The sequence below is a fragment of the Acipenser ruthenus genome, chromosome 9 (genome assembly GCF_902713425.1).
Source record: "Acipenser ruthenus chromosome 9, fAciRut3.2 maternal haplotype, whole genome shotgun sequence".
Classification (NCBI taxonomy): Eukaryota; Metazoa; Chordata; class Actinopteri; order Acipenseriformes; family Acipenseridae; genus Acipenser; species Acipenser ruthenus.
In genome coordinates this window covers 49,689,948-49,823,827 of record NC_081197.1, presented here as the reverse complement: position 1 = coordinate 49,823,827, position 133,880 = coordinate 49,689,948, and the positions used below count along the sequence as shown (strand labels likewise).

At 37.8% G+C, this 133,880-nt stretch overlaps 5 protein-coding genes across 14 annotated transcripts; 1 reads left to right on the top strand and 4 right to left on the bottom strand.

Annotated features, from left to right (window-relative positions):
* Positions 1-25,013: 25,013 nt before the first annotated feature.
* LOC117406090 (zinc finger CCCH domain-containing protein 13-like) lies at positions 25,014-49,018 on the bottom strand. Of its 5 annotated transcripts, none has more exons than XM_034009851.3 (21): positions 48,830-49,018; positions 47,817-47,948; positions 45,005-45,114; positions 39,018-39,132; positions 38,760-38,868; positions 38,388-38,515; positions 37,959-37,997; positions 37,688-37,836; positions 35,785-36,012; positions 35,419-35,589; positions 34,766-35,100; positions 33,972-34,484; positions 33,122-33,313; positions 31,063-31,564; positions 30,009-30,115; positions 28,458-29,618; positions 27,847-28,338; positions 26,975-27,121; positions 26,494-26,694; positions 25,769-25,932; positions 25,014-25,497 (listed from the first exon to the last, which is right to left on the bottom strand). In XM_034009851.3, the coding sequence occupies exons 2-21, from the start codon at positions 47,931-47,933 to the stop codon at positions 25,324-25,326; spliced, it is 5,154 nt and encodes a 1,717-aa protein (XP_033865742.3). In that variant the 5' UTR covers positions 47,934-47,948; positions 48,830-49,018; the 3' UTR covers positions 25,014-25,323. The 5 variants fall into 5 exon arrangements, with proteins under 5 accessions (XP_033865742.3, XP_033865743.3, XP_033865744.3 ...); XM_034009852.3 differs by having other exon boundaries at positions 30,009-30,112; XM_034009853.3 differs by lacking the exon at positions 37,959-37,997.
* A 4,495-nt stretch (positions 49,019-53,513) lies between these two features.
* On the bottom strand, positions 53,514-63,364 carry LOC117405533 (carboxypeptidase B2-like). The gene is made up of 11 exons (XM_034008650.3): positions 63,216-63,364; positions 61,320-61,395; positions 60,512-60,636; positions 58,504-58,615; positions 58,120-58,221; positions 57,447-57,551; positions 57,179-57,289; positions 56,563-56,653; positions 55,392-55,594; positions 54,652-54,736; positions 53,514-53,819 (listed from the first exon to the last, which is right to left on the bottom strand). The coding sequence occupies exons 1-11, from the start codon at positions 63,284-63,286 to the stop codon at positions 53,632-53,634; spliced, it is 1,269 nt and encodes a 422-aa protein (XP_033864541.1). The 5' UTR covers positions 63,287-63,364; the 3' UTR covers positions 53,514-53,631.
* A 3,904-nt stretch (positions 63,365-67,268) lies between these two features.
* On the bottom strand, positions 67,269-87,843 carry lcp1 (lymphocyte cytosolic protein 1 (L-plastin)). Of its 3 annotated transcripts, none has more exons than XM_034009722.3 (16): positions 87,708-87,843; positions 79,748-79,840; positions 78,424-78,587; positions 77,579-77,708; positions 76,962-77,094; positions 76,132-76,213; positions 75,794-75,959; positions 74,810-74,952; positions 73,163-73,258; positions 72,645-72,840; positions 72,451-72,529; positions 70,879-70,993; positions 70,542-70,675; positions 69,590-69,710; positions 69,025-69,149; positions 67,269-68,216 (listed from the first exon to the last, which is right to left on the bottom strand). In XM_034009722.3, the coding sequence occupies exons 2-16, from the start codon at positions 79,812-79,814 to the stop codon at positions 68,084-68,086; spliced, it is 1,884 nt and encodes a 627-aa protein (XP_033865613.3). In that variant the 5' UTR covers positions 79,815-79,840; positions 87,708-87,843; the 3' UTR covers positions 67,269-68,083. The 3 variants fall into 3 exon arrangements, with proteins under 3 accessions (XP_033865613.3, XP_033865612.3, XP_058886153.1); XM_034009721.3 differs by lacking the exon at positions 87,708-87,843 and adding an exon at positions 84,320-84,451; XM_059030170.1 differs by lacking the exon at positions 87,708-87,843 and adding an exon at positions 84,096-84,169.
* Positions 87,844-87,846: 3 nt separating this feature from the next.
* LOC117405481 (leucine-rich repeat-containing protein 63) lies at positions 87,847-101,029 on the top strand. Of its 2 annotated transcripts, none has more exons than XM_034008574.3 (10): positions 87,847-88,039; positions 89,319-89,451; positions 90,056-90,505; positions 90,844-90,948; positions 91,619-91,740; positions 93,141-93,239; positions 95,987-96,123; positions 99,017-99,100; positions 99,731-99,970; positions 100,502-101,029. In XM_034008574.3, exons 2-10 carry the CDS (start codon positions 89,355-89,357, stop codon positions 100,692-100,694), a joined length of 1,527 nt encoding a protein of 508 aa, XP_033864465.1. In that variant the 5' UTR covers positions 87,847-88,039; positions 89,319-89,354; the 3' UTR covers positions 100,695-101,029. The 2 variants fall into 2 exon arrangements, with proteins under 2 accessions (XP_033864465.1, XP_033864464.1); XM_034008573.3 differs by having other exon boundaries at positions 87,847-88,138.
* Positions 101,030-107,294: 6,265 nt separating this feature from the next.
* Positions 107,295-133,106, bottom strand: LOC117405355 (protein associated with UVRAG as autophagy enhancer-like). 3 transcript variants are annotated; one of them, XM_059030167.1, is made up of 17 exons: positions 133,060-133,106; positions 123,175-123,277; positions 121,160-121,283; positions 119,480-120,082; positions 118,174-118,259; positions 116,585-116,783; positions 115,363-115,449; positions 114,645-114,707; positions 114,507-114,555; positions 112,926-113,064; positions 112,173-112,315; positions 111,456-111,520; positions 110,703-110,941; positions 110,285-110,346; positions 108,593-108,746; positions 108,360-108,450; positions 107,295-107,620 (listed from the first exon to the last, which is right to left on the bottom strand). In XM_059030167.1, exons 1-17 carry the CDS (start codon positions 133,083-133,085, stop codon positions 107,517-107,519), a joined length of 2,337 nt encoding a protein of 778 aa, XP_058886150.1. In that variant the 5' UTR covers positions 133,086-133,106; the 3' UTR covers positions 107,295-107,516. The 3 variants fall into 3 exon arrangements, with proteins under 3 accessions (XP_058886150.1, XP_033864223.3, XP_058886152.1); XM_034008332.3 differs by lacking the exon at positions 133,060-133,106 and adding an exon at positions 125,428-125,815 and having other exon boundaries at positions 112,887-113,064; XM_059030169.1 differs by lacking the exon at positions 114,645-114,707 and having other exon boundaries at positions 112,887-113,064.
* Positions 133,107-133,880: the final 774 nt, after the last annotated feature.

The window sequence follows — 133,880 nt, the reverse complement described above, 5'->3', positions numbered from 1 at the left end:
CACATTTTTATTAAATTCATACACAGTAAACATCAACGAATAAAACATTCCACACTTACTTAAATAGGTTGGCTGGTGTGTTTGTCTGCTCTGTCCCTGATACAGACTTTAGAGAGCTGGATTAATGTTTTGTTAACCAATGCATATATTATTATTATTATTATTATTATTTATTTCTTAGCAGACGCCCTTATCCAGGGCGACTTACAATTGTTACAAGATATCACATTATACATTATTTCACATTATACAGATATCACATTATTTTACATACAATTACCCATTTATACAGTTGTAAGGGTTCAAGGGTACAACAGCAGTGTCCCCCACTGGGGATTGAACCCACAACCCTCCAGTCAAGAGTCCAGAGCCCTAACCACTACTCCACACTGTTGTGTGTTTATTTAGTTTACTTATAGTGTGTTGAATTTTAATTATTTTTTATTTTTGTATTTTTATTTGCTCATGTGCCACGGTGCAGGGCCCTTGGAGGCACTAACATTTTGAAGTTGTTGTTGTTATTTAAAATATGTTTTGTTATGATGAAATGGTGTATGGATATTTTACATATTGGAATTAATGTACAATATTAAATAAACAGGAAATCATATTAACTCACATTGAATTACTGACACTTTGTTATGAATTAAAATATTGCTCTGCTATCATTAATATAAATTAATATAATGATTCCCCACCCCCCCTCCTGAAACAGCTGTAATTAAAAAAGCCCCCCTCCCCCTCCTTTTAGAAAGTCTTGGCTTGTGAGAAGAGTCATGATGGGTTATGCCTTGATATCAAACATCACGGATTAGATTGGGGTGGGGGGTTGAAATGGCTCCTGATCAGTGTGAATCTGACCACCTGCTTTTGGAAATGTGCCTGCTTGCTCCACTGTGTCCTCAAAAGAATGTATGAACTCAGAAGGGATATATCCCTGAGCAACTGCTGCTTTCTGATATTATCTTTGAAATAAATGACACTGTGATGGTGTTTTTTTTTTTTAAAATAGAGCATTTCATAAGGGGGGGGGAGGCTGCTGGTACTGCTCCAATAAACAAAAAGGAGTCTGTTTTTGATTGACAATCACTTTCAAATATGTTGGAAACAGGCAGCTGGTGCAATTGGGTAACATATTATTTTTTAAAGAGGAATGAGTGGTTTATTTGCATCTGTATGTCTCTAACGTTTTTTGCTCTTGATACCTTTTGCATTTCCGATTCTACACTAGAAAATGTTTTAGAGTACAATCTTTTCTGTTCTCTTTCTCTCTGTCTCCCCTCCCCCTGCTGAATACTGTATATACTAAACGATCTCCTGTCTGAATTATTCAACTGGATCAGTGGAATATAAACCATTTTTTTGTGATATAAATTTAGTTTTACACTATCAGCCGCAGTGTATGGTACTAAATTATGACCAGTTTCCAGATATTGATACACATGTTACCTCTTTAATTTCAGCCTGGATGATCATTTTACCAACATATACATTTTTCACACTATCTACAAAGACCAAGGCACGAGCCAGAACAGAACGTTGTGGTAAACAATTTGCAGCAGCTCCCAATTAATCAGCATAGCTATTACACAGAATTAAACCTTGACAGGGTTCACAGTTGGTTGGTTTTCAAGTTAATAAGCTGTATCTAATAAAAATTCCTGCTCAGTTTAGATTGGTGCAAGTTTGTTATAATGAAATTGAATGTCAGGGCTGAGGTTGGGAGGTTGGGGGGTTGGGGGGGGGGGGGGGGGGTTGAAAGTAGACAGGTTCTGTTATCAGTATTTGAAAGCTATAAGCTATATTACTGCAGCATTGGCACACTGGAAAATCAATAGGACTGACATGATTTTTGTTGGTAGGCTGGTGCTTTGTGCATATGACCCCAGTGTGTTGGTAGGGTCAGTGGCAGCTGTCCAGGTTATTGCCTGCGCTGTCTGAACTGGAGTTGAGTAGCGGATAGACAGCTGGAGGTCCAGGTTTTCAGTGGCTGTAGCTGGACAGTAATATATCATGGTATGGGTATGCTGCGATAATACAACATCCTATTTTAATCTAGATTTGTCCAGATGACTCCCAGTATTTGAGGCATGCATGCATTAAGTTATGTATATTCATGCTGCACATTTATATCAATGTTTTAATGGGGACACAAACATGTTATATATATATATGTATTTATTAATTGCAAAAAAACATGTTAATCCAGCGTTACAGTTGAACTCATTGTCATAAAAGCAAGGAGATGATGTGTTAGGGTTTTTAACCCTAATTCACCATTCCCACCCCCACACAAGCAGCCAAAGGAACCAGACAACACAATTACCTACCTAAAATGAATGCTATAAAACAGAAGATCCCTTTCATATTTCCTTCTGGTACAGTAAATCAGTAGCCTGGAGCTCCTTTCCTCTGGCTGACAGCTGCTTGTCATTGCCCGTGTCCAGGGGCTGTGGAGGGGATCTCACAGGTAATCTTCTAGCATAGCTGCACAGTAACCCATAGGGGAGCAAGGCATTCCACTCAGTGACAGGGCTTGGGAATGGATGCACTGACATTACATATTTGTACATTTGTTTGTAAAATGGGCACAATTCTGTTCCTTGAGGTCGGGAGCCTTCCTGGTCTTTGTTACACCTGTATTCTAAATGACCTAATTGAACCAATTTAGCCTCCTTCTAGGTCTAATCGGTTAATTATTTAATGATACCAATAAAACCTGGAGGACTCCGGAACTCTAGGAGCGGATTTGCTCTCCGGGTTACACTTTAAAATAATGACCACAAATGCAGCACTAGTGGATTAGCAGTTATTCCAGCTGAGTAGTGAATAGAAGTGCAAAACAGGAAAGATTTGTGGAAATGTGTTGTTAGCTACATTCTCTTTAAAGGAGTGCATTAAGTACATATTGAAATGTCTCATCTGAGGGGGAACCCAGGTGTGCCATCATGTGAGAAAAATGACCACCTTTTTGTTCTTTAACGCAGAAGTAGAGGGCACAGAAAGCTGCAACAGTAAGTGAGCTGACTTGGCAAAGCAGTGCTGGGTTTCTATGGGTCTCTGTGGGCTGTCCTTTTAACATATCAATTATTTTGTTATTGTTGTCTGATATTGATAAAGCAATTATTCTTCCACATGTGTCCAAAGCATTTATGTCTTGGGGGGACTTTTTTTTTCTTTCCTAGCCATAATAATTCCTCATTCCTCAAGCGAAATCGAGTGTTCCGCTCGATTTCACTTGAGGAATGCGGCACTGATTAAATACACGGGCCAGGTAAAAAGAAGGAGCATGTGGGTCACACCCTCTTTTTCCCATTATCTACAACTTTGTCATGCATGAACAGTCCATTAGCCAGGCTGTAGCTGACTGTCAACCATTTAATAGCTCAAAGGCTTTAATGTCCTAATGAAAAGTAAATCACTGAAGCCCCAACAATTCACATCTTCACTCAAAGGCAGCCAGTTTAGAGCAACTTTTTCTCAGCCTCTTGCTGAAAGCATTGCTGTAGTGTTATAAAAACCTATCGTATTTACCAGTATCATAAGGAACCGCAGGGCTCTAAATGATCTAAAAGGGGCAAGGCCAAAGTGGCCTTTCATTTGATACCTTCTGGTTAATAAAAAAAAAATCCAAAACTTGTACACATTATATACAGCTATGGCCAAGCGTTTTGCATCGCCCTATAGAATTAACACATTTTGCTTCATAAATGTCTTGTTAACATATTGAATTACATACCACTTTGTAGTTTAACATATACTTAACAAAAAACTGCCAGAAAACACAAAATGACTTCCGGTACACTTTTGCAATATCATTTTGTAGTTTCCATGATTACATGATGTTGTGTTCAGTACAGTATGTTTTTTAAAAATGAATAACGACAAGTATCTTAATAATCCTGAAATTTCCCACTTCAAATTTGAACAGTTTGCATGCCGTTAAAGAAAATACAGGGGTACTTTTGAATGAGACAGATCAAAATGTACCGTGAACACAAGAGAATAAGAAGAAGAAGGGACCCCGACTCTTAACATGTGGCTCTTCCAGCACCCCCTTGAGCCCTGTAAATATTAAACCCATGCCATCTGGACATAGTGACCATCAAGGTTGGCTTTGTGACAAGCTGCTTAAAGCTTAATGCTCAAAAAGTCCTTGGTCGTGCCATTCTTGTATATGCCAAGGCAGCTGCTCTCTAGCATTCCTATATTGCCATGTCCTTTAGAGTACTGCCAGGGAAAGGTCTGGGATCGTCCAGTTGTTTCTCATCCAAGTTGCTTATTGACTGAGGCCTATGGTTCTACCGGATTCACAATAACATTTTAACATGACAGAATCTGGTTTTGCATTAATGAATCCTATGATCTTACATTTGTACTGTTAAGGTTAAAGGAGTACTTTATATTTATTTATTTTTATTTATTGCATTTATATAGCACTTTTCACACACAAGTGTGGCAAAGCACTATATCATACAGTTTTCTTTATGCTGCTTAGATCATAATGTACTGTACTATGCTTACTAACAATTCCATCACCACATAATACCGTCAGATAACAAGGTGTTGCCCACAAGGCCATTTCCATGTAATTACACTGTAGTTACGCAATTTAATACAATATAATTACATGGCTATTTCATGCCCTTAATATAAAGTAATACAACATTTCCCTTTTCAACCTCTTCTGAAAGCTAAGTTTCTGAAGCGAGGTGGCTTTTGATATTAGCCACTATGGAAGTACAACTTACTTGTATCACTGTTTCACTGGCTTCTAGTGATGAGGGTTGTTACTGTGCTGCTGAAGGTGTGGGTGATGAAATTGACCTGTAACAGTTGGATCTGTATGTAAAGGGTCAATATAATATTAGCCATTAAAAAAAAAAAAAAAAAGGTTTTATCTACACAGTTATCAACACAGCCTACTGTAGAGAGCCACATTCAGCGCTCTCTATTTCCTATAATTTGCATGCAATAAAGTAATTAGCTGAAAGGTCACTGTTTAAGATAAGGATGTCTCAAGTACCTGTTTAAAAAAAAAAAAAAAAAAAAAAAAAACTCACACTTTGTCTAATTTACATACAATCTAAAAAAAAAAAAAGACAATTGAATTTATTTTGACAGAGTCTTACATGATACACAATTAATCATGGCACAGCACGTCCACATGATTTGTTTTTGTAAATGATGTACAATCTGTTCTTAAAATGGTTGGAGATATGTTCAAAGGTACATGCTCAGAACATGCATAGGTCTGCAATGCACTTAGCACACGAATGCTTTATGGAAATGTGTCTATCACTGGACCCTTCTCTTCCATTACTATATAGTGCCAGTACAGACATTTTACAATATTACTGAAACAGAGAAAAGAGCAACAAGGTGAAGAGAAAATTGGGTTTGTTTGGACAACAAAATGGAAATGTCCTCTGAAGACTGCTCGACTGATAGGTAGTGAAATTGCTCTGGGAGCATTTACCACTATGTTGATAAATGACTCTGGACGTGTGGCTAGAAAATATCAAAATAATACTGATTGTGCGGAAAAAAGAAATTTGATACAACTTTATTTCACAGGAGACAGCAACAGCATTCAAGGGATGTTTTGTTTGTTATTTAAAAATGTAGAATGTCCAAATACGTTCCCTCTCTGCAGCAATCCCCACAACAGCTCTGGAGGAGTGAAGGTCAGTGGGCCTCCTTCGATCCCACAACCACGCAGTTAGATGTATAACTTTAGGGTGAGAAATGACCTTCAGACTAGGCAAGGAAGAGGCAGAAATGCCAGCAGCATATCGCTTAAGCCAATATAATTACTCTGAAAAAATACATTTTACAATCACATTCAAATACCAGAGCATTGTGTGTTCTGTGGCCTCCTCAGTAATGTAATCCAATCACAGTTTTGTAACTGTTTTGGTGATTTGCATGTAGCTAATAGAGAAAACATCCATAGAAAAAGGATGGCTGTTTTTTAAAAATGTAGTACTAGAGGCACAAAACAATTACATCCCAAAAGTAGACAAATCTAAATCTAAAACAAAATGGCCAAAATGGTTTAATAGATCAATTAAAAAAAATATTCAGCAAAAAAAGGCACTTTACAGAGCGTTTAAAAGGGACCAAAAACAAAGCACACAGAAAGAGTACTTGGAACTGCAAACACAAGTCAAAAAGGAAGTTAGAAAGTCCAAGAGAGAGATAGAAATCAATATTGCTAAGGGGGCTAAAACCAATTCCAAAATGATTTTCCAATATTATAACAGCAAGAGAACATTCAAAGAGGAGGTTAAATGTCTAAGAGACACAAATGGCAAAATCATAGATGAAGAAAAAAAAATAGCAAATATATTAAATGATTACTTTTCACAGGTTTTTACAAAGGAAGACACAGACAACATGCCCCACATGTCGACCTGTTCCTATCCAATTTTAAATAACTTTAGCATAACAGAGGCAGAAGTGTTAAAGGGACTAGGAGCTCTTAAAATAAACAAATCCCCTGGGCCAGATGAGATCCTCCCAATATTACTCAAAGAAATGAAAGAAGTTATTTACAAACCGCTAACCAAGATCATGCAACAGTCTCTTGACACAGAGGTTGTACCGACAGACTGGAAAATAGCAAACGTAATACCGATCCACAAAAAGGGAGACAAAACCGAACCAGGTAACTACAGACCAGTAAGCCTGACTTCTATTATATGTAAACTTATGGAAACTATAATAAGATCCAAAATGGAAAATTACCTATATGGTAACAATATCCTGGGAGACAGCCAGTATGGTTTTAGGAAAGGGAGATCATGTCTAACTAACCTACTTGACTTTTTTGAGGATGCAACATTGAAAATGGATAACTGCAAAGCATACGACATGGTCTATTTAGATTTCCAGAAAGGTTTTGACAAAGTCCCGCATAAAAGATTAATTCTCAAACTGAACACAGTAGGGATTCAAGGAAATGCATGCACATGGATTAGGGAGTGGTTAACAGGTAGAAAACAGAAAGTACTGATTAGAGGAGAAACCTCAAAATGGAGTGAGGTAACCAGTGGTGTACCACAGGGATCAGTATTAGGTCCTCTGCTATTCCTAATCTACATTAATGATTTAGATTCTGGTATATTAAGCAAACTCGTTAAATTTGCAGACAACACAAAAATAGGAGGAGTGGCAAACACTGTTGAAGCAGCAAAGGTCATTCAAAATGATCTAGACAGCATTCAGAATTGGGCAGACACATGGCAAATTAAATTTAATAGAAAAAAGTGTAAAGTATTGCATGCGGGCAATAAAAATGTGCATTATAAATATCATATGGGAGATAGTGAAATTGAAGAAGGGAACTATGAAAAAGACCTAGGAGTTTATGTTGACTCAGAAATGTCTTCATCTAGACAATGTGGGGAAGCTATAAAAAAGGCTAACAAGATGCTCGGATATATTGTGAGAAGTGTTGAATTTAAATCAAGGGAAGTAATGTTAAAACTCTACAATGCATTAGTAAGACCTCACCTAGAATATTGTGTTCCGTTCTGGTCACCTCGTTACAAAAAGGATATTGCTGCTCTAGAAAGAGTGCAAAGAGCAACCAGAATTATCCCGGGTTTAAAAGGCATGTCGTATGCAGACAGGCTAAAAGAATTGAATCTATTCAGTCTTGAACAAAGAAGACTACGCGGCGATCTGATTCAAACATTCAAAATCCTAAAAGGTATAGACGATGTCAACCCGGGGGACTTCTTTGACTTGAAAAAAGAAAAAAGAACCAGGGGTCATAAATGGAGATTAGATAAAGGGGCATTCAGAACAGAAAATAGGAGGCACTTTTTTACACAGAGAATTGTGAGGGTCTGGAGCCAACTCCCCAGTAATGTTGTTGAAGCTGACACCCTGGGATCCTTCAAGAAGCTGCTTGATGAGATTCTGGGATCAATAAGCTACTAACAACCAAACGAGCAAGATGGGCTGAATGGCCTCCTCTCGTTTGTAAACTTTCTTATGTTCTTATGTTCTTATGTTCTAATAATACCTTATCTCAGTGCTAAGAAGGAAGCAAAGAAAGCAAACTGCAATCATGCTATGGGGGCTGGGGCGGGGGATAGTGTACAGTAAAGACATGAAACATATGAAACACACACATAATTTGTAAGCTGTATTAAACAAATCAAGTTCAGAGTAGATTGGTTAGTTATCCTTCTAGTAGATGTATGCTAAGCTTAGAATTATAACAGCAGCATAGTATATATATATATATATATATATATATATATATATATATATATATATATATATATATATATATATATATATATATATAATGTGCCCCTGAGCTTCAGTTCAAGACACTTAACTTTTGACTGTCGTTATATTGGTTTTGTATTGGGGGCAGTGTCATGTCATTATTATAAGCCTGTTATTATAATTTTTTGCAAATTCACAATTCAGCAAATTTATGTGACTTTTACTGATTTTGCAACGTTGGGTTATCTAAAATTGTAAACATATACGATGTTGTGGGTGATCTACAGTTTGTCTTGTGATTTGTGCAGTCATCAATCACAGCACTAATTAGAGCCTTGTGTGGCTGGAGATCGCATTTTAAAAGGTGTCAATATAACTTTTTAAATTATTGTCATAAGATATGTGTATTTTAAGTGCAATGGGCTTTAAAGATATGGGGCTATACTAAGATCACAACTATAACTTTGAGCAGTATTTTTGTTTGTTTGCTTTTGCTGATCGCTTACAGCCCTGTGTTAGCTAGTTACAGAGATGCCAGCCCCAAAGACTGAGATTTCCAGACCAAATAGTGAGACTTTCCTTGCACCTGACTGCTAATGCGTTAATCTCATGCTGAATGCGTGAAACTTGGCATTCCATTTTTCTTGACTGTTCTACCTATCGCCCCTGCATGACTTGGATGGTATCAGCAAAGGTCTTTATTTTTATTGTTTATTTATTTTATTTATTATACTGAAAAATAACTGCATTTTACAAATGCAATGTGCTTTGCGTGCATTGAACCGAACCTTGTTTAAACAAAAGTAAAATCCAGGGGGAAAAAAACAAACTACAGATCTGCTGAAAATATTACTATTTTTGTATTTATTTTTTTATTTTAAATAATGGTAATTACCTTTTTTCTATTCGTGTCATGCTATTTTTATTCCGATGAGACTCCCTAAGCCTATTTCTTGCAAATGGGCCTAGTGGCGTCGTTCCCAGCAGTCCAAACAGGTTTGTTTGTTTTTTTTTTGTTTTTTTTTATCATAGGGATGCAGTACAGTATATTTGTTCTGCATTTTCTGCATTTTCTCATAAACACATTATCTGTGTATTTTGAATAGCGGTGAAGTTCAACAAACGTTGATTAGGCTTCATAAAGGGAAGGATCCTGAAAAGGTCAAAAAGGAGGATAATTTGATTTGGAGTCAAATTTCGATGACTCGCCTCAGTCACGTTTATAACATAATCTCATGTGAGGGGAGTCAGTAAATATACCCACTAGACTTCCCTGATGAAAAATGAATGGCACTTCCTCGCACTAAATGACACTCTTATACCATTAGAGCCGGGGGGGCAACTGTACATATTAACATAGCTTACATTCACATGGTAACATTCCTATATAGAGTGAATACATATACTACAAACACTATTGTATCTCCAAATGTTATTACCTAGCTATAGCCAACATAACATATCCAATGTTGAGTCCTTGGTATACAGTGCACACAGGCAGCATGCATATACACCTCATTTAATACAATTATTATATATTTTATCCATCTGTTTAAATCAGGGAACACAATCACATTTACAATTCTGAAAATAATGTAGGTTCCACAAGCTTAAATCTGCATATTGTTTTAATGCAATGTTAAAGGGGAACTGTAATGCAAATTAATATATAACCATTTCAACAGAAAACATGTTAACTAAAGCTTTTGATGCATTTTCAGCCTCCCTTTGAGCAGTATATCATATAAAAACCATTAAAACAAATTAACATTGAATTTATTGGAGACCTCACATTCTGATGATGTACCATTTTCTGGCCCTACACCGGCACAAGAATGTTTTCAGCTGCAGAACTATAAGGATAATCAATTGTGTCTTTATGTGTGTGTTTTAACAGCATTTTCATATATAAAAACATTAAAAAAACACGTCACACCTGTCTGCTGTGTGGGTGTTCCTAAGCTTATTTATTTTTCATTATTTCAATGTTGTAACAGTGACATCACAATAGCGTCTTTGTCCAGATTTCAAATCGTAGCTCCCATAGCAATGACAATCTTGAATCCATAAAGAAAAGAAAAGAAAAGACTTAATTAAATCTATCATAAGCAAAACAGTAATTATGAGTGGTATAAACAGAAAACACAATGGTTCTTTGTGGGTAAACTAAAAAATAATCAAGTGAAGACGATACCAATATGATCTTCTCTATATCCAACTTATATGTGCCGACTTATATTTTAGTACCAGGAATATAACAAAATCTCAGATTTTAAAACATTGTGTACTTTCATCTGGAGTGGAGCATTTGTTGCCTGTTTTACTTAGACACTTTGCTTACTCCAGTATACTGTATATCCTAGCACCCCTGAATATCATTGCATTTACTAGCAATGCAGAACAACTGCATTGGACATTTGTTTTTTTATTTTACACATTAGGTTTCTGCATTTGAATGCCATTCAATATGGTGTCTCACTGTGGTCAACATAAGAAAATTTGATTGATTTCAAGTTACATCTCAAAGTACCCCAAGAATTCAGCATCAACAAGGTGGCTAGTTAACCCATTCCATATCCTCTCCTCTTTCTGTAGCTCCTACTCACTCTCCTAAGTGCACTTAATTTCCAGCTGTCCTCTGGTCCTGCTTTTTGTGCTGTGCTTTCTGTGCTGTGCAAGTATTGGTTAGGGTTAACATTTTAAAGATTTCTCCACTAATTCTACTTTGTTCTAAACTAAATACATTCAGTTCTGTTAACTTGGCTAACTGGTATGGCACCAAACCAAGCAATACATACCTGTGCTCTAAAAGCAACTCAGCATTGATGACAGCAGGGATCAGACCCACAAGGTTCCAATCCATTGGGTAGCTTGGTGTGCAAACTACTGCTCAGGTTAGTTGTTGATCACTGTCATACACCCAGCCAAAACGGCATGCACAGCACTGTCCTTGGAAGAGTTCACTCAGTGTTCACTATCATCAATGGAAACAAAGAAGAACGAACCCCAAGAGCGTCAACTCAATTTAAATATAAATATATATATATATATATATATATATATATATATATATATATATATATATATATATATATATATTTGTGTGTATTATGTTTCTTTGTACTCCAGGTGGCAGAGATTTGTTTTAGCTTATATTTGTTAAGTGCTCTGATGCCCTGGCATGAATTGCTCTAGATACATTTAAATGATGATGAGGAGGGTGATGGTGATGATGATTATGATGAGATACTTGGTTTTATGGTACTTAACATTCATATGGAAAGACAACCATTCAATTATATATGCATAAGAATCATAGTGGACTTCTAAGTGAGCAACATACAGAAAGTAATGGCAAAATTCCTCTCTCTCTTGTAAGCTGTAGGCAGTGCTGTAGTCCATCACCCTTCAGCCTACAGTAAAAATGAATTCTACCTTTTGCTTTAACAATGATAAAGACCCAACAGCACTTGTAATAGAGCACTAGGGCTGTTGTTTCCGGGCAGTGACTTTGGCTGACCATTGGATTCAATTGACTTATAGCCCATTATCTGTTTAGTAGTTTTTAAAATCTACCAAATTACGAAAACTATGATAGCTGTGTGCAATTATTTATTGGTAATGCTGCAAGTACCAAACCCATATCTTGATTGCAATTCTTATTTGTTTTGTTATATTGCACTTTTTAAAAAGCCGCTATAATGATAGGGGTACCATCATTGAAATGTAGTCCGAGGGCTGGTTCTCCAGAGTAGGCTCATCTCCTCCTGAGGAGGTGACAGGCAAAGCCTCTTTTGGTACGAGTCAGTATGCTGCCTATGTAGCTCCAAACAATACTAATCATCAGAATAATAATGTCTTTGTCTCCTTGCATTCTTTGCCAGGTTCAAATCTCACTTCTTTCCGAGATGGAGAAAGCGCAGGTTTAATGACCCGTAGTTAACTACTGAATATTTTCAAAAAGCAATACAGGCAGCCCTCGCATGCCTGGCAATTGAAAGCCTCCTTGAAGATAGCAGGGAAATGAGCGTAAACAGCTGTTCTGAAGAAGCAAGCCCCCTCATTATTAATCCTGGAATATAAATGTCTCTTCGTTTCTATTTTATATCTTATCCCTGCACTGCAGTATCTCAGGGTCAAAGTGAATCCGCACAGGCATTGTTCACTCACTTAAACCTGAAGGTCATTTTTGTTACTTTAATTACTACATATTTTGGATTTTACTAATGAATTAACCACAATATGTGGTTCATTAAAAAAAAAAAGTGATTACTGTTAATAAAAAAGGACATTATCATATGGCCCTTTAAGTGATAATAAGCAATAATCAAATGATAGCACAAACATTGCAGGGCCAAGCATGTGCAAAGAGATTTACAGTCTGCTGATGTGTTTACAATGCAGCAAATGTACACACGAGGCATATAATATATAGTACAATATTTGAAATTTGACAGCATGCCACTCAAACAATAAATTACATTTTTTTGTGAGTGATCAGCACTTCTCACAATCCCATTAATTTTATTATGGCTTGATCACATAAAACTGTAAATCTGAGAAGGGAATCACTCTCACAATCCATCTTTTGTTGCTCAGGGTTGTAGTGGGTCTAAATCATGTCTTCACAGCTATACTGAAGCTAGGGTGCATGGTGCTCATCTTGAAGGGGCTAATATCCATTTCCCTGACAGAGAAAAAGCAGTGCTGAAGAGAAGAAAAAGGGAAAAAGCTGGGAGATAATTTATAGAATGAAACCAGGCACACTCACAGAGATACACTCTATACAAACATACGCACATACACACTCAGCGTGAGCAAAGAGGCTTGCCCTTGTGATTAATGCCCCCCCATTATCGCATGTTGTCATGGTGCATTAAAGAATAGCATGGATCACTGGCAAACAGGAAAGGTCATTGCTGTTACGCAGGAGAGGGGAAGTTACACTTGTATACTTGTATAAACTAGAAATTCAAATACGCAGCCCTTTATCAGTTGTTTACTGTAAATGTTCAAACATGTCACATATGTTGATCTTAGTGTGGTGAAGCATAGAGAAAAGCATGATAAAAAAGTACAGTAAACACATGTTGTAAGCAAGGAACAACACAAGAGGCTAGAAAATTGACTATCGTGATAAAGCACAAATGGTAAATGCTCATGTAAAAAAACGACATTGGCTTTGTATTTCTAAACTTAACTTATTTGTAATATAAAAATAACAACCATTGTGACTTGTACTAGTAAGTTCAACAAGAGATATGCAGGTTGATTAGTTACTTCTCCAATCATCATCATTAAGGTGCCTGAATAGACTGGTCTGCTTTTATTTCTGTGACCTCCAGCACCTGAAGTTATACTAGGAATCTTAGTACAAAATAATGGGGGCCAATAATAATGCTGTCAATGCTAACAACAGGTAAGAACAGTGATTTGAATGCCTTGGTTGTCACTCCTTTAAGAATGGTGGGGGGCAAGGGGTTCATTTTGCAATTCCTTCTCAGAGAACTACAGTAACAATCCTCTTGGTTATGTGCCAGTGCTTCTGCCTGTTTCAGGATCTTATATGGACGTGTCATTCTTGGTCAAGGGAAGCAATACAATTGTTATCCAGGAAAACAGTTTATAAAAGCACCCAAATAGTGTATTACTGGTGTAACTAGCTGAAACACGATGCATAGAGGTCCTTCAGATACTGTTGGGTTCCTTGGTTTGATAAGATCTTTGTTTGTTTTTCCAGTCCAGAAAAAAAGACAAAAAACTCTAGTAAGAAGACTGATTAGTTTTCAGGAGACGTCCAGTGAAATAGGAAAATAACAATAAAGAAAATAATAGAAATCTTGTTCATTGAGCATCCTGTCAACCACTGATGTCATTTAGTCTTAAGAAATGAAACAGACCTTGCACAGTGTGAGTGGCTAGAGCTGTGCTCTACCAGCACTGCACCTCTAATACTGGTAAAGTGTACGACCCCACGCTGACCTTTCACCAGGAGCTGTTCCTCCGAAAACTTCAGCCAACATGCTGATGTGAAATTACAGTAATACCTTGATTCTGCATTCTGAACAGCCCCTTGTCGACCTGTCTTCATAGGTGCGGTGCTCTTCAGTTTGGCTGTCATAGAAAACATGCTATTCAGCCTTCAATCTGGTATTTATAGAACCATTTAGTATTGTTGAAATTATTGAATTGTGAGAAAAAAATGCAAAAATCATAAAGAGGAAAGGGGACAGTAAAAAAAGGAAATGAAATTTAAAGCTACTTGCTCTTTAAGAGTTTCGGTCATTTCTTAATGTGTGCGTTGAGGTGTGTAAAAGAAAATGCATTAACTTTGTTCTTTCTCCTTGCAAAAGACACTAAAAAGATTTCAAATGGCTTCCTATATATTTTTTTACTTTAGTGCATGATTGATGATGATCTGAGTGATATATTCTCCTATTTTAGCACATACTGACTGCCATTTTATGTGGAGCATTAAGTGGGATTCATTTGACTGTGTGTAGTGATGCTTGTGTTTTTATGATTTTCTCTTAGACTCCAATGTAAAAAGAGATTTGAAGCTGAGTAGGTCTTCCTCATAAAATAATAAATAAGAATACAAAAACAAACTCAAACCCACACAAGCAAAAGTTTTTAATAAGTAACAACCCTGTAAATTGTTATTAGATTTTAAATACAAGTCTTCTTATGAGATCACTGCATCTCCTGTAATTACTGTCAGAGACACTAACGCTGCATTTACTGGAGTACATTGCATTGATTTATTGTGATCGTCATCCCTCATACTTCTACCCTCAGATAAGCAGTGTGCCTCACAGCTACATTTAACTCCTGTTATCATTTTAATACAGATACAGCCGACACATAAGTAGACACTGCTGCATGTTAAAAAATGACTATAATCTGCATGAACACAACTAAAGGAGAATGATCCGCGGTAATGGGTATTTAAGTTTATTTGGTTTAAAAAAATATATCTAGATTAGGATGTGCTAGTGCAATTGATATCCACAACTGATACCCTCTTCCTTGGATTCGGATTTGTCTGCAGTCTACAGCAATCTGCAAACCGAACATTACACAAAAGTCACAAATCACCATATGTATTACGGTTTTGTAAAATCGCTATTTATAAAAGAAATCTCCAATATGTCTCTGACAGTAGAATATATTCCTAGCCCTCATTTTCTGCCTACCTATTTTCTTATGCAGATTTGAAATCTGCCTCTCGCATTTTTTGCATTGGACGCTCATTAGGTAACTTCCACCATCAGCCAAAGTTGGAGAGATTGAGTTCTGCCAGCCTGCAATACTGACTGGGGTTGACAAAGTCCACATTGAAAATGATTTAACCTCAAGCTGCTTCTGATGGGAATGAACAAGTCTGATTCCAAGTCAGCTCCAGTCAGTTTATGTTGAACAGACTATATGCTGCTACGGTATGTATTATTATACAAAATAATATTATAAAATATATACAATTGCATTTTCTTTTTTTGTAATAAAATGGTTACAGTTAGGGTCTTCAATGTAAACCCAATTTAAAGACTACTCTTAGTTTAGATCCAACAAGACTCTCTCGTTTTTTGTCCTCTGCTGCTTTTTAATAGTTTCTTTGAAGTTTCAGTTCGTTTGAAGCACTCAGATCTCTGAAGAGTTGTGTCTCACAGTGAACAGCTCCAGAAGTTCTGTAATCCAGTCCCTCTGCAACTGGAGTGTGGAAGAAGGACGAATGTGTTTGTAGTGTATTGTAAATGTTGAATTGAGAATAGTAAGCAATAATACAAGGAGCCAAAATAAGGTGCAGATGTATTAAGAATTTGGGGCTAAGGGGGAGTTGTCAACTCAGGCTTTAAGAAACAAACACAAAAAAGGAATGGTCAAAGGAGACCAAATGAAAGTGAACCATCAAAAGTCCACTTGTCTACTTTATTAGAAACCATTAAGCTGAATCACACATGGAGTGTTCTAATACAGTATTTGAAAGGGGTGTGATAATGGACGCCAAAATAATCAGGACACCTTCTATCATTGACTACAAGCGGGAAACCAAAGACCTCTGTGTCATTTGCCTTACTGTTTTACAGTGTTTGCAATATTTCTGAGTGGTGCTGGTTTCTGTTGATTCATTATTTAGTTACTGACATGTTTCTGTAAATTTGCCTTTACTTGGCTCTGAGCTCGTCTGAAGAACAGCACAGCCTTCCTCATCCCATTCAAATCGTGACAATATGACCTTTCAACTTTGCCAGCCCCACCTACTCTACATATACAAAGTGATGATATGGTGCATTGATGTGGTACATAGACGGACATGAGGTGGGGCTGAAGTTCACATTGTCAGATCATTTGAATGGAATGAGAAAAACCTATTCTTTGCCGGCACTTAGGATTCTCCAGACAAGCACAAAAGCGTAAAGTCAGATAAAGACACATTTAGAGACAAATTACAATAACTCAATATGGGTGCGACAGGACCACTCAGCAAGATTGCAAGCATCATTAATTGGTTAAAAAAAGAAAAGCAATTTAAGTGACATTTTAAGCTACTTACTTTTTCGTGGCCCTCATTCCACTGTGTTTTTATCGTCTTGATAAGATGGTCAGTAATTCACCCCAGGGGGGAGAACACCAGCAGGATTAAATGCAGAGCTAAAGGATGAGTATTTTGATGTGTACCGTGTTACAGTGTTAGACTGATTTTGGAGTACTTTAGTTAAGGATAATTAATGTATTCAAGCCTTGCTTACACTAAACCCCTCAGCTCTGTTATGAGAGTCTTATTACTGTATGCCTGATTTAACATCTGTACAGTCATGTAATACACAGATGTTCCTGTCACACATTTGGTCTCGCCTTTAATGAACATTGCAACAGCAGCACAAAAAGTTAAGGATATACAGCACAGAACAGCACAGAAAGAAAATGATATACAATGGCCTTCCGATTGGTATCACTGTTACATCCACGCATTATGAAAGACCTATACTAACAAGTGGTGTTAGACAAGAGTTAGTGTTAAGGCCTTTCATAACAAGTGGAATTAACAGTGATACCAATCGGAAGGCCATCATGTAATATGTTTATACAATAGGCCAATTTTATGAATTATATATACTGTGGTTGTATTTCTATTTTTAATAACGTTTCAGCACTATTTGCAAGCAAGGATATTTTTGTTGACGGAAGATGGTCGTTTAAAAAAATTCTATGTTTGCTACTGTGTCGTATTATGGCAGTGATGCTCTAATTATGTTAGTGGGTGGGACTTATTTTAAATGGTTAAAGGGAATCTCATTTTGTTTAGCTTGATTATATATTTGCCCTGTTTTGTGTTTCTGGCAGCTCATTACTGAAACTATAGCAAATGAAACATGTGTCAATCATACCTGACCCTTTCCTATTGTTGACATTGAATGCCAGACTTTCTGCCCAACTCAGTCACACCATGTCATTAATGAAGCTGGTCAGAAACTAATTGAAAGTGTTAAAACCTGTTAATTAACAGGTGTCCAAATAATTTGATTGATTTATTAGTGAAAATTAATTCTAAAAGGAGCAAGCCTAGTTACGATAAATGTCATTTCTTTAAAAAAATAATAATAATAATCTCCTACAATGTAAACATGAAGCTCTAAAAAGGTTAAAAGAGTGAAGTGATGGAGGCTCTATAGCTTGGAGATCGCCGGTTCTAATCTGTTCAAGCTATGCCACTGCCAACCGTGGACAGGAGTTCCCATGGGCTGGCGTACAATTGGCCAAGCGCTGCCCGGGCGGGGTAGGGGTTAGGTCGGCATGGGAGTCCTTGGATCACCGCACACCAGCAACCCATGTGACTGGCCGTGCGCCTGCAGGCCAGCTTGTACGCAATTCAGAACTGAGTGGTCCTCCGGCGCTGTAGGGCGGGCTTGCAGAGCGAAAAAATGCGGACGGCTGGCGGAGGGCACGAGTGCTCGTCTTCGTCTCTCCCTAGTTAGTTTGGGGGTTGCAGCGGTGAGCGATGTTGAATGATAATTGGACATTCAAAAATTGGAAAATAATAATAATATATATATGTTGTTGTTTGTTTTTTTTAAGTAAAATGATGATATGGCATTGCTGAAATCGGGTAAGTTTGAGACTGCCCTGGCTGCTCTGCCCATTTCTAATGGGTCAAGGCACTATATATACTGTAGCTTACTAATATTAATGTTAATATTAGTGTTAATGTTGGTTGGATTTATTGGGTTTATAGCAGGTGTAAGGGTCCAATACAAATCTGATATATACTGAGGGCTGCAAGCACGTTTTATAGTATGCAATTAAATTGAATCTACACATACTTTACATATTTCTGTTATGTAGCAGGTAAATGGTAAAACCAACATTTTATATACTGTATTAATTTGGCTACTAAATACAATACTAACTCGTAAATTCTGAGGTAAAGCCACATTGAGAACTAAAATCAATGTTTTGGCAACTGTCTTCATCCCTGGAGTTCATGTCTAGGACCATACGTTAATTCATTACAGCCATAGCAGCTGTTATAAAAAATAAACTTGTTCAGCTGTACATGGCTGCATTTTGTAAATTGCTGTGAGATGCTTTAATGCATAAAAACACAGAATAAATGTTATTTTTTTTCTGAAACAGTCTATTTTGTTCAAAGCTTAATTGTAATCAATGTCAAACTCAACAAATATAAAAACTAAAATATCCTTGTTCTCCAGTTTCTTTGCAAAGCAAAGCCTCATTATGTAACATTTACATTATATTGCCCTTTACTGAACTGCATCTCTGTGCCAGTCACACACTTTTGTCTCAGATCTCCCAGCTGTAAAATTGAATAGAGGCTCAACTGGAAATGGTATTTTGCATGAGCCAGGCAGCCTGGACTAATAATGTACACATGTGTACTCATCTGTGGATTCCCGTCTTAGCTGGCTTTCAGTCACCTTTATGTTCCAGCCTGTATATAATTAATCAAATCACCAACAGCAACTGTAACTATGTGCTATTTTAGTTTTAAGCTGTTCTTGAAAAAGGCTATAGAGTCAGAACATCTACTCTTAACCCCAGCATACACAAGAAAACTTTTGAGAATGTATGCTGGATGACAGGTGTTTACAGAAACAAGGAAACATGTCCTGGAGTAGACCTGGCTTCTACTTTTTGCCTTGGGCCTATCTGCAGTCTTTGAGCATGTGACTCATCGATCATGTGACTATGCAGGCTGGCAACTTCCACAGAAGATGTCATGGTTTTGAATATAAATCATTCTATTGAGCTGTACGCTGACAGACCATATCTGGTCAATGTGAAAAGCAAAGAATAGACAGTTGCTTAAAAAGGTTTCCCAAAATGTGTATAATTTCTGGAAGTTTCCTCGCATGTGCTGGCTTTAGGATGCCTTGTGCATTTTAAGACTGACCCTTACAGAGTAGGTAAAGTACTGGGATAACAACTATGAGCAATATGTTATATGTTGACAGCATTTTAACACAAAGATGTTAGCTGGTGGTTCCATATACAGTTCCCACCTCTTGCCTGATATAATTAGAATGTAGAATGGTCAGGTATCCAGCCCTGGTCTACAGTATATATTTATGACTATGTTTTGGCACATGGCTGTTTTTGACCAGTTTGTTTTATTTTGCTTTAATTTCTTTTTTCACACCAGTTTAACATCCTTTGCTAAATTGGAGCCCTCCACTATAATAAGGTAACTGAAATGCTAGGTTAACAAATCCAGGTCAGGTGCAGAAACTGGCAGCAGCCATAAAACCCCTGTAATGAATGGAGCTGCCAGTAACCTTCCCTTGCCAGTAACCTTCACTTGCTTGACTGGAGGGTCTCTTTTGAGAGCAGCAAGATGAGGTCTTTGAAGCTGCAGCAGCAGGGACTGGGCTTGTGAATTACAAATTACTAGTGCAGATAAAATAATAATAATAAAAAGAAAAAGAAATCTAAGAAAACATTAAAGCACAAATGAAAGCACATTGGACTGGCGGCATGTGGCAGCCACACGTATTAAAATGATTCCTGAATTTCCATTTTAATGGGATTCTGCTGCACTCAGGGGTTAATCAACTGGGACACAAAGAAATAGCTTCAGAGAGATTGCTTCCTCCATGTTAAGTATCAAATGAAATAATGCACTGATAGATAAGCTTTCTGTTCCACCCAAAGGTAAACAGGTTTCCCCTAAGTAAAAATTATATATATATATGACTTCATAGGATGTGATATTTCTACAGATTACTTACTAACAGTTTGTCCGTCTTACCCAATCAGTGCACACTTCCTTTAAACACCTTTGATTAAAGTCAGCTTTGGTTACATCACTTAGCATTTCACAAGCTGAAATAAAATGTCCAAATCCACCTTTTACTGTACTGTATCATGCTTTTAGTGCTTATTCAAAAGTCTTATATAGGTGTCTGATTTAAGAAAGTGGAAATGTCCGTCTGTCAAGGTTTTATAATACAGGTACTAATTTTGTGCACAACTATTATAGATTTAAATAATAAAAACATATCGGTATGTATCATTTCTTCTTGTATTTTACAGGGTAAATAGTTTGTGTGAGGGGACCATTTATGAGTAGGTAAGCTTGAAGTAAATGCCTTCCAATTTGTGATATGACGCAAGACGGAGATAAATACAACATTTAAATGCATGTGATGGCTAATTGTCTTTTATGTAGATTCAATTTAATTTAAATGCATATCACTGACACATGATTAACCTCTTTTCAGTAATAACTTGCAAATTGAATGCTCAAAGGTGGGAAACACGTTCTGGATTTTGTGGACTCTTGTTATCACGCAGCAGATTTTAAAAAAAAAAAAAAAAAAAAAAAAAAATGCTAAATTTGTTCCAACAAGTCTCTATTGTAAATGGTCTCCGAGATACGTTTTGACAGTGCAGTCTTGTAAAATTACTGCCACAAAAGGGTTCATTTTACTCGTACGAGACTCGTGATTAAACTTGTCAGAGAGAATCATAGAATAAACAAAGGCTTTATATTCTGGCAGACATCTTACTATGAAGCTGGAATATCAAACAGTTTAGAGCCGAAGGGTCTACTCCAGTCCAGGTCTTTGTTCCAGTCATCCAAAATGAGTTAATTAACCCTTTGCAGGTTCAATTAGACTAATTTAGGACTGGTTGAAATAAACACCTGTACTGGAATAAATCTTAAAGGCCAAAGTTGGTAACCACAGGTCTAGGATATTTTCTGCTCACAAAAAGTTAAGCATACTACATTTCTTTCAATTCTCAAATATTCAGTATGGGATAAACAACGATAAGTGTTGAAATCTGTAAAAAAAAACAATCCACTGTTTCGAGTGCCATTAGGCAATGACTCACTGAGTGTCTAAGGGGACAAATGATTTGACCTTGCTTGAACGTTGGAGTCCTATCCAGCTGTGAAATTACAGCTGTGAGTACTAGTAAGCAAGTTGATGCAGCTCAGATATGCAGTGTAAATTTTTCAAAGGAAAGCAAATTACCATTTCCTAAGCAACACATTGCAGCAATGGGTTCAGGTTGGTGGATTTAATAAGTCAAGTTACTGCATCACAATTCAGAGTAATACAACACTGCAGCAGACAAAGAAGTGTAATCATTATAGGTCACAGCTGCACACAACAGCCATCAGAAGGAGGGCAACAATCATAACCTGATGCAATATGAAAAAAGATTTCCCAGCATGCATTCAGTGCCCTGGATGGTTCTCTCTCTTCAATTAGGATTACCTGCAAGTCTACACTGCATTGTATCCTTTTGAAACACAGTCTACAGATTGAGATTACTAATTACAGATGTATATCACACATGTTTCTTATATCTAGAGAACCACATCTTCTACTTTGATTAAACTTGCTTAAGACCTTCTTTAGTCCATGTTATGGAGTGCCTCACATGCAACTATACAATTATTTATTTCTCATTTACATTTTTATGTATCTACCTAGAGGTCCACGTATCCAGTACACGGGCAGGAATGAATGTCACCAACATGCTTGTCAGACGATGGACATACTGAGAATTGTTAAAGTATATACAGTCACACTTCATTACATCAATCAAGTCTTCTCTTCTAAGGTCAGAACAGAATACTATCTTATTCGCCTGTCCAACAGTATAATCATTAGTTTACACATTCTTGTACATCTACCACAGTTTCAGGGAATTCACTTTCTTATCCCCCTCATGCTCTACAGTTTATATTAAAGGAAATTCAAATTGAACTAATAATTTCAACTTCAGCTTTTATGACACAACCTTAGTAACTGAAAAATATTTTGAAGTCACTTCTTATTGCTCCTTTTCATTATCTGAATTAGTGTTGTTCTTCAGAGATGGAAAAGGGATTCAATAACAGCTGACCACAGCAAAACAACACGGAGACTGGAAAATTAATAAATACATACTGGTAAATAAAAATCAGTCAATACCAATCAAATCTGAATTACTTATCCTGATCTTAAAAATACATTCATGGCAATACTTTAACGGCAGAATGTACCTTTGTTCTGAAGGTTATTTTTCTGAGTTTAAAAAATGTATGATAAATAACTGGAATTAACTGTGAATTTAGAATGGGAAATTACTGATGCATAGTAGGTCACCAGAGTGAATGATAAACTCATGATGGAAAATAACTGAGCAATCAAAGTGAATGTTATGAATCTACCTTCCACTTGCAGAGAAAAAGAATTGCATTTTAAAAAGGACAAAATGAAAAGAAGTAGGAAAGGTCAAGAAATACAAAACACAAGCACTTTCTTTGAAAAGCTGTTGAAAGAACTTCACCCACACCGCAATAATAGCTATTTAAAGATGCACAAAAGAAGCCATAACCACAATCGTAACCACGGAGCAGTGCCTTCAGCTGCAATTCTTAATGGTTCCAAATTCTAGAATGGGCTAGGGGTCTTACAGAACCTCTTGATATACACTTCAGATTGCACGCACCTTATACGCAATCATAGATGCATCATACCACCCAGACACTACCCAGATCAGGTCGCCCTCCCAAACTGAGCAGCCGGGCAAGAAGGAAACTGGTTTGGGATGTCACTCTGAAGCCAACAATGACCTTGAGAGATCTGCAAAGTTCTGTGTCAGAGATGGGAGTCAGTGTTCACACATCAGCAATAATCCAGTCCCTACACAAAGCTGGCCTGTATTGACGGGTGGCAAGAAAGAAGTCATTACTCAAAAAGCCTCATCTTAAAGCACGTATGGAGTTTGCAAAAAAGCATGTAGATGATACTGCATAAATGTGGAAAAAGGTTTTGTGGTCAAACGAGACAAATTGAACTTTTCAGTCTAGATTCCAAGCGTTACGTCTGGCGCAAGCCCAACACTGCACATCACCCAGTCAACACCATCCCAACTGTCAAGCATGGTGGTGGCAGCATCATGTTATGGGGATGCTTCTCTTCAGCAGGGACTGGGAAGCTTGTCAGGATAGAGTGGAGAATGGATGGTGCAAAGTACAGGCGAATCCTTGAGGAAAACCTGTTTGAGTCAGCCAAGACTCTGAAACTGGGGAGGAAATTCATATTTCAGCAGGACAATGACCTGAAGCTCAAATCCAAAGCCACACTGAAGCCAATCAAATTTATGGCGAGACTTGAAGATTGCAGTCCATCGATGATCCCCAACAAACTTATCAGAACTGGAGCAATTCTCCGGTGAAGAACGGGCAAAAATTTAATCATTCTACTGTGCAAAGCTAGTAGAGATATCCAAAAATACTTCTACCAAGTACTGACTTAAGGGGCTGAATACTTATGCAACCAGTAAATTTCATTTTGTACATTTTCTATGCAAGTTTTGCTGATTCAACAAAATGTGACATTATTGGTAGGGGGTGAATACTTCTGCAAACCAATGTATATCCATTGGAAACAGTCAAGAGAATTAAAAGTCCCTTAAGTAAAAATTGTAGTACATGGCCTTACCAAGAATTAACAACATTTGACAATTATCAAATCGTAAATTAACGAGAAAGCAATGTAGTACCAGGAAAACATTCTTATTTCTAGTACTGACATACTACTTCTTCACACTGGAGATGTAATTAGTGATGCAGGAGCAGGTGATTGATGCAAATGAATATGAGAGGTGCCAGCACCACTCTATTATTAACATTCTGGTTAGTTGTTGCGATTGGCTTTGATCTGCATCCATCATGAGAGCTGTAACCGCATTACAATTATTAATAATGTTTAATGGGAGGCAAAAAACATTCATACAAATGATCAAAAAGGAAAAATAAATTGGAAAATGTTACCACCTGGGGTGGAATAGCTCAGCAATGATTTGTCACTATTTAGAGAAGAACTGTCATGGGTCCTTAAAACAGCAGAAACTAATAACACCAGAATACCATTTGTGAAGACAGCATTTTGTATTTTTACCTAAAATGTAAAATTGAGATCTGGCTAAATAAGGTTGTTGTATTTGAATATCATAAATGCAGCTTGCCCTGCTTGATGATTTTAATGACGTGTGGATAACAAACAATCGGTGGGGGGGCACCTTCTTTTGATGATTCAAGGTGCACTGTGGGTTAAGTTAGACTGCCAAATCTGGGCTATTAAAAAATAAAATAAAAGGGGTTAACAATACCTAGGCCTGCCATCTCTTTTACAACAGAGGTGAATAGCTAGTGAATTCACCTGCCACCAAACTTCAAAACTGTTGACGTAGTAGCTTATTAGATATTTTTCACCATGGATACCAAGTATCAAAACAAAACAGAATTTTAGAAGCCATTTAACGTCAGTTTATTAACTGATCCATAGGTAACATTCACTTAACAGTAAGAACAGTACATCTTAAAATACTTTCGCTCATGAGTAAAAAAAAAAAAAGAAATCAAAACACAAAAATGTTTTAAGCATCTCTAAAAAGATGATGCGATTAGTTGACAGTACAGTTTTGAGATCACAGTTCTTATTTAAAAAAGTCATAACAATTCACCATGACCACAATACGATGAACTGGGTCCATCTTCATAGGCTAGTAGGGAAATGCAATTAAACAACTTGAGTGCAAAGGAGAACTTTCAGTCTAGGAGACACAAACTTCATTTGGTACATTTGGCTGAGAAAGGGTACTGCTGCTCTCAGTCTTCTCCTGGTTTGGCACTTGGCATGCCGTCTTCCTCTTGAACAAACGAAGACTCAACTGGAGTAACTCATTGTCCACCACCGGGGGGTTTGTATACATCTGCTTTGTTGTTCCCTATTTATGGAACAAAAAAACTGTATTAAAATCATACATTGATTTGTATTGTGTAACATCAAATGATCAATAATGACAGACTATTTCGTTAAGACAAAACTTAACACTTAAAATACCGTGTATGTGGTATTTTTAAAACAATGAATATCAAAACCACACTCATTGTAGAGCAAATTAATATATAGCACATCTGAACCCGTCTTAAAAATGCACAATATTTTGGGGTGTATCACACACCATTTTCAAATGAAAGAGGACTAATATAAAATACCTTTTCATTCTTCAGCAGCTGCTTGCGGATTGCAATGTCCCTCCTGGAACACAGTGCTTTACAACAGGGGCCCAGGTTCCTTAGCAGACCAGCTCTCTCCTCCTTCCTCTTCAGTGCTGCCATGTTGAGGGCACCCAACTCGTGCTCAAACAGCTTCTCTGCATCTGAAAAAAAAAAAAAAAAACCACACAGGGAGCCCGGTTAGATAAAAGCTTGGATTACAAAAAGAAACAACCAGATTTAGCAACTGCAATTTCAAAAATATACCTTTATTAAAAAAACAACAAAAAAAAAAAAAAACACAACTACAACATTGTAGCAATCTTTATATAAATTCATCCTAATCCAATGACAACTCAAGTCATTATAATTAGGGCTTCTGTTTGTTTATTTTTTTAGAAAAATGTGGGTATTTCTGACAATGGCAAAACTTAATAAACACATTCAGTAAACTGTGCCATACAGAGGGTAAGCTAGTCATGTCCAGTGTTCTTTTGGTGTTTATAGGATAAGCACTGGTTAATCTGATTTAAGGCTTGTTGGTTAAGACCTAAAAGCAGAAACTCTGTTCTGATAGAAAACCCCAATTGTGACATCATTACAGGTAAAAACATATCAACTTACTTAAATGTTTTTCCCAACTCCATAGGTCCAAAAAGAGACCACTGGCAAAACATACAGCACCTAGCCCTTTTAATGGCTTCTTCAGCTCTTTCACTACATACCTTTTGGGTCTTCCAGTTCTCCACGACAGGCCTCCTTCACCCTGGAGAAAAGCTGAGGGCCTGCAAGCCTCTTGGAAATGCCAGTTCTCAACAGGACTGCTCCGGGTGTGAACTTCAGCAGGGCTGCCCCGGGCTCTCGAGCTTCTACACGCTTCTTGGGCATCAGGCTAGACCAGTCCACATCGATTGCATGCATAGGGTCTGCAGCACATTCAAGCAGTTTCAAATTAACTCATGTAAGGGAATACCAAACAAATGCGATTGTCTAAGGTTTTCCCATTTTTCCTAAACGTTTAACTGTTGTCAACTGCATGCTTGTCAAATACATCAGCGGTGGTGTTTATACAGAAGGATATGTACAGTGTAAGGTAAGCGAGTAATTTTTTTTTCAAAGTATTTTCCACGTACACAAATGTGGTACACATGTAGTCATCTCATACATATTAATGTTAAATAATTATTATTTTTTTTAAAGATGTACCCAGCATCTTGTCATCATCCTGCTGATCCTCCCTTTTTTCTGCCCCTTCAGCCAGGATTTCATCCAGCTCGTCATCACTGATGGGCTCATACTCCTCTCCACCTGATCCAAGGGACTGGACATCGTCTGGTTTACCACCATCGTCCCCTACACAAATGCAACAGTTACAGGATACATGAGGTGTTTCCTTCAGTCATTTGTAATGATTTCAGTTTACCCACGAACGGTTCACAGCTACCCATACTGCCCTAGAGAAATATAAAGCAGCATCCAATGGTCTAGATTACACTGTGAGAAACCAATTTAGGTGTTGCCAGTACTCATTTGATCATATTACAAGGACATAATTAAAATATCCATCTGTAGCTATGTGTAGACATAATGCTATCAGACACTTTATATATAAAAAATAAAGAAAAAAATGAAATTGCTTCTACAATGTAGTACAATGGATATAAAAACAAGCAATGACAAAACATTTGTATGATTTACATTGGACACATTTGGACGTTTTGTGTATCATTTAGTGCTGCTATGGTTTTTCTGACTACACATTGACAAGTGGCATAAATTATGTATTTTTCTGTAGAATTTCATGTTCTCCAATCATTTCAAAATGGAAAATGTCATTTTTGATTACTAAAATCCAATTGACCTCAGCTTATATTATGAGAAGGAGGGAAGTAAAATAACCAAACACTAAACACAGAAAAACAGATCCCTGTGTATGAGCCATGAACATCTGAATAAATCACAAATAATTTGCGATGCAGAAAAGCTTCCATAATGTGCAGCTTGTATTAATTGATGCATAAATTGATTCATTGTTTCAGGACAGCCATCATATTTCTGGAAACATCTCAGTACACTACCTTCCAAACTATGAGGTTTCTCCGCTTCATTTGCTTCCTCCAGCTCACGTAGGCTGTCTAGTGTCTTTTCCGTTCTTTCTGCCTCAATGGGTACAGCTTCACACAGGACCGGTTCAAAGTCTCTTTCCTGCTTAGGCTCTAACCTCTTCACCTCCCCATGTAAAGAAATGTCCCGATCATGTCCCTCTGGCATGTGTCTCTCCCGATCAGGATCTATGTCCCTCCTGCGTAGCTCCCTGTCCCTTTCTCTCTGCTCCCTGTTCCTATTTGCCTCCCGTCCTCGAGACCAGTCCCTGGTCTCAGGCTCCCTGTCCCAGTCCCGTTGCCTCCCGTCCTTGCGCTCCCTCTCTCTGGACAGCTGCTCCTGCTCCCTTTCTCGCTCCCTCTCTGGCAGCCTCTCCCTGCTGTCATAGGATCCCGCTCGGGAACGTGCCTGCCTCTCCGACTCTGGGGAGCTTCTTCGAGAACTGTGGCTTTGAGAGTCTTGACGATCTAAAAACAAAAACAAAGTGTTTAACTCCTAAAACACATCTTCCTCTAGCCAACTGCTACACATGAATTTACAGTAGAAACATGTACATGCACAGCTAGCAATTCTAAGAGGTAGTCACCTGAAGATGTGCTACGGCTGGGCTCCCCTCGCTTGAGCTGATCTATACGGGACTTCCTCTCTACAGTGGGCTCCACAGCTGGGTTCCTCTCCCTCTCGCATTCCCTGTCTCGAGAGCGCCCTTGGAGACGCCTTCTTCTGGCGCCCTGGTCATCCCCACTGGGGTGTGACTCGTTTGAGGGAGATCTGAGCCGGCTGGAAGAAGTACGGCTCTGGTTACTGCCCAGACTGCTGCTGCGCTTCTGGTCTGATGCTTTGCGGTGGTGCTGTGGTGCTGGAGGCTGCGCTGGGGGCAGCTGCAGTGGGAGCTCTTCGGCTACTACCAAAGGAGTGGCCGCTGCAGTGGCTGCAGCTGCGGCAGGCGGCTCAACCCTAACCCTTCCTTTGGTCTTCTGGCCCTTCTTGGGCGTCTCCACAGAGGACTTCTTCTCGGGTGCTGCAATCTCAGCACGTTCAGGGACATCCTCATCAGACCAGTCACTAAAGTTGGCCCCTTCTCCTTTGGTGGGCTGCATTGCCTCATCAGTACTGCCCTTCTCTGCAACCTGTGCTGGGAACTCCTCCTTGACAGCTGACTGGACAACCAGCGGTGGGGTCCTGGGCCCTCGTTTCTTTTTGCTCGTTGGCTGGGCAGCGACGGTGCCCTCCTCGTCCGAGAGGTCCGACTCCCCTCCACGGGACCGTTTGCGTTTCTTTTCTACTGCCTTCTTTTTTGGAACCTTCCTGGGGGACAGCACGGCTACAGATTCCTCAGCAGTCGACGGCTCTGGGTTGTACCTCTCGGCCCCGCTGCTGCCATCGTCGTCCTTCCGGTTCTTCTTCAAACCCTTCTTCTGAGACTTGGTCTTCTTCTTGCCGTCATCGTGGGTCCTGTCTGTGGCCCCCTGATCCTCTGCTGGTGGTTGGCTAGCTGATTCTGGAGGGGGTGGTGGCTCCTTGCTCCTCCTGGACCCCACTGCAGTGCCGTCTGAGAGATGGTCCCTCTGCCTGGCAGCTGCCCTGTCCCGGTGCTCTGGCTCATCATGTTTCGTTTTCTCCTTCTTCTCCACCTTCCTGTCCTCTTCTTTCCACCGGCTTGGTTTCTCCTCTGCTACAACACGTGCCGGGGAGCGGGAACATTCTTTCGGACGCACAACCTGGCTCGGCAGCCTGTGCTTCTCATCTGCCAAATTAAAAGAAAAAAGCTCTGCATTAGGTCTTATATCTTTAAAGGCTTTAACTGGAGCAAAAAATAAATAAAAAAATCTTGTAAAAAGGTTATTATTGTTCAGGGATTTTCCAAAAATTTGCAGATAAAGTCTAAATGAAACCACAGAAACAGAACTGTCTGCAGGTAACAGACATTTCCCTACCTAAAACAAACATTAAAAATGGCAGTACCCAGTTATTTTGTGAAAACATTTGATGTATTGATGACGGCAGTAAATTACTGAATGATTTGCGGTGTATAGCACAAAAAAATTGGGCAACAGTAAATTGTGTCACCTTGTCCATTCTAATACAGAGCTCAGCAGTAACCTTTAGTGGGAACAGCAGTCAGATATACTCTTACTTTTCTCCTCTGTGCTGTTGCAGCCTTCACTGTCAGGAGAGGCATCACGGATTCTCTTTGGAGAGGGATGAGGGCTGGGGCTGCTTTCTGCACGGTGCCGCTTCCTGCTTTTAAGGGAAACACAAATAAACTCAATAAAAAAGAAAATGTTGCTCTGAAGCGTGTCCTTTAGGGTAAAGGGTTAAGGCAATGCATTTTAATTTTGTTTTAAAAATAAGAAAAAAATGTTTAACCAACAAATCTGAAAAGATGGAAGTCTCTCAAAAGTAATAATTTAACATTATTATTTATTATTATTATTATTATTATTATTATTATTATTATTATTATTATTATTAATTTCTTAGCAGACACCCTTATCCAGGGCGACTTACAATTGTTACAAGATATCACATTATTTTTTACATACAATTACATTATTTTTGTACACATTATTTTTTACATACAATTACCCATTTATACAGTTGGGTTTTTACTGGAGCAATTTAGATAAAGTACCTTGCTCAAGGGTACAGTAGCAGTGTCCCCCCACCTGGGATTGAACCCACGACCCTCCCTGCCCACATTTAAACCACACTTCTCTCATTGTAATGCTACCTTGGTCTGTATTAATTCTGAGGACGTATGCGTTATAATTTAGGTAATTAGAATGCAGATGGGAAATGGAGATTAACAGCTTAATGTCACAACAGAAAATGTAGTTTGAAACTAGACGATTACACATATGTTGTTAAAGAATAGGTGCTTATTAGCCTTATACCTGACCTTGCATAACTGAACAGAAATAAAAGCATCTATTCATTGATAGACCCATTGTGGAGGTGTCTGATCATTGTGGAAGTTCTGGTATTAATCTTGCCACTGTTTCAGAAAAGTTAAGTGACAACATACAAATAGTTGCAAATAAAAGCAACACAAACTCGTATTTTAGATGCGACTGGGATGGCCTAGAAACAAGCTTTGCTTTCTTCGCACAGATTAACTTACAAGTTACAGAAGGTGGTCATGTTTTCTATGCTAGTTGGGTAGAAAAATTTTAAGGTAGCTCTCTCACCTGGCTTTCCTTTCTTCATGCGGGTCTCTTGGGGTGCGCTCCTCTTTCTGGTCGTCCCTCCGGTCCCTGCGCTCCTCACGGCCCTTCTCTCTGTCCTCCCAGTCTCTTTGTTCTCGCTGCCTTTCCCTCTCTCGCTGCTCACGTTCCCTCTCCCTGGTCCTTTCCCGCTCCCTCTCTTCCCTCTCCCTTTCTCGCTCGCGCTCTCTCTCCCGCTCCCTTTCCTTCTCTCGCTCCTTCTCCCTCTCTCTTTCTCTGTCTCTTTCCCTGTCCCTTACTCGGTCACGCTCCAGCTCTCTCTCCTTCTCCCTATCTCGCTCTTTCTCTTTCTCCTTCTCTTTCTCTCGCTCCTTCTCCCTCTCCCGTTCCCTCTCCCGATCACGCTCCCTGGTTCTCTCGTCCCTCCTGTCATCTCCTCTGTCTGGTCTTCGTTCATCTCTTCTCTCGTCCCGTTCAACGTCATCATTCCGACTCTGGTGTCTTGTTGGAGAGGCTGGTCTCTGATCTGAAACAGCCACCCAGTGTAACGTAAAGAAGCTTTCAGTTACCAGGCTTGAAACCTTTGTTTTCATAATTCTTTGATAATCATTTCCAAAAAAATGCTGCACTATCTACCAGTCGATACTTGCATCTATTTTGTCAAATACTGAGCAATCTAGTCTAATCCTTATCTGTATAAATATACATCCACTTACATTACAGATCCAAGTAGTGTTTATGGGCAACAAACACCCCATCACTAGTTGTTCTGCATTCCTAGCAAATGGAATTAGAATTTTGACAACTGCATTTGTGAGATTGCCTTCTTAATTTTTCCCCCCTACATTTAAAGAGGAAACAATGATCTATTCAGTAATACAGAGATGGTCAGTAAGGGGTCTTAAAGGGCAATTAAAAAGTAGTACTGGGACGAACACGGGATTTTCATGTTCGGATATTCGCTCAATTTAAATATTTGTTCGGATATTCATTCGTTTTCAAAAAGTAATAAAAGCCTTTACATTGTTCACAATGCAGGCAGAGACAGCATAGCAGCAGGGGCAGGGAGACGTGGCCCCTGTGTGTGTGCCTTTATTTTACAGAAAGACGTTACAATATGTAACACGTTTAAGTAGAAAAATATCCCAGGAGTAAAGAATACATTGTGTAGGCCTTACTTTACCCCAGTGAATTAACTACAAAACAAAAGGATGCCAAAATAGCAGTTCAAGTTCAACATTTTTTTGTTTATTCACGAAATATAGTACATAAAGTTGACACCGGATTTTATTTATATTTTACTTTTTTTTTTTTTTCTTTCCTTCCTTGCCATTCGTGGCCATAGACACGCTTTCATACAGTAAGAACATGAGGTTTACTTGTGCCTTTTTTTAGCTGAACAAGCAAACAAACTGAAATTTAACTTAACATTTCAAATAAAACAAACGTGGAAATGGCGTGGTAAAATGAAGGGGAAAAAAATACGTTTTGGTTCTCGTTTATTACATTCCACATAACAAAGTCGCAACAAAAAAAATTGAATATAAAATCTATATAAAAATCACGACACATTTCCAGCAAGTTGGGCACTGTTTAAGTGAGGCATTTCAGAATGACATGCTTACCTTTTTTCTGTCCCATGAGATTCTGACTCGCTCTACAGCAGCACAACACGCATGGACTTCCATAGAGATCACGATGCGTGCACGCGCATAACCTGGTTTGTTTACTTTTTGCTGTCTAAAACTTTTAAATACAGGCTCAAGAGCTGCTGTCTTGATCCAGTGTTTTTTTTTTTTTTTTAATATATTAATCTCACAAATCACACAGAGCTCTTTTTCATTTGCCATTTTTGAAACTGTTGCGCAACTTCTGGTGAGGCGGTAAATAAGTGCAAGGTTTTGTATCCGAATACATATCAAAAAATATTAAATTCGAATGTTGGGGTATTTGTCCCAGCACTAATTAAAAGCCCCAGTTTTTCTGCTTCATGGCTACTGTCTGTAAACAACTTTTGTGAGCAACTGTACTTTCCAATACCAAGACATTCCAAACATTTATTTGAGCAAATCTGTGTCTGTACCTCTGTCTCTGTTCTCTCTGCGGTCCCGCTCTGCATGGCCTCCTCTTCTGTCAAAGGAAGAGTCTCTGGCTTGCTCTCTCCGATCGCCCTCATATCGATCCCTCTCAGGCACTCTCTCGGAATAGCTGCTCCTGGATTCCCAGTTGTCATGGTAGTTGCTGTCAAACTGACTTCCTCTTGCCCCACGGGTCCCTTAAATGGTAGAATCAGGTAGAAGGTGCAACAAAATGTTACTTTTCTTTGCAAGGGACAACTTTTGCATTTAATAGATCTTGATTTTTTGAGGGCCGTGATTTTAGCCCGATTCAAAATACATATAACTCAAAGGACGAAATGGTTATTCTAGCCTTTGGAAAAAAAGGTACAATGAAATCAGTTATTTACACCTGGTTCATTATTTACAAATTATGCACAAAAGCACCTTCTCTGGCCACAGCATAGCATTTCATTTTGAATTTACTTTCCTTGATAAAAACTAATCCACGTCTGGGAGGTTACTAGACTCCTCTGCATTTGACCGACTAAGGACACCTGTTTTTTAGTCCTGTGTGAATCATGCATTTATCATCACTTTCTATTTGATTCAGTTATTCATTTCATTGGATTCCACTAGTGGGAGGGCACTCTATATAAAAGTCCAGTAACCACACAAAAAATACAGTAACAGTAACTTGGGATACAGGAAGGTTTATTGGTAACTGCAAAGCCCTTACACTCATGACATCCTGGTTTTCAATCTCACATTAGCCCATGACAATGATGTTTAATTTCCAATAAAACTAAAGAAAATGTCCCTTTTGACCCCCCACCCCCTTTCTTATTAACTAACAGAGGAGTTGTTAAAAAATACCCTTTTCTGGTGGCTCAGGTCCTCTGGCCCTTCCTCTCCCGGCTCTCTCATTGCGAGATTCATTCCTGGAGTCGGTCCGAGTCTCATTTCTGGCCTCGCTGCGTGTCTCATTCCTGGTGTCAGAACGACTGCTATCCTCCCTGGCGTGTCCACGCCCGTAGCTCCTGTCCTCTTGGAAGGGTTCATCCTTCCTGTGGGCTTCCCCTCGGTCCCTCTCTCTCTCCCGTTCGCGATCTCTCTCCCTGTAATCATGCGTGTCGCGGGTGGAGCGTGTCTCTGCTCTCGGATCCCGAGTGTCTTTGCTGTCCCTGTAATCTCGGGTCTCCCTGGCGTCACGAGTTTCCCGTGTGTCCCGCGTATCTCTAGTTTCTCGTGTGTCCCTGCGGTCCCGGGCCTCCCTCCGCTCTCGCACCTCTCTTGACTCTCTATCATCCCTTGGCTCACGGGAGGTGCCCTGCTCCGGTTCATAATCCCGCTCCTCGCGTGTCTCCTTCTCTCGTTTACCTCGACCCTCTATCCCACAAAACAAGACACTAGGTTAAATTAAATGGTTAAACTAGATTAAATCTGGTGAACATGCAAACATTAATGGTACACAGATGTAAAAATGCCTCAAACATGGCATACATTTATTGTTGGACCAACTAAATATATTCAATAAAAGTGTGTATGGCAAACAAAGGAAACAAGCAAAATTTCTACAAACATTTTGCTTCATCAGTCTAATTAGTTTCTCAACGTTAGGATCTACAATCAAGTGTCTGAAGTCATGAACGAATCAGCTTCTACCATACCTTCCCTCCGGTCATGTCGCCGGTCGTGTGAAGGAGGGCTCCGATCCCTCTCCTGTCTTCCCTTGTCTCTGCCCTGGGAGTGGGTCCGGCTAGGGCTAGCCCTGCGTTCCTGGGAGTGGGTCCGGCTAGGGCTAGCCCTGCGTTGCGGGGAGGATGGCCGGGCCAGGTATGGGGAGCAAGAGCGCCTGGGGGAAACTGCCTCCCGCTGGTAGGGTGAAACTGAGCGCTTGCGTCGGGGAGAGGAAGAATGCCTTTGAGCTGAGGAGCCAGAGTGGGATGAAGGGGAGTGGTGCCTAGTGGGTGTTGGGCTGCGATGTCTTGGAGGGGTGGGTGATCTGTGGGAAAGAAACCAATTGTGTTACCAGCCTATATATATATATATATATATATATATATATATATATATATATATATATATATATAATAATATATATATATATGTTATGTTTACCACTTTACAAGCACAAGGGAAGTAACTAATTGGGTCAAGTGGTTTGAGCAAAGCATTAGGATCAAAATTCATGCTCTGCCCCCATTTTTATGTCAGGTCCCCATCTCTCCTCACCCCAGGATTGAGGAGAGTCCATACAATTTAGTTTTCCAACAGTTTTAAATTCTCCCCCCCCCCCCCCAAAAAAAAAAAAATTATACACCTGCGAGAGGGTGAGAAGGCAGTTTTCTGTGTGGCAGATCTTGTTAGTGATGGTGATGATGATTTCCTTCTTGAAGAAGGAGAGAATTCCCTGGAAGGGGAAGAGTTACTGCCAGAGCGGTCCTCCGGTGACTGAGATATTTTCTGTTTATGGGAGTTCTCTGAATGATCCCTGTACAAGGCAAGGAAAGGGATCTGAAATGTTGTGCAATCTAACAGTGGGCTTCAATTGACAATTTATTTGGGCGGGAGGAAGGTATTGCGAGGTTGAGACATTACCCCCCCCCCCCCCCACAAGTACAAGTTTTATATTTCATATGCATACAGAGAGAGAATGGCACAGGTTCTCTGTATGGCAGCTGCTTACCTGCGCTTGTCCTTCCTTTCTTTGCTTCTTTGCTTCTCTGAATCCCTGCCCCTTTCTTTGGTCTCCCTTGATTTGTCTTCCATTCTTTCTTTAGCTTTGTGTTTTTCTTTGTGTTTCTTGGCTACAGGACTCTTCTCCTGGACAGAGTGGGGAGGAGGAGGGGGAGGGGGAGGAGGAGGACTTGGGGTACGAGGGCCTTTCTTTTTACCCTGGACAGCCTTAGAAGACCTACAGAGAAATCAAATTCAAATCACACACACGTCAGAGTTTTAACAAAGAAAATGTACTACTCTCATCTCCTCTCTGCACATTAGCAGGACAGTGACTGCGGGAGCTCATCACCGCAATTACCTTGCCCATAGCTGTTTTGTACATTACATTAATAGTGTCATCATTCAGACACTCAGTGAAAGATGACAATTTTAACTGTTCATTTTGGGATAACGAACAAGCATGGACTGTTGTGGTACAGCACAATAACATCCCAGATAAGTTGGCAAATATCTGCATGTGTACTCATTCCATACAGTACATTCTAGAGAAGAAAACAATCCCATCGGTTTCACACTAGGGCTGTCAAGTTAAGCCTCCAAATAGCAATCAATTAATTGGGCACACACAATGTTTTACCTAGATGTACGAACCGGTTCCTTTGAAACCGGGTACCCAGTTCCTGCTTTAGAACCGACAAACCACATACAAATATCAAGGATCTGATTCCAGCGAGTACTATTATGTTTTTAAAAACTGATTAAAAAACATAAAACAATTATTTATCAAAGGCTTAATTTCTGTCAAATACATTTGATAACTATAATGGACACGTTTATACTTAGAAAAAAAAACTTTGCACTTAGCTAGACTATATATTTGCATTTTGTTGTTCTTGTTTTGGACTATTGTCTGATCACGGCTGTGTTTAGACTTATTTTTTGCTCTGGAATTGTTGCAGTCTTTCTAATGCAGTGGTTGCGAACCTGTGGCACACAGGGCTACTAGCCCTAGCACACCTTGGTAGCGTCAGGAGAGAAAAAAAACAAAAAAACAAACACACACACATTTGCAACAAGCCTAAAGCAAGTTTAACATACTACAAGTGCTACTAAAATATTTATTCCAAACAAATTACAATCTATATAAACTAGCCACGATTTTATAAAAAACATCTTTATTTAGTGACAGCTGCAGCATCACATCTTGTTAATACTGTACCACCTAACCGTCACTATCTGTGAAACACAATGCGGAAATCTCTGCCTAAAACAGCAGCAGAAGAAGAAATAGACATTGATTTACTTACCACAACATGCAGAACCGCTATAATTCAAGCTGCTCGTTACTCCAGAATTGCGTTTAACATCAGTAATCGTTTATTTTTTAAATGTTATTGAATATTGTTAAATATTCATTATATACCAGTTCATTTTGAAACTTCAAAAGAAGTGCAAACTATATACAGTCAGTTTTCTTCAACGTGCACAATTTAATTTACATGATCTTTGCCAGGAATGCAAGCCTGTCATCCTGCTCTGGATTCAAGACGGCACGCTTTTTGTTTACATCGAATACACAGAGGGCGCGTTTTTACAAAGCATTTTCAAAACCGATTCACTGGTAGGATGGGACCAGCAAATCAGATGCTAGTTAACACGTTCAGGAAAAGAAGAGCACACCCACTGCTTGTCTTTGGTCAGAAATACTGTAAATAGCAAAGCAGGGTGTTCGGTGCAGTTTCGTTGATAAACTTAATGTTAGTAACTAAGCACGTTTCAAAAATGCAATTATTGAATCGATTATGCAGTATTTATAAATCGATGTATATAATGAGGAATGGAATCGATTTCCGATTTAAATCGGAGCAGCCCTATTTCACCCACGTACAGTTAACATTGTTCATACTGACCTCTGCTGGTCTATCCCAGGTGAAGATAGCCCAGTCGCCTTTTTTTCTTTCTTGCCTGAAGAAACCTTGGGGCTTGCTTTGTGTTTAGGGGAGCCACTGGATTTTCGGGATGAAGGAGATCCTTTGGATTTGACTGGCTCAGGAGACATCTTAAAAAAACATGGAGAAAAGTCAACACATGCAACACGGTGCAGGTATGGCAACTCTGTTAAGCCAGCTTTCCCACCCAAGATGGTCACCACTATGCCTTGAGACTGACAAATAGCCTTACCTTTGAATAGCTGCTATTCCTTCTCTTGCCGATGTGTTCCTGTTAAAAAAACGTTATAGTGTGTCATTTGTTTGATACTCAACTGAGTGTATTAAAATAAACTATTACTGAACTATTTTAAATCACCTCCACAAATCTCTTATGCAATTTAAAAAAAAAAAAAACCTGTTACCATTCATATTACACATCATATCTCATTATGCTGTATTGTTTCCTTTACCATTATATAAGAAATGGTTTTTTTGTGTTTGGACATACCAGGTGGTTAAAGATTATTATTTTTTTTTTTAACAAATTTTTGTGAAATTTGCCATTAATAAGGTTCATGGCAGAGACTATTTGCCAAAGAATTCGAGTTAAACCAGGGCAAAGACTGCTGTTTAGAGTTAGAGCCCAATATAAAATAAAAGAAATAATAAAAAAACAAACCTCCTTATTTATGACAATCTCCTCTCTCTTTTCCATGTTCTCCTGCTCCAGCTTCATCAGCTCCCGCTGAATCTTCTGTCTCTTCATTTCCAGGGACAATTCATAATCATAATCACCGTTGTCAGAGTCTGAAAGAACAAAGCAACATTATAGTAAGGCTAAACTTTTTGCTTGGGCTTTTGAATACAGAATCCCAAACTATTCCAGTATATTAATTCTGTGAGCAAAGTGATAACTTAATAATACTACCTAAACTAGACCATGGACACTGTTTCACTTGCAGATCAGCCTTGTCAAGTATTTTCCTTCATACATAAACATCTGTTCAATTTCTTTTGCTCTCATATTTTGATTATCTATTGACCATCCCACCTTCTCTATTGGCTTCCCACTCTGTGGGTTCATCTTCACTTTCCGGAGTACGCTCTTTTGTTATTTTAATATCTTCCTTTTCACGATGTCTGCTACGTGACGAGTCTCTCTGTAAATGAAAGAATACAATACGGAGTATAATTATTATTATTCCCCCCTCCACCTTTATATATTATACTGTATTTATATTACTGCTCAAACTTAAAATCTACAAAGCCCCCACACACAAATTGAAAACTTGAAGTAGTACAAACTTACTCTAGCAACAGGAGAAGTGGGCTCTTCTGGATTTCTCTTTTGAGTATCTGGTTCAGCGTCTTGTCTTTTATTCTTCATCCTCTCTCGAAGATCTCCCGTAGGTCTTTCTGGTGACCTGTGAGGTTCACAAAAACAATACAAATTGTGAAAAAAGGTAATACCTTCCTCCCTCTTGTTAGTTATCCCAAAATGAAAAGGTTTTTAGTTTACAGGGTTTTATTTTTGATTACGTGCTGTCCCTTTAAAACATACAGGTAGTGGACAAAAAAAATTGAAACACCAATGTAAAGTCACTTAATAGGGTGTTGGGCCACTATGGTATCCCACTCTGTGGAGTTCTCGGCAGACCGTTTTTGATGAAACTGGCTGCTCGTGCCCCAGGTTGAAATTTGCAGTCGATTGATCTGCAGTTGCTCGCCTGTTTTCCCTTGCACTTCGAATTAATGCACAGATATCACGATCCTGGAGTATGCGCTTCCGCCCAATGTTGCCCTTTGCTGATGATGTCTTTCCCTCCGAGTTCCATGCCAACATCACCTTAGACGCCGTTGCTCGTGAAACATCAGCAAGTTGAGCTGTCTTGGTCACTGAAGCTCCTGCCAAACGCGCCCCAACAATCACCCCTCTTTCAAAGTCACTGAGGTCTCCTCTTGCAGCCATGCTAGCCGTAATTATAGGCAACCAGGCCTGTCCAGCATTTTTATACATGACCCTAAGCATGCTGGGATGTTATTTGCTTAATTAACGCATGAGCCACACCTGTGTGGAAGCCCTTGCTTTCAATATACTTGGTGTCTCTCATTTACCCAGGTTTTTCCATTTTTTTGTCCAGTACCTGTATTTTGAGCCGAATCGCTTTCTTAATCAAACACTAATTACCAAAGAAAGTTGTTTCTTTTTACCCTTATATCTTGATGGAGTTCACAAACAACGTGCATTGATCTCACCTGATTCTGTTTGAATCTGCATTTCCTTCTGGCTCTACAGCAGAATTCAGTTTATTAATTTCCACTGCGTTAGTTTCTAGTAGTGCGTCGCTAATTTAAACAATCTGGTATTCAGTTAAGGCTTAACAACTATTAAGGTTTAAAGGGAGGGAGAGAGATGGAAAATAAAAACCAAAAACTAGAAGCCCTAATTATATATATTTGTATTTTTTAAACTGACAGGTAAGTACTGACAGGTAAGACAAGTCTACCAGGAGTATAAGGGTTTAAATTAGTCAATACAGAAAGCAAACTCATCTCCACAAAGACAGGTTAACATTAGTGTTGTAAATCGTGCAAATTCTAACGACGATTATCAATCATTAGAGTAAAAAAAAAGTGTAAAATCTGACGAACTTCCAGTACACATAACGTTAAATTAAAAAAAAAAAAAAGTACAAAGAATAAATAATTTTTTAATTTGCTGTTGGGGTTACAATTTATGAATTACGTAGCCCAGCTTCTAGCAAATGCAGCAGTCCCTGCCAGTGAGATGGCTTTCACATTTTATTCAAAACTGTACATGACTTTGCATAGCCACTTACACTCAGATTTGCATTATCTTCAATGACTGCTATATCGTACATTAGAGGTAGCCTACCCTTTCCTGCAACAGAACTTTCCACAGCGACACATTATCCGGTTGATCATTTTATTTTGCATCTCCATACTGTGTGTGGATTTATTATTAATTGATTTACCACGTCACGTTTCGCTTACATACATTAAAGCCCTACTGATTTCACGACCGTGAAAAATGTGACACGGACCGTGAAATTCATTCTTCACTGTGAAAACTGTCTATTTTGTGTACTTTCACCCTGCACTTAAATCCAATGAAGTTATGTGTATCGGTCCAGGTTCCTGATGTGATTATAAGCTTGTTTCAATTTCAAAAAGAAAACTGGACAGGATTTATTGAGTGACACTTAACAGCAGCCAATAACCACTCTGGGCTCTCCTCACTAATTGGTAGATAGGCATCTGGGGCGGGTTTAGTATCCTAGGAGATCTCAACTGGTATTAAGCGAGTGTCCAAAATGAATTTAAAAAAAAATCAATAATTACTGCAATGGATCGTGTACAATAATTTTGCATTCTACATGGTGATGGTAACAAACTAGTTGCATTGCTTCAAAACGCAAAGGTATATAAAAAAAATGTTTTCTGAAACAGCGGCACGTGACACCATAGTAATGTTAAATATTAATTACTTTCGCTTAAGACAGACGGCTACAGTTGGGACTGATTTAAAACAAAATAATATGTAAATACATTAACAAAGCAGGTTACTCTTGATCTCTGCATCATCATCATCCTGTATTTGTTCACAGACGCATAGTCTCAGTAACTTTTAGAAGCAACAACACAGATTACATTCTTGACAGTAAGTTAATATATACAAGGCAAGTTTTTAATTTCGTGGAAAATTCAATTTCATTAAAATATTATCGATTTGTTATCATGGGGTCCCAATCAATAGATAATTTGATTATTATCGTTACAAGCCTAGTTAACATACAAGATTGTTGGTTATAATGAAGCCAGGAACACAAAACAAGCGATCACTAAAACAAACTAATTGAAAAGGACTAGAGAGGGAGGAGATACACACTATCTAAGATTTTTGGATTGCATGTAGAAAATTGTATAAAGTCTGATATCTTGCCAACACCACTTTCAACTACTGAATAAGGGATGGTGAAATATTATAGATCAGACCTTCTGTGGACAAGTTTTTATTTTATTTAACCATTATAAAAATAAAACATTTCATACACATTTTTTTCTAAACTTTACACTACAAATGTTTAGTACAAAATATAAATTGGAGGAAAAAAATAAATAAACACATTTCTGCCAGCCAGAACGGTGATGTCAACCAGGGTCTCTGATATGTGTGTAGCCATTGCCTAACAGTGGTCTGTTGGAGTCGAGGTGGTATTTTTGGCACCAGTCAGGCTATCGCAGAGAAAAAGTGTAACGCATGAAATCACTCCTAAAGGGAAGGTCTTCAGTTACAAAGGAACAAGCAATCCAACAAATGGCAGGAAAAACAGAAGCATCGTCAATCTAACCTTCACCCAGGATGAGGCAGCGAAGTATGCAAATCTCCAAATTCCATTTTTGTCACAGGCCAGGGTTTAAGTTTTTTTTGTTTTTTTTTAAATATGCCTGTTTTCCAAACTGTACCAATGGTAACTAACTTTCACTGCCTTGTCGTCTTGGATTTCTTCCTGATTTGTTTCAGAAGAGAAGGAAATCTAATGCATCATTCACATGGGAATAAAAATCAGGTGACCTCAGAGTTGGTCAAAAGCAGAGGACATCTAATAACCTCCCAGACGTGGACTTGTTTTCATCAAGGAAAGTCGGCAAATTAAAATTGAAATGCAATGTTGTGGCCAGAGAAGGCGCTCTTGTGCCCGATTTGTAAACAATGAACCGGATGTAAAGAACATGTGCAAGATAGAGGAAGGACAACGTGTATCAACTGAGCGGCCTTTTCATTTCGTTGTACCTTCTTTTCCAAAGCCTAGAATAATCATTTAGTCCCTTGAGCGATATGTAATTCCATACATATCTTCAAATGCATTGTTCCCAGCTTTTTTGTTTTTGTTTTTTTTAATATAAGAGTCGCCATTATGTTTTGTATTTTCACCCATCCCCAATCTGGTTATGCCCAATTGTATCATTTTACTGAACCGTAGAATCTCAGGACAAATAGTACCAATATTATATTATGGTTTATTGTAAAGGCTGGTATGAGGCGAAAACCCCAGAAATGCTTATATCATAACATGAGACGGTCGACTCACACAGGAGTAAAAAGACACAGGACGCTTGAGTTTGAAATTTTACAAAAGGTCCCAATGTCCTGTAAAAAGAATAATTTGTCAGTAAAAGATCCACCTGTTTATGTGGTTATTTTTAGTCCTGTATGAACCAGGCTTAAGATGACATGGATTTGTGAATGTAGTTTCCTAATGTCTGTAATAGTTAGGCTTGCTACTTTTCGATATTTATCGGTAAAGCTTGTTCAATGTCGAATTTCCAAAAAATATGAGTTCGACTGAAATAAATTTCTATATGATAAACGTCGGTAAAACCACTTGCTATTTTTATTTTCTAACCAAAAATAATAATTTAGAAATCGTCTCTAGTTTGTATAGTTTTTATACTTGCTGTCTTTCCCGTCTTCGTTCCACTCTGAATGGCTGGGGATCGCTGTCAGTCATCTCAGTGGTCAATTAGTTTCACCCGGTTCTGACAGATCTCGTTGACTGAAGCAGTGCTAGAATGCTCTCATTTGCCAGCTAGTGCCTGGCATTCAAAGCGCCTACTTTTAAATTAGCAGGTTAAGGTGTATGTAAGCTTTTGCTTTAGGTATACGGTGACAGTTACTACTTTGACTTGAAAATGGAGCGCAAGAAAAAAAACACTTAATGAATATTGTGCAGAATACCCTGCCCGACTGCTGAAGTCTCCGCGGCAGGATGAAGCAGGCCCTTCTGCCTTGCCTGTGACTCTGTGTCCGGCTGTGCTGAAGCAGGAGAGGGCGAGCTCAGACTCCGAATAATAACTTAGTTCTGTTCAACTATCTAGTGTTTTTTTCTGTGCATATTATATTTACAATTTATGCTATAAAGGTCTGTGTAATACACGTTTATAAGCTGCATTTACTACGGTTTATTTGAGACCATTTTTAAATGTATAGCTCAGCTGTGACCAAACGTTATTTCAATTACCATGGTTTTGTTGCATGTTGAATATGATAAAAGGGTTTCGCTAAATGAGCCTGTGGTAGAGCAGGGCTCTGCCCTTGTAAATATTGGCAGGGATGGGGTTAAATTCTCCTCCCTGCCCAGGTTTATTGTGTCAGGTGGGAATAATGAACAATCAATTAGCACCCAGCCACCTGACATAAAAGGAGGCCTCAGCGCCTCAGTAGAGAGAGGTAACTGAGGAAGCAAGGGTGTTTTTTCTTTGTGTGCTGTTTTTGTTAATTTTGCAATCCAGTGAAGGCAAAGCTCAGCCTGGAAGCCTTATTTTTGAAAGTTTTACTTTGTGTTTGTCACAGAGCCATTTTTCAATGGCATAAAAAGCCTGTTTTTTTTTTTAAAGCATAAAGGTCGATTTCTCCCATTCTCTGCTTGAATTGAAAAACTGAAAGATTGAAAAAAAAAAAAAAGGTAAATTCTTTCTAAAAAATGTCAATATTAATTGTCAATTTGGCAAAAAAATTAAAATCGAATAGTAGCAAGCCTAGTAATAGTGCAAAAAACAAAACAGTTGTGATCAGTGACAGATTCTGATCAACTCAACACATCTGCTGCCAGAAATTCTTGTGGCAAACTGCAAAAACCAAGCCGACTGACAGGAAAATATTTTTTTTTATATTTACCATTACACTTAAGATTACTTAAAACATAAAAACATTACTGTCAATGCTTGTTTTTATTGTTTACTGTGATGACGTGAGAAAGATAAAGGTCCACAGGGATATCCTATTATTTATATATATGAAATGCTATTTTATTATTATTTTTAATCCCAACAAATTATTCTGGTTGGTTATTACAAAAAAAAAAGCCAATGTGAAAGGGGAATTGAGGAAGCCTGAAAATGGTTACACTGCAGTAAAATGAATGGGCGATTCCTGTGAAATTTAAAAAAGCATGCGACACACTGTTCTATTAAATTTACACATGCTTTTTTAGTTCACAGTCATTTGTCCCAGCTTGGAAAGCACTGTACTGCTGTCATCCGTCTCATCAATTTCTTATTTTGGAGCTACCAACTTCTCTACCAAATATATCATTTGTTAGTTAAACACACACACTTAAAACAACTATCCAACTAGACTTGGCTTGGGCCTCATACTGTACTTTACTTAAAACGGTGCTGGTAAGCAACACTTAAATGTAGCAGCTGCTTCGACCCCCATTTTAAATGACTGGAACCCTAGACCTATCACTGGTTAGTTGTCTACTTGCTTACCTTTTGTATGAACCACTAGAGCCTTTCCCTCTTGGCTGGGGTCCATGTGTGTACCGACAGGTATTTCCATAAACACAATTGCCAGTCTTTTGCCAATTTCGACACTGTGTCTAAAAAAAACAAATAGTAAAAAAAAGCCCCAATTCAGCATGAAAATCGTTTTTTTTTTTTTTGATTCTCACCGGTCATTGCATTCAACTTCACTTGAACAAGAGCAAAAATATTAATTTGTTTCCACACAAAACTCCCTTTAAAAACGACAATTTTCAATTATATGCAGTAAAAGCCATCGAGCCTGAAAACAAATGCCTTTTGATTGTATATGTAACTATGCAATGGTAAAGAGTTTCAGGACACACGCAAGTAAGTGACGAGTTATAACCAAGGTGGGACAAAGAGTCTAATAAACCCTAACTTGCAACTACATTTTGGTTGACCTACTGGAGACCTTACTGTTAAACCCTGAAGTGTTTTTATATATAAAAAAAGTTACAGATCAATTTTAGACATATATTTGTTTGACAAAGTAATTGTATGTTATTGCCAGCTGGTTGACTAAAAAAAAGCAAGCTGTGGTTTTACATCATAAAAGTTTATTCATATACTATCATTTAAATGAAGCATACTGTTACTTTATCACATTATGGAGAATACGTTTGACAAAACAAAAAGTTACATAATGCATATACAATACACATTACTCAGAGTTGACGAAGACTCAAACAAATCCTTGAGTACACAGCACAATTTGTTTTGTATTTACTGTACTATCACATACCCAGGGTCATTGATCAATTGTGAAATGCAAACTAACAGATGACAGTATAACAGTTATCACGGGATTAAACCAAACCATTTTTATGAAACCATATCCTTATTGTTTATTTAAAAAAAATAAATATTTTATTCAATTTATAAAGGATGCTTTTATTCAAAATAAACAAATAAAGCTGAACGGTTCTGTGGTTTGATCTGATTTTCTATGTTATGAAGGGTTAGAGTCAGCAGCTAATATTGCGGAGTATGCAATTAATACATTTAAAAGCAAATCGAGATTATGTAGAAAAATATATTGCACGGAAATGAACAGCACAGGAGGCATGTCATTCATTTTATTCAAAGTGGTAAAACTGTTAAACTTCACAACTACACAGCCAATCATATCCAATCCTGAAAGATACAATTCCCACTATTAACTGATGGAACTCTGCCAAGAGTAATTTACACATGCTGCTACCAACTGAATGGTATAGATGTAGACTGATCAATGCACAATTCATTCTGGGTCTAAAACAGTAAATTCAGCTCTTAGCAGGCAGAATGGATTCAGTTGCAGAAATAAAACAAACTGTAAAACAAACTGCCCAGTTTAACCACGTTCATTAAAAGAAAAGAAGGGATTAATATAATTATTACCATTAAAATGTTGAAACGAGATTTTTGTGTTGACCTCCAAAGCCAGTTTGAGCGAGCGTGTGTTTTTTTGTTGTTGTTTCTGTCTCGGGTTAACATGCACGGTGCAAAAAAAGAAAAACAATTGTCGGATTACTTTGGCATAGACCGAGTAAGCACTGCTTTTGGAATGCTGTTTTGTAAATTGCCAAATTCTCCATTACAGTGCTTTGTTTCGCAATCACTTTCACACATTTTCCTTCTTTTGCAGTTACAAAATGTTTACGTATCCGATAAACTCCTGGAACCAATTAAATCGGACGTGACAGGCTCTACTGTAGTCTGCTGAAAACAAATCATTTCTCTACATAGTTTTATTAAAATGCATCATGTCTTGCATGCAGATCCCTGTGGCTCAGGAAATCCAGACTCACGCACCCGTTTATTGCTTTGCTGAAATTTCACAATTCTTTGTCCTACAGCTGTGTTAACATTTTACAAGGTTTACAAACTGCAATGCAGTCACTGTATGGAAAACATTCACTGAAATACAAAATAAAAATTTAAAAGAATGAGTGACACATTCGTTGTCTCAAAAATGTGTTTATTTTCTTATTTTGATTACGATTTCAAAACATTATATACACATATATATATATATATATATATATATATATATATATATATATATATATATATATATACACACATATACATATATATATATACACATACATATATATACACATATACATATATATATATATATACATATATGCATATACATATATATACATATATACATTATATATATATATATATATATATATATATAAACACATGACAACAACCTTTATAGCCACCAGTTTCAGTGGTGATTTGTCCCACCTTGATTATAACAGTCAGTGTATGATCCATTTTGATGCATTCAAAATGGTAGAAAATTGAGTTAATTTCATTAAACAAATGCTTCCAGTTAAACATCAAGCAAATATAATGAGAACTGTGGTTAAACATTGTATACATAAACAAACAAAGAAAATGGTTCTTATATTACAATAGCCTCCCAATATTTTATGATGTGTATGTGTGTTTGTGGGGGGTTAAAAAGGGAGGGGGCGGGAATATAATTCCTTGATAATAATCACACTGGGATGATTTTGTCTAATTGAAAGAAAGTTGGTATACTGGTTTAAAAATATACATATTAAAAAAAAAAAAATCACAAAACAGGAAAACATTTAGGCTGGTTTTATAGACCAAATTTAGCATTTAGGGTAAGGAAATCCATGACTGATGCCAATAAGAGTGTGTGAAACCCTGTTAGTGTTACAGTTCTGTGATGCATTCATTTTATGAAAATATTAATACAAAATTGATATATATATTTTTTTTTTTTGATTTTACAATCATTACTCACCTCAGCATTGCTTCCTGTACTTGGCCCAAGTCTCTCAAACACACTGGGTCTGCGGGAGGTGCTGTCTGATATGGTCTTTGAATTTTCCACTGTTACCTTCCTCCTGATTTTGGACATTCTGGACACTTAGAACTTGAAACAAACAAACAACAACGTTTTGTTGAAATATGATTTAGCCAATTTATTGGGGTGGATACAGATAGGTATTAATTAACTAGACATCAATCCTCAAACTTCATAAAACACATAGTTCACTATGCAACAGTTGCAGCCTGTATGGTTGCAAAGTGCAACATTATGTCTTCACTTGCATCAATGCTTACAACAAGGTATGACAGTTCTAACCCCAAACATCTACACCACTTTGTTTCAGCCTTTTTTAAACCAACCTGGCCCTGTGTTTTAATTCTACTTAATTTACAAACTACCATGACTATTTTGAAATGGTCTCACCCTGCATGACAAGTTGAGAAACTGCCCACACTTCATAAGGAAAAGGGTAGTAAATGAAATGGCAGCAACAAGGTACGTTTGGTGGGAGATTTCGAATGTATACAAATTGGACATGGCTGATGGGTGTACTGAAAAAATGAATTATGACGTAATGTAATAAGACACCAACAAATTAAAATGACAGCAGGACATGTAACTTTAAATTGTACATTCTGTACGTGTCCTACTGCAGGAAACAGTATAGTAAGCTTCGTGAGTGTACAGTCAATGAATAATGTACCTGCTACGTGCATTTTTATAATATTTCAAGTGGATTCAGAATAAATGACACGACAAATTTCCACACTGAAAACAAACAACAATTTTTGCATTTCACACTGAAAACAAACAACATCCGGGTGATAAAATTAAATTTTAGCTTCACAATAGCTGCTGCCGCGCGCTACAGCTTCTGAACTCATCTTGAAGAAGCAGGGCCGAGAATTACTTTTAGGCCTGCTCTCCTTCGGGGTTCTCGATTGAACGCCAGACTACAAGAACGAGAGGAAATAAATAGTTACCCGTAAAATGTGCCCTACTGTCGCTGAGTCTGAATTCATAAGGTTGGACGTTTCCTCTCCGTTTCAAAAGATGAAATATTGTTCTTCTCCCAGCACCGGGTCACTGTTGTATGTGTTTGGCAACAGGGATGCGCGGGGTATTGTGGGAACTTACTGCTGGGTCAAAACCAGCCAGTAGGTGGGGCAGTACTGAGCTCCGCAAACATATTTGTTGGCAAAAGTATACCACGGCTGTGCTCTTCATCTAGACTTAGAAGCTGTGTATGTATTGGCATAAACACAAATACAAATGTAACAGTAATTCAATATATCATAGTCTTCATTTTGTTAAATTGAATTCTTTAATTTCAGTGTTTAAGTAAATGGTGTTAAATAGTCATGCACAAGGCAATCTTAAGATCTGTGTTCTTTATACTGTGATCAGCAATACATCTCTGCCTTCTTCACTTACCACAGTAATACAAAATCAAATGAAGCAAGTAAATATGAAAATTAACTTGGTTTGATTTGTCTGACAAAAAAAAAGGTGTTTTGTGAAAGGGCACACATTATTTTAACTTGATTTAATGTGTTACTTTTTTTCTACTGAGCATCCAGAAACATCTGAATACTTTTGACATCATTTTTGACAACTCTGATAGGTACAGTACCCTTTTCAGAGTTAGTTCTGTAACCTATTCAGATAGTCACAAGAATAGATAGACTTGCACATCCAGCAACTGCAAAATAGACATCTCATTACCAGCGGGAGTGTGTTATGATGTCTAAGCGGTACTGAAGGGTAAGGTGGTCAAGGGAGACGAGGTTACCTTTTACCTCTGAACAGTCCTTATGGAACATGCTCCATTTTGACTTCTTTAGAAATCCCTCCCTTTTTACATTTCTTTTGAACCTAAGTTCTGTCACATTTTGGAAAAGCAGTCTTTGATGTGAAATTGAAAGTGCTCCTTTTCTTTGTAGTTCATTGTTACTTGATTTGGATGCTCTCCATGTGTTTTGACATAAGCTTGTTGCTGTATTCTCCAAAATGGAATGTATCACTGGTCAATGGAAAAACAGATATGCTATTAGAAAGTGAGCTAGAAAGTACCTTCATACTGGCAGGTGAAATCTGAAGGCAAGCAACTGACCTGTGGACAAAGCAAATCAGCAATTAAACACATTTAACGTAAAACTAGCCTCCTTCACTTATCTGGAGCATAACCCTTTCAGCAACAAATATAGCCCTATCTCTTTGAAAATATTGCTTGGGTTCATACCTTCTGGGCGTCCTTGACGAGTACAGTGCCTTGCGAAAGTATTCGGCCCCCTTGAACTTTGCGACCTTTTGCCACATTTCAGGCTTCAAACATAAAGATATGAAACTGTAATTTTTTGTGAAGAATCAACAACAAGTGGGACACAATCATGAAGTGGAACGAAATTTATTGGATATTTCAAACTTTTTTAACAAATAAAAAACTGAAAAATTGGGCGTGCAAAATTATTCAGCCCCCTTAAGTTAATACTTTGTAGCGCCACCTTTTGCTGCGATTACAGCTGTAAGTCGCTTGGGGTATGTCTCTATCAGTTTTGCACATCGAGAGACTGAAATTTTTGCCCATTCCTCCTTGCAAAACAGCTCAAGCTCAGTGAGGTTGGATGGAGAGCATTTGTGAACAGCAGTTTTCAGTTCTTTCCACAGATTCTCGATTGGATTCAGGTCTGGACTTTGACTTGGCCATTCTAACACCTGGATATGTTTATTTGTGAACCATTCCATTGTAGATTTTGCTTTATGTTTTGGATCATTGTCTTGTTGGAAGACAAATCTCCGTCCCAGTCTCAGGTCTTTTGCAGACTCCATCAGGTTTTCTTCCAGTATGGTCCTGTATTTGGCTCCATCCATCTTCCCATCAATTTTAACCATCTTCCCTGTCCCTGCTGAAGAAAAGCAGGCCCAAACCATGATGCTGCCACCACCATGTTTGACAGTGGGGATGGTGTGTTCAGGGTGATGAGCTGTGTTGCTTTTACGCCAAACATAACGTTTTGCATTGTTGCCAAAAAGTTCGATTTTGGTTTCATCTGACCAGAGCACCTTCTTCCACATGTTTGGTGTGTCTCCCAGGTGGCTTGTGGCAAACTGTAAACGACACTTTTTATGGATATCTTTAAGAAATGGCTTTCTTCTTGCCACTCTTCCATAAAGGCCAGATTTGTGCAGTATACGACTGATTGTTGTCCTATGGACAGAGTCTCCCACCTCAGCTGTAGATCTCTGCAGTTCATCCAGAGTGATCATGGGCCTCTTGGCTGCATCTCTGATCAGTCTTCTCCTTGTATGAGCTGAAAGTTTAGAGGGACGGCCAGGTCTTGGTAGATTTGCAGTGGTCTGGTACTCCTTCCATTTCAATATTATCGCTTGCACAGTGCTCCTTGGGATGTTTAAAGCTTGGGAAATCTTTTTGTATCCAAATCCGGCTTTAAACTTCTCCACAACAGTATCTTGGACCTGCCTGGTGTGTTCCTTGTTCTTCATGATGCTCTCTGCGCTTTAAACGGACCTCTGAGACTATCACAGTGCAGGTGCATTTATACGGAGACTTGATTACACACAGGTGGATTCTATTTATCATCATTAGTCATTTAGGTCAACATTGGATCATTCAGAGATCCTCACTGAACTTCTGGAGAGAGTTTGCTGCACTGAAAGTAAAGGGGCTGAATAATTTTGCACGCCCAATTTTTCAGTTTTTTATTTGTTAAAAAAGTTTGAAATATCCAATAAATTTCGTTCCACTTCATGATTGTGTCCCACTTGTTGTTGATTCTTCACAAAAAATTACAGTTTCATATCTTTATGTTTGAAGCCTGAAATGTGGCAAAAGGTCGCAAAGTTCAAGGGGGCCGAATACTTTCGCAAGGCACTGTAAGTTAATGACAGCTTTGATCAATTGAATACATCCTACTAAATTAATTTAGGGGATTATCTCCTAGATTACACATTTAGTGTATAGCTAAACATTTATTCATTCAGCTAAACTGAAGCGTGTCCACATGACACTTGACATCTCTAGCACAATGCTGAACCTCACCCAGCACACCACGAAAGGTCCCTGAACTTTATTGTATCAAATTGTGTGGTAGTTTTGTCCCTACACTGTATAGCAGGTACTGGTTCAGCATGTGACACAGGTGAGGATGGCCTATAAACACAAAAGTGTTACATATTGAACCATGCACTTGTATCCAACATGTGAAAAAAAAAGATTTTAGAGAATATATTCAAAGACATGGAGACCCAGGCCCACCGAGACAGCGAGGAGGCTGAATATATTTCCCCGGGGCTCGCTGCCCTAATGGGCGCCCTGGAGAAGGCAAAAAAAAATTAAAATTCAATTCTGAACATTTCAAAATTTAAAAAAGAAAAGTAACAGTGCCAGCCCTTAGCACTGCACAGGACCAAAAGTTTTTTTTTTTTTTTTTTCAGGGTAAGGTTGTGCTACACTACATACTATAGTACTGTACACTGAACCAATGTTGTTCTGTGGTAGTCTGATTGAAATTCAGTATTTGAAATATATAGTGAGAATCATTGGATGTGTGTTTCTGACTTGTCAGGATTCGCTTCAATCTTGCTCTATGACTGCAGTAGCTTTTATAGGTATCCCAGCGACAGCAGTACTGCTTATCCAAGCGTGTTTGTTATTGGAATGACTTATCCATCAACATGCTTTCACAAGTTAAGGGTTGTGCCGTGCTCCAAAATATTTTTTATCATGTTTTTGTCTCTGTGAGTTACATCAATATATGTGTGTGTGCCTATGGTATGAATCCAGACTGAAGTCGTGAATTAAGTATACTGTTTGCTAACCATTTTCTTTTTGCGAAAAGCTACCTGCGCATTTATTTTATGTATGTGTTGTTGACCTCACCTGGACAAGGGAACTGTTAAAACTTAGTTTGTATGCATTTAGAGAAGTTTGACTTGTTTACAACACTGTATGTCTTGGACAATATATGGTTGTTTGTGCATAAAATATTCATGAATAGAGTTACATGCATCTGATGCTTATAGGTCTTTTACCATTGTGGCATTTTTTATACCAAGCCTTCCCCAGGGGCCCATGGAGGCCCTCGACGGCCCTGTGGGGACTGAATGAAATAATATTAACTGAATTAAACTATCAAGAACATAAACTGAATAGGGAGTTTCCTCCCGGTGTTAAAAGGTGAAATATTGTTTTCTCTCCCTTTGAGCGCCTGGTCCCTGTTGTATGTGTTTGTGGAGGTGCAGGGTATTGTGGGAACTTGCTGCTGGGGCAAAAAACAGTCAGTGGGGGCAGCTACACAAACAGGTCAAAATGAAGTTTGTTTGTTTGTTTGTTTGTTTTTTTTAAATCAATTTATAATTGTTTAATTGTGAAATGTGGCTTTGCCTATGCCCTTGCTTCATAACATCCTCATAGGATCTGTTTCTTCAAGAGGTTAATTATGACATCCAATTTGTAAATAATGGTAACAAGTTATCACATATGTGATGCATTTTTTGGTATACAACGGTTGACGAAAAACATGGTATGTATATGGTATGAAAAACATAAAATGTATAACCACAGGTGTTGCGTATACAGTATTTATCAAATGTTGAAATAGTAATGATGACAAACAAACACAAATAGGTAATGTATACACAAAAGACTGCATTTTAAAATGTTTATCAAGAAGTATAGTTTCAAAGTATTTCTATGTTACAATTAAATAAGAGTATGGGTAGCACATAACCACCCTATAGTCAATGAACAGTCAGTGAGCATGACTTATTCAGTATTCTTAATGACATGATGTGTGATTGTCTTGATTGCAGTTAGCACCTCTAAGCAGGTTGGCTGGATCAATTGTGGGGGAAGCAGAAATCCATAGCTGCCTGTGTCCCGAAGCTCAATTGTAAAAGAATATTTGATCCCCAGGTCATAAGCCCAGTCGTCAGAACCACCAGGGGCTAGGTCTAAAACAACAAGAATTAAAAAATAAAATACAAATAAGGTACCACCTTGGGTCATGTAATAACGACCTTTGCCAACCTGCATGTGTGCAAGTAAATGTGCTTATATTTAGAAAACATTCACTTGGAAGTGCCCAAGCAGACATAAGAAACCCTCATCCTCCCAGGCTATTAGTGACTATCTTGAAAAAACTGTTTTCCAAAAGGGAGAAAACCATTTGAATGTTATAATTATAAAGAACTTAGTTGTAGGGAAGCACAGTTCAATTCTGAGTTCTCAGTTCCTATGCTGTATTCTGAGGATAGCTATCAAACTTGCACATCCTGGGTCATTTCACTTGAGCAGTGTGTTCTTGTTCAAAGCTTGTTAGTGGCTGATAACATGTCAGTCAGTAGTGGAAGCAGATGGTTGGTTAATTACATTAGTTGTGTCTTTCTTTCAGAATTGGACGTTTTAGACCTATATAATGAAGTGAACAACAGGTAAAATGATGTATAGAATTATTTCGTTAGTTTCCTGAGTTTCACTTAAACACTTTAGAAATATGCCCCAATACTGTAGAAGATTGGACAGGTAATACTCAACAATAATTGATGCACTGAGAACTCTTGATTATTCAAAAGCAAAAAGCAAGTAAAATAAAAAATTAAAAATACTTTCAAATACGACTAAAAACATGTATGTGCATATTATCATATTTAGTGATGTGTAATATATGCATAGAGAAACCTATTACCAATATTCATTCTATTACTAAGCAGCACATAACATCTGCTTTTTTTATGAGATTCTTCCATTTCTCATCAGAAAATATATCCGAACAGAGGAGCTTACATATTGTTGTAGATCCAGGACCACTGATGTAGCTGGTTCTGTAATATCTCCGAATCTGTTGGGTTGCCTCATCTGCTAGATGTTGCTGAAAGAAATACAAGCAAGCACATTGTGAGTACAGTAGATTTAGTAATGGAAACCTGTGATGAGTACAGTAAAAAAAAACAAAAAACAAGGTAGACTTATTTTAGTACAGCCTCAGAAAAAAAATGTATACTTTAAATTGATAAGTTGCAATTGCTATGGTGTGTTGAAAGCTTATTGCTTCACAGTATTGATGCATTTATTACTGGAGAATGTCTAACTGTCTGAAACTGTATAATGTTGTGTTTTAGTCATCACATCCTGTTTAAAGCATCTATATGGTGGCCTAAATATTTAAGTCCGCAGAATCATGGGAAATCAGTACATCTGACACACCAGTGTGTGAATATTAATAAGTCTAGTCGATGTAAGAAATACTACATTTGACCTTTAATTCCAGATTTGTTATATCCATTGGGGACCTGGTGTTGCAGGGAGACAGGTTAAAGGTTACATTCTGGGGTACCTGATGTACTTAGAGGTTAGACATGCTTTTGGGAGACCTATTGAGACTACAGGGTGCTTTTAAACAAGAAGAAGAATACCTGAGTTAAGATCTCTTGATATTTCATTTACCAAGGTGCTCTTTCAGTAAATCTAATCTGGTGCAACAATAAGAACAGCAGTCACAGGGTCTAACTCTACAGAATACTTACCAGTTCATCGTGATTTGGGGCCTGATTGTAGGAATATGAATAAGGGAAGAGCAGCATCTGGCCATAGGAATGGATGGTGAAGTAGAGCTTCATGCTGTCCTTCTTCTCTCTGAGGAATTTAGCTACGGCAGAGACTTCGGGTTCAGACTCAGGGTAGGGGCCGCAGTAGGTGTTGTCACAGGGGTTATGTGATGCTCCTTTAGCTACATAAAGAGTATAAAGAAACCGACTGAGAAACATTGAGCAGGTTTACCTTTAGACTTGATATATATAAAAAAAAAATTACTAGTTGACCATGGTAACTCTGCAGCTAACAATGCTTAGCCTCCCTTATCCGTAGCCAGTGTATGTGAGCACTGTAAAGCCCCTTGGAAATAACTGTGATAAGGAACAGGCTTTATAAGAGAAGGCCCATGGCTTCTCTGATAAAAGTTTACCACGGTACGTTTGCAGTTTTCCCATGCTTTTCCCATGGTTATACCATAGTTTACCCTGGTTTGCCAAGTTTATTAATATTCTTCACCATACCTCTCTATTCTTTTCAGCTTACCTATGCTTTAACATGCTTTTACTGTGCTTTATTACACTTTGCTTTACTATGGTAAACTTTTTTAAGGGATCAGCTGTAAGCTTTCCCAGACTTACTGAAGCACTCAGATCCTTGGTTACACATACTGTGCATATTTCAAAACATTTTCCATCTATTTTATTTGATGTTTATTACTTTTCTGTGCCTTACCAAGCTTGCACGTGCATAGAACATAAAAAAACATAGGATATGTCTGGACTGAGAAATGTCTGTTTGGTAGACACCTTTTATGTTGCTGGTGTTTCTGATGTAACTACTCCATCTGGTAAAATATTTCATAGTCTCTATTAAAAAAGTATACGCTGTTTTACCATGGCAAACTTTCATAGGGTTCTATTAATCATGGGTATTTCAATACAGGGGTGGGGGTGCTATTTTAATGATCTTAACTGCAGTAGATCTAAATACCACCTCAATTAACACGTATTATTTGTTTATGGATCTTAAAAAAGGCAGTGTATACTACATGGTCTCTGTCTCAAATTACAAATCATCTGCACAAAGTCAAATCTAACCATCCTACCTATTAGCGAAATGATTTTAGTACTTTCTTTTTGCTTGTATTAATTAAAAAAAACGTACTGCACCAGCCAGCATCAAAGTTTCTGTTCAGGTCAGTCCCAATACAGTTGCTGCCTTCATATCTGGACCGGTTCTTTCTCCACATTCGACGCTAATGCAATCAAATATTATGAGCAAAATCACTTTCACATAAGTTTTATACTGTATGTACAGTAGATACAAAAAAAAAGAAAAATATTTGACTTGTATACAGAAAGCAGGGGAGAATTATTTAGAGATAAATTTAGTGTGCCTAATTATTTTATCCCCATTTTTCTCTCTAATTTAGAATGCTCAATTATGTTGCCTCATCTCAACAATCCAGAAACTTCTGTGGTAGGGTGCGGACTTACTCTGTTGTGACAGGAAAAACTGTGACTCAAAGTTAAAATAAAGTCTGGAAAGCACAAAATATAAAATGCTAAATGATAACACATTTGGGAGAATGTTGTACATAATTGCATACATCTTTTCTTAATTTTTTTTTTTATCAGCAGCCTCATTGGAATTCATTCCATGGACTTGGTGGCTAGAGTCAGCAATTCAGGTATTTAAAGAACTACATTTGGTTACCTTACAGGTATAGTCCACTTTTCAACCCTAAACTCTGTAATTGGAACTAAAATGAAATACTCACAGTTGTCCAAGTATACACATATCCATCAGCATTCATTACAGGGAGAACATAGATTTCCATGTTGTCAAGCATTTGAGTAATTTCTGGGTTTTTATTATATGAATCAACAGCCTAAAATAAACAAATAAATACAATTTAAATACATTGTAGTGATACCATTGATTGAAGAGTTTTACATTGTACTGTATTGTGCTTTTACCATTCTGGTATCCCACTATGAAACATTCTAAGGGTAATACATGCTATAGAGTCTATTGTGTGTACTTACATTTTGAACAAACCATATACAGAAAGCAGGGGAGATCCACTCTCTGCTGTGGATTCCACAGTCTATCCACATTGCTCTTCTGGGAGAATTTCTCCTCCCTGTTAGCTGGAAATAAGAACAGTTACAATACATGCATGTACACTGCTAAGGTGCACTCTTTTTTTCAGTAGAAGGTTTGCACTGATAGGAATACTGAGTTTTGACGTATCTGCTCATTATACATCACTGTAAGGGGAGCTTGTATGAATTAGCAATTCGTCTGCCGCCACATCTGCAACTGCTAATATCTCAGAATTTATTTCAGCTGCCAGCAATCACATTTTCAATGTTATGGCCTGTGGCAAAATCTAATTGCACACTTCACTTACTGGAGCCATATTGGAGTCATGTAACTTTTTGTTTATTGGCAATTGTATCCTGTGATTCTCTCTGTCAATTGGAATCGTTATTTATAAAGCTACTGCTGACACAGTGTCAGTATCTCAGAAACCATTCGAGGTGGTGACTTCATATTTGCAGGGATATATAAACACAAATCAATGTGTTGGTGATCACCTTTGCTGTATTGAGGAAGGAACAGCTCCCACTTTAAGATGAATCAGCTTCTGTTATCATAACTTGCATTCAAATTAATGTGCCCTTCTGGCTTATACAGTATTATTATTTTTTTTACCTTTAAAACATAAAGAGGACGTTTTTCAAATGAGGAGCCGATCAATATGATCTCTAGCATGTCTGGATGCTCATGACATATTTTATTTATCCAAGAATATATCTGTAAAAAAAAAAAAAGTACATTTACCGACAAAAGCTTCTGATCTATTTTCTTACCAATTATTATCATTAGCAACATGGTCACCCATAAACATTGTCTTTTTTGTTGAATCAGGGATTTGATAACCATGAATCAAGCCCTCCTCACACCTCTTCGACCGAGCAAGAAAGTAAAAACATTTCCTTTCCAGATTCACAACATAGATAAAATAAAGATTGGTGTAATGTCCCTGTCACAGTGTGGTAGAAAGTGAGTGTTAAAAATAAAAAAAACAGCCCTTACTTCTTCCAATGGATGATACTGTTCATAAAAGGATCCTGCGAGCGATCGAGGGCCACTGGATTCTTTATTTGTTTGCATTTCTATGAGTTCTTGGACGTTTTCCACCATTATTCTGAAATATCAGCAGAAGTGTGCATAATTAGTGCACTGAACAACAGTTTACAGGATTGCCAAGCACACCATTCTGTCAAGGAGCATTGCAGGTTCGTGACATCATCTTTATTACTTTGAATAAGCTGTCATTAAGGATTTAGCCAATCACAGTGATATAAAACTGCATCTAATATTGCAAATAGGAGTGTGAAGACTTCACCCTTCCAGAGGCAAACAAAGAGAGCCATTGCTATATAAAGTAACAGTGTGCATAGAAATACTTTTCAAAGGTAATGTCTCTAAAGAGAAACTCAAGCTAGTGGAAGGGGCCTAGAAACATGCAAGGTTTTTGGTTACTGTAAATGAACAGGGAAGGCAGCTATATGCTCAGAGTCACTTCAGGGTCAGCCAAATACATCTATTTGCACCTTCTAAAGCATTAAACAGGAAGGCCACAGTAAGTTAGCCTCAGTGAAAGTACTGAATAAGACCAAATCCTTGAAAATGACTTTGAAAAATTGACATCCCTGGATTAAAGTGAAATCTAGAATCACTGGAGGAGGTGCAGTAGCAGTTGTCTCAGCATTACAACATTTAACCCAGTGCTAAGTTTCCACTATTTGAATTGCTCTTGGCTATTACAAAGCTTCAAATGAGGTCCATTTAAGAGCTCCTACGTGCACCATAGCTATGTCTTGATAGTTCTGTAACATTCCGTTTTTTTCCCATTTTTATAATACTTAGCACTGGGGTAAATGTTTTGTGATGGGTAAAGCAGTCTAAACAAACACACAGGATCAACTTTGAAGCAAGTCCAAAGGCCAATTTTATAGCACAATCGGAAGGAGTATAGTTCAATAGTTCTAAATAGTTTATCTCTAGTTTACATTTGCTTTTGACTTTACACATGCTTCATACTTGAGCCTTTTGGCCTGTATCCAGAGACATCACTCACACTTAAGCTGAGGGTACACAAAGCCACTTTTGCCTCTTTTCCACTGGGCTGCGCCAAAAATCCTTAACCCTGCCCCTGGCTTGGCTCGGCTAGCAGTTGGATACAGATGTCTTGCGAGGCCGGAGTTTCACGGTTTGGTTCTCGCTCGGCTTGACAAATAGCCAGTGGAGAACCACCCATACTGTACTGAGCCCTCATAGGTTGGATGTGCCAGTGGAAAAGGGGTATTTGTGGCTTCGAACTTGGTTTCAGGAGACTAGGTTTCAGGGCACTGCATGGCATACTAGGGGAGACTTGGGGTACAGCAAAGTTGCCTCAAACTAGGTCTCCCGGTCTCCTTGAACTAGATTTCAAGCCACTGTTCCTGAAAAAGTGACAGTGTTGCATCAGCTTTAGGCTAGTTGAAAATATTCATTAACATCCCGTAAAAGGCTCTGAATGACCGATGTTCTCTTAGTAGGTCTGTCTGACTTGCATGAAACACTTCTTAATTGTCTAGCTCCATGGATCCATGGAAGCAGCCTTGTTTCAAGTTGAGTGAAGGTAAAGGGAGGTGTCAGCTACACTCAAGATCAAGGTGATACTTGCCACTCATTTGAGGTAGATTGGGGTCTGGAATTTTGTTCACACTCCTAGACCCACACATTTACCAAGTGGGTGAAGTCTCTGAATATAGGCCTTTGTGTTGAAAAAAAAGCAACACGATTTGGGTTGAAGGATAAACACAATTTATGTTAATAAGTAATACAAAAAGACTCAAACAAGTAGTGGGGCTGATAAAAAAAAATAGTCAATGACTGTAGATAGGGCATACGTTTCGTATTCCAATATCACCTTGAGTAAAACAAATCCCCCGCTCTATTCATCTGTCCCAGAAGTTGTTGAAGAGTAGAGAGCATTGAGACAAGAATTTTAGGATAGATTTATTTGCATCCAAAAGGGTAGAAATGAGTAACATACTTGTAATTAATGCCATTTTTATGTAACAGATCCTTTACAAAATCCAAGTCTGATACGTTCATGTACAGGTGGACATCACTGTTAATTTTAATATTGTGAGCTGAATCTGGATGGCACAGCTCAATCTGAAATGAAACAAACCAGGAATAGAATGCCCACCATCACTGTATTACATTCACTGTATTGTACCACAGATTATAACTAGATAAAAATAATATTTACAGGAACCACAGTTATATTTACTAAGGTCACCTTAGTAAATATAATACTTCAAAATTAAGGCCACTTATTTGCAATTCACTCATCCTGACGGCAATGTGAAGTCACCTTCAGTATTAAGGCCTACCTTGTATTAAGGCAGTCCTAAAACTAACTTTTGTTCTCTGTAATAAAACCAAATTGTAGTAATCTTTTCATAAAACAAACCAAAAACCTGGTATTAATTTGTGCTTGAAAGTATAACATATGCATGAGCTTAAAAGCACTATTGGTAGTTAAGTCTAGATGTTCCAGTTGTTCTGCTGTTTTCCTGTTTGTTTGTTTTTTTGTCATTTCTTTTTTCTTGTTTGTTTGTTTCCTCGACAGAAGGAAACGTCCCATTCATTTTCTAAACCTCATTTCTTTTTGCAGTTGCTTTCCCATTTCAAGGTAAAAAGGAAAATGCATGTCCAAAAAGAGGAGTACAGAGGCTCTGGGTTAAGAAAATGTTCAGGCAGTTATAAAAGGCATTTCAGTCCAAGGCAAACAAACCAAGGGGTCACTGACAAAGACGCACACATATCCCAAGGCAGACGCATTGTAGGCTTACCTCGTCCTTGCTGGTTAGATTCTTGATAATTTCAACCTCCTCGTCTGTTCCTGGAGTAACTGAGAAAACCTGATCGCTGAGTGAAGTGGAGGGAAAAAACGACATGAAAAAAAATATATATTGGCATTGGTATGCTTATCTAGAAAATCTGAAATATTACCACAAATTGTGATGAGTGAAATGTGAAGCCTTTCTGCAGTTCATGACTCTATTACAGATACTGCATCGCCATATAAGCAGTGGTGTAGGGGTAAATTAAAAAATGGGTAAACTCCCCCTGTTTGGAGGAGTTGAACAAATAGATTCAAAAGATAAACATGAACAGATACAGTGTTAATGGCCCTCAGCCAACCCGAGCCAACAGTCACAGACCCAACAGTGCGCTTCACTGAACAGTTCTGTGAGTGTCCTTTCTAGGATGAAGGCTACTAGCACCACCCTGCAGGTCCACTGTGCCTAATAACAGAACATAAACAACCAATCACGGAACACGCACACACACAAACAGAACACGCAGTCCAGTGGCCACCCCCCCCGTGCTCACCACAGTTCTGATTGAGAGCTCTCAGCTGTCAGTCTCGCACACAGCAACACAACACAGATGTTCACCATTAAAATATCTTGTCTTTAACCCAGGATATCACAGGAGAATACAAATGAGTAAACTGTATCCCTTATATGAGAAGTGTGTAAACGCTATATATTGTCCAAAATAACAGTGGGTAAACGCTGTTTACCTGCGAATATCCTCGACTACACCACTACATATAAGTTTATATAAGTTATGGAAAAAGCTGGTTAAAAGCAAAACACATAGATAGGGGCGCAAACTTGAGCTGTCAGAGCTCCAGAGTGAATGAGATACTGGTGCTGAAAAAGAACCAGCCTCCGTTAGAGGACAGTTGTACGTGCCTTTATATCACATCAATCAGACAGTGCATACATGCACCCAGAAACATTACAGCATGACATATCCTGTGATCCACGTGATCTGCGGTTTGTAAGCTATGTTGTGTGCAAAATCAGATGGATCCCTGTGATAGTGGGTGCTTGTGCAACCGGCTTGTTCATCTACATAGTGGCTGCATTGACCAATTTGTCCTTCAAGTAAGTCTCTCTGGTGTTCCTGGAATAGCAGTATTTGCAAAGAAACACCACTGGAAAGCACAGCTTCAGTCCCAAATGGGTCATAACGGATCAAGCTTGCAGAGGTTGTGCCACATACTGTGACAAGTAACAGACATGCAACAGTAGCCCAAATCTGGACAAAAGACAATGGAAGAGACACATTGTGGGCTCCATTTGGCTTTTTGCCAGGCACTGTATATAAATCTAAATAGTTTACAATCAATTATTTGTCATGCTGTATACATCCTAAAAATTAAAGTTACATCCCGAGAGTGATAAATAATGAAGAGTCAGTGAAAATGTGACGTTGTGCATCAACCTTGACCCGCAAATACAAAAAAGCAGGAAAATGCAAATGAAAGAAATATATGAAAGTTAGAATTCCTTTCTCCTTTGTTTAACATCAAGACAGACATTAAGCGAAGCTGAAACCCTCAATAAATTATCCTCATTAGAGTCCCATCATACCATATATAATATTTATTCAGGGCAGGCAAAAACCACCTGACCTTACATTACTGATTTTTTAGAGAGGGCTAAATCAACCACTTTTAAATCTTGATTTAAATAATCATATCTTTAAACCCCACTCTGGTTAAACCAAAACTAGTTGGGCACACAAGCCCACATTTTAAACATGTGATTATATTCCTAAAACCCAATGCTGGATGAACTGTTTACAGCAGACAGACTTCATACACAACCCTTTCAGTTGTATAAAAAAGCATGAATACAGATTAACACATGGTTAAGATAATGGTTGCCTACCTTATTGATACGAATGTGCCATCTTCAATATAAATTGAAGCTAAAAGAGCGATGAGGAGGGGAAGCTTCATCTTCTTTCAGAACTCAACAGCAGAACAAAATGTATCCAGTTACCAACCTCAGTGAGCTCTATTGATTTTGATAGAGGGTTGTTTGTTCACTGGTTAAAATTTAGTGCACACTCACTAGAAATCTCAAACCTGTCGGCTCAGGGCTGTCCTGGGTGTAGTGATATGTGTGTTCTCGTATAATGTTAAGAATGATTTCCCACCATAGTTTTGGGACAGACATTTGGCCAGATCCACAAAGCTTTTTCAAATGTAACAGAAAAAGGTTGAATGTAGGAACTCCAACATGAAACTTCATTTGAAACTTTGTAATATTTACAGTTTGTTTTTCCTTTTTACAAAAAAAAGATGCAGACTTTTCAGTAGACTTATTATTTTTTTTAAATAAAATGTTGCTCAGTTTTAAGGTTCTTAAGTTAGGCGTATTTTAATACCACCAATATTTGCCCTAAAAATATAGTTGGTTGTCCATTTCTTCTTAACAGCTGGAGGATCCAGCGAAGAATGGCCCTCCTCCTGGTGATGTAACAATATAAACCCACCCTCTTGTGATGTCACAAAGCAACACAAGCCACCCTCAAATCTAGAAATCCATGAATGCTGACATTTGAAAGCCAGCAAGACAATATAGCACTATACTGCCCCCTAATAGACAGCTGGTTTGTGAAGTTTTTTTCTTATAATTTTCTGGGTTTCTTTTTTTTATTTATTCTCATTACTTTTCACATATTTCAATCATAAATCTTGCTGTAATAATACAGATTGCACAGTTGTGGAGTTGATCATTGTTACACTCGAATAGGAGCAGAATATAGCAAAGTAAGAACACTTAATTCAAAATTCATCTTAATACAGGGGATTTCAGAAGACTGTAGACTTTTAGAGAAGATGTGTGGTGTCATGCGTTTGTAATACACTAGTTTATATGGTTCATTAGTAGGTCTGCCTTACTTAGGAACACTTCACAGTTAATATTTACATTCTTTTAACTTTGGTATATTTTAGATATTTACATAACAAATATGACAAAAACTATCTGAGACCAGATTTAGCACTTTTATTTTGCCTGGATAATTGTTGCACCACATTTGTAAATATGTAAAAAAAAATCTGTTACACCTTTAATAATAATGAAGCAATGATAGAATATTTACCTTAAGTACAGAATTACATAAACGTAAAGTATGTTACTCATTACCACTTTACATTTGTACTGTAATTTAGCAGTTTTCCCATGATTATAATAGTATACAATAGTTTAGCATGGTCTGCCATTTTTTTTTTCTATGCTTTACCATATCTGTGCTTTACAATGCTTATCTATTTGTTCTGTTTAATTCACTTTGTTATACTTTTACTAAGGGCAATAAGGGACAAGTTGCAAGAATAATTAAAATGAGTAAATATACACTACTTACACATTACTCCTTTTACATAAATATTGTACATGGCAATAACAGGTTTAAATGAATTACAAATTAAGTTCAAATTAAGGGTTAATGTGACAACGGTTTGAGCGTAGGTTAATTACATGAATCAAACCCAGTCAACAGAACAATAAGACAGAACCATAGACAGTATAAGTGCCATGTGACAGCCTGGCTCGCAGTGGTGAGGTGGATGACGTCACGGACCAGGAAGTAACTGACACCAAAACAGTGGATGGGCGGGTGAAGCTGAATGCTGCGGCACTCAGCGTATTTATTAATAAACAAAACAAAAGATTTAACAAAACACAAAACAAAAGGGCACGAGGGCCAAACGAATGAACAAACAAACAAGTAAGTGATGTGCTGGTTAATCCAGCACGTTTTAGCAATTGTTTTTTAAATGTTGCTTTCTCTCTCCGCTCTCCCGTACTCTCCTCTACACTCAGCCCCGAGTGCAGAGAGCTGCAGGTTTATATACTCTGGCCGAGGGATTAACTAGTAGTTAATTATCTTATTATCCCTCGGCCAGAGTCTGCACGCGTTTGGTAAGGATGCATGACTGTCAGCTAGTTAAATAATCAGTAGCTGATCAGCCATGCATCCTCACAGGGTTTTTAAATATAATAATAAAAGACGCTGCGCTTTTACCCGCGCCGCAAACAAAAATACAAATAATAATACATAGGGGCGGGACACTCCGCCACATGCCACTATACAGGTACACAAACACTTACACAAGCAGCAATCACAAAGCAAAGTAAAACCAAAGTAAATTTCCAATAAAAACTATGATAAATCAGTTAAGCTCTTCTGTCAATACTCTCCGCATGTCAATGCTAGCTCATGCGTGTGGTTAAGGTAGGCTAAAAAGAAAGAAATATATAAGAAACTTCATTTTGAGATGGTTTCACAGACCCTGATTAGCACTACTCTAAGACTACCTTACATAAGGTAACATTAAGTAGTCTAAAACATTAGGTATAACTTTGGATAAGTCTATATATTGCAGAAATGATGTAAGCAGCACCATACTTATAGATTCTTCATATTTATCAATGTGAAGGTGAAGTGTTACAATTCCATTGTATGTTGCAACGGCAACCTATGTGATGAGTGTTTTAACAGCACATTGTCAGGGTTCAGCAGATCTTTCCCCGTTGTTCTCTTGCTTAAAGATAGTGGTGGGCCTCATGTAGATATACGTAGGGGGTAAAGAGGGTTTACTGGGGCAATTCTTGAAGCACCCACCACAAAACCAGGACAGTATGGGGTTGACGCAGCTGTGGGAATATGCCACACATACAGTGACTGGTAGGGCCGCTGCAATCACACTGATAAGATGGCAATCAGTGATCATTTGGAACTTTACTAACTCTCTGAGGAAAGTTACAGCCTGGAATGGCAGCCAGCAAATCAGAAAAGCCAACACCAGGGCTGAAGTTGTCTCCAGCATTCTGCCTTGCTTATTTGTCTCAGGCTTGAGGGTGTGATTCAGAGCTCTGTAGATGAGAAGGTAGATAACTCCCAGAAGCAGAAAAGGGATAACGAACCCCACCATGTTCTCACCCAGGTCTATAGCCATGGTCCACTGTGCAGTGTGGTGCTGTGGATACACCGCGGTGCACACTGTGGTGTTCCTTTCCTTGAAGAAGCTGCTCTGATGCAGAAAGACAGTTGAGAGGCTGACTGCGCAAGCTGTCACCCAGATCAGGCATGCCTGATGGGCAAGATACAATGGCCCTGCCAATGCGTTGCATCTTGAGTGACGTTCTTGAATAAGCAATAGCAAAGTATCGATCAATGGTCAGGCATGTGATGAAGAAGACACTTGAATACATATTGAGTGATGAGGCAAATGAACAAAGCTAACACATAACCGACCCAAAGGGCCACTTATTCTGGAAGGTGTTAAGAGTCCAAAATGGAAGAGTGGATATGAACAACAGGTTGGCTATAGCTAAGTTGACAATGTACATATCCACTGAAGACCTGCATCGTAGGAGACACATCCTCCCAACCACAGTGCTGTTTCCAATCAGTCCAACAAAATGACTGCCATCTAACTGACTGCCATCTTACATGCAACCAAAGCCTGTGTTGTTTTACTGTGTTTCTGTAACACACTATATTATGTGATTTTTGAAGAAACTGGAAGCAAATATAACATGGCAAAACAAGACGTATATACATGAAAAAGTTACTTGTAGCTATAGGTACCGATACTGTACTTAAATGTGGTATCAGAAACCCACACTTCACTAAAATATTTGCTGGAATGATTGTAAATTATAGATACCTATTGATTTAGAGAGAATGGGGTCTAAGTTGAGTAAAATAGGCAATAATTGTCCCCGCATTTATTTATGGCTGAATACTTGATGGATATAAAAATATATTTTTTTAACCACAAAATCTTGATATGCTGTTTATCATGCTGCTTATTATAAATACAAAATACCAGTTATTTTAGTACAAAAGTTTATTAAAAAGCTAGTAATAGGACCCAATAAGAAAGAAAAAAAAACATGACAAAGGATTTGACGACAATGTGTAAATGGTTTCTTACAATTTTAATAGATGACACACTCATTCTTTAATTAAGACCTGGACTGAATCTAAACTGTTACAGCGTCCTTCAGAAGTCTAGCTATGGTGCCACCGTAAACTTTGTTTTAATTCAGCTCTTCAGGTATCATTTAAAATGCACATCGCTCCTTTCTTTGATTTGGGTCTTATTTTGGGATTTATTATTTTAGTAAATCATAATCTTCTGCTCTAATTACAAGGAGCAATACTTCAAATAATTGTTGCTAAATTAACTTAATCAATGCAGCACTCAGATCTACTCAGATGTAGTAGAGAACATATACGTTTAACTGAAGCAACCATGCATCATTCTGAGAATCTTAAGTTTACTGCAGCACTTTTGAAGCTGAAGTTTACTACTGCCAAGTGGTGTTTTTAGTGCATAAATATAAATGTTATTGTGATCCTTTTATTTATATATATGTGAACATATCATGTGAACACTGACAGTCCCAAAATAGCACGCCAAACACAAAACAGTTAATTTGTTAAAAAAAATAATAATAATAATAATAATAATACCGGTATTATAATCAGTGACAGGCTTTCAAAGTAAAATTCTTAAGTAACTCATTTGCATTTCCAATCAGCAACAAATGATTATTATATTTTTTTTATCTGAACTGTTTCACAAGAAAGATTAAATAAATTGTGTCTGCTGCAAAGAGTGCAATTCGATGGCACATATTTGTTAATTTTCCTAGTAGAGGCACTACATCTATTGGTTAAGTCCAATGTGAGTCAGTGAGGGAAAGCATCCAGGGAGAGCGATTGCATTGTCTCTTCACACTTTCTTCATGCCTCTGCCCATCAGGCAGGCGAACACTGTCATGACCATTTTGGGCTTCACTTCAACCAGATCTTCTGGGAGGGCATATACTCGGGCTCCAATCTTCCTCGCCATGGAGATGGCGTATCTAAAATGAAAAATAATGGAATGAATTATGACACAATTTCAGAGTCTACGTAATATGCTTATCATCATCACCATCATCATCATTTTTCTTCTGCAGAATTTAAAGAGTGGGTTATCAAAAAAAATGGATAACCCACAAACATGTCAGAAGAAATCCATGAAAATTGTATTCGATTGGTTATAGCAATCAAGGATTAAGTTTATCTAAAGCATATTAAGCTGGGTTATCAAGACACCCTTCACCTCCTGGACATAGGGTCTGAGTTTCAAAACTGCTGTTGGGCAAATGTCTGATAATAAAGCTCTGGAATTAAAAAAGCACATCAATTTTATTTTTGCACATTGCAGATTTATACTACTGAAATTGGTACAAGTGAATATACAGTATGTACTCAAAATCCACTTAAAAGTTTTAAAAATCAGGCCCTTGGTACATTCAGAGGTGTTTCAAAATGTAGGAAACTGAACAAAGGGTGCTGAAGACAAATGGATTTTAAAAACCATTGTTACTCCACTGCAACTGGCTGTGTAAATTAAGTAAAAGAGGAATGAAGACAACTTGATGTTTGTTTTAGAATACAGTAAAGATGACTTTAGTACAGCCTTCAAGGCTTTAATTACTAGCAACAATAATCACCTGCGCTCAATTTGTTGCGCTAGACTTGCTTATATTGTACTCACACGATAAAGCAGTGTTGTACTTGTAAATCTGCATGTCCCTAATTACAGTAAGTAAAAAGCAAAGACCCATAATATTTTCATCACAATGAAGCCATGTTAAGAACAGGATATCTGAAATAAACACATACTTGGCATTGTTGAGCTTCTCTTCCTCTGATAGATCCTCTATCTTCAAGAGGTCGTATCTTATTGACCCGGGCTGGATTGCGTCAATTAGATTCAGTACTGGCATGCTGGTGCTGATTTGACCATCCTGCATAACAAAGGCATTATCAGCACTTATTTTATACTGACCCTGGTAGGTTTAAGATGGGAAAGGGTTAGTAAAGCAAAAACAAGATGATCCAAACTGTGGATGCCTCTTTGCACCTTACTAGTGGACTTAAGAAATATGTTTCTAATAAATACTGCACAGAACAAATGGTGTATTTTCTCACATTCACAACGGGAGACTGTTGAAGGGGGACAGGTTAACAGTTACACCTTGGTGACGAGACATGTTTCTGAGAGCTCTGCTGAGGCCACGTTGAGGTTCTAAACCCCTTTAAAAAGTCACCGGGATGTGATGACAAAGGTAAATTTAAACAAGGATACATTACTTACGATAGCTCTGATATTTCACAATCCTCATCTGTACTGTGTATATTTGGTGCTGTTACTGCAGATTGCAGGAAACGTTCCACTGTGACATACCTTGAAGCCTGAGATGGTGTCTTTCCCAGCCTCAGACAGTGTTTGGTTAACCCATCTGACAATAGTGTCATCATTGACCTTCTCACCACCACCAATATCTTCAAGGATATTCAGGGTGTATCTACAAAAAATATGGAATCTTGTGGTAAATATGCAATTTTATATTTAATGACGGTTTGTAAATTAACGCTGTATATCACAGCTGTGCAACTGATGGCTCTTGAGCAATATGCAACATAATCTCACTGAGGTTCACAATGTGGCTCTTTTGATTACGAGCTTCCATTAAGGCTGTTAATAGGTTTGAAAAGAGTACAAAGACAGATGGTTGTCTTTAATAGAAGCTGCTGTCAAAATGCAACAAAACTAACAAGTTTATCGCATTTAAGTACTGAAATAGAGTGCCAGTTTAATCTGAAAAATAGTGTCTAGCAAAAATACATTTTAAAAAGGATTGGACAGCATTGCTAAACATTATAAAATACTTTATAATAACAGGCAGAACTCTAATTACAATGTAGTTACACTGTAGTAACAGTTTTCAACATATGTAATTACAATAAAATCCAATGGCCGGAAGAGTGACTACATTATAAAACTATTTATATTAGCAATAGTTCTTCTTAGTTATATTTGGTAGATAAAACACCCTTTATTACAATATCAGCAATTTTGAAGTAGCTTCTTGTTAGCCAAATAATTGTACCTGTTACCTGTTTTTACATAAAGAATGTTTGGTCAGGCTTTTTTTTTTTTTTTTTACTTATAAAATTTTTACCAATTTAGCTTCGAACACAAATATACAGAGCTGTCAGAATCTCACAGGATGGCTTTGTGCTGGCTGACTGTTCAAAAGCAGTTCAGAGAATTCCAATGAAAAAATCTCAGTTTGACATTTTCTTTTCTTTTTTATTCAATAAGAGATTCCCATCAGGCCACAAGGTGAAGTTACCTTCTCATCAGCTGCCACATCAAGGCCAGGGTTAGTTTGTGATTTCCTTCATTCAGGTCCTGCCCGGCAATACCCACCAGGGAAAAGTTGGCTTTGTTCTTCCCCAATTCAACAGCGTAGTTGCAGTTTTCCAGCTTTGTAACAATATAAAAATAATCATTATTGTAAACACTGTATTTAAAAAAATAAATAAATACATAAATAAAAAATAGTACCTCTGTTATGTAGAAATCTGATAATGTTACTTTTACATCACCATTCTCCCTTGCTCATGGCATTGCACCTGCCCTATAATGGGGGGTGGGGGTGGGGTGATTTGGCTGGGATGGCAACTTACTTTCTTCATGTTGCCTCCTAGTTTGGGGTAAGGTGGTTTGTTCACTCTGCTCCATTCGACTGGAACCTTGATCTTCTCATACAACTGGAAGATTACCAGAGCATCGGCCAGATCCCTGCAAGAGGTAAGTGAATGTCTTACAACCAGATTACTTTTTCAGGATGTGGTTTTACATGAAATAATTGTGACTTTGTTACAACACCTCTACTGGCCTCATGGCATTCGCTAATGTATCTGAATGCAATTATAAACTTCAAAATCCTATTCAGATGTTTCGTAAAAACAGGACAAAGACAAGTACAGTACTCCCTGACCTGTTTATTAGTATTATTTAGTATTATTATTTGTATTTTTGTTTACGGCGCGGGTAAAAGCGCCGCGTCTTTTATTATATATTTAAAAACCCTGTGAGGATGCATGGCTGATCAGCTACTGATTATTTAACTAGCTGACAGTCATGCATCCTTACCAAACGCGTGCAGACTCTGGCCGAGGGATAATAAGATAATTAACTACTAGTTAATCCCTCGGCCAGAGTATATAAACCTGCAGCTCTCTGCACTCGAGGTTGGGTGTACAAAGGAGAGTATGGGGAGCGGAGAGAGCGAGCAACATTCGAAAAACAATTGCTAAAACGTGCTGGATTATCCAGCACGACACTTACTTGTTTGTTTGTTTATTCGTTTGGCCCTCGTGCCCTTTTGTTTTGTGTTTTGTTGTTTTGTGAAAATCATTTGTTTGTTTATTAAATACGCTGAATGCAATTGCATTCAGCTTCACCCGCCCATCCACTGTTTTGGTTTGAGTTACTTCCTGGTCCGTGACGTCATCAACCTCACCACTGCGAGCCAGACTGTCACAGGCACTTATACAGTAGATTCTGTATTTATTTTCTTTTTTTCTTTTGAGTGTGTAACCAGATTTAAAAATGTCAACAGCAAATGGCTGTACCCCATTTACAAAGCTAGAGGTTCGTGAAAAGTATTCTAAACTGTTGTTAAAGAAGTCAGCAAAATTCTAGGACACTAGATGAATATCGAACTGTATTTTATTTATAAAAAAAACAATAAAAAAAACATTTAGGGTGCATGCGGTGGTCATGGTAATCTACTTTCTCATGTCATTGATGTCTCTGATGTTGTACTTGCACTCATTGCTGGGGATGAATGGCACTGACATACTTGTTCTGATAATATTAACAGCCTTTTTGCTTGTTCAGATAAAAAAAAAATGTTGCTAATACTGAGCTGGACCAAAAGCCTAGAAATCCGTCCTCTGTTGTGCAGTGAATACTATCCTTCAGTTCTGCTTGTGAGATAAATAAATTAATATAAAACACAGCAAGAGCAAACATGACAAACAAGCATTTCAGAATTCTCAGTCCTCTAACTGGTAAGGTAGTCCAAGACTAGTGCTAATATGGAAATTCAACAACTTCATACTGGTATAAAGTCTCTGTCAGTTACTTTTCAACTCTGAAACAGTGAATAACATTAAGAGCTAACAAAATGTCTAAATTCCCAAGATTCAAGAGACGTTTAACAGTCTGGCTAAACATATCTCGCTCCTTACCCATAAAGATGATTGACTCGTGGATTGACACCCAGTGAATTCACCCAGTTCCTAAAAGTCCTTTCTTCTCTTGTTTCACCTAGACAACAGAGGAAAGGTTACCCTTTGCCATGCATTGAATAGTTACAAAAGCAAAGAAACAACATTTCCAGTTTTCTGGGTGGTTTGCCTTTTGATCAGAGATGTCTCCTCACCTTCAATAGAACTCCAGTCGATGTCCTGGTTTTCTGGTTTCTGTAGAGCTGGGTATTTATTGAACAGGTTGGCAACAAAAGCCAAGTTCAGCTTGGGATTTCCACGCACAACGTCAGTAGCCGTGACAAACTGCCGACATCCCAGTCGCTCAGCCTGTACCAGCATGCACTCGGCTCTCTTGACATCATCCTGTTCCTAATGGGGTTAAGTCAAGTTTTCGGATTGAATTGAGCACCGGTGGCCATTTCTTCACTGACCTCCCTGCTGCCTTGGTTACCATCATGGGTTAGGATGTGGTAAGGCAGTGCAGTGAGAAAATAACACAAAACATCTCTTCTTTGAAATAACAGACACTGGGTTAAAATCTCAAAGCTTATTATTCTAAATTGTCATAAAAGTCAGCCTTTTTATTTAGGCTTTTTGCATGTAGTCTTAAAAGATCCAAAAAACAACCAACAAACTTGTATGGCTGCGGGATGACCATTTAAAGACCAAAACATGAACTGTAAGGACTTACTCTTAAACCAGTCATGTCAATTTCAATGGCAGGTATCCCATCTTCCTCTCCCTTGGGTGCAATCTGATTGAGCAGCTGATAATAGGCTTTGGAATCCTTAAGCAATGAAACAAAGGAAATCAGTAACTAGTAGCAAAGAACGCCAAAACTTAAATACTTTTAACTGACACAACAAATAATGTTATAAATACTATACAACATAAAGTTAGATCAAACTTCTATATATATGAAGAAAGATACCTTTGCAAGGTTGCAGAAGTCATTAGCTAAGTTAAGAGGCAGAAGACAGCAAAAAGTCCAAAGAACAGCAGAATGTTCAATACAAAATAAACAAGGATGAAAGGGTTAAGCCATCAAGGAGAGAGAGAGAAGCCAGGGTGGACTACAGCATCAGACATGGTAAAGCAGCTACAAAAAAAAAAAAAGCACGTATATTAGCGTATATTAACACATACCGAAAGGATAAGCATTAGATTTCAACGTGTTTTTGGCCCTAAGAAAGGCTCAGATACTAAACACATCTGGATTAATCAACAGATTCTGACAATTCGTCAACAGTTTATTACATTAATAGTTTTTTTTTTTATTGCATTTAATCATTTTCAATTTGCATCAACTAGATTTTTAGGATTGAGACATATTTAAAAAAAAAAAAAAAAAACTACTGTATATGAACATAATTTTGATTTTTTATTTATCATCATGTATTATTTCTTAGCGGACGCCCGTATCCAGGTAATCAAATAAACTACAAAATGATATTGTAAAAGTCTACCGAACGCCATAATAGTACAGTATTTCATGTTAGATTTTGAAATGTCATATTTTTCAGTTTGTACGTTTTTCATTATGTATATGGAAACTACAAAGCAGTATGTAATGCAAGATTTTAACTTAACATTATTCAGCAGGTTTCATTTGACTTTATGAAGCAAAATTAGTTAATTCTATAGGATAATGCAAAATTTCTGGCCATAGCTTCCTAAGCCAATTATTATATTGCAAGGTGTGGTATTATTGATGTTTTCTAAACAAAATGGAGCATGATATTACAGTAGAGACTCATGGAGCATGGTCCAGGGCTTATAAATGTTGCCTTGGGACATTCCATTATTATGTCGGGAATATTTAGGATTCAAAGTAGTTAGAAGTTAAAGGATGTGCAGCTTTTTACTTCAACAGACACATGTTTGCACAATCAGTCATTAAAGGAACATAAACAAATTCAGGATAATCCTAGGAGTAGAATAGCAAATACATAGAGAAACCAGAAAAATAGAGACTTACATGAGACTCAGCAGAAGGAGACTAAGATAAGATAAAGCAACAGCATGACAGCAAGATGAGTTAGATTCCAGTAGATTGTAAAAAAAAAAAAAAGTATAAACTGCAAATCTGTGTGCAAAGTAACAGCATGCATTTTAGAGACTTGGTAATCATTTTCTTGTATCAATGAGAATTACAGTATTTGTAGGCAAGTCATTCAAAACGCTCTAACAGAATTATTAGGTAAAACTAATGAAATTAAGCAAGTAGACAAAGTTGAAACTGGATCTGCTGTGCTGTGTGATGTGCACGAAAAGAGAAAACATTCCAAAAAGGTACTTGTCAGAATGAAGAGCCATGCAGTTGACCGCAGGGGGTTACCTTGATGTCTGAGCTGAAGTTGTTGACTTTGTTGCAGCCAGCGTTCTCCAGGTGGTAGTTGGCCCATCGCAGAAGGAGCTCCTCTGGTGACAGCTTCATCAGGTCCTCTAGACTCTCCCCGTCCCGCAGCAGAGCGATCAGGGCTGGGCACAGACAGAACAGTGGATTGATTAGTATATCCTAATTAATGAACAGGATGTCTTTCAAATAAAAAATACAGTACACAATTGCATACTGTACATAGTAAAATAAAATAAACTAACAAATAAAGCATTCAGATTAAGAACCATTTGTACACCCCAAGACTTTTTGATTTCTTTTCAAATTTGAAGTGCTTAAAACAATGTCCCAAGTTCCACTATATGAATCATATTTACATATAGTGGTAATAGATGATATCCACCAGGTGGCGTATAGACAAAAAGTAGACCTCTTAGAACCAGACTCTCAGTTTAACACAATCTCTGTTAAAATATCACATAGGGTTATTTTACCGTTTCAATGACTAAATTATAAATATTCTAGTATAAGGTAACACAGTGTACCGTATCAATCAACAAGCAGTGTGTAGATCTGCAGATTTGTAACTGTGTGTCTGTGATGTAGCGCCACCTTGCTGCACAGACACCGTACACCAGTGGCACACTTTTATTAGCGGTCAACGGAGTCCTACTTTATATACTGGGGTATTCCTGTTTTAAAAAACTAACTGATAAGCAAGTAGAGCTAGTCTCAGCTCCTGCAACACAAACTTAACAGATACTTGCCCTTTCCACTATTTACAGTTCTTTTATAACACAGTGCATGACTCTCCTCTCCTCTCCTCTCCATTTTAAAATCATGTTGCATGTATAATGCAGGTGATTTTACACCAAACATATTCAACAAACGGTAATAAGAGGTAAGAAAATGGATTTAAAAAACCTTGGTTAGCATATCTGCTTTTTATATATTGAGGCTATCTACTCAAAGCTTCTTTTTTACCTTCGTTCCTGCTGATTTCAATGTCTGCAAACAAGCCAATCTTGATGACCTGCCACAGCAGACCCAGCACCAGGTAGGGCTTCCCCTCCTTCAGGTCCTCCGCCCCGATATTCACTACGTGACACCCAATAGCAGAGGCTGAGTTCAGAGCCAGGTTCAGATTTTCCTGTCAAATATCAGTTAAAATACACACGATTAAAGCTCTGTAATTGGTTCCTTTGTAGCACAACTGAATGTAAATGCATAATGCATGCTGATCTTCAAATTGATCTTGGTAAACATCTAGAGATGCTGCATGTAATAATGAATACTAGAGCTGCATTGTGTATATCCAGTACCTGGATGGTAAAAGGTGTGAGTTTCTTTTTGTTGATTGTTCTTTCGTCAATGGTGTCAGGCACTGAAAGGTTGATCATCTTACTGGAATGAGAAAATTCAACTTAACTAATGGATTCTTCTTGTTTAGATTCACCTTGTGTATCATTTTTGGTTTCAGTCATCACATCCTGGTGACTTTTACAAACTCAGAAGTTTAAAGCATTCCCTCTGGCCTCTACAGAGCTCTCAAACACGTCTTCAGCTGGTACCCCTGATTGTGTCCATTAACCTGTGACCTGTACACCTACAGTGCAGCTCTTTAACTGGGGAATACAAAATTCAATTCATACTTCTTTTTTTCCCCAACAAAGTGGAGCCAGAATTGTGAAATCAGGGGGATAAACAATACAAATAAATACATAAATAAATAAATATTCAAAGAATTTTTAATACAATTTTTAATACAGGCCTTTTAATACAAAACAGTTATACCTAGAAAGATCCCATAGCTGCAGCTTAAAAAAAAGTGTTGTGAAACAAAGCAGTAATGCTTTGGGGCAGCAGTGTGGAGTAGTGGTTAGGGCACTTGACTCTTGACCGGAGGGTTGTGGGTTCAATCCCCAGTGGGGGACACTGCTGTTGTACCCTTGAGCAAGGTACTTTACCTAGATTGCTCCAGTAAAAACCCAACTGTATAAATGGGCAATTGTATGTAAAAATAATGTGATAACTGTATAATGTGAAATAATGTATAATGTGATATCTTGTAACAATTGTAATTCGCCCTGGATAAGGGAGTCTGCTAAGAAATGAATAATAATCAGTTCGAAGTAAATATAGGAGCCCCTACCAGAGAACAATCCCATCCCCGACTGCGCTGAACAGGTCGTCTGTATTGGGGTCCATCGGGAGAACATGCTTACAGTCTGGATCGTGTTCTAGCTTTGTATTAACCCAGTTAACGAAGGCATACTTTTCTTCCTCTATTAATACAAGAACAGGTATTCCAAATTAGTGAGGGTGGCTTTAAACCCATAAACCCTGAAAGGAGGGCTTATATAGCAGCACTCATTTCAACAAAGGGCAGGTGGGCTTGTCTATAAAGTAGTATACAGAAAGTTTGACTGCATTGAGAGGACTGTATTATTCAAACACAAGAAACAAAAAATGTGACCTCACTAAAGCCTTCAAATACAGCTCAAAACGTGCCTGTGTATATCCGATTTTTTATTCATTACATTTCTCATCACAAAACAAATTCAAACAGGGGAGCTTCAGTCAAGCAACATGAAAATAAAGCACGTGTTACTGGGCAGCTCCAAATAGGGAACCAGGGTGATTAATCGATCAATGAATGTTTAATTCAGGCAAAAAAAAAAAGCAATGGCGATCAATAATTGATTAATGGATCAATTGTTGCCCATCTTTTGAGCAGTGACTGTGCTCTGAAATGGCTCTGCTGCTTACCTGAGTAGGAGTGCTGTGTTCCTACGCTAGACTGCTCTGAGGTTCCACCAATGGCACAGATTCCTTCCTTCTTATTGATGGCCTTTCTGAAGGTTTTGGCAACTTCTGTGCTCTTTAACCCATGGACAACCTTTTTATTTTTTAAAAAAGAACAGGCCTTTTAAAAAACTTTTTTTTTTCTATTTAATTGAAATATATATCATTAATTTCCCAGGCATACCACCATGAAATTAGAACAGATATACAATATATATACCCCTCATAAAAGTTTACCATAGTAAAAGCATAGCAAAGTGTAATAAAGCATAGTGAAAGCACTGTAAAGCATAGGTAAGCATTGTAAAATATTGTAAGGTATAGAAAACAATATTAATAAACATGGCAAACTAGGGTAAACTATGTTGAATGCATAGTATAACCATGGGAAAAGCATGGGAAAACTGCAAAAATATCATGCAAATATAACATGGTAAAGTTTTATAAGAGACACCACACTATGCTTTGTTTGCTTTTATTAAACCTGATTCTTAAATGTCTAATTATTCAGGAATTCCTATTCATAAAACTTTAAGGGCTGTTTTAAGGACTGTTTTATGAACATTATGTTAGGTTAAATAGTGCTTTGAAAAGAGAAAATAAAGTAATACATCCTGTCAGTGGCAAAAAATAAATGTAAAGCGTTCTGAAAAACAGTCAAATCAAACATTGCTTAAAACAATCCTAACCTTTTTGTAAATAGGGCCCACTACGAACATTTTCCTCTATTTGACAGTTTCTATGTTACTTGCCAAGAAGGAAACCACTCATTTTGGACATTTGCTAGCATAGGACCACCATTGACTTACGTTTATGAACTCGTCAAAGCTGATCTGTCCATCATTATTCAAGTCTCCTGTAGACATGAGGTTTTGAATGATTTCACGGATTCTGTAACCGGGTAAGGAAAAATTGGCTGCCTTGAATAGGTCATTGAGTTCATTGGTGGTGATGAACCCATTGGAATCAACATCTGCAAAAAGAAAGAAAGAAAGAAAGAAAGAAAGAAAGAAAGAAAGAAAGAAAGAATATTACTGCATTACAGTACCAAAACTTAATCATTTTTTCTTGTGGCACATTGTAAAACACATCTTTCATGCATATTTTTAATCTTTTGTTTGAATCCCTTTCTGTTAAAGCATCACTTATTTTTTTCTGAATAAAAAGCTTTTACTGTACAAATGTATTAATCAGTATGGCATATTATTACATTTTTTGATGATTAGCAACACGGTTTATCAGAAAGCTACCTATACAATGATTTTTAGTATCATGATGTATCATCAGGCATATGATAACATAAATCACAACAGATAAAGCGTTACCCATCTAGGTTAAATCCGTCATTAACACTTTCAAATAAATACAATTCAAACCATGAGTGGACCAGTGTCTCTTAGTTTAGGATTTAGGTAGAGATAAACTATCTGTGCTTGTCAAGTGAAAAAGGAAGTTTGGTTTAATACCTGCAAACCTCTGAAAATGTCAGGGGCGAGATGACCACATCCTTACTAATAAAACAACAGGGGAGGTAGACAGAGTAGATAGCTAGAAAGAGTAGAGGGCAGCAGTGTGGAGTAGTAGTTAGGGCTCTGGACTCTTGACCGGAGGGTTGTGGGTTCAATCCCAGGTGGGGAACACTGCTGCTGTACCCTTGAGCAAGGTACTTTACCTAGATTGCTCCAGTAAAAACCCAACTGTATAAATGGGTAATTGTATGTAAAAATAATGTGATATCTTGTAACAATTGTAAGTCGCCCTGGATAAGGGCATCGGCTAAGAAATAAATAATAATAATATCTGTCTGAATTAACAAACTGTCTGAAAGCAACCTGGCAGGCTGGTAATGGAAAGCAACTGCAGTAGCAACTAAATAGAATATATAGAATATTGCAGGGTTCTATACACTGCATGCTGACATGAACTTTACAACCAGCTTATAATATACAGTTAAATAAGAATAATTCAAAAGAATAGTGCATTTTAATCCAACACCGTTTCCATCAGATACAAGCCATCTGATACAAACTATCAGAAAATACACACAGTATAAATCAGTAACAGTCTCTTAATACATTGGTGACAGGTGTCAGACGTGAGGTAGTTGTGTCAGATTCTGAGGGGATCTCTCACCGATCTTTGAAAAAGCTTCTCTCAGCTCCTCTATTTCCTCCTGAGAGTACTGTGTTGGTGCAGCCATCGTCTCAAATGCTCAGCAACTGAAACCTAAAATCACATATTCTTATTTAGTGCATGGATCCTCTTTCATAGAAACCAGCGATCAGGCACAAGAGGGCAGTACAGTAATACAAAAATAAATGCTTGTTTCTTTGTCCACATTCACAATGATATTCTTACTAGGTCTATGGGTGTTTCTCACAGCAGTGATACGTCTCAATTCGTAGTGGTATAATTCTGTTAAAACTTTTAATTGTCAGAATTTTGAAGGAAATGTCTGACATAACAGGGATCATAGTCTTGTTTTACTAAGTGACAGATCTCATCAGTTACAAAGAGGACTCAGTATTCCCTTTTTCGTTGGCTTTTAATTTAGTTCCCTTTTATTTTTCAAAAATAATGTGTATCTTAAAATCTGGAATGTTCCATCAACATCAAATGAAATAGCGGCAGAATTCTGCAGTGCCTGCAGCATTAACTTCTGCTTGTGTTTCGTTATGAAACTTCCTCTAACAACTTCTACTTCAGCAAAAAACCGCAAACATATCTGAAAAAATGATCTCATCCAAGACAGCTTGAACCATATACAAACATTCCTCTCTAAGAGTTTACAGTAAAGCACAGACACAGTAAAAGCATCGTGTAAAAATCCCCATACAAGTTTACCAATCTCAAAATGCCTGTCCATTTCACACCATTGCACAGTAACTAGGGATGTGAATGCTTAAAGTTTAAACACTTACATTTTTATCCAAGTGTTAAACATAGAGAATTTTCCCTCCGAAATATGCAGAGGTTATGCAATACAGGGGTTAGCCATAGTGTCTACATAGTAGTAAGTGTACAATGCGGGCCAATTTATTTCATATGCATTATTACATTTCTTATACACGTGTAATATGATGACTTCTGGTTGGTTAGACATTCCCAATACAATTAAGTTTAAACGTTTAAAAGCATTTAATATGAAAGTTTTTAGGAAATTAGACAGAAGTTAAAAACCCTCACGGTAATAAATGTATTCAGTCTTGAATCTGTACACAACATGGTTAGAGACTCCTAACACTGTATTGTTGTAATTTGGTTCTGGGAAGACTACTGTATGTGAAAAGATGTTGGGCATTAAGGGTTAATGCATTCTGATCTGAAAGCATTTCAACTGATTACAATTAGCTGTGTAACTCGGCTGCTTCAGTTTTAAGGCAACATCACACCCTGTACCCTATATTTATTTACAGTAACAAGATGCTATCATGCCTAACCACTGATCAGAATGACAGGGTGTGAACCCTACATGGCTACATTAGAGTATGAAATCATTTTTTTATATATCGGTTTGCATCTGGTCTGCTGCTTTGAATCTGGAGCCTAGCTGCTCTTCTTGTCTCATGGATTGTCTCAGCCAATCAGGATCACTGTTGATATTTCTACGGTAGTTAGAATCTTGACATTCTCATTCTAACTGACAAATAAGACTAAATTTAAAAGAGTATCCATATACACACAAAAAAAATTCAGTTCACAATAGTACTAACACAACCTGCAGGAGTCATTCGGCTTGAAAATGGCTTAATTCTAAACCTCATGAACCTCCAAACCACTGAACTACATGAAAGAAGTGTCCTTGCAATATGCGCACAATTAGTTTCCTTTAACTGAGTTCTATGGTCTTCATAGGAAGCGATGTGTGATGTTTAATGCACAGCCTGTTTAATGTATTGAAATACAGTATTTGGTTTTGGTTAATAAGCCATTGTTTCACAATAGTCAAAGAGAACAAGGTTTCAGTTATCCTGCGTGCCAGTTTGGTAGGTGTGTAAACCTTGTTTAGGAAAAAGAGAACTTAAACATTTTTAGTTCCTGTCAGTGTCTCTTAGCAATTTTACCTCAGCCGCAGCACGTTTAAAAATAAATGCCATGAACAATTTGGTTTGATGCAATTACTATATATATATATATATATATATATATATATATATATATATATATATGCAGAATCTGATTTTAACCCTTTAAAACAAATCCTGATTCAAATGTACAGGGTTCCCTCTTTATTTCACTATCTGTCTTTTTCAAATCAAAATGTAGTGACATATTGAAAACTGTGATTTAGTGAAGAGCGCTTACACAGTGATATATATACAATGAACTGTCAATATGGCCTATCCGTGAATTAACTGAATTAGCGGATTATCGAATCATGTAATATAGATTGAGCACAGTATATGTATTTTTGTATCTTTTTTCTTTTTTTTATATCCAGCATGTAAACAGCATAGAAACCCCTTCTATGTGAACATCCCCAGCATGTTCCACCTCAACCCACTCATCAGATGCATAGCTATGGGATGCATGCAGCCGTCATAGAGTGGCACCCACTATATACTTTACATCTACACCACATCCTGTGACATCAATTCACTGAATTGGTAACCTATAGAGAGTGATTTCAATGCAGGTATATATATATGTAAAATGAACAGATCTAAAATACTTTTTTACTTTTTAACTTAAGACATATCTTTTTGCATGGGTTGTTTAAGGTGCTGGATTTCTTAAGCTACAGTAATGGTAATCACTGCGTGAAGAAAAGGCATTAATGGTGTGGATTTCTTAATTTTTTTTCCCTCAACTATTATTTTCAATTCTATTTCCTAATTCAACTTCATCAGATTCAAGGGGACCTGGCATACAGGCGATGATGTTTAGGGTTTCCCTTTTCTTCTAAGTTCTGTCAGAAAAATTCCAAGCAAATTTCCATTTCTTTCTTGAGAGGCTAGGGGCTTTCTTGATCTATACTTCAGAAATGTTCCTGTTAAAGCTGAAATAGTATTCATAATTAATGATTCATCTGAGCAGAGGTGATGAACGCATGGCCTAGTATTATACTTCAATTATGGTGGTGCCCTTGCAGCATCTAAAACAAGAACCAAGGAACAATACCTGATTAAAATAGATATTAAAATAAAGACAAAACATCCATTATATTTGTCTCAGTTTTTGGTAGTTGGTATGCAGCTATTTTTTAAGCTACTGCAAGGGTTGAGCAAGGTGCAGTATTTTAAACTGAACCCCAGCCTCTGTTCTATGCACATGAAATCCTTGGCCTGTCTCAAAGACAGCAAAGGCGCTAATTCGCACCAGCTGTAATGGTGAACCAGTCTGACAGTAACTCTCTCACACATTACTAACAGACACAAGGGCTGAATCAAAATCAAGCCATCCAGTAGATGGAGGATGTGTAATATCTTGAATGTATTAACACTTGAATGTATTTGTATTTGCTTGCGATTGTAAGTCACCCTGGATAAGGGCGTCTGCTAAGAAATAAATAATAATAATAATAATAATATCTGTAATTTCATTCAATTGACCACATTGCATCCCATGATGAATCTAATCGTATTTACAGTTACTGTTTTATTTTGACATAAAATCAATATGTTAAATTTAACAAACAACAGTACAGTATGATACACTGTGATTAAACAAAACGTATAGAATTTTGGAAACGTCACAGTACACCTGCTGTAATTAATTTTAGGTTCCTACTGAAAAGGAATAGAATTTTGTTTTTATACTCAGCTTCGGGATAGCAGTTTCATTTGAAAGAAGAAACTTTCACTTCAAATTGAATAAAGCAATTAATACATCATTAAATAGCACATTTATGTTAACAATACTTCTGCTTATTTCCCACATATGTTTTTATTATACTGGTAGTGGGAAATCCCTAAAGTTATGATCCAAAAATAGGACATACAGTTTTAATAAGCAATATTTTCCTGTCTAGTCAAATCCCTTTACATGAATCAATCTGGTGAGTAATTCTCATTTGCCTTTATTATGGTTACCAGATTTCATGTGAAACATACTTTAATAAGACAAAAACTGATTAGAAATATTTGGGTGTGATTCTGTATGACCAACATTCATTGACGGTGCAGTAAGAATATACCATAATGTTAAATAACCCAATATAGCAGAAATACAGATTTACTAAACTCTAGAATCTAAAATACTTCAAATTGCAGCATCCCGCGGATCCCAAAAGTATAATATGAAAAGCTGAGAACAAAAATCCTTTGAAATAGCATCCAGCCCTGTGAATTTTAAAACACATTATAATATAACCAAGATCCCAATATTAAAATTTAAAAACTTAAAAATAACCATACCATGCTCAAATTACAATTGATCAATTTTACAGAAAAGAATGCAGGTATATACTGTAGTGAATGAACAGTGTTTGTAACTTGCCCAAGGCAGTTATATTAACCGCATGTGCGAGATATAATCTCACCATCTGAGCAATAACGCCTGTGTGCTGCAGAGCGAGGCCACTGGGTTCCTGTTGAGCTGTGGAGCTGTGGTGTAGCCTGCAAACATCTATTGAGCTAAAAAAGCAGTAGTGCATTAACAAATTAGCAGACAGACGTGCCCAGCAAAGGTCTCCCTGCACAATTCCAGGGCTCAACTCTAATGGAGACAATCTAATGGATAAAAGGCGGCAAATTCAAATATTACCTTGTTAAAATGTGGATCACTCGTGGTTCGCTCTGAGTAAAAAAACTCTTTGATCTCCTCTGCAGAAAGACAACCAGTAACAGCAACAGCAAAAGCGACAACTAAACTCACCCAAACTAAAAGGGAAGGAAGTGACAAATGACACATCATGATTTGTGTTGTGTCTTTATAAGGCAATCTGTACTGTTGAACTCCCACCTGCTCACAAGTGCAAAGTTCAGAACATTTCCATTTCAGAACCTTCTACAGAGTGTATTAAAAAAAGACATTGAATTAAAAATAATTGAAATGCATTTCTAGTTTTTAGCAAGGACTTCAAATTTGGTCCCTATGTTGCCAAGCATTGTATGGTGACCATAATACTCATTTTAAAATGTTATGCATTATACAGCATGTGCAAAGCTTTTATTGTCTTAGTCCTTTCTTGAAGGAGTTATTGTGTCTAGATTTTAAAGATCCCACTCTTCTTTTGAAAACGATCACAATGATTAACTTTCCTCAACTTGTGTCCAATTCTCAATACATTGGTTGTAATAAGATATCTCAACGGAGCTATACTGCTTAAGTATCTTCTACTCATATGGATTAATGAACAGAACAATAACAATAACATATACTATGGATTTTATAAAACATTTGCTGTCAGCAGTATAGATTATAATAATAAGATAGCCGCATTTACATAATCAAAAAACTAATTAATTACCTAACTTAATACTCCAAATTAGTTTGCATTAATCACAGATGACTTCACATTATTTCTATTATGGGAAGTGACATTGTTTTCTTAAAATTTCTCTGAGATTAAAACATCTGAATTGTGTTATTGCTCACAGTGCTCTCATTGTCCAGTTGCCTACAAAGATAAAAAAAAAACATCTTATACAAAGTAAAGATGGGCAACAAGTCACAGGCTGGTACACACTCCTGGATATCTCAAGCAGAGTCCCACTGCCAAGTACTGTAACAGGCAATATTTAATTTGATACACTGTACACTTAAAAGTGGCTTTCTAAAAGTATGTTGAAAACATTTCTTGTATAATTGCTATAACTTTAGTGCCGGTTGTGACCACGCACAAGCTACTAGGAACGAGAATGGCTCCCCTCTTGTTCAGAAATGTTCTTATGTTCTTAATATTATGTTTATTTACAAAAATGTCCTTGGCTGGTTGTGTGGAAAACAAACTTACAATTCATACCATAGCATTATAAATCTGTTGGAAGTACAATATGTTATATGAACGTATACAAACCTGGCCATTGTTGTCACCAAATACATACATCATTGGAACAGAGTGCCACTGGAATGAAACTAATTTACAGCCATTATTTTTGCCACAATTTATAAATAGCCTGTTTATATGTAGTAAGGGTTTAATCTTTATGAAATCAATCCATAATTGTGTGTCAGTTTATTAATAATTCAAAGCGTAACTGAAAATATGGCAAGAACAGTAATTTGCAAATTCCCTTGGCTGTGAAACAGTATATGGGCAGCGCAAACTGTACATCTGAATAAACAGAAATGTCGGTGTCACAGAAAAATCAATTCAATGACAGCCCAGCAGCACCACAGCACTGCAGGTCTAACCCTGCCCTAAGCTGGGTCAAACAAATGTGTGTGCATATTATTCAGATATTGAGGAAGACAGCTTGTGTCACTGCCGAAGGTGCTCGCAACCATTTCCTGCCTACAGATCCACATACACACGATGCATTATAGTATTGTAATTGCATGAATACTCTGGGTAAATTCTTCAGACATGCACAAGTCTTTACTTCACCATAATCAACATAAATACATACTTATTGAAAATGTTAGAAAATGACAAAGTTACTCTTTTTTTGTAAAATGTAGAGAACGAAATTGCATTAGATAGTTCAGATACTCTTTTACACTATTCCAGTACTCTGGGAAGTGTATTGTACTATACCCCCCATACCATTGTATTTACATTAGAGAAAACACAAAAGAGCAGTGTCTGGGTACTGTAATCACCAGGAATCACAGCACTGTATTTTACACAGACCACATTTACACAACATCTTTGGATATTATGAGAAAAGTCTAACATATCTTATAAAACATATCTTTAATTTTCATTTGTGAGGGACACCGGTCAAATTGCATAAATCTGTGACCTGAAATATAATAATTTGCTGAGGCATCTGAGATTATCTGGCATGAAGATGTTAGAAAATAAATTAACCATGAGACGTTTTGTTTACGTAATCAGCACCCAGTACTCTAATCAGCAAATGATGCAGTTGTCTTTAAAATGATTAGACCAGCAGTTCAATCGGTCTACATTGTGCTGTTACAGTACTTTTGCCATTCCAAGCTACCTGTTGAAACAAGCCAACATCAATTATTCACACAGTGTATCTTGTTAACATAATGATAGGACCAAGTCATTCACATTGGCATATCCTTTATAAAAGTTTACAACAGGAAATTAGCATGGTATGCTTTCCAAAGCTTTTCTCATGGCAATGCTGTGCATTTACTATAGTTTACCATGCTATGTTTTTTTTTTTAAATGTGCTTTACCATAGCTCTCTGGGCTTTACAATGCTTAGCTATGCTTCACCATGCTTTCACTATGCTTCACTGTGGTGAAATGGATCATACTGAATGCATAGCCACATAGTGTACTACTTCAGTACTGTATATACCTATGCTGTGTGCCTGTGTGTGTTTCTGTTGTTTAGTTCTTATTTGGTTCTGGTCTCTATATCTTGCCTGTAATTTCTCATTCCAGAAGTATATTTAAGCAACCCTTACCCAGCTACCAGAGGAAGGACATTTGAGATCAAGTAAACTGAAATACCATGAGAACATTTACAAGCAAGTATATAAAGTACTTAATCGTAAGCCCTGTGCTGTACAAGTGATATCCCTACACCACAAAATGACATGCTTTTCTTTAAAAAAAAAAAAAAAAAACCCACAAAAAAACACATACAGTACAGTTTTTAAATTAAAAAACAAGATTCAAGTTTTGTAGATTAAGGTAATATTAATAGTACATAGACAATAAAGCTGGTTGTCCCAATAAGGCAATAGGGACAGACATTCAGCTCAACAAATTTCACTAGGGCTGAATTCAATCAATCTTATTTGTGGCAACTCTATAGTTATATATTATCATGGCTGTTTCAGCACCATCATTGTATTTAATCCAGGCTTAGGATACACTATAATTCTAAATGAAATAATGTCAACTCATGAATTTACTCAATAATGCATTGGTATACAGTTATACACATATTTCGCAAAGGCAATAACTAAAATCAGTTCTATAATGTACTCCTTACTGAATATGCATGATTTCAAGGTTTCAATAGATTTATATATATTACAAATTACTTTGGTGAATACTTACTGTAAAATGTGTATTTGGTCCTACTTGCCATTCATGGGAAACTTAAGCAACATCCTTCAGTGTACCTACCAATAAGCAAAGTTTAAACCGACCGATACTGTACTTTACCTAGCATTCCACAGCGTACCACTGCAGTGAACCAGATGTACCGCTCGTCTGTACCCGGCAGAGCCACCCTGTTATTTGCTCTGCACAATCGCAGGCAGAGCTGTCGATCAGGCAGCTCAGAGTAGGCTGGTGTTTAGTGCGAATCGTCAACGTTGCTAGGGCCGTCTCCAAGGACTCCAGCAGACCAGAAACGTGCACAAAACATTGGACTGTTTACAATATCTGTAAGTTTTCAGTCGTAACAAAATCTAATTTTCACATTTTTACTTTGTGAAAGATTGATAAGCATTTTTTAAAATAACATTCAATTGTTATTGGAACAGGTAGGTAACCTAAAAGTTCTATTTTCTTCTTTCTTTAGCGATTATTTGGAAGTTATTTGGGGTTGTTGGCCACCACACCCTAGTCATTTCTTTCTTATTATATTATATTACTTGTGAAATTACTTTTATTATAGCACTCTGACTTAAAGACGGGTTTACAAACAGTGTTTGCTGGGATATGGTGGGAGAAACCACAGCGATGTAGTAATTAGTTTTAAAACAAGACGCCCTTTTGAGTGTTTTTTTTTTACAGGTTCTTGTGGAAGCCCATTTCCGGCGCCACCAAAAAAAACAAAACAAAACAAAAAAACCCGAAATACATTTTAAATTTCCATTAAGGTTGACATACGATCTCATTATTTTGACTTAGTATCTCGTTATTTTGACTTATTCTCTCGTTATTCGACTTATTATCTCGTTATTTCAACATACTATTTCGTTATTTTTACTTACTATGTCGTTATTTAGACTTAGTAACTCGTTATTTCGTTAATAACATTGTATGCCTAATTACTTCAAGGCAAATCTGAATATGAACTGTTTGAAAAGCAAAAAAAAAAAAAAAAAAAAAAGCGTATTATTACTTTAGATTATAATAAAAGTGAGTACAGTTTATGTAGCTTCGTAATCAAAATCCATTAACTTAGTTTTGAAAATAACTCTATAATGTATGCAGTAGACTGTACGTTGCGAAGGCTATCCTTTGAAAACAGAATGACCTTGATTTGCTAAGGTCCCACTATATGCTGAGAGACTCCCTTTTTAAAAATGTATCACGGTAAATTTGAACAATCATTTTGTAGTTTTCCCATGGTTTTCTCATATGCAATTATGTTACCATAGTGTTTTTTGTTTTTTTTCCCATGATTTTAAAATATGTTTTACTATACCCCTCTGGACTACAATTCTTATGCTTTCAGTAATTTATTACACTTTGCTTTTTTGATGAGAAACATTTGTAAGGGCTGGTGTACCATCACAATATGCCTCCCCATCAGAATTTGCTTCCGTTAGCAAAATGTTACAGCTTTGCCTCTCCATCAGACATTGCTACCCCTGTTTTTTTAACAATGGGGGGAAAAAAAATGGTAATAAATTCTGACAGGTCATATTATGGTCAGAAACTGCTCTTGAAGTAGAAGGCTAATCTAACTGGATCCACTTTTTACCTGTTTCTTAGGACATGTGATGAAGGTGTGTTGATGTCACTTACAACATGCCAGAACATTCAAAACTCCTTAGGAGGCCCTTGCCACCTAAGATCCTGCCACCTCTGCAGCCTTCTCCAGAACCTACAGCAAATTCATCTCTGGGCAAGTAACCGTGTTTCTCTACCAAAGCTTAGAAAGAGAGGGGAGGGGGGGAGAGGTACACACATTCAGTATGTACACAGAACAGTTTTCAGAACATCATTGCAAAAGGGTGTATCCATAAAAAAAAAATATATAATTTGTATGGAATTTGAATTAACATATCTATTGATAATTGGTATTGGGGAAAGCAATGTGCTCTGAATCACTTCTTTGCCACATGTTATCACATTCTGCTATATGCATTGCACTGCTTTTATTCTTTTCCCCTTATAACTAATAACTGTCAATATTTATATCTGGCTGTTTTATAGTAGAGCCAGCAGAAATTCTACTCTCTGGGTTTTCCTTGTAGAGTGCAGTGATCAGTAAATTTTGTAGGTTCTCCATGTGTTTCCCATAGTTATACTATGCATTCACCATAGTTTACCATGGTTTTCCATGTTTTGTTTTTTTTTAATTTAATATGCTTTATCATAACTCTCTGGACTTTCCAGTGCTTACCTAAACTTTTAGAACGATTCTCATTCAAATACATTAGTGGTAGTGTTAGGAAGTAAATCATGTACTCATTTTTATTATTTTCTTTCCTACTTTTGTTCTTCAGATTCACTATTTGGACCTTCTGCACCAGCACCAAGCGCAATTCCAAAATCTGGCAATAGGGCAAGCCACCAGCTTTACAACCGACACGATAAGGCGCTCCACAGTCCGAGGATGATTTTTTTTTTTAAGCCCTTGGGCCCTGGCGGGTTTCCCTCCCGACCTCCTCCAAATCCTCCCAGGGTTCATCTTCTGCACCTTCTTTGGGATGAGCCTCGCTTCCAGTCTCTTCCTGAGTTTACGCTGGATGATTTTTTGTTAGACGCGACATCCTGCCCAATGTTTAAAAAGAAGGATCTAAAAGAGGTTATACATTTGCGCCAAACCTACAAAAAGCTGATAGAGAAGGGTGAGCTCCATAAGGGCAATCAGTCTAAAATAAACACACAAGTAATGTCCAGCAAATCCATCCCTGTAGCTTCATCAAGAATCCCTCAAAGACAGATGGTCTATGGTAAGTTTGCATTATATAGTGACAAAGTTATTGGCACAGCACATGTTATTGTTTTGATTTAATTTAAGATAATACGCATGACCTGTTAGGTCTGTGCTTCTAATCAAAAATACATTAGCGCTCAGTTTTTGTCAATGAACAAACGCAGTCTATAGATAGAGTTTAAACATTTGTGGGATTTTGTTTTCATTCAATCAATCAATTTAAAACTGTGGGCTTAATTAATTACAGTGTAAGAATGACTACTGAAGCATGCATTCTTAGCATAAAATAGTACATGTGTGGGAGAGGGGGCAGGGGGCATTTGGTGTCACTTTTTTGTTTGTTTCTTTTTTTAGAGTTGACTGCTTTGATGAGAGAGAAAATGCATGAGAACAATGCTGAGGAAGAGGAGAGCTCAGCTTTCCATAGTAAAAGACAGGCATCTGACAGACAAAATGCTGGCAAGTGCTGCAGCAGAATCTGCATCTGCTCTTTAGCATTATTCATAAACAAAACAAGCATAAAGCTTTATAAAGATCACACATGGTCTTTTGATTTCTATTTTTAAAAAATGGGTTATCATCGTAACAAACCTTAATGAATTCTACCCTACACCTTAAAACATATTGGGGTTCCTGTGAATAAATAATTAAGTAAAAAGTTATTATGCTTGTACCTAGCAGATGCTTTTAGTTTTTGCCAGAACACGCTAAAGAGGAATGGACAATTCCAGAACCATTATAACCTGCCTTGTTCCCGAAAACAATAATGGATTTAAATAGTTGATCATGTCAATGCTTTTACAGTTCCAAACACTAGATGGGTAACTACAATAGGGATTGGATTAACTTGCTTTAAGTAAAAGCAAAATGTCTGAATAACGTCGATAATGTGCAAATCATATTATCAAAGATGGAGAAACTGCCTTTATATTTGCATTTTAACATGGTGTCTACCCTGTTATTAGTTTTAAATGCAGCTCACATTTTAAACCTCATAAGTGTGGTATGCCATGTAAAAATGAAAGAGAATCCTACTGTACTATAAGTTACCAGAATTGTTTTTATAAGATACAAATTATCAATCCATAGTACTTCATGTGATTGTTCAATTTATTATCTACTCATACAGTAACTAAAAGTGTACTGAATGATAACAGTGTCCTGAATGATGAGAAGTGTGGGATCATTACTCCGGCAGAGCTAGCAATACTAGACAGCCTGGTGCAAGGAGGGCTTTTACTTAATCTTAAGGTAAGATATACTGTATTACGTTTTCGCTCAAGTTTAAAAAAATATTTTTGTAAGTATAAAGTTACAACACAAAAGACATTGACAAACAACTTCTGCTTGTAGTAACTTTTATCTGGTTAACCTGTAGTATGATTGATACTGTTTGTGATAATGTATAAACAAAAGCAATCCATATTTCAAATGTCATGCTTCCCATTCATGAATTATAAAACACAGGTCCGGTCATGGCATTCAAGTGTTGCTTCATCCACCTTTCAACATTTTCATTTTTTGGCCATTGTGTAATTAAATGTGTCACACCCATTCACATGCCTTACTTGTCCATGGTGATTTTATATCACTGTAATGCTCTGTAGAAGATGTTAGATTTTATCCAGGCCCAGGTGTTGAAAGTTCTGGATGAATGACTTCAAGCAGTACATTGTGGCCATTGTGTATGTAAGTATTAGACCTAAATGGGAATTGAACATCAAAAGTCAACATAGTTTCATAAAGAAATTTGGTTCTGTTTTTCAAGGCCAGTTGATAATATGTTTATGGTTTAATAAAAGGAAGTAACATAACGCAAAATGAAAACATAGAAAGAGGAAGTGGTTGCAGACATGCACACAATAGGGCCTGTTTTTTTCTGCTGTGAAAGGTAAAACAGGCATTTCTAATTCAACAGCAAGATGAGATAAAGTGCATGCAGTGATCAAGGTTCCTAAAATCAATACCTATGTCATTATTCTTCTTCAGAAAAAGCTCATGGAAGTGAAACCATGCCATGGTGCCAGCCGTAGGTGGAAATCTCACTTCATTTTTCTGTTCACAGAAAGCACCTTGTATGGGGAATTATTGTAAATTAATTTATTGCAATACAGGCTACAGGGTTTTAATTTTTAAGAACTTGATTATTAATTGTAGTGTACAAAGTGATGACTGTCTGAAATGTTTATTTCCAAGTTCAGTACATTTACAAAGAAAGTAATTGCTATTACATTTACACGATTATTTTATAGAAACTAAGTCTTACCCTTATAAAAGTTTACAACAGCATATTTGCAGTTTTCCCATGCTTTTTCCATAGTTATAATATGCATTTACCTTTACTATGGTTTGCCACATTTTTTAATATGCTTTACCATACCTCTCTGTGCTTTACAATGCCTACTTAAGCTTTACCATGCTTTCACTATGTTTTATTACACTTTACTGTGTTTTTACTTTTATATGGGAAAATACATATTGTTCCTTTCTCTCTTGATTCTCAGACACTTGAATACATGTACACTCCACTGCTGAAATAAAAAAGCAAACAGTAGTGACATTATCTCTGGGTATAATTGTATACTATGTAGGTAATTTGTAGATAATGCAAGTTAATTTAATATTCTTTAATGGATTGTTTTCTTTTTCAGGCTCATTTTCTATCTCAAGTTCCTGATCTGACACCATTAGCTAACAGCTTGCTCTACCTCAACCTTTCCTTTAACAATTTAAACAGCTTGCCTGTGGAGGTGAGACACTCATTTTTATCTGTCAAGAATTGTGTCCATTTACCCACACAGTTCCCTGATATCTCCGGATTAGCTCATATTAGCTTATATTATTAGACCATTTAATAGTGTAGCTTTTCCAACCATAACTAAAAAAACATCCAATGATGGTATATGTTGTAATGCTAAAATAAACTTCTATGACAGACTAGAAGTGTTTTTTCAGTGGCTTTAGTTGAATGTTTGCCATAGAATTTATGTGAATGTTTGCCATAGAATTTATGCAGGATGATCTCTTTACAAAATGTGGCTACCTTACATTTACATTTACCTTACATTTGTTCAGATGCTATAAATGTTGGGCAGTTATACTAATACATGAGAAGCTTGCTGGCTAAAGTAACACTGTTATAAATATATATATATATATTATTATTATTATTATTTATTTCTTAGCAGACGCCCTTATCCAGGGCGACTTACAATCGCAAGCAAATACAAATACATTCAAGTGTTACAAAACAAGTCATACAATAAGAGCAAGAAATACAATAATTTTTGTTCAAGTGTGACAAACCACAATTCAATAATACAGCAGATATATAATAGTTACCCTATCTCATTTGATATAAGTACGTGACAAAACTGAAAACATATGGACAAATAGTTCTTTCAAGGCTTCTTCATCAAATGTCCTATTGGTTTTCAAAAGCAAACCATTTAAGATTGTTTAGGGGATGGCATTACAAGATACAGAGCTATCCTTGAAATATTTATTGATTTTTATGGAAAGTACATGTATTACACATATAAAACAAAACTAGAATCATGTAGATACAGTAAATACAAATTGCCACAGCATTTACCATCCCTTTCTAAGATAACTTTTAGTGTGCATGATATGGTACAGTAAATTCTGTGTGGTGTTGCATTGATTTTATTGGAGTCTATTATAAAACATTGGTTTTGAGTTTAATGATTTTTAATCTGTTTTCTTCCACAAATAATAATGGTGCCTCTCTGTCTAACCATCTCTTCTACATTCAACATGAGACTATGGTTTAGTGATTTCCTAACTTTTTGACAACTCATCAAAGCACAAAGATTAGTGCTTCTGATGCACGAGTCAGTCCAAGTGTGCTTCTTTGTTTCCCATTTAAAGCAACAAACACTGCATAATCTTAATTTCAGATGAATACTAGAGGCTGCTTTTATAAAAGTAGGGAAATCTCTTGATTAAACATAGGGCAATTTACAATTCTTAGCAATGGGGGAAGGAAGATTTCTCAGCCTCACAAGGCATAGTATGTGTGTATTACTTAAAATTAGTTTATTCATCATTTCTTCTACAGTGCCATTGATCATTTCAGACAATCAGAGCACAGATTGCCATTAATGTATTGTGCAGCAACAGCAACAATCTGATCCAAACCACGTTAATATATTGTCAACCATGCAGTTATACTATTAAACTTGTAACTTTAGCCATGTAATACTACAGCTTAGGATGAAGCTATATGCCTTGGTTCTGATCAAACACAGCACAGATTTGTGTTACTAAAGTTCCATACTTGCCACTTCTTTGTGCACTGAGCTCACAACATCTGACCTGTGACTTCGCACAGCCAGGACACTTACCATTCGGACAGCCCAGTGGGACTGTTTAAGTTTTTTTGTGCTCTTATCACCATGACTTGGGGATCAAAATGTTATGTATTTATAGTAGGTTCACACCATGATCTAAATAATAAAACTATTTAAATATTGCCATTAATGGAAATCTATCTAACTGTGCATGTGAGCCTCTTCTTAAATTGAATAGGCAATAGGCCACGATTGCTCATTCTCTAACTTTGTAAAGAGGAACAACAAAGAATACTTCTCTTCCTGACAAGACAGTGTGCAACACAGTATGACTGTTATGTTATTGTAGAGTGCATTGGAATTTACTACCCAGTGTAGAATGTTCAACTACATTCTCTCACTGTAGCAATTCCTCACACAGCTCAGGAGTGTCTTCTATTAGTGGGCGTCTTCTGACCTCAAGACCAAGCCATTTGTCTCTTTACACCCAGGAACTTGTCTTGAAGACAAAGGCTCTGCTTGAGCTCACCAGGCACCTGGCCAGTAAGGTCCACTGTAGCACGATGAAGAGAAACCGTCCCGTTTTGTCTCCCTAACCTATGGGAGAGCCTGAGCCAATGCAATACTCCCACAGTGAAGACCAGTGACTTAGCACAGCCAAGAGGCAAACTTTAACCCTAACCCTGACTGTATGACTGTGGCAGGATAGCAGCAGAGGGAAGACTCAGAGACAGAAAGTGCAGTGAAACCAAAACATTTTAATTAACAAAACACAAATAAAAAGGCACGATGGCCAACCAAAAAGACAAACACAAAACAGGCTTTAAACAAACCCAAAAAACCCACTCACACTCTCTCTAACACACGTCTTCTCTCTGTTACAAACACTCACCTCCTAACAAACACTCTCCCCCTAACATACCCAACCACTCCCTTTTATACAGGTGCCTGGGCTAATGGGCAATTCGCACCTCATTAGCCCAGGCACATTCCACACATTCCTCACACATAAATTCACTGAACCACACCCCAAACTCACTCACATCCACTCTAAACAAAACAAAAAACCCAAACCACCACAAAATAGGCTGCACCCCATCACAATGACTCCATCACCCTTATTACTGTTTCTATTTGTACTGTGGTGCGTAATTTAAAAATTGATTTTTTAAATTTCTTTCAAGGTGTTTAATCTCCAGCACTTAGAAGTGTTGAAACTAAGAGACAACCCCATTAAAGAGATTCCTGAAGGGATTCACAAGCTCAAGAAGCTGAGAACATTCGTCATTTCTTTCTGTTTGATTTCATCCCTTCCTCTTGGGTAAATAACTGATTTTACATTGTCTTTTTACTGCTGAAATATATTGGGATTTCAAAATGTGCACTGGCATGAGAAAATACTGTTGATGGCTTCAACCTTTGCATTAAGAGGGGACAATTTAATTGATATACAGTAAATGATGGCTGCTCAAAATGCTGGCATCATTTAAGTCGTTGAGTAGGTCCCTCTTTGGCATCTTACCTATATTAACAGTCTGAAAAAACAAAGATACATGTCGATGGGTTGTGTTTCAGCTTGAGATCTTAACACCTACATCAAAAGCTGTTTGTGGAACCATCAGCTGCAATGATAACAATGCCTGGTATCAGATAAGTACGTGTTGTTGTGTTTTACATCATTTATGCGATAATTTATTTACTCTATAATAGGCTAAAAAAATTATAATAATTGCGAGTATATTCTGCACTACAGCCTGTTGTTTGTTACATCCCGCAGCGGCCTTGTGTCACTCGTTCCCAGGGAATATTTTTCTCCTGTTGTATTTTCTGTGTTTTTTTTTTTTTACAGAAATGCACACACAGCTGCTGGGCCAGGATACACGCTTCGGTTGAGTTTGCTTGCAGTCTCTTCCACAGTACCTTGCTGCTGCTTTGCATCACCATTGTGAAGGCTGTTAGTCCTCTAACAAGCAGGCTTCCCTCAGTCACGTGTGTGTTACAGTCACCGAACCAGTACCAAAATGACCCGGTACAGTCCCGGTGCCGCACCCTACCGATCCAATGCTAAAGTCACCAAACCGGTAGCGACCCTGTACCATCCCGTACTATCCCCGTTCTGACCCGCTACCGACTGGTGCTTACGTCCCCGGTCTGGTACCAAACCGGTCTTGTTTGGGGCTTGACCCGCCTGGTTGCGGTCTATAAGCAGATTGAGGCAGCACTTGTACATTTGTATAAACTATACACTGTATTGCTTGCTTCTTGCCTGGGTTTTATCCCTGCAAGGACAATCTGCTTGTTGAGGACAAGCACAGCAGATGCTCTTCCTGCCTGTGGCCAGAGCGTGCCAGGGAGGCACTGACTAACTGCAGTTTCTGTGAGTTTTGTGCGTCTTTCTCCAAGTGCACGCTGGAGAAACGTCTCTCCAGCAGCTCTACAGAGCGCTCTGTGTCCCTTACTCCTGCACAGTGCTCTTCTCCATCATCCTCTGTTAGAGAGGTGACGACGCACCCTGGAAAGTAACCCACGCAGGAAACCATCTCCACGGTCTTCTCGGTGGTTCCCGAGTGGCTCATCCAGTTACAGTGCTGACGCTGGGAGTGCAGGATGAGTCATACGGACGGCACCAGTTCGCATCTGGGCTGTGCAAAAGGGCTGAACTTTGCTGGGGACTCCGAATGGGATGTCACATTGGCTCTGACGCTTCCAGGGTGGGGGATGGGAAAACGGCAGGGACTCCGTCTCATTGCGCAACAGCGAACCCTACTGGCCAGACACCGAGCAAATTCAGAGTGGATAAAAAGCAGTACTGATCTCTATTCTCCAGGATCGTTAGCCCGCCCACCTCGGCTCTGGATTGCTCGGTGTAAAAGTGATTCTGGCTTTAGGCTTGTGAGATCGGAGGACGCTCACATGACCTCAGAACGTCTGTGCTGTGTGGAGACTCGCTGTGGTGAGGAGAAAAAAACATAATTGCACATTCCAAACTGGTCACTCTAAAATAAAAAAAAAAAAAAAAAAAACCTGAATCGGCAGGCTGTAGGCAGGAACCTGGCTGCACTGATAGCTGATAGCAGCTTTGACATTCCCAGGCACACATGCCTGATGGGGATAAAGCGCTGCTGTTATTTTTCATTTTATGCATGCTATGTAATAATGTGTTGTTTTATTATAAAGCTGAATCTCTAATTTATATCTTTCAATAGAACAATTAGAAATGAAAGAAATCATTTTCTTTGTGGTTTTGCTAATTTTTTTTAACTGCCCAAATAATTTTGTCATCAACTGTGTATATATAGATAGATAGATAGATAGATAGATAGATAGATAGATAGTACTGTAATTTTGTTACTGTAAAGGTGATGTATTTAATCACACGCAGATCAAATGTAGAGCACCCAGAGATGATAAATAACAAAAGCAAGAAAAGTATCAACATTACAATTAAATATTAATAAAAAACCGCACAAAACTGTTCTCTCTAAATCGCAAAACGAAATCATCACGTGACTTGTTTGGGACTACAGGGTGCTGTAGGGGGGCAACATTTTCATGACAGCTCCGCCAGACTTTCTCTGATGAGGGGACAAGGGTAGGCAGAACAAAAACATTGACGGGGCTACACCCCACTTTGTGCGGGCACACATAAAATACATTTGAATAATTTTCCGTGACAGAAGTGGACTAGGGTGAACAACAAGCATTTAAATAGCAACCTTAAGGAAATATAGAAGTCACAGAGGAGGAGTAATTATTTGGAGAAGTTAAATAATAATAGTGAACTGTAAAGTAATATTCACCGTCAGGTTATGGAGTGTACTGACGCGAATGGGAATGCATGTGCATACCGAGTGTGTGACTAAATTGAAGTTTATTGACTGAGGGCAGCTTACATAGAGTGAGTTGTAAATAAGAAAGAGGAAGGTTTATTACCAGATAAAGTGCAGTGATCATTTGTTCCTGTATTATGGCGTGTTGTCAATAAATATCGCTTGTTAGGGGACACAAATGCCCTGTAGATAGCGGCGGCCTTTCAACTGTGCATATCTGCAACTAGCATTTGTAATGAAGGACACAATTGAAAAACAGTGCCTTAAGGCACAGTATGTGTGTTACTGATGAAAATGTTTTTATTAATGATTTCCTCTTATATAGTGCCATAGGTTGTTTCAGCCAATTATATAGCAGTAAGCAACTGTGTCTTGATTTTGCAGGTTGTTTCTTTTACCATGCCTGCAGTTGCTGGATGTCTCTTACAACAAGATTACTTTTATCCCCAATGACATTAGGAACCTCAGGTATCATTTTTTATTGGACAAAAGCAACCATAATTAGTATATTTCAAAGTTATACTCTTTCATAGAGATGCCCAGATATGTGACCTAAGAAAATGCACCTCTCTTGATTAGAAGAACAACCATTTAGGTCCTGATGGTATCCCCCTGTTCAACTGGAGGAGCAAAACAATGGGGATTGTCTACATGCATTCTCAGTTTTTTTTGGCCAGTCAATGTAGAATGGTCTCCTCATGATAACAAATGCAGCAATGACTGTCCCCATTCTCAATCACAAATAACAAAAACATAGTACCACAGGGAATATTTAATAATTTAACCTATTAAAAGCATGCATAGTTGCTCTTTTTCCCCTTTCTCTTACATGGAAAGAATGCTTCTACAGCTATCAACAGTTTACAAATGGTATTATGAGTCATATACTGTATCAATAAGAGTGTTCAGATAATTACATTAACGATGAGGTCAATAACTTGGGAGCAGCCTTTCTCATGAGACATGGTGCTGAAACGTTTAGCTAAAAACTGTAATTGTGATTTTTATGATCTACACAATAAGTATATGTATCACATCTTTCATAATACAAGATTAGCAAAACGTGGATGACTTCAGGCATCTCTTTTTCATTTGCAGAGCGCTGGAGTGTCTAAATGTGGAGGGGAACGAGTTGTGTGCTCTACCCTGTGGAGCTCTGAGTCTTCCTATTAGGCAGCTGCGTATTTCGAATAACTATATGCATGCCCTTTTCTGGGAGGAAAACAGCCAGAACCAGCCACAAAGACTCCTCCACCTGGCAGCCCTCACCTTTGCACAGAATAACCTTGGCCAGTATTACAGAGATCTCCCTAGTGATATCCAGCAAGTTCTGAATAAGTGAGTATTCTTTATTTCTAAGAATTGACCAAGGAATATAGTGAACTAACCACAGCACTGTGTATGGAAAAGAAAGCGTTTGAATATAAACCTCGACTTTCCTTAGCAACGCAGCATAATGTAGAACAGTGTAATTCACCCCATCATTCTGTCGTTGGATTTGTATGAATGCAAGGTAGATTCCAAAATGATACGATAAAAATAATAATAATTTAAAAAATCACTCAGCAGCGTTGTATCTCTATGAATTGCATTTGCTTAAATCTCAGTATCTAACCAGTTTGTGACAAAAAAGAGCTCAGGGACACAGTTAGCAAAGAATCAGATTTGCAGATTTTTGCACTTTGTTCAGAGAGTAAGTCAACCAATGCAATACATAGGGGTAACTAGCATAGAAAAAGTTCAAAAGAAATAGCCACAATAAGTAGGGCGTAGCAACAATATGTAAAATGAATATTGTAAACGTGTTCTCTGACAATATTGATGTGTATGAATAAATAACAATTTGTTATGTTATTTTTCTGTCATTAGCGTCAATGTGTGTGACTGCTGCAAAGGGACACTTTATGGTTCAGGACTGCGGATTATCCGTCCTTGTGAGAAGATATTTGGAATAAATAATCTGCCCTTCATGTTCTATTCTTGCTCTCCATCCTGCTACAAGAACTTTAGGACTCAGACTGACAACTTGTATGACATTCTCTATGGAGGGCCATCTTCATAAAACACAGCAACAATAGTGCAACGCTTTAGACAGTGTCAGTGAGTAATAGAAAAGACTACACAATATGTAAATGATTCTACAGTATATGCAATACCTACAAAACACTTCAGAAGATAATCAGGTTCAAGTAACTTGGAGGTAATCCGGGTGACGAGATTTTTACAGACTGGTTTCGTGGTGCATATGGAAACGTGACATGATCAGTTCAATCAAGAAATACAGCATCTGCATCTGCTTTGTTTCTCAGTTGTGTGGCAACATTCAGTCTACCTTTCCTGAAGCACTATACATTTAAAGTGAACAGCTTCTCAAATAAACAGACTTTGTTTACAATGCTTTTTTGTTATTTTGTTTGTGTGGTATCATTTCGTCTGTTAATTAAACGTAACAGTTGTTTTGGGTATTTGATTTCCTGTATTGATTGGGTCAAGACTAAAATATAAGAGGACTTTTTATCACTATGCACATCTTTTCACTATATAGGTCTCAAATGAGCAGTTTGAGCAGAAAGAAACACATACATGTATTTTCATTTTAAAACACGATATCTAGTACTGCAGCGAAACCTGCTGGCCTGGCGCCCAGTGCGCTCGAAGGGGGACACCTGCAGGGCTAGTCTGTCCTCCAGAGGACGGTAGCTTGCTGCTATCCACTCTTGAGTTCCTGGGTGAAAAAGAAAGCTGGCTTGGTTGTGGGATTGGAGGACGCCCATTGAACCTTTGGGTCTCCCGAGCCTTGTAGGGAATTGCTGCGGTGAGGGAAAAAGTGACTGGGCATTTGAAACTGGGAGAAAATCGGGGGTAATATAATAATTGGACACACTTCTTATTGGACACACATCAACAGCACCTGCACTTTTTATATTAAGGTATTACAGTGTCGTAACAGATATGTGTAGCTTTGTGATTGTGATTAGTAGTTGTGTTGACTAATATTAAGCTTGTTCGTATTTGAAAGCAACATGGAGATTTCATAACTGGAAAAATAAACTGTAAATTGTTTCAGCTTGAACCACGATCAAACACGTCCCTTCTAACTGGTACTTTTTTTTTTTAAATCTGATACCCACCTGAAAGTATAGCTCATCAGCACCATCTAGTGGAAGAATGGTGCTACACAATGGGCGTGATTTTCCCTGTGTGCAAACTGTTGACAAACTACCCATCTAATTAATTTCCTATGGAGTGGGCAATTTGCCCACAGGGGAAAATACAGACCAATATGTTCACTCTCTTCACAAGTGAATTGTGGATACAGGAGAACAGTGTATTTTTTTAAAATACTGGGAAAAATGTAATTGAAAAATAAGTTGGCAAAATATTTTGGGTTTACAGCAGCTGACTTTTTCCGAGTTCATAAATATATACCATATTTTAACTCACCATTCAATGAAAATTTGTTTCCAAGTTAGTAATCTAGTTGTTAACAATGAATACACAAAAAAGTGACAACTGAGATAAAGCATGACTGCGTCATTCTACCAATAGAGTGCCTTTTGCACCTTGTAAAAATTTTGAAAATCATTGTGTATTTAAAAAATAAATAAATTTTACCATAAAAACAACATTTTAAAATGTACCAAAAACCACCTTTGCCGAGCTTAACAACAACAAAAAAACTGTAAATTAAAAGCCATACATTGCTGTTTAAACTATATTTTGCGTCAACTCTGTTATGGACACATAAGTAATTCTCTGACAAAGTAAGTAAGCTACGTACATTTTAAAATCAAACATTTTTAGACAAATACCATGTCCCTAAATGCAATTCTTGAAGTGTAAAATAATAATTATCAAAGAATTACCTTTTTAGTTTAAATAATATTACGAAATCTATGAACAGCATTTTGAAGCACTGACATTTTGTACATAAAAGTGTTAGATACTTTTATATAATTTTCACAAAATATTCAGGATGGATCATTTTATTCCCTTTTGCCAATCAATAAAGCAAGTTAGTTTATTACAAAACACAAAATTAAATATTACACAGTTAAGATGTACATCTTAACTGTGAGGGGCTGTATGTATTATCAGTGTTGATGTAGAATACAAACTTTATAATGTTAACAATACACATTCTGTAACAGCACTGTTAAACATGCAAATTCAAAATGTAACATTTTGAATGTAAACAAGTTCAAAATCAATATTTAGATGGATAGAAAATAAAAATATGTTCAATGCATAAAATGGAGATATCTGTATTACAAATTATTAATTATTATTATTATTATGAGGTGAGTCTCATGGTGTCTGTGTCTCAGAGAGGCAATGGAAGCTGCAGGGCAGACAGGATAAAGGGTAATCATTTGCTCTTATTAGGACTGAAGTCACTGTATTTTATATCTTGCTCTTAATTGTACTGTAATTCTTAATATATATTTTTTGTATACAACCGCCCTGGGTAAGGATGTCTGCTAAGAAATAAATAATAATAATAATAATAATAATAATAATAATAATAATAATAATAATTAGCCAGGCCCTAGCAAAAGTAAGCAAGATGTAACATATCACACTGTACACATCAGTAATATGTTACTGTTATCAAAGTGGAAGAGCTCAACAATGTCTTCAACAAATATGGCCATAAAACAATGTTTTTTAGGTCTTGGGGATCCCATGTGTCTGCTGGTTTTTGTTACAATTGGTCTCTAAATTACTTAATTGAACCCTTAATTAAACTAATACCTTGCTTAATTACTTTTTTTTTAAAACTGTTTAGGTTATAAAGATGGAGATTTCAAGTTCCTTAGATATAAAATAAGCAACAACTAGGTCATTTTTATTTTTATAAGTCAACTATGTTAGTATCAACATGTAACACAGTTGACCGGTAACAGGGTTGACTTACATAACAAAGTTTGCCCTTTATTTCTCATGTGGTAAAGAGCATGGGAGCACATGGTATGCTTCTGTTGAAGGCTTTTATGGAGTTTATGAAACTAATTATACATTTTTGGATTTCTTTTTTTTTTTTTTTGACATTTATAAAGTACCCTATGTACCGCATGACAAGATAGCTTAAAAAACTGTTTAGACACATACCTGAAGTTGTTTCCTGTATCTTCCTCCTTGATGACAAAGTCACATACTGAAAATCATGTGACTTGTGGAATAATACATTATTCTGCAGGGAGTTTTCTCTCCGGCAACAGGGTTGACAATGGATTGAGGGACAGTACTAAATATTTTAATTTATATTAATAAATATACATTGATTGTACAAATGTATAGTTGAAAAACAATGTACTAATTTGTGTTTTATGATAATGGTGATATTTTAAAAATAAAAGGATTTAGTGAGTTATATTCTTAAACAACCGAATAAAAAGATGAATAGGGACATTGCAAGATGTTTTTTCACTTTAAATGCTATCTAGAGTGCTTTTACTAGTGGTTGTGTATAGGAACTACTTAATACTTTATGAAGTATTCATTACTTTGAGTAGAATCAGTTATTTTATCCAAAATATGGTATTGGGACACAAAAGGCACTCTATTAGTAGAATGACCAGATTAATGTTTTTCTATATACTGCAACATGATTTCAGCAGCTTTGAAACAGCACAAGCACCAGCATATACAGTGCCTTGTGAAAGTATTCGGCCCCCTTGAACTTTGCGACCTTTTGCCACATTTCAGGCTTCAAACATAAAGATATGAAACTGTAATTTTTTGTGAAGAATCAACAACAAGTGGGACACAATCATGAAGTGGAACGAAATTTATTGGATATTTCAAACTTTTTTAACAAATAAAAAACTGAAAAATTGGGCGTGCAAAATTATTCAGCCCCCTTAAGTTAATACTTTGTAGCGCCACCTTTTGCTGCGATTACAGCTGTAAGTCACTTGGGGTATGTCTCTATCAGTTTTGCACATCGAGAGACTGAAATTTTTGCCCATTCCTCCTTGCAAAACAGCTCGAGCTCAGTGAGGTTGGATGGAGAGCATTTGTGAACAGCAGTTTTCAGTTCTTTCCACAGATTCTCGATTGGATTCAGGTCTGGACTTTGACTTGGCCATTCTAACACCTGGATATGTTTATTTGTGAACCATTCCATTGTAGATTTTGCTTTATGTTTTGGATCATTGTCTTGTTGGAAGACAAATCTCCGTCCCAGTCTCAGGTCTTTTGCAGACTCCATCAGGTTTTCTTCCAGAATGGTCCTGTATTTGGCTCCATCCATCTTCCCATAAATTTTAACCATCTTCCCTGTCCCTGCTGAAGAAAAGCAGGCCCAAACCATGATGCTGCCACCACCATGTTTGACAGTGGGGATGGTGTGTTCAGGGTGATGAGCTGTGTTGCTTTTACGCCAAACATAACGTTTTGCATTGTTGCCAAAAAGTTCGATTTTGGTTTCATCTGACCAGAGCACCTTCTTCCACATGTTTGGTGTGTCTCCCAGGTGGCTTGTGGCAAACTGTAAACGACACTTTTTATGGATATCTTTAAGAAATGGCTTTCTTCTTGCCACTCTTCCATAAAGGCCAGATTTGTGCAGTATACGACTGATTGTTGTCCTATGGACAGAGTCTCCCACCTCAGCTGTAGATCTCTGCAGTTCATCCAGAGTGATCATGGGCCTCTTGGCTGCATCTCTGATCAGTCTTCTCCTTGTATGAGCTGAAAGTTTAGAGGGACGGCCAGGTCTTGGTAGATTTGCAGTGGTCTGATACTCCTTCCATTTCAATATTATCGCTTGCACAGTGCTCCTTGGGATGTTTAAAGCTTGGGAAATCTTTTTGTATCCAAATCCGGCTTTAAACTTCTCCACAACAGTATCTCGGACCTGCCTGGTGTGTTCCTTGTTCTTCATGATGCTCTCTGCGCTTTAAACGGACCTCTGAGACTATCACAGTGCAGGTGCATTTATACGGAGACTTGATTACACACAGGTGGATTCTATTTATCATCATTAGTCATTTAGGTCAACATTGGATCATTCAGAGATCCTCACTGAACTTCTGGAGAGAGTTTGCTGCACTGAAAGTAAAGGGGCTGAATAATTTTGCACGCCCAATTTTTCAGTTTTTTATTTGTTAAAAAAGTTTGAAATATCCAATAAATTTCGTTCCACTTCATGATTGTGTCCCACTTGTTGTTGATTCTTCACAAAAAATTACAGTTTCATATCTTTATGTTTGAAGCCTGAAATGTGGCAAAAGGTCGCAAAGTTCAAGGGGGCCGAATACTTTCGCAAGGCACTGTATATCATCAGGTAATCTGAAAGCTGTGATCTCTTTTACAAACATGTTTTATGACTGTATCTGATTCTATAAAAAATTAGGTCAAGCTTTACACCAGAACTCAGTTCCTCACAAATTGTTTGTACTCTGGCCTAACCCCGTTTATAAAATCAGTAAATAATTTATGTCAAGCAAATTCATTTGTGTTAAAGATTCTTGCTCTGGTTATTATTATAAACACATGAATATTGTAAACACAGTGTATAGAAATGCATTTTTAAAAAATTCTGGTTGCTTTGTGAAAAAATAAATAAATAAATAAATAAATAAATAAATAAAAATAGAACAAATGACAGCATGCTATAATTTTAAAAATTACAGCTGAGAACATTAGGGGGCTCCCGAGTGGCGCATCCAGTAAAGGCGCTCCTCGCAGGATGTGCCCTATAGCCTGGAGATCGCAGGTTCGAATCCAGGTTATGTCACAGCTGACCGTGACCGAGAGTTCCTAGGGGGCGGCGCACAATTGGCTGAGCGCTGCCCGGGTAGGGAGGGCTTAGGTCGGCAGGGGAATCCACGGCTCACCGCGCATCAGCGACCCCTGTGGCCGATAGGGCGCCTGTGGTTCTGCAGCGGAGCCGCCAGATCTGTGTTGTCCTCCGGCACTATAGGTCTGGTGGCATTGCTGTGGATCTGCAGTGCGAAAAATGACGGCTTGGAAGGAGCACGTTTCGGAGGACGCGTGTTTCAGCCTCCGTTTCCTGAGTCGGCGGGGGGGTTGCGAGCGGTGAGCCGGGGATACAGATAATAATTGGGCATGCTAAATTGGGGTGAAAACCGGGGTAAAAATAATTGGCGACGACTAAATTATTAAAAAAAAAAAAACAAAAAAAAAAACAGCTGAGAACATTATCAGACATAAACCCTAGACATTTCTATTGTACCAGTCGGGGAACTGAGATTTACTGTTCATGCATTTATTACACTGTTATTACATTTGAATTGATAGTAAGCAAAACTCATGAGAATACAGAAAAGAAAAACAGTTGCTGACTGTCTGAATATTTGTGACTCACAACAATAGTTTTGTGTTCTTACTAATCTCAACTTCCATTTACAGTATATATAGATTTCCTACCACAGGAAACTATCAGCAGATTAAAAATAACATTTCAATATGTTTCTGGGTTCAATGCTTTCATTTTGAACAGACAGTGAAGGTGTCTGATCTTGATAAATTAATGTTGGTGGTACCGTTTCATTTGGGCATGTATGCAATGCAAATCATGATCTGGTTTATTTCAGTAGCAATTTATAAGTTGCATTGCAGAAGTAGAACAGCAAACACACCCCACCTACAACATCACAACTACATTCAATAGAAACACAAAACAACACAACTCTAAGTTTCTATTTATTTATTCATTTATGTTCTGCATGATATCACACATACATTTGTACTGTAGCAAAAAAAAAAAAAAACTTTTGGTGTTCAGCTAGACAAAGATGCTTGGCACTGAACGTGTTAAAATATTTTAATATGACGATGTTGTGAATAAATAATATTTCCTCTTTTCACTCAGTTTTATTTAATATATAGTATATATTACATATTGCAATCCTTTCTATACAACCAGTTGGGAAATCCTGTTTTGCCGAGTTTGAATCCGGGTGCATTTGGGGCACTGTTCAAATCGGAAGCAGTCTTTATGAAAACAGGCTTTGCATACTGCAAAACAAAATGGGAAGAAAACTTCAAATTTGCACTGCTGAATAATCACGGGTGCTAAAAGATTAATGTAAAAAATTACTATTGGTTAAGAAATGTTTTGTACATGTATATGCTTTGCATGGCGACTCAAACAACGCACCATTTGAAAAAACCATTCGAGCCAGTTTGAATTAAGCTCCTTCAATGGCCTGGCACACGGTAATTCATTGATTCCAGTCAGCTTTGTGACGCTTGTACATTCTGTGGTAATTCTGTCCTTTAAATTTGGCAATGCTCTGTAATAATGGTGATTTCAATGGTGAATTAGCCCTTACACTTTATATTTTTTAAAAATATTTTTCTTAAATCTAGATTGCTATGCAGTTCCATTCATTAAACAAGTCTCAAATGCCAAGTTTCTAAAGAAATATGTTAAACATTTTTATTTTAAAACATGACAACCTTCCTGTCATTAACCAACCTGCGTTTAGACATTAACATGCATAGAAGCTGAGAACTTCCTGTTATCTACCGCAGTACCAGATATCATGTTTTCCAATACAAATACATGTGTGCTTTAACAAGTGTGTCTTTCAAAACTTCACATGTGAGACATATATCGCTAATGGAAGTAGAATGGCAGAACAGATTTATGGAACTGTTTTGTGAGCTACAGTACCATTACTTTAAGCCACGGCTACTTCTGTAGCTTCCCTGATGCAATCGCACACAGCTTTAGAAATGGCTATACCCTTACCTGCACATCTCTTACAGATGTCTGTCTGGAAGGGGAACAGCACGTCATTGTTCCTGCAGATCTCACAGATAAAACCCCTGGCCTGGCACAACTGAAAAAAATGAAGGCAAAAAGAAATAATTTAGATTTAGCAAACAACATTTCAATTATATTTCATCTTTCAAGACTAGGACCCCTCACATACACTGTGGCCATTGCAAACCATTGAGCTCCTACCTGAATGGGCACCTTACCTCACAGTTTTCAACGTGAGACAAAGCTGTTTTCAGAAGCCCCTTGGCCTGAGGAATGAGAACGCCACGCTTGATTTTCATGAAGTCATCCATTGAGAAGAGGTGCTGCTCCTGAGTCAAGTGCTCTGGTAGCTGTTCAAACTCCTGCAGGAGACTGGGAATGCAAGACAGGAAAGTTGAAGAGGAAGTGAAGCACTGGGCAGCAGCGCATCAAGACCCTGCGCGGTTTTAAGGGTGTTAATAGTTTAGAGCTTAAATGTTTAATGTTAGACAACTATTAAGCTTTCTGAATTTTGCCTTAATATTTAACAGTTGTCAAAAACATGCAGGCCAAATGTAGGTGTTAGCCTTAGTGTTCACATAGTAGTAAGTGTACAGTGCAAGTCGATTTATTTTATATTCAGTATTTATATACAGTACAATTAAATGCTGTACACTTACTGTGTCAAAACTTCAGTAATCTATACAAAGGTATGGATGGCTTCTCCGATTGGTTAAAAACATTCACAATATGTTTAAACTTGTTTGATCCTGATACTAAACACCCCAAACATAAGTGCTGTTAAATTCCTACTCTGAAAAGCTACTGCATTTTAATTGTAGTGAAACGTGCAGTCGTACAAATGTCAGGGTGTAGACAGGCACTTCAGCTGCAGTTGAGGAGAAGCATACATTACAATTTAGATTTAAATCTATAAAGTGTGTCAATGTTGTTGCTATTAATATTATGCAACTCCACAACAAACAATTAAATTATATTGTTAGTACAGTACACAGACCAGCTGACCATGCAGACCGCTCTCTGAACACAAAGATTTGCCTCCTCTCTGTAGAGGTATTTGATGCACTTACTGTATATCTTTTGTGTCTGACCAAATGGAAGACCATTCTGAAAAGTGTATGGGTCTAGACAAAATATTCTGTCCAGAGTCATGAATCCTGGAATAATGGGGCGGACAAGCTAAGATAAATCATTCTGCATGTAGTTAGGAATAGCACCAGGATACCAAAGCCTATTTGAAATATTAAAAAAAAAAAAAAAGTAAAGGAGAGCACTTGGGTTTCCTTACTTTGGTTCCCAGATTGTGCTGCTGTTGGAAAATAAATACTATTTTTTTGGAAGTTAAAACTGCAGAAGGCAGACCTAAGTGGAAGTGGAACTTGAGGCACTGGCTAAACATGTACTTGTGGTATTCGATCTGTAAATGCAGCTACAGAACTGTCATGTTAGCAATTTATTAGGCACATTGTTGCAGTAGAAAATACATTGCAATTTGTATTTCTCGTAAAAAGCAATGTTATAACACTGTATATCATTCTAGCTTTCTTTTACATATATTTATATATATTTAAAACTAAAACCAGAAATAATGCCATAAGTAGGTCATCATGATACTGGCAAATTTCCATATCAAGTTTCATCATAATTGGACCACCAGTACTCTTGTTACATGTGTAATTTAACATTGCACTCAAGTCATTTGTTACAATTTAACAAGTTCCCAAGTTAAATATGTCCACATGGGTTATATTATACGGACACCTTATTGGAACGGTATGGATCTTGCAAATTGTCAGTTTGTAAAAGGTTTAATTAAATCGGATGGCTGAATAATGATTTGCTTGGAAAGTGTGAAAATGTGAAAAACTGATAAATTAAGTTCTGCATAAAAACAAATCAAAGCTATTTACCTTACTGACACTCTGCATGATTTCAACAGCTTCTTTATAATAATTAACTGTTCCTGAAGTTCCTGACAAAAGAAAAAAACAACATCAGCTCAATTCTTAAATATACTTTGGCTGCTTGCAGTGCAATGCTCATTCCTGCAACTATTTCCTCTTTCCATGCACCCTTACGTGTTTGGATTTTGCAAGAAGTCCTCTCACCCTATGCAGTCTCATGGCGTGTTCATTGCCAACTTTTGAACCACATTACCCAAATACCGTATATGCCACAGCAAAAAATGTCGAACTGGTTTTAACAAGTGAAATGTTGCAAATTCACCTTCATTAATTTGGCCCTTTATGATTGAGATCAGGACTGATCTGGATTCACACTCAGTTTCCTGCTGAGTCTTTACATATCAATGGCGTACCCAAAACGTACCCTGAATTTGTCCAGCTCTTTTACTTTTGTGTATAACGACGTGTTGATGCAGGAAACATTGAACAAGGGGTTCTGCCATATATGGTCCAGCAGCTGTTTGGAGAAGTTACACACTGGGTATTTACTGAAGTCCCATTTCATGATGACTCGTCCTGGGATGAGAGACTCAGAATTGCTATGGCAACAGTCGCAGAAGTACTTCCCCAAGTACTCACAGTATCGCAGCTTCTTAATATACCCTGGATGGACACAGATATTTTGAAAGTACTTTATTTAAAGCAAGAACAATATATATATATATATGTGTAAGAGAACATCCACAAATTAAGCATCCTTCAAACAATAAAAACAACATCGGCCTGTGTAGCTCAATTTCAGCTCTCTCAAATATCAGTTGCCGGACGATGAAATGTTGTAGCTTTTCAATATAGCCATCTTCCTGAGCTCACCAGGTGATGAGGAGAAAGTCTCTGTCGGTTTTGCCTCTCTGACTCACGGGAGTAACAGAGCCAATGCAATGCTCACTCCTGAATTCCTAGTGAAGACCGTTGACTTCGCACAGCCAGGACGCACACCTGCACTCCTCAGACTGTACGACACCCTGAACACCACTCGGCCATGCTTTTTACCAGGTATGCCACTCAGGGACTCCTCAGTATAGTTATTTAACATGCTGCTTCTCTGTTTATCAAATACAACTTCTGAAATAAATAAAATTAAAATAAATAAATACATAAATAAATAAAATCATACTTGGCTCCACTTGGGTTCCACAACCTGCACAAAGGTAATGTTGAGAAGCTACAACAGAGTCCCGCCTATGTAAGCAAAAAACAAATTATTTAAAATTAAAAAGTAGCAAGGGGAAATTATAAATAGTTCCCAAAATGTTTTCAGCTGAATTTGTTATTTTTGCTAGATATGTAAACAAATATGTACTTACATTCAATTAACACATTGATTACTTATTGATTGAATGAATGAATTACAGCATGAATAAAATATGGCCTCAATAAGTTACTAGTTAGTCCCTTTTGAATGAAATATCTTCAAGGGGAAGATACAGTCTCTATAGTCTCTATAGGGCTGCACTAAATAGTTTTAGAAGGGTGCAACGTGCCTGGTGTCAAGCCTAACCACCTAGACCAGTCTTAATGAATGACAGGTCAATGAGAGCCTACCTGCTGGTCCTTTACACTGGGATAAAAGTCTTACATTTTTATTTTAAAACAGCCCCATAAGATTTACATTGTATTGGTCCTTGCAAGTGGTCCTCCAGGTTTTGGGAAGACACTGAGCAGGTCCCTGCTTTCACAAAGGTCAAGAAACACCTAGACTAACTAATTTTATACCAGCTAACCCCTGTTGCAGACACCTTCTGTCATGGAGGGTCAAACCCCCAACTTTCCATGCTGCAAACTAACAATCTTATAAGGGCCACAATGATACAAGTTGCCCAACGAAGCTTACTTTGACACTGGGTGTATAATAAAGATGATCTGAAAGCGAGGTGGCGCCCAAATCCAAGTGCCTCGCATTCTGGACTTCAGCTTAATCTCTTCTGCTAGGTTCAGACTGGACTCAGCCATCCAATCAGCTCTACCCGGGAGAAGCTGTTACAAAGACACACAGATAATGGGCTTAGCCGGGGATAGTGTGCTACAGACACAGAACATAGTCTGGTCCAAGAACTAAATTGTGACTAGAAAAAAATATTTTAAAAAATGGTGAAACTAAACAGTACTGTTTGACACACTGAACAAGCTCTTCTAAATCACAAAATGTATTTATTTTTTTTTAATGATTGTTAATAATCTAAATAGCAATAGACCTAAATACTTGTCTTAACTCTATATTAAATGTTATATTATTAATCCCTGCCTGGACCTAAACCTTGGCTGCCAATGTGTGGTGTGTAATTTAATGCTTGTGGATTTACACAATAAAACCAATAACACAACATTGTGATGTTACAAGTTCACAGTAGGTTGTGAAAAACCTCCCTCTTCAACCTCTCCACAGCAGCATTAAAAAATGGCACCATGACTAACTTCACATGTAAAAATGACACCATGACTAACTTCACACGTCACCATCATTACTGTTTAAAATCTACTTAAAATCTTGTATTTGAGGACGCCTGTTTAATTTTCAACAAGTTTCAGTCTCTTAACACAGCCTTGCCTGTCTGGTGTAGCTGTTATAACCACATTGAAGACTCACTTCCTGCAGCGAGGGGAGCAAACTGCCAGACTGTTGCTGCTGTTGACACTCCGAGTGCAGCCATTGCTTCCGGAACATCCTGACCAGCTGCTGAGCCAAGGCTTCAGCACAGCAGGGCCTGGAGGAAGGTGATGAGGAACTGCAATCAAACAAAACAAAAAACAACAAAATACCAACTACATTAATGTTAAGTAGGACCTTTATAAAAGTCTACCACAGTAATCTTGCACTTTTCTCGTGGTTATAATATGCATCACATCACACAATTTAAACTGTTATATTCGTCAGATAAATTAGTGTCATGCACATATTTTCCACTGAAGATGCAAATGATCGAAAGCATTTTTGCATTTTGGTAGCACAGTTTTTCAACACTGTTACAAGAAAGATATGTTTATAACATGATAAAAAATATTTGTAAAGATTGCTAATACTACAAGGTACTGCACAAGGAGTCAAGGAGACCCATGGCCTCAGCACAATAGCTGATTATCTTTACTGTTCCCGACACTGTAGTAATACTAAAAGAAATGTATACAATTCAATGACAAACGTTTCACACTGTAGGTCTGTCTCAAGGTCTCAGTGAAGACAGTATTACTACATATATATATATATAGGGGTAGATGTACTAAGATGGGCCAGTCGCAGCGCAAACATACCGCAATTTGCATTTTCGTTGCGACAGTTTGCAAAGTGCATATTTTGTCGTATGTACGAAGAGGAAATATGCTAAAAAAGAGAGCCGCAATATGCTTATTTAAATATTTGTTGCGTCTTCTTAGTGAGATCTCTAGCATATATTGAGAGTGTTGCGCGACATTGTTCAAATAAATAGCAGGAGTTGAGTTGTGGTTTGCTGCAGCAGAGGGGGCCCGAAGGATAACGGCTATACATGCAAGAGTGCAAGAATCAAAATTACATTGTTTTTGTTAAATGTAAACGTCATCTGTACAATGCATTCTGTTCCGTCTTCATTTTACCTATTTTAATACTGTTTATATATATGTATAAATTTATTTTTATGTCTTGTAAGTACACCCTGACTTTAGTAAAAATTAAGTACTTGGGTGTTCGCCTCAAAAATGCATTGAGCACAACTGGCAACGCAAAGAAAAAGCGGTCTGGAAAATGACAGCAATAATTTAAAAAGTGCTTTCAAAAGTTCATAACAAATTGATGCAATTGTAAGTGTCGCAGTTGTTGGTAGCTTTAGTACATCTCATTATAATATCTGAGAAACCTCATTTGCACTATCTGCGCCTCCTTTTTGTAAATTTATGCAGGAACACCCATAATTACATATTCATGTAAGGCTGAACCGCAAAGAAAAACTGCTGCCGCAAAGCATTCCCTAGAAAGTCGCAACTAGCATTGTGGTTGTTTAGTACATTTCACCCTAGACTTCCGACTCGTTTGTAACTGGATTGCAACAATTGCGACAGGCGTAACACTTCAGTACATCAACCCCATAGTGTTTTATAGTTAAACACGACATTTCTGATTTATTGTTTAGATGTAGAATGTATAGTAAATAGAAACAATGCATAGTAAAATCTATTTAATCAGACACTGACGTACCTTGCAGTTTCAGCTTCTGTGCTTGGCTTGTTTTCATCTAATTTGCATTCTAGAAATAAAAAAAAGTATCTGCATTACATTTCCATGTGCATCATTGACAAGGGTAAACTAGAACAGAGCCAATATTAAAAGCTTTACCAGAAACGTTTACAGCAAAAATTCCCAGGCTACTGCAGGGCTGTTGTGTGATCCTTGTTTCTGCTGCAATAAGTTTTCTCCAAAGAATTATTATTAAATATGTATAAGCTTTCTCCAAAGAACAGAGTGGAAATAAGCAGTCAAGGAGTGTTTTATGAATAGCTGAGCCAAATTCAATTTTTCAACACCTAAATTAGATCTGGAGAACAATGACATTTTTAGTTATCGATTATCAACTCAAATGATCACAATAATGGGTGATAATCAACCAGAAACCAGCTAGTCAAGCGTAGTTGCTGTTTAAATGTCTATTGTGCTAGTTCCTCAACCACACATGTACAGCTATGGCCATAATGTTGTGCATCACCCTATAGAATTAACTCATTTAACTTCATAAAGTCCAATTAAATCTGCTGAATTATGTTACGTTCGCATATTGAATTGCATACTGCTTTGTAGTTGTCCAAAAAAACTGACATTTCTCAATCGAACATGAAATACTGTACTGCTATTATGGCTTCCAGTAGACTTTTGCGATATCATTTTGTAGTTTTTTTGATTACATGATGTTAAGTAAAATATCTAAAATTATGATCGTATAGTTTTTATTTATTTATTTTTTTAATTAATGTCTCAATCCAAAATTTCTAGGTAATGCAAAACTTTTGGCTGGAGTTGTATGTACAATATCTGTACTGTGAGGAATATGATCCCTTACCAGAGACTTCTTCCTCCTTTTCAAGGTGTGGGTTCGAGGCAGTCAGGTCAGGAGAAACTCTTGTGATGGACTGGTGCCCAGGGTAACCTGAATAGGAACAAAATCAACAAGGAGACAACTTCATCATCTTATACTCATAAACCAAAGCACACACAAAGGGGCAGCAGTGTGGAGTAGTGGTTAGGGCTCTGGACTCTTGACCGGAGGGTCGTGGGTTCAATCCCCGGTGGGGGACACTGCTGTTGTACCCTTGAGCAAGGTATAATGTGATATCTTGTAACAATTGTAAGTCGCCCTGGATAAGGGCGTCTGCTAAGAAATAAATAATAATAATAATAGACACACAATACACAGATCTAGAGTTTATCGGATTGAAGTCAAATACAATCAGAAGCGTCTATAGGTGGCTGGGAGTGTACGAGTTTGTTGAAGGTCAAGGCAGTTCTCGTGTTCACAATGCAGAGTGAGACAGACGAAACTGATCCGCACAGAAGGGTCCCCATTTTTAGGACCCTTGAATAGGACACAAGAGGATAAGGCTTCATGAAAACAAGATGGTGAACGTATACATTCTATTTCAATTGCCGAAATTCCAAAACAAGGCAAGTCATTGTAAATGGCAATGACCTCAGTTCAAGACTTTTTCCCACTGATAGAAAATACTTCCTCATAACCTAGTATTGAACTGTCTGGAATCCTATTCCCTGCTAATGAACCAACCTCCACCTGCTTCCCAATCGACCGTCATGATTAAAAGTCTTCAAAAACTGACTGTGTTGTTTAACACTTGAACCAAGATCACACCAATGATGCAATGACATCAGGAAGAAAAATCATGAAAAGGTTAAAAACCTATAGTCAGATTGCTTCCAAATACAAGCCATATGATGAGAGTTGTCAATCCTTTATAAACCCTTACATATACACCTACAGCAAAACCTTAACTATCTGAACACCTCTGTTAACAGCCCCTTGGTAATCTTTGCTCTGTGCAGTGCTCTTCAGCCCTGTTGTCATGGTAAATGTGTTATTCAGTCCTCAATCTCTGGTATTTACAGTACAGTGTAGTATGTTACGTATTTATTTAAAGGTAAACAGGCTTTATAATATACTTTTTTTTGACTGGAAAGCCAACGATTTCACAGTTTGATCTAATTTGATTTTCCGAACAGTTACTTTGGATAACAGAGGTTAGAAAGAATGAACCACAGAACGTTCATACCTTCATAGCCGCTATCTGAGGACGCAGTGGACTCAGAGTGTTTCTTGGAGACTGAGTGACAGCCATCGGAAGCCTCTTCCGAGACTCCAGAGGCAGCGCTTGCTCTCCCCGACTGGTTAGCTGTCCTGCTCAGAATAGTACACTTCATGTTCTCCAAAGCTGCCACGATCATGTCTGCAATGATGAAGTGTGCATTCTCCTGGTGGGGTTAAAGAAGGCTGTTAGCACCAAAGACAATTAATGGTGTGGTGTCCAACATGGTTTTAAAACTACATTTCAAGGAAATACTATCTCTACATAGTACAGTAGGTGTTTCCGCTGTAACAAAACACAATTCTGACGAAAAAGGGCATTTTGTATTCTGACGTACAGTACATGTACAGTATAATTTAGCCTGTAGATAACACTCATAACCTCCTGCTGCAGCAGATAGTAGCCTGAGCATGTCTACTTAGTTCACAGCGTGGCATGAAAGCCTAAAGGCGGCAGGAAGCTTGAATGCCCTTTAGGGAATATATAAATATATAAAGTCAAGGTCTGGTTCCTGGTGAAATTGAAAGTGACAAGTAAGCAGAGCTCAAACTTAATGGAACAAAAATAAAATCCATCATGTCACAGCGTGGTATGTTAACATTTACTAGACAAGCTAGTCTCCTGTACAGTGAAATTAAAACCAGTCAAGGGACCAACAAAATGTCCTTAATAGGGGGTGGCCTTTCTACTGAAGAGACATTTCTTGTAACTAATCAGTAATATAGCAATTTGATTTTTTCAAAAGGTTCTTAGTATAACCAGTGTATTGAAGTGTTTAACCATTCTTTAAAACAAGCTTCAAAATAATACTAATGTTATTTGTCTAAGTAAGTGGTTCTCAAACTTTTTCGCACCCCACTTCCTCTTATCTATGGTACTTGACGCACTCCCTCCACACACGTACATATACGGTAAAAAAAAAAAAAAAAACAGACTTCTCTGTATGTCGATGCTGTTGTGTTTTTTCTTTTGCATCAATCAGCCACTGTTTCACTGTAATAACCCAGCAAATACTACTTTATTGATTGTGTCCATGTAGCAAGCCAATAAACAACGTACATTACCGGATGGCAGCGGACTTTCTTCAATAATATGCAAGCTTAAAATGCACCAGTCAGATGCACATCGCCATCTAGAAGTTTTGACATTTAATATATGGCTTAAGATGTGAGTGGTAAATTAAAAAAATAAAAAAAACCTTCTCATGCATCCCCAGGATACATTTTGCACCCACCCCCCAGTTTGATAACCACTGGTCTAAGTCACTCCCCCCCACATGAGAGCAACATCTATTAAAATATCTGTTTTTGCAAGTCAGAGACTAAGATGTTGGGCATGAGTGACAAAGCTCTACGTTTGCATGTACATATTGTATGTGTATCATCAACCACAAGTACCTCCCCGGTATGTGGTCTCTTGAACTGCAATTAATCTCATAGGGAAACTTAATGAAAGCTGATCATCGTCTAACCGACAAAATTTACAGTTGCACCTCTACAGAATACAGTAAATCATATAATGTCACATGCAACAGCTCACAGAAGCTGTTGTCTCACCTTGTCAATGTCAATGCTAGCACTTAAAGGCCCGACACTGTAATCCACAGGACTGACCAGCTCTTCAGCGTTTTGCTCACTTCTCACTGAAAAAGAAACCAAAATGTCAGGCTACAGTTCATTGTTTTTCCTTTATCAAATATGGGTTAAGAATGTGACTGACAACATGATAAATGTAATACACAGCAATGTGTAAAAAAAAATATACAGGTGAAAGAAAGAAAAAAAAAAAGGGTCAAAACAGATCTTTCACAGAATTTTACTAGAGTTCTAGAAACAAGAACTTTTGTGAACCAAAACCAAGCCTCCCCGAGGAGGTAATGGGATTTATTAAATGTAAAATGGATGTGTGAAAAACATGTGCCCAAAGATTAAAACAATGTGGACGTGTAATTTTAACACAACTTGTAATGGAACTTTAGCGCGAGAATTGTATAATACAGCTATGTACCAAGGTATTGGTTCTCAATACATTTAGTATGCAGGATTTATATAATCCTACTAAAGCCACTTCCTCAAATGGTTTATTAGATATGAAACGTTTTTACATTGCAACATTGCAAAAAAGTTAGACTTTTTCTTTCTTTGTCTGATGCTCAGAAGTTAATTCAATGCTATATTTGCTGGACTTCCAGGTCTCACTAGAACAAAGAAAAGGGCTCATATAACTCCAGTGTATTTTAGAACTGACTTTACAATCTTACTATTGACATATAAAGCGCTGGATTACCTAACAGAGATTCTGTCCCTATATAAACCTCTGCGTACTTTAAGGTCAGCTAACGCTGGCATTCTGTGCCTCCAGAAGGTACAATTGACCAGGAGAGGCATAAGTGCATGTTGTTATTATGCCCCCAGATTGTGGACCTCATTGCCCCCTTCCTGTTAGAGATGCTACTTCGATCAATATTTTAAAGTCAAGATTAAATACTTACTTTTATAGTTTAGCCTTTTTAACCTGACTTAAGTAATATAACAGTTGTCTATTTTATTTGCTTATTTTTTGTGTTTTATCTGTCATTCTTATTAATGTCTTGTTTTCTTCAATTGTTTTATTTAGATTTGTTATTGTTATTATTTATTGATATTATTATAATTATGTATTGTTATTTTGTAGTTCTCACTACTACTTGATACTTCATACTTCTGTTCCGATTTCAACTGACATGGAAAGCACTTTAAGATACTGGTGCTGTATAAATAAAATAAATTGATATTGAATTGAAAATAAAATTGTATCCACCTGAGGGACCAAACTTAACAAGCCACACACATACAATAATTTGTATTAAAAGCAACACTCTACCAGAATATATGCTGACATCCGAGTTGGATCCCTCTTCAGAGTTTCCCCAAACTCCTTCCATAAACGCAGAGCCTCTGAAAGGAAAGTAGAGGCCGGTAGGGAACAGCCTGTTGAAACTGGCCGTCAGGGAGTTGCTTCTCGGTTTAGGGGGTGGAAGGGAAGGGCTTCTCTGCTCATCCTGTGACTCTGCTTGGCACGTTTCTGAGGTGGCAGATGTTTCAGGTGAAGATGAAAGCAGCACATGGGAGGGGGACCTCTCTACAGGTGAGGATTTCATTTTCCGGGAAATGACAGGGCTACTTCTAGGTAGAGATAAGCGGTCAAAACCTGCGTCTAAATGGACAGAATCCAGCTGTCCTGTTGTCTCATTGTCCGTTTGACAAGTAGTGTTGCTGTTTCTGTAGTATCCATCACAGCCATCAGTGGAGCTGCCCCCCGTGAGCTCCTCATCACTGCTATCTGACCAGTCTCTGGCTCCAGCAGCATTCTTGAGCACAGGCTGGTATTTCAGTCCACCTGAAGTTTCCAGCACCGACACAAGAATCTCCTTTATTCCTGCAGGACTGTCAGAGTGTCCAATTACTGCCGGCTTCGAAAACTCCCCTGAAAGACAAAGGGAATGTTCCATGAGTTTGCGGTTTTTAATAACATGTCCCCAAATCATTTAGAATTACAGGTAAAAATATTCTCCAAAAATGTAACATGTTTATGTAACAGGGTGGAGGCTGGGAACGAACCACTGGCCGTGCACACCACAAGTGTGGCAGTGTGGTCCAGTGGTTAAAGAAAAGGGCTTGTAACCAGGAGATCCCTGGTTCAAATCCCACCTCAGCCACTGCCTCATTCTGTGACCCTGAGCAAGTCACTTAACCTCCTTGTGCTCATCGTCAGGGGACAGAATCCGTAACAGCAGTGTATCACACAAAATGCCTGTTACACTCACCCTAACAGTGCATCACTTTACAGTATCTTCCCGTCAACAGGAAGGGTTACATTTTTCTATTTCCATTTTTTTTTGTAAATGTCAGGGAAATGTGGTTAATTTCACATTTCTTTTTAAATACAAGTCAGTAGAAAAACAGATTTTTTTTTTTTTTTTACGTGTGCATCCAGTAAGAACCTGTTTGATAGAAACCCATGTTAACCCAAGGGCAGCAGTGTGGAGTAGTGGTTAGAGCTCTGGACTCTTGACCAGAGGGTCGTGGGTTCAATCACAGGTGGGGGACACTGCTGCTGTACCCTTGAGCAAGGTACTTTACCTAGATTGCTCCAGTAAAAACCCAACTGGGTAACAGTATGTAAAAAATAACGTGTAAAAAAAATAATGTAATTGTATGTAAAAATAATGTGCTATCTTGTAACAATTGTAAGTCGCCATGGATAAGGGCATCTGCTAAGAAATAAATAATAATAACAACAGCAAGTCAATATTAAAATCATCTTTGGTTAACAGGAGGCACTGCATTTCAATTGGTATGTAAGTACTAGACATTTTACAATAAAATAACAGACAGCTTAATAGTAGTGCACAACAATGAGCCTCTTTCACAAAGAAATACAAATATATGAATTAATAAAGTGTGATGTTCATTAACAACAACGTTCAAATGCTACTTTTGAGTTAAAGCTTTGTGAATGGGGCTCGATATCCTGTAAATGACATCCAATCACATCCTTTACCTGAAAGTAATGAGGTGAGAGAAGTCTGCTTGACAGAAGAGGTCTTTTGAAGGACTCCCTTTGACCCCCTTGAGGGTTTACATTCAGACACAGGGAGGGGAAGAGGAGTGTTGCCTTTGTCAATCTGCAAAAAAAAACACATGCATTTTTTTGAAGATGTTGTACAACATCTGATATTTTTCATGGTTTTTTTTGTTCCTTACAATTGCAAAATAAATTGACCATTGTACTGTACCTTCACCTACATTCGTAAACACTGACCTCACTGCATTGCACAGCACCACCCTCCCCAAATATTATGGAACTTAGCCAGGTGGAATATTTTCCTACTCTCTGTTGTGGATGTGCGTCCCCCATCTAACAAAGTAGCCACACCTTGCATGTTTAATACAAAGTGTAAATGCACAGTTGTGGAAATAATCATGAAAGACAACTGGTTTCAGTGCAGTCTCTGTGCAATGTGAGGACAGTGTGGATTATATGGGAAAATGTTGTGAAACCAGTTATTTATTTAATGGCCCCACCCATATAAGATGCTTGTGTCATCACATTACACTAATGAAGGAGTTTGCATTCAGTTTCTTAGAGGTTTTACTTCAATAAATGGGGAAGGGAGGATAATACCTCCTGTGGGTCCCTCCTGATTCAAAACTGTGCCGTGATAAAGTTACATTCCCTCTGCCACACTGTCTCCTACAAATGGAAATGGGACAGTCCTTTATGAGACCCTACCTTGCTCCCCATCCATTTATTTGTAGCATTTTCCAAGGAAGAACTAGCAAAAAGCTGCTTGCAGTTAATATACCAGTAGAATAAATATGCAAACTGTCAGCAATGTCAGGAAAATCACACCAACTCTTAAGTTCACACAAGGCAGGGCACATTTAAAATGTGTAAATATGTCTATATTTTTGGTTAATTCTGTGCAATTTGAAATATGCCTGAAATGAGCTGCCAGGCTAAAAACAGTTATATTACAAATACCGGTCTGTATGGGCTTAAGAGCAGCCTTGGACAGTCAGAACCTCATTGACTACTTTAACAAGTCTACAAGTAACTGTTTGAATAGAATAAGAGACCATGTCTTTTTTATTTTTTTTATTTTTTATTTTTTTTTTAAATTTAGTCGTCGCCAATTATTTTTACCCCAGTTTTCACCCCAATTTAGCATGCCCAATTATTATCTGTATCCCCGGCTCACCGCTCGCAACCCCCCCACCGACTCAGGAAACGGAGGCTGAAACACGCGTCCTCCGAAACGTGCTCCTTCCAAGCCGTCATTTTTCGCACTGCAGATCCACAGCAATGCTACCAGACCTATAGTGCCGGAGGACAACACAGATCTGGCGGCTCCGCTGCAGAGCCACAGGCGCCCTATCGGCCACAGGGGTCGCTGATGCGAGGTGAGCCGTGGATTCCCCTGCCGACCTAAGCCCTCCCTACCCGGGCAGCGCTCAGCCAATTGTGCGCTGCCCCCTAGGAACTCTCGGTCACGGTCAGCTGTGACATAGCCTGGATTCGAACCAGCGATCTCCAGGCTATAGGGCACATCCTGCGAGGAGCGCCTTTACTGGATGCGCCACTCGGGAGCCCCCAAGAGACCATGTCTTAATGGTTAATGCCTCTCTTTAAAGCTCCCTTATAAAATCATCAGCAATGTGTGCAGTCTAGTGTATGGATGCACTTACAGTACCTATTAAACACTGTTGGATCTAATTCCTTACTCATTGTTACAGAAACGGACTTGCAACAGGGATATTCAGCTTTATATGTGCTATACATCACGGGTTCAAACTTTACCCAAACCTTTGAATGTATAACCTTTAAATTCAATTATACTAGATCATTATATTCTTTGTTCTCTGTATAGTATATATTTAAAAAACAGAACTAGGCAAACAAAAATCAAATACATGCATAACGTAATTGAGGAAATCTCCATTGCCAATCAACAAGTGGAAAAAACGTCTGACACTTGATTATACATTAATAATAACACATTTAAGAAGACATACCATCTGTGAAATGCGTTGATCCATGTCATTCTTTCTACTGTGTCTTTTCACTGTGCCATATCTTTTTCTGGAGATTCTGCAGGAACTCATCCTTGCACAGTGTCTAAAACACATACATACACACACACATACTATTAATATTTTAAGCAGTAGTAGTCTATTGGGTGCCTTCGTCACCTCTTACTGGTAATACAATTTTGTGTTGCTACTTCAGTGTAGTCTTGTTTTATAAAAACAATTCTGTTGCAAAACAAGGCTGTCACATTTTAAAATGTCTCTGCAAAAAGACAAGGGGAATGCATTCCTCAATCAGAGTTCTACCACTTTAAACCCGTATAGTACTAAAAAGAAGCTTAGTAGCAACACATTTATAAAGACTACTGGATATTTGATCTTACAAATATTTATAAACCTTATGAATCAAAAACTTGTATCTGGGTGAGAACGGGTCATTAACTGCCAGGAACCGTTTAGTTTCAGTGGTTACCAAACACTGGTTGGACACACGCTAAAAAACTAAAATGCAAAAAACTAAAATTTAATAAATAAACAATTATATATTATATATATATATATATATAGATAGATAGATAGATAGATAGATAGATAGATAGATAGATAGATAGATAGATATAGACACACACACATACACACATGTAACGTAACATAAAAAAATGTGTACAGAATAAAACTCACTGAGACACAATTGATGTCATAATTAATTATTTCAGAATCATATTATGACATCACAAACAACTAGATTGATGGAATCTGTCATAAGAGTAGAATTATTTGTCCGCAAAAAATTGAGACCTGATTTTCACTTATACCTCAAGGAAACATTTTCCTACACTGCAGATCTCCAAGGGGGGTTTGCTTGGTGCTGAAAGAGCTTAACACTGTACAGATGGGATTTATCAATTTAGTGCCACCTTGGCTGACCAATACCCATTAACTGTCATGAGATTAATTTCTAACTTTTTTTGTATTTCATTTCCTGCAGCCATGCAAAGCAGGATGAAGTAAACTGCTTTCTGTCCATTCACCCAGTCCTTCACTCTCAACACCTCACAAATTATGTACAGCAAGTAACACAAGTAATCCATTACAGTACAAGGATTGTGAGGAACATTTGACCCTTTACTTCCTGGTCAAGGTCAATGAATGGCATCCTCTTTATGACAAACATTTGTACAACAGGTACAAAGTTGGTTCCTATTGATTTTACAATAAATCTGGAAGTAGTCACAACAACCATACATTTTAGGGCCACCCTCTGGTTGTGCCTCTCAAAGTACCATGCCACAAAGCACAGTGCAGTTGATACAACGATGTCTGAGTAAAACCCATCAAACACAAGCATATTTTGACAACTCATTAAGCAACTTGTATGTTCTAGTTTAAGCGATGTTCACCATGTGAATAGTTCAAGCTGCAACATCTAAACAAACTTGATTTTTTTTAATGATATCACATTTTTCATTGATCAATAAATAATTTCCATTGTTAACTACATGGTCAAAAAAAACAATACCATACAAGAGTGATTACATAAAAGTTATCAATTGCATAATTTACAAATACAAGAAATATAAATACTTAAAAGAGTCCTTAATTAAAACACTGTATTCAGTTAATACCCTATAAAACTAAACAAACATTTTTTTTTCAAGATAACTTATTCCACTTGACCATACACTTCTTTTTTTTCTGGTTTCCCTCTATAGCAGTGTGTCACTTGAGCCGAACAAGCAAACCAAATGTAAAACTGTAGCCTTCTCTAATAGTATTCAGAAGGCAATGCCACTCAAACAGCAGACCAGTATTCTAATCCAATTTATATATTACACTGATGATCATAGATCACCGTGTATGTTAATGGTTCAAACAATCTTCCACTTTGGAACTTTTTATCAATGTTTTCATTTAACTGTGTTGTGGAAATAATATTTACGCGCATTTATACTTTTGATTTGAATTACCATTAGCACTGACGCACATGATTGGTACCTCTGATTAACAAGAGAAAACATAGCTCAATGGTCGCTGGGTTTCTTTCTGACAGTTTGGTAAATTAATACTGCATCAATGATTACAACCTTATAGTCCGCGTTACATTGAATTATGTGATACAGTCACTGTACACAGCCACCACCGAGTTAAAATAGTCAACAAGAAACACGCGAACTCTAGCCTACAGTTTTTGTGAACTACGTTATTATAATTAAAAAAAATAAATAAATAACAACTTACCTAACTTAGTGTAGTTTCAATTCTGCTATAATATGAGCACCGAGGACGCCGATGAACTGTCACGGTCTTCTCCCTGGACGCAGTTTAGAGTTTATCGATTGTGTGTTCCTATTCAATCTTCATTGTTGTGATTCACCGCTCCAGCTGGGCGAAGGTGAACGACTGTTTTATGTAAGTTAAAGCGATTACCTCACTCACTCACTCACTCACTCCTCATCACAACATGCCGAGCAAACGGGAGAGTCAGTTCAACCTGTACTTCCTGTCTTTTTTATCAGCTGCCTGTTGGCCAGTATACTCCAGAGGAAAATTAATTTGCATGTGCTCAGGAGACACACCCAGCTCAAAATCTTCTTCAAATTCACTGTCTTGATAGCACAAGTGTGTACTCGTGCAGCTTATTCCAGCTGAGGTTTAACCAAACAGTAATACCAACTGCAGCTAGCCGCGTGTTTCTTCTTTTGACATGCAATATGTTGCACAGACTAAACAGACTTGGAGCACTATCATGGTTCATAGTTATTATTATTATTATTATTATTATTATTATTATTATTATTATTATTATTATTATTTACTGGGTCTCATTTTGGAATATTGCATTCATTCAAATCCAGTAACAGAATGTCACTAAAGAACAGTATGGTTTGAGATTCGCGTCCTGCTTTTATTTCCCTTTCCATTCAGTTCAATGGGCTGAGATGCTAGTTCATAATCTTCATAACTGTAACCACTTTAACCCCTATCTTTTACAAAGTGGTTAAAAAAGTTTTTAGACTCTTTGTAGAAAAAAAAAATCCAAAGGGGTTTAATGAATGCCTTTTAGAAAACAGTACTCTCCTTTTAGAAATGTACATGTAGTCCAGTGAATTCTACCAGTTGGTTTGGTTTAGAATTTTCACTCCTGTAGTCAAGTGATGAGTCTCATTTCTGACCCTAATACAAGTTTTGCATTTTGCAGTCGTTTTGCAGTTTTGTTTCCTCCTGGTTGTAGTGACAAACCGGGCCGATGCAACTAAAACAAATTACAAGGAAGAAAGCATTAGCTGAAACGTTTGTCTTTTTCAGACAATGGACAACGAATGGACAATTTAGCTTATAATACACAGCTTTGAAAGAAATCTATGTTTTAGCAAACATATATTTTAATTTTAAAACCAGAATGTTATAAACAATAAGAAAATGTAATTTGAGACAACTCACTCCTTAATGTAATTTGAGACAACTCAGTGCCTTTGACACTGTTGATCACTCTATTCTACTATCATCTCTCGCTGACCTGGGGATCTCTGGCACTGCTCTGGCCTGGTTCTCCTCCTACCTCTCCAACCGCACTTACCAGGTAACCTGCCGTGGAGCAACCTCCTCACCTCACCCTCTCTTAACTGGAGTCCCCCAAGGGTCAGTCTTGGGTCCTCTCCTGTTCTCTCTCTACACCCGCTCCCTGGGCCCCCTCATCGCATCCTATGGTTTCTCATACCATTTCTATGCTGATGATGCTCAGATTTTCCTCTCCTTCCCCACCTCTGACTCCACCATCTCCTCCCGTATCTCTACCTGTCTGTCTGCTGTTTCCTCCTGGATGCACTCGCATCACCTCAAACTCAACCTCTCTAAATCTGACCTCCTTTTCTTTCCCTCCTCCTCCCCCTCCTCTGATCTCTCTATCTCTGTTCCTCTGGAATCTACCACACTCTCTCCCTCATCCTCCGCTAAGAACCTCGGAGTCACCCTGGACCCCTGCCTCTCTTATTCCCAGCACATCTCCACTCTGGCACTCACTTGCCGATTCTTCCTGAGCAACATCCAAAGAATCCGACCCTTCCTCACCAACTACGCTACCCAGCTCCTGGTCCAGGCCCTGGTACTCTCCCGCCTAGACTACTGCAACTCCCTCCTGGCTGGCCTCTCTGCGTCCGCCACCCGTCCGCTCCAACTCATCCAGAACTCTGCTGCCCGCCTGGTGTTCTCTCTGCCTTGCTTCACCCACGCTACTCCACTACTCCCCTCACTCCACTGGCTCCCGATCACCGCTCGCATCCAGTTCAAGACTCTTGTACTAGCCTACAGATGCCTTGACCAGACTGCACCCAGCTACCTCCAGACCCTCATCTCTCCCTACACCCCCACTCGACCTCTCCGCTCCGCCTGCACTAGAAGACTGGCTCTACCTCCGCTACGCTCCCCTTCCTCCACAGCCCGCTCCTTCTCCACCCTTGCTCCGCAGTGGTGGAATGACCTTCCTACAGATGTCAGGACTGCCCAGTCCCTGACCACATTCCGGCGCCTCCTTAAGACTCACCTCTTCAAACAGCACCTGTAGAACTCCTCTGTTTGTATCCTGGGACACTATCACCCTTCATGTAAATGTGCTTTATTTTGCACTTATCTGCCCCCTATTTTACTGCATTTAATCCTGTACTTCAGAATACTGTAATCTGCCAAGTGTTTAACCTGTAGTATTTTGTATTTAATCATATCCTGATGTAACTATCACTATTTAATCATATCCTGATGTAACTATCACTATTATCCGCTGTATTATTGAATTGTGCTTTGTCACACTTGTACTTTGCTTGAACAAAAGTTATTGTATTTCTTGCTCTTATTGTATTACTTGTATTGTAACACTTGAAATGTATTTGCTTACGATTGTAAGTCGCCCTGGATAAGGGCATCTGATAAGAAATAATAATAATTACTAATAATATGAATGTATTGTGGATCCCTCTGTATTAAAAAATAGTACTCTTGTGTTATTAGTAGATATTCAGAATGCTTAAATTAAACATCAAAATGTCTCGTAAAGGTAATATCCATACATAATAACTCATTATTACTTACCGTACATTTCAAACAATACACTCTATAGAAAGTGTGCAATGCTACACAGACAGACTTCCGATTCGAATCTCATCCTGATAATGTTCTGAGTTCCTCTTTATGAAAATAATTTACAGTACAGTACAGAGTAACAAATAATCTGCTTGTGTCCTTTAACTTGGCACATTTCTGTTTTTATTAAGCTGTCAGACATAAAGCAAAAGTAAGTTACATTTTTTTATATAGTTATGCATTGTGTATTACAGTATGCATTGCATGCATACATTGCCTAATTGAATTGATATTTTTTAAAGCAATACAGCAAAATTCTCATTTTTGCAGATTATAACTCTTTTGGTTGTAGGAACAATTCAATAATTGATAATTTAGAGTTTATCTGGGTTGATGAGTTCTCTTATTAAAAATATTTAATTGATGTGTTGCAGTGATCGAGGATTTACTTTTAACACACATACCCACACTAGAGACAAGGAATGTTTAATCAATAGTGGTATTTTATTAAGTACACAAATATTAAACAGAAATTAGATAAATCAGAAAGTAAATCTCTTAGTGCTAAGAAATAAATAGTCTCTAAGGATAAAACACAAGTCAACAGCATTCACTGCATTCATGCAGCTAGCAGGGCAACTGAAATATGACACCACCTATCTCCTAACACACCAAGCACCTTCTTCAACAGTCAAGCAGGCTGTGACGTAGCTAGTAACTTGCACACACACATACCCCCGCCCCCCCCTCCACACACACACAGAGCCCAAACTGAAATGATGCAGACAATCTTAGAATATGTCACATTAATCTATTAATCTTATTAATGGTATATAGATTAAGGATATAGCATGTTTACCTTTAAAGAAATTCTTCATACAACAATATGAGGTAGATTACTTATAGTTACTTCATGACGTTTCACTAAAAGTTAACAAGTGTGCAAACGAAATAATTAACAGTTCAGTTATATGTGAATGTGTTACAATTAATTAATTTAGTTCCATGAAAGGAAAATACAACTGGAATTATACTCAACGGTTCCTTGAAGCTTAGATTTTTGGTCCTCTGGTTTGGATACTCAATATGCTGAAGTGTCCAGTACAAAAAGCTCTCCTCTCAGCAACGAAGTCTTCAATCCCAAATTGGATCAAACTCGGCGACAAAGCTTTCAATTCTCGATAGAATCAACAAACAACTGCAATAAAGTCTTCACTCCTCGGTATAGGATCCACAACAGTGCCCGTCCGCTCTGTCCTCTTTGCTGAATCTTTAGCTACGCAGGTAGCAGGGCACAGTTTATTTTGGATACTGTGGTTTTAGGTGTACAGCAGACCCAGCCTGGTTTGTCTGATAACAGTCTCTGTAAGTTTTACGGCAGTCCTCCAGCCGGGCCTCAGTCTCGTTGCTTGTGGCAGTGACTCGCTTTCAGCTTGCTTCCTCTTCCTGGGTCAGTTTTAGGCAGAGTCCCGGAGTTGCAGCTTCTCTTAGCAGAGTGACAGCACTCTGCTAAATAGCCCCTATCATGAGATCATTTGTGTATCTTGCCTCTTAAAACTCACAGTCCTTTGAGGTTTTAATGTCCCACATTATCCCCCCTTTCGTTTGGGAACTTATTTCCGAAGTTCAGGAACGACAACATAAACCGCACATGGACTTGTATTATAACACATTCAAATCACATTAACCCTTTTCAATGAAACTTAATTAATTTCTTAGCATTTGCTATATAGATATATGTATACATATCTTCACCCTAACAGTATGTGTACATCACACTAAGGTTATATATCCTAAAAGGATAGAAAGACAGCACACACTGGGTTTATATCTGCTTTCATGCTTCTTACCGTGTCTTTTCCTTTACACTGTTACCTCAGCCTTTTCAATTTAAATAAATTGTCTTGGATCTCCAGTTGACATCCACTAGAGGCAAAACCAGAAATATCTCATCCATGGCTCTCCTTACCACCAGGTATTTTTGGAAAATGACCCCAGTCCTATAATCAAGACGGTCACTAACCCAGACAATATGATCACAGTGAATATAACTCCAAACTCTGTCCTACGGATAACTAAGTTGTCTCTGGGTCCCAGTCTCAAATCCGAGACTTGAAGGTCAGTTGGAGTGATGGTAATCTCCACTGTGTGGAGCTCCTTTTGATTCAGGAGCTGCTGTATAGCAGGATCCATTTGAAACTCGTGTTCTCTAAAAGCATCTAATATTTCAACTTCTGCCTTGTGAAAATCAGTCTCAAAGTAATAAAGAGCTAAATCTCCAATGTGGGCAATTCCACCCCTTGGCACTGTGAGTAACACAGGGTCTGCTGGTAGCCTAATAACCTTAACGGTATCATGCTGGTCATATGACAGTGTGAATTCTTGTTGAGGGGTGCTCACGAGCCACTGAGCATTGGTTATTTCGGCTCGGGCTTTTGCCTGTCCCCCCGGCATTGTCACAGTAACTTTGCATTTTTCAGCAGTAGCATCTTTCCTCAAACCACAAAATATCTGAGCTATATCCCTAATAAAGGGTTTGCTAGGGCAGAGCCAATGAATGTCCCGAATAGTTCTGCTCATTTCTAAGTCAGGTACCAGAGATTAGGACTGCTATCTTGATACGCCACCACGGGTGGTGTTACTAACTGCACATGCTTATCACCCTGCCAGAAAACGACTTTCAAGACAGCTTTCAATCGATAGACATTCACAGATTCCACCACCGGCAAATTAACCAAAAAGCGACTTCTCTAGCCCTTGTATCCACATATATTGGGATGGCACTTCCTAAACTGTGCTCTAAATGCACTTGCAATCTCAGTATGTGGAAGACGAGCAGAAACAGAGACCTAACTTTTTATGGTGGTCTTCAGGTGTACCTTTCTCTTTGATGTAGTGGCAAGGGGAAAGAATTTCCCCATAGGGAGACACATTAAAATACATTTCTATGATTCTTACTGTAGGGTCTATTTGATTTAACATGTTTTTGCTGCCCTTGTGTGGACAAACCTGGCCCTTGGAGGTTGATGAAAAATAACACTGTAGTAAAAAATTATTCTTCATCCTTTTTTTTCTCCATGTAAATATGTGGAATATTTGTATATAAAATATACTATTTATTACATTATAGACAAATTCAATCCAAAACATCTATAGGAGGCTAAGGGAATATGATAATTATATTTGTGTTGATGTTAATTTATAATATATATAGGGCAGCAGTGTGGAGTAGTGATTAGGGCTATATATATATATATATATATATATATATAAACTACATCAAAACACATTGCAGTCAAATTATTCTCTGGGAGCATTTTAAGAATATGCTCATTGAGGGAGAAGGGTTCACGCTGTACTGCTCTTCAGAGTACTGTGCCATGACACTGGGCTTTCCCCTTGAGTTCTTAATGCAGGTGCAGAGCAGGAACTGAAGTTAGTCTGTGAACGAAAACAAGTGGGTGTCCGAAACACAGTCAGCACAGCGTATTATCCAGTGACTGTAAATTCTACCCCAGGCAGGCGCCAAAAGAGTTTACAGATAATTTACAATATATATGAATTTCATAATAAAACAAATTTATTTTGTATTCCATTAGGATACGTACAGTATATATTTAATTTAAATTAGTTAGATTTAATTTCAATGTATATCGTCAATATTTTGTGCCCCATCCAGCCCATTCCAGACGGTTGCCAGAGGCCACACTTCGTGTATGCAGATTCACCAGAGAGGCCGCAAAATTGGCTGATCCCTGGAGCCAGCATTATACTTCAGCCTTCAACCCCAGGCCAATAAGAAATCCATTTTACCTGGCAAAGCTAAGTCTGGTTGGTCCTCACCACTTCTATCTTGTTTTATCTTGTCCAATATTAGCATGAAGTAAATAACAGCTACACTCATGGAATCAAAATGTGTTGAGCGAAATCAGGGTTGAGAATAGAGGGGACCTTCTTCAGCCTGGATATATTTTGTAGTTGTAATAGTTACAAATGAAAAGCATCAACACATTTAGTTTTTAATCTGGTAAAATCTAGTGGGTGTGATCTTTGACCAGGTTTTACAGTGAACAGTTTTTTTAGGACTGTATTGTCTGTGAAGCTGTAGAGCCACCTACTGGTTACTTGATTGTATTGCTTTATCTATATTGCCTATTAAATACATGCTGGTTTGTTTCAGTGTACTTCAACTTTTTTTTTTTCTCTTGAAACTGAAAGATAACCTTTATCTTCTTCAGCTTGTTGAAATCTGACATCAATAGCGCCCGTCTCTCTGGCTCTGCACACAGCAGCAGCTTCTATCTCTCTGGCACTGCACAGAGCAGCAGCTCCCGTCTCTTTGGCTCTGCACATATCAGTAGCCCCCGTCTCCCTGCTTCTGCACACAGCAGCAACTCTGGTTCAGGCAACAGCAACTCTTGTTCCAGCAGCTGCCATTCTTGATTCAGTCACCGACTGGTTTCTCGCTGTACACTGTTGACCTCTTGTTGTAGGTGGTTGGCCTCTTGTTGTACAGCACTGGCCTGTAGAAACACTCTGAGCATTTCTTCCATTTCCATTTTTTTTAAGTCACGAGCTGGGTCAGTAGGGGGTGCTATCCCCCCTTTTTCTTAACACTTTTCTGCACACTTTTATTCACAAACACAAATAAACAAAACACACCAACGAAACAAAACCCTACCTCCTTCTTTGGAGTGCTAACTAAACTTTTCACAAGTCCTAGCTAAGAACGGCTAAGCTGTTTCCTGGTTACCAAAACACTTGTTACAAAAACAAGTTACACAATATTCACAGTACCTTTCTTCAGGTCTCTTCACAGTCATTCATGCAGACTTTGGCCTTCACACAGCCTCCCAACAAACACGTGTGACCTGCTTTTATACAGCTCTATATTGGTACCAAGTGCGCCTCATTATTGGCTCAATAGCCAATTAACCCTTTAAGTTTTCAGGGGATGTAGACCGGTTTGAAACCCCATGACTACATTTTTCCTCATTACTCCCCCTATTCTGCCACACAATCGATGCTTATTATGAATAATTACTTAGTAGTTTTTTCTTTAAAGACACCATTAATCTAAGAGGTCCTTCCAGACATGGTATTGTAACACCTGATACCATACCATTTTTTTGCATTAAAGTCTAAAGCAATGTAAAAACAGTGAATAGGAAGATACGAAGGTGGAGATAGTAAAATGACAGCAGGGTATGATACTGGTGATTCTAGGGATTGGGTTTCGCCTTCCTCTGGCCATTCACAACATGACTTACAGGGCCTGTTTCTACTTTCCCTTGTCTGGGATGTTAATGGTGTTAGCGTCTGTATCTACAGTACTGTATGTTAATATATATATATGAGTCAAAAGGACAGACTCGCCTACACTCACAGAATGTAAAGCAAAGATAACGTGAGTAGCTTTTCTGCTTTGCATGGATCCACAACACGGCATTGTATTCTATCTGATACATAATGAATGTGATGCTTTCTATCAGGGGTGTCAAAACTAATTTCCTGGAGGGCCGCAGTGTCTTCTGGCTTTCTTTCCACCCGAGCTCTCAATTACTTAATTGGTCTAATTATTTGATTAACTGGACACATTTAACACTTCTCTTCAGGCC

Excerpts from the sequence above, each read along its gene's own strand:
- LOC117406090 (XM_034009851.3), bottom strand. The coding sequence starts at position 47,933 with ATGTCCAAAATCAGGAGGAAGGTAACAGTGGAAAATTCAAAGACCATA. Across the intron at positions 34,485-34,765 it reads GCGACATGACCGGAGGGAAG|AGGGTCGAGGTAAACGAGAG; the intron begins GTATGGTAGAAG and ends TTTGTGGGATAG. Across the intron at positions 31,565-33,121 it reads CAGAGAGAACAGAGACAGAG|ATCAGAGACCAGCCTCTCCA; the intron begins GTACAGACACAG and ends TGGCTGTTTCAG.
- LOC117405533 (XM_034008650.3), bottom strand. The coding sequence starts at position 63,286 with ATGAAGCTTCCCCTCCTCATCGCTCTTTTAGCTTCAATTTATATTGAA. Across the intron at positions 58,222-58,503 it reads AGTATCATCCATTGGAAGAA|ATATATTCTTGGATAAATAA; the intron begins GTAAGGGCTGTT and ends TTTTTTTTACAG. Across the intron at positions 57,552-58,119 it reads GTCCTCTTTATGTTTTAAAG|CTAACAGGGAGGAGAAATTC; the intron begins GTAAAAAAAATA and ends TCTTATTTCCAG.
- lcp1 (XM_034009722.3), bottom strand. The coding sequence starts at position 79,814 with ATGGCTGCACCAACACAGTACTCTCAGGAGGAAATAGAGGAGCTGAGA. Across the intron at positions 78,588-79,747 it reads AGAAGCTTTTTCAAAGATCG|ATGTTGATTCCAATGGGTTC; the intron begins GTGAGAGATCCC and ends TTCTTTTTGCAG. Across the intron at positions 72,841-73,162 it reads TTGACATGACTGGTTTAAGA|GAACAGGATGATGTCAAGAG; the intron begins GTAAGTCCTTAC and ends TAACCCCATTAG.
- LOC117405481 (XM_034008574.3), top strand. The coding sequence starts at position 89,355 with ATGCCAGAACATTCAAAACTCCTTAGGAGGCCCTTGCCACCTAAGATC. Across the intron at positions 89,452-90,055 it reads TACAGCAAATTCATCTCTGG|ATTCACTATTTGGACCTTCT; the intron begins GCAAGTAACCGT and ends TTTGTTCTTCAG. Across the intron at positions 93,240-95,986 it reads TAAACAGCTTGCCTGTGGAG|GTGTTTAATCTCCAGCACTT; the intron begins GTGAGACACTCA and ends ATTTCTTTCAAG.
- LOC117405355 (XM_059030167.1), bottom strand. The coding sequence starts at position 133,085 with ATGACTGTGAAGAGACCTGAAGAAAG. Across the intron at positions 121,284-123,174 it reads ATCAACGCATTTCACAGATG|ATTGACAAAGGCAACACTCC; the intron begins GTATGTCTTCTT and ends TTTTTTTTGCAG. Across the intron at positions 118,260-119,479 it reads GGATGTCAGCATATATTCTG|TGAGAAGTGAGCAAAACGCT; the intron begins GTAGAGTGTTGC and ends TTTCTTTTTCAG.